The sequence below is a fragment of the Tachyglossus aculeatus genome, chromosome 18, assembly GCF_015852505.1.
Source record: "Tachyglossus aculeatus isolate mTacAcu1 chromosome 18, mTacAcu1.pri, whole genome shotgun sequence".
Taxonomy (NCBI): Eukaryota; Metazoa; Chordata; class Mammalia; order Monotremata; family Tachyglossidae; genus Tachyglossus; species Tachyglossus aculeatus.
In genome coordinates, this window is record NC_052083.1 from 29975906 (window position 1) to 30105216 (window position 129311).

Here is a 129311-nt window from a genome sequence, read left to right on the forward strand (position 1 = left end):
ATCAACAGAAGGAGGTCAAAAACCCAGTGCACTACTGCCTGCTTGGCAGAGCGAAGCAAAGAGAGAGATGGCAGGCAACTGCCGTCCTTGAGCAAAGTGTTTTTTCAGACCCAAGGCGGTTCGGAAGGACAACTTCAAATTAGACTATTCGTTCAGGAATAAACATTCTTGATCAAGTAATACAGTTGATCTGATAATTCAGGAATTCACAGAAACAATGTGGTCCAGTGGAAACAGCGCAAGTCTGGGTCTCGGAGAACTTGTGTACTAGTCCCGGTTCCCCCATTTGTCTGCTGTGTGACCTTGGGTAAGTCACTAGACTTCTGTCTCAGTTACCTCATCTGTAAAATGGGGATTAAGGCTGTGAACCCATGTCCCTGACATACATAGTAAGTGCTTAACAAACCACTAAAAAAAAAAAAAAATTCAAACAGATGCTGTGCTGGCTTTGTTTCTTGGAAGCTTGATTTCAGTGTGCTTTCCTTGTTATACATGGTCCCTGATTTGGGGAAGGGGGTGGCGGGGGAGAGAGAGTGTGTGTGTGTGTGTGTGTGTCCGTTCACTAGTAGAATACCCCTTTAACCTAAATAGGGTATGATGAACGGAGGATCTGTTTTTATAAATCAGATGGAGAGGTTTGTAGACCCAGGGGATTCATACTTAGTGAGAGGGCTGAGGTCAGATTGGACTCTCAAATTCAATAAATCTTGACAACATTGGAAGAAAAAAAAATCATTATAGGCAGATAATAGTTTGAAAACCCTTGCCAGTGGCTATCTGGGAAGCAGATGCATTACAGATTGTTTTTCATACTTTAAGCCAGGATCTCAAAGGAAGAGATAAAATGAATGTAAAGTCTGATTTGCAACCACAAGCAGACTGCCAAATGACAGAGTGGTGAAAACAGTCAAACTCAATTACTCATGAAAGGGGAGAAGGGATGGGATATAAATTTTTAAAATAAAGCCTACTTTTAGAAACTGAGGCGGAACATGGCCTACTGGAAAGAGTACATGCCTAGGAGTCAGAGCACTAAGCTACTAATCCCGGCACTGCCACTCACTTGCTGGGTGACCTTGGGCAAGTCACTTCACTTCTCTGGGCCTCAGTTGACTCATCTGTAAATTGGAAATTCAATAAATTCAATACCTAATCTCCCTCCTACTTAGACTGTGAACCCCATATGAGACAGAGACTGTGTTCAATTTGATTAACTTGTGTCTACGCATGTGCTTAGAACAGTGCCTGGCACATAATAATAATAGTATTAAGCACTTACTATGTGCCACACACTCTTCTAAGCACTGGGGTAGATACAAGGTTATCAGGTTGTCCCATGTGGGGCTCACAGTTATCCCCATTTTACAGATGAGGTAACTGAGGCACAGAGAAGTTAAGTGACTTGCCCAGGGTCACACAGCAAACAAGTGACAGAATCAGGATTAGAACCCAGGGTCTCTGACTCCCACGCCGGTGCTTCTTCCGCTAAGCCACGCTGCTTCTCATATGTATTTGTTACATAGCAAGCATGTAACAAATACCATAATCAGCAACAGATACCATAATCATCGTACATGCAGAAAGGATATTCTAATTGATAGGTTGGTCTGTAGGTGGGTTCTAAGATGAAGTCGTTGGCTGAGTTGCCCTGGCTCTCTCTTTGTCGTAAGTGAATGTAAATTTCGTTGAAATAAGACTGACACATTTCTCTGCTGAAAAGATGGATGTATCACAGCCACCCACAGGACAAAGATCTTTGAGTGCCAGCACTTCTCACTCCAAAGATGGCAGGGAGTTCAATTTCTCCGTCTTGGTCTCCAGCCTCACCCTATGTCATCATTGATGATATTTATTGAGCACTTATTGTATGCAGAGCACTGTACTAAGCACTTGGAAGAGTTGGTAGTCATGTTCCCTGCCCAAAACAAGCCTTACAGTCTATGGGAGAGACAGACATTTAAAATCAATAATTTATAGTATAAAATTCATAGACATGTAATATATAATTTCTAGATATGTCCCCTATAGGTTGAACATGCGTCCCATTTGTAGATGGTCTGCCCCCTTTCCAGTGCAGATATGGCATCAGATGCCTCTATACCCACTGTTTTTATTTTAAGGGCACAGCCCACAACCTTAAGTACACAGCTTTATTTTAACAACCAACTTCCCCAGCTAGAATGTAAACTCCTTGAGGCCAGGGATCATATCTGCCAATTCTATTGTATTGTACTCTCCCGAATGCTTAATACAGTGCTCGACACAGTGTGCTCAATACATCCCATTGATGGATTGATCAGATGATTGCTGCTGAATTCTGCAGCTTGGAAGTGGGTGGCCAAATTTTCAGCGACACAGGAGGAGAATGCAAAAGACTCTGGGGCATAGGGGTTTCCAAGTATTACCCTGGAGAAATGCTATAGATTTGGGTGAGCTTGGGCATATTTTGCCAAACCATACATCTGACCATACACCTACGGCATGCAGAGTACTGCCCAAAGCATTTGGAAGAATTAGAAGATATAATCCTTGCCTTACAAATTTTTACAGTATAGCAGAGGAGACGGACACAAAATAGATTGTAAGCCCTTTGAAGGCGGGATTATGTCTACCAATTCTTTTTTTCTAATGGTATTTGTTAAGTGCTTGCTATGTGCCAGGCACTGTACTAAGCGCTGGGGAAATACAGGACCTGGAGAAGGAAGTTGGCGGCACCGTAGTCGAGAATGAGGCACAGTGAGTTGGTAGGCTTGAGGGGAATTAAGAGTGCAAGCAGGGGTACAGGGGGAAAGGAGAGTGGATAAGTAAGTAAGCAGGAGAGAGCTGATTGAGTGCCTTTAAAGCCACTGATTAAAGGTTGTTTCTTGGTACGGAGTGGAATAGGCAACCATTGGAGAGGGTTTTAAGGAATGGGGGGAAGTGTGGAGAAAATGACTCTGGTGGTGAGATGGAGTCTGAGGCTGTGGCCGGGCGTAGAGTGTTGGCTAGACCCTGACTAAAGCAGCGTGACCTAGTGGCTAGAACACAGACCTGGGAATCAGAAGGACCTGAGTTCTAATCCCCACTCCACCACTTGTCATCTGTGAGGCCTTGGGCAAGTCACTTAACTTCTCTCGTCCTCAGTGACCACATCTGTAAAATGGGGTTTGTGACTGTGAACCATACTGTGGGACTGGGACCAATCCGATTTGCTTGTATCCATCCATGCACTTAGCACAGGGGCTGGTACACAGTGCTTAACAAATACCACAATTATTAAAGGGAGATATGATTTTTCTACAAACTTAAACTCAAGTGGTCAAAACGGTTCTTAGGGTAATTCCCAATAAGACTGAGCCCACCTGGTTTGCGTGCGACTAACTGCCAACTCTAAATTGAACTGGGGCTTTGACCTTCTTGCGTGGAATGCGGAAGAATTTTCTCAGCCAATTAAAAGATCTCATCTGTTCAGATTTGATTAGAAGTATCCCGAAATGGGTCACTGTATTTCAGTCCAAAATTTCAAAATGGAGGGGGAGATTCTCCCGGAATAAAGGTTACGCCTAGCGAATCCCAATAGCAATAGCTGTCCTGTTTACAGAGCCAAATGTCCTTAAAGAAGTAACTCTTCCACTTCTCGAAGTCTTTACAGTATTAATCACAGCCTAAGGTCATGACCTTAAAAACACATTGGAAAGTAAGGGACTTTTATGGTCATTTGAATAATAAGGTTAACCTCATAAAATAATTCAAGTTGTATACATTTATACATATAAGGGCTTGAGTCTCAATTTACGTAACTCTGTGGGAATTCACAGATTTATAAAGGATGAGAATTTGGCTGATGATTCCCATATTGTGGAAATTCTCAGAGACTAATAAGAGATGAGAACCCTCCCACCATTGCCATAAATGTACGTAGGAAGACAGAATAAAAGTCGATCCAAACTGCGAATAGCATGCGCCTTTATCATATTAGTCTGAGTGATGGAGTGAGTAATTGCACTGGCCTTTGACCTCTGGAGACTTATGAATCACTGAGGCTTAGTAGTGTAAGTCCAGCCGTGGCAGGAGAAAAATCTAATCTCGGTTCTGCCACTGTCATACAACGCTCTTGAGGACATCCTTTTCCTTTCTGGCCTCAGTTTGCCATTTGGGTGTTACTGATTCTATGTTGGGCATGGCTCTTTATTAGTTGACTATTCATTCAATCGTGGGACACAGGAGTGTGAGCTTGTGGAGGACCCAAAGAGGCCATAGGTGAACTTTGTAAAGCTACATGCATGAAAAGACTATGCAGAGCCTTTAAGACTCAATCAATTGTATTTATTGAGCGCTTACTGTGCACAGTGCACTATGCTAAGCGCTTGGGAAAGTACAGTATGACAGAGTGGGTAGACACATTCCCTGCTCACAGTAAACTTACAGTCTAGAACTGTATATACACTATCTAGAGAATAGGAGGGGGAATAAGTAGGGATTGAATGCAAGTTAAGATAGTAATAACTGTGGTACGTATCTGCTAATTCTTTTATATTGTACTCTCCCAAGCACTTAGTACAGTGCTCTGCATGTAGTAAGTACTCAATAAATACAATTAATGGATTGGTATTAATAAGTGCTAACAATGTGCTACTTATTGTACTGAATTCTGAGGTAGATACAAGGTAATCAAGTCAGACAATCTGTCTCACAGGGGATGCTAAGGAGGAGGGAGGAGAGAGGTACTGCATCCCCATTTTACAGAGGAGGTCACTGAGGCCCAGAGAAATGATTTGCCCGTGGTCACACAGCAGGCAAGTGGCAGATCCTGGATTAGAACTCAGGCCATCTGACTCAAATGTGGGCTTTGTGGGGATTGTATGAGGGTCCCTGTGGGGTCTGAGGCTTTGTGCTCCTGGTGATTCTACTGGGAACACAAGGTCTGCTGCTATACCTTTTTTTTTCACGGTACTTGTTAAGCACTTTCTATGTAATAAACACTAGGGTACATACAAGTTAATCAGGTTGGACACAGTCCATGTCCCACATGGGGCTCACAGTCTTAATCCCCATTTTACAGATGAATTAACTGAATTCATTCATTCAATCGTATTTATTGAGCATTTACTGTGTGCAGAGCACTGCACTAAGTGCTTGGGAAGTACAAGTTGGCAACATATAGAGATGGTCCCTACCCAACAATGGGCTCACAGTCTAGAAGGGGGAGACAGACAACAAAACAAAACATGTTAACAAAATAAAATAAATAGAATAAATATGTACAAGTAAAATAGAGTAATAAATATGTCCACCATATATACATATATACAGGTGCTGTGGGGAGGGAAAGGAGGTAAGGCGGGGGGATGGGGAGGGAGAGGAGGGGGAGAGGAAGGAGGGGCTCAGTTTGGGAAGGCCTCCTGGAGGAGGTGAGCTCTCAGTAGGGCTTTGAAGGGAGGAAGAGAACTAGCTTGGCGGATGGGCAGAGGGAGGGCATTGCAGGCCCGGGGGAGGACGTGGGCCGGGGGTCGATGGCGGGACAGGCGAGAACGAGGCACAGTGAGGAGGTTAGTGGCAGAGGAGCGGAGGGTGCGGGCTGGGCTGGAGAAGGAGAGAAGGGAAGTGAGGTAGGAGGGGGCGAGGTGATGGAGAGCCTTGAAGCCGAGAGTGAGGAGTTTTTGCCTGATGCGTAGGTTGATTGGTAGCCACTGGAGATTTTTGAGGAGGGGAGTAACATGCCCAGAGCGTTTCTGCACAAAGACAATCCGGGCAGCAGCGTGAAGTATAGATTGAAGTGGGGAGAGACAGGAGGATGGGAGATCAGAGAGGAGGCTGATGCAGTAATCCAATCGGGATAGGATGAGAGATTGAACCATCAGGGTAGCGGTTTGGATGGAGACGAAAGGGCGGATCTTGGCGACGTTGCAGAGGTGAGACCGGCAGGTTTTGGTGACGGATTGGATGTGAGGGGTGAACGAGAGAGCGGAGTCGAGGATGACACCAAGGTTGCCGGCTTGTGAGACGGGAAGGATGGTAGTGCCATCAACGGTGATGGGAAAGTCAGGGACAGGGCAGGGTTTGGGAGGGAAGATAAGGAGTTCAGTCTTGGACAGGTTGAGTTTTAGATGGCGGGCAGACATCCAGATGGAGATGTCCTGAAGGCAAGAGGAGATACGAACCTAGAGGGAGGGAGAGAGAGAAGGGGCAGAGATGTAGATTTGGGTGTCATCAGCGTAGAGATGATAGTTGAAGCCGTGGGAGTGAATGAGTTTACCAAGGGAGTGAGTGTAGATGGAGAACAGAAGGAGACCAAGAACTGACCCTTGAGGAACCCCTACAGTAAGGGGATGGGAGGGGGAGGAGGAGCCCACATTTCTCTGAATCACAGAGAAAGGAAGCGACTTGCCCAAGGCCACACAGCAGACAAGTGGAAGAGCTGGGATTAGAACCCAGGTTCTTCTGAGTCCCAGACCCGTGCTCTAACCACTAGTCATGTTGCTTTCTTACTAGTTACGGCTACTACTTATATTCCGTGCTTCTCAAATCCCAACTCCACCAATCGTCAGCTGTGTGACTTTGGGCAAGGCACTTAACTTCTCTGTGCCTCAGTAACCTTATCTGTAAAATGGGGATTAAGACTCTGAGCCCCCCATGGGACAACCTGATCACCTTGTAACCTCCCCAGCACTTAGAACAGTGCTTTGCACATAGTAAGCGCTTAATCAATGCCATTATTATTATTATTATTATTATATGGATCTCAGAGACAGGCTGAGAGGGATGTGGTAAATGTTGTAGCCACTGCAGATCTGATGCTCAGGCGTGGAAAAGAATCTTTCTTTCCTCTGTAGCCTGGGGAGCTACAAAGAGAGAACTCATTTTAAGGGAAAGCATGGAGTTAATACCTGAATAGCCACAGAACCTGGCCTCGTGGAAAGAGCAGAAGACTAGAAGTCTTCATCTGGGCTCAGACACTTGTCTACTGTATAGCCGTTTATAAATCAGGTAGCTTCTCTGAACCTCATTTTCCTCATCGGTCAAACTAGGGTTAAATGCTGGTCCTCCCTCCCTATTAGACTGTGAGCCCCACTTCATTCATTCAGTTGTATTTATTGAGCGCTTACTGTATGCAAAGCACTGTACTAAGCACTTGGGAGAGTACAATACAACAACAAGCATTTTGTGAAGGGACTGTGCGTGATGTAGTTCTAGTATATTTACCTCAGGGCTGCAATATTAGTAGGCATTCTACAAATATCGTGGTTATTAATACCAATATTATCCCCAGTTTGAGATTTGCACAATCTACAGCACAGTGTAGATAAACCGTAATCTAGTGCTGGAGGAAACCCCCTACTTCTTTCCTTTGATTTCAAAATAATCACACATATTGCTGAATTATTACACAAAGATGCTAGATGTGCCTTCCTCCTGGAAAGTAAATTACATCTGATGTGATTTCTAATGAGCGAATGTATGTGGTAGGAATCCATTTACTGGAAGCCGTGTTACAGTTGCTCTGATAACCAAGATATCCCTTCAGGGAGCCATTGACCTTTTTGAGTGAAAAATTAATTTAGGGTAAATCAATTTTATGCTTTGTTGCTGTCCTGCAGCCGGTCTGCTTCTGCGTTAAACTGATCTTGGGTATGTTGAGTGGTTGTGACGATTTATCATAAGCTGATTACTCATCCAATTTCCCATTACTAAAATAAGGCGTTAAAAATCAAACTAATCTTCTGCTCAAAGGAAGGCATTCCCAACAGCTGTTTCCTTCAAAGTCTTTAGTTCTTCTTTTCCTCCCAGCAGCCCCTCTGGGAAGGCTACAGGGATGCACTATTATGTGAAATGCCAACTGCCGCCTATTCATCATAGAGCAACTCTCTGAGGGCCCATCCATTCAAATCATTTATCACTCTGTACGTGGATGTGTGTTGCTGCTGAAATAAATCAGAATAGTGAACGCCAGATGTTCTCAAATCCTAGAGTCCTGGGTGAATTTATTGGGTTTTTTTGTGTGTTTTTTTTTTTAAAAAAAAAAACCCTCACGCCTATAGGAGCATGTGTGTTTTTCTCTGGGTGAGGAACAGCAGGCTTGGTGACTTAAATCTTCTGAACAAAAGTAGAATAATATTAGGAGAGAGAGAGAAAGAGAGAGACGGACTTGAAAGGAAATACTTACAGGCATTGAAATGATAAGTCAATAGGTTGCTCTCTACTTCAACCATACGAAATGATGAAACTGTTAGGAAAACACCAAACTTTCATTCATTCAATTCATCGTATTTAGTGAGCGCTTACTGTGTGCAGAGCCCTGCTTAGGAGAGTACAATATAAGAATAAACAGGCACATTCCCTACCCACAGTGAGCTTACAGTCTAGAGGGGGAGACAGACTTTGGTATAAATAAATTACAGGTATGTACATCATAAGTGCTGTGGGGCAGGGAGGGACAGGGAGTGCTTGTATCAACGCCAGTGCTTAGAACAGTGCCTGGCACATAGTAAACCATGTAACAAAAAACCATTATTATTATTGTTGTTATTATAATTATTGGAGTAAGCCAGGGCAATGCAGAAGGGAGTGGGCGAAGAGGAAAGGGGGACTTGATCAGGGAAGGCCTTTTGGTGGAGGTGTGCCTTCTCTAAAGCTTAAGAGCTCAAACCAATTAAGAGCTAAATTTGCTTTTTGGTCATCTGGGCTTCAGAAACTCTGGTCACTCTAACATTTTCAGGAAAAGATAACAAATTCCAGACTAAAATTATAAGATGCATTTGAACTACTATCAATTAAGCAATGGTATTTACTGAGTGCTTGGGAGAGTACAATAGAGCAGGTCAAGTATTCATCAAGTCATTTTTTGAGCACTTTGTGCAGAGCACTGTACTAAGCACTTGGGAAAGTGCAATACTGCAATGAGGAGAGACAATCCCTGCCCACAATGAGCTAGAAAAGGTAGGAAAATGGAGTAAGTAGGCATTATCCTTGCTCTCAAGGAGCTTATAGTCCTAGTGGAGGAGACCGGCACTCAAATCCATGACAGAGAAGAGTTACAAATGAGAATAAAGCTATGTACACAAGTGCTGGTCTTCCTCATTTATGTGGGTTTTTTCTTCCTGTGACCACTCTTTCTAAAGAGTTTTGTTCGCCTCTCCACCCTATTATTTTTAAGCTTTTGGAGGGCAGTGATTGGGTCTTGCATTCTTCCAAATGCTCAGTACACTGCACCCTCAGTAGACCCACCTAAGATTACCCAACAACTCACTGCAGTCATTTTGTCTCATAGTTCCTGTTTTCTCTATCATCCCCTGTATTGTAGATTCAGCAACCCAGGTATTCCAATCAACCAGGACACAAAAGTTATTGAAAAATTCCAGTGCATCTAAAAGCATTCTCTTTGGGAACGTTCAGAACTGATAAATAGCCAAGAATGATGTTAGTGTTTCTTCTCAGTAGCACACAGGCAAGTTTGTAAGGCTGAATTTTGGTGGGGGTGGGGGGCGGAGGGAATGGCCGAACTTGTATTCAGTGAGCTAATTCAATCAGTGGAATTTATTGAGCGCTTACTGTGTGCAGAGCAGTGTACTAAGAACTTGGAAGATTACAATACAGCAGAGGTGGTAGACACGTTCTCTGCCCACAAAGAGCTTACTTCCTAGAAGAGGAGACAAACTATAAATAAATATATTACAGATACATGCATGAGTGCCGTGGGGCTGGGTCAGATTGTCTTACTGGATTGACAAGTCTTCTGGGAATACTATTCCAAAATGTGTGCTTAGAAAGAAAAAAAGGAAGTAAATGCAGATAACTGCACAAATAGGAGAGAAGCAGCTGGGTTCATCTATTATAAATTAGTACATATATTTCAGAGGATTGGTCTTCTGACAAGCTGCCTCATTTATAATACTGATTCAAGACTTCTTCATCATGGCTTGCCAGTTCTCTTAGGTACAGTATATCACTCACCTGATGACACTGTTCTGCCATCTGTACGATCCCTGTTGGCCCATATTAATTTATAACTGAGAGGAATTGCAAAATGCACCATGTTTCATTGGAGCAAAACAAGCTTTCAAAACCCTTTTAAGGCCATGATGAATGAAAATGCAAAGGCTACCAAAATTTATCGTGCTCCATTGTTGTAGTTATTGCCGCTATTTTTTTTTTGCACTGGTTATATAACTGAGATATGTCCAGGCAGAATTAACTCCCGTGAAGGTAAAAAAAAAAAAAAAAAAAGTTGGGGGGAGGTTAGTTTTCCAGGAAGAAGTTAATTTGTTGCATTTTTATGACATAAAACAGGAAATGTAAAGCACAGAGTGGTTCATCAAAGCTACATTAATACTTAGCTGATGTTTATAATGTTGATTTGCCAGCTATAAACCAGTGACTGACCCACCCACGTTCCCACATCTCTCCTTTTAGGGTGACACCCCAAGGGGTTTACAGAATCATTTTGTTCAATGTTTTTAAAATGCAATGACAGTTGACTTGGAAAATTGCATGGGGGTCACCAAGGTTAGTCAAACTAATTGTTCCTTTTGCTTTCTGAGTAAGCATCCACATAACCATGACTTGTACCTGCTGTTACATCTTTCTCTTCTTATTCATTCTGTGCCACAGTCATTTAATGAATGATTTCATCTCTCTTCATATACAGTGCCACTAGAAGCTTTGCAACCATAAAAGATGTACCCACCTAAATTTACCTTTAATGGATGGATTTTTATGGTCAGGGACAAATAACATATCAGTCACTTCTGTCTGAAAGGTTCCCGTCTACCAGGCTCGGGAGCAAAATCAGCCTCTTTACTGCTCCCTATAAAGGTCACTGGAATAAGAATCAGGCACCAGTCCTGCAAGGCAGAAAGTCTTCTTGATGGCAGAATCTCTGTTGGATTCACTGTTGGTTTACGTGTCTATCAGCTACTAAGTTATTTTTTGCCTTGGCCAGATTTCTCACAGCTAAGCTGCAGCTTAGTTCCAACCCTGTGGCTCTGTGGTTGCAAAAATGCCATTCCAACATTTCCCTTTGGCTCAGAAACTTCCTATAGCTTACTGTAACTTCTTGTAGATCACTACCCAGCTAGCTGAGGAGGCATCCGCTGGCTTGCTGTAATGTTTTCAGGACACTTGCTCCTCTGGTGACTGTCTTAAATTGAGCCCGGGTCCTCTAAGTGCTAAAAATCCCTCAGGTCACTTAATGACTGTCCCAGGCATGACATGCAGAGTGTCCCAAATGTAGAAGCAGCATGGCTCAGTAGATACAATAGGGCTCTGGGAATCAGAAGGTCCTGGGTTCCAATCCTGGCTCTGTCACGTGTCTGCTGTGTGACCTTGGGCCTATCACTTAGCTTCTCTGGGCCTCAATTACCTCATCTGTAAAATGAGGATTAAGAGTATGAGCCCCATGGGTGATAGGGATTGTGTCCACCCTGATTAATTTGTATCTACCCCAGCAGTTAGAACAGTGCTTGGCAACTAGTAAGTGCTTACTAAGTACCATTATTATTATTAATTATTAAGCATAGTGATGGTATAATGGTAATAGTAGTTGTGTTTATCGAGCATCCACTTGGTGTACCGTACTAGTCTCCCCCAATGGGTGCAAGGTTGCATGCAACAAAAAATGTGCCACTCAGAGCTTTGGGTGCGAACCCTTTATGAGACAGGGACTGTGTCCAACCTGATTAGGTTGAGAAGCAGCGTGGCTCAGTGGAAAGCGCATGGGCTTTGGAGTCAGAGGTCAGGGGTTCAAATTCCGGCTCCACCAGTTGTCAGCTGTGTGACTTTGGGCAAGTCGCTTAACTTCTCTGTGCCTCAGTTACCTCATCTGTAAAATAGGGATTAAGACTGTGAGCCCTCCGTGGGACAACCTGATCACCTTGTAACCTCCCCAGCGCTTAGAACAGTGCTTTGCACATATAAGTACTTAATAAATGCCATTATTATTATTATTATTAGCTTGTATCTGCCCCAGCACTTTGTACAGTGCCGGGCACATAGCACTTAACAAATGCCATTAAAAAAACAACACACAAGTCAAGTTAGGAGCAAAGCAACTAAAAAATGAAAAGAAAATACTTGTTTAGAACGTCCTTTTTGACCTTAGCTGTTATTCAAGAAAAGATAATCTAGGTTTGGTTTCAAGCACGTGCAAGCTATTTGGGAATCTGGGAAAATCAGAAGACGCCCATCTCCCCCTCCCTCGTCTCCCTCCCTTCTTCTCGCAGTGTTGCTTTTCTCAGGAAACCCATTCCAGTCAAAAGCTTTTATTGCAGGATTTATGGAAGTTTTATTTGAAGATTTACTGTGCTTCTTGGGTTTCTTAAGTCCAAGCTGGGGGAATCTTGTAGAAAAGGCGAAGGTTGGATAGGGGGGGAAACAACAGGTTTCTCCGTGGAGGGGCAGGGGCAGTTAGTTAGCGGTGGGGCCTAGCTGAAGGAGCACGAGCCCAGGAGTCAGAGGACTTGGAGTCTAATCCCGGCTCAGCCACTTGTCTGCTCTGTGACCTTGGGCAAATCACTTAACTTCTCTGTGCCTGTTACATCATCTGTAAAATGGGGATTAAGACTGTGAGCTTCATGTGGGATGTGGATTGTTTTCAACCCGATTAGCTTTTATCCACTCCAACATTTTTTTTAATCAATCAATCAATCAATCATATTTATTGAGCGCTTACTGTGTGCAGAGCACTGTACTAAGCGCTTGGGAAGTACAAGTTGGTAACATATAATGTTAATGTCCTGCCACATAGGCAGTGTTTAATGAATACTGAGGCCTTCCCAGACTGAGCCCCTTCCTTCCTCTCCCCCTCGTCCCCCTGTCCATCCCCCCCATCTTACCTCCTTCCCTTCCCCACAGCATCTGTATATATGTATATATGTTTGTACATATTTATTACTCTATTTATTTATTTATTTATTTTACTTGTACATATCTATTCTATTTATTTTATTTTGTTAGTATGTTTGGTTTTGTTCTCTGTCTCCCCCTTTTAGACTGTGAGCCCACTGTTGGGTAGGGACTGTCTCTATATGTTGCCAATTTGTACTTCCCAAGCGCTTAGTACAGTGCTCTGCACATAGTAAGCACTCAATAAATACGATTGATTGATTGATTGAATACCTTAAGAAAAAAAGTCACATCCAGGGGGCAGGGGGCATGCCTGTGGGTAGCAGGAACTGAGTTTTTTAGGGTCTTTTTCTGGTATTATTGTGGATTTATGATGGAGTGCCTTAGATAGCTTTTTCAGTTCTGCCACCCTTTAAAAAACTTTTCCCTCAAGTCTCCAAATCTGTGCCCACCCAGGGCAGTTTTTCAATTTTGTTTTACCATTTCGCTATTGCTGCCTCTTCTCTAAGAAGCAGCCCCTGTTTCTGGGATCACTGCAGTCCTGAGGACTGGGCAGCGATGGGATGGAGGCAGGTAGAGGAATGTCTCTCTCTACCCTCCCCCATCCTGATCTGATCCAATCTGGTCCCCAAGGCTGTGGCAAAGGGGGCAACTGTGACTGTGAAACAAATAAGAATGAAAAGAAAGGCACCAATCCATAGTGTTTACTGAGCACTTAGTGCAGAACACTGTTCTAAGTGCTTGGGAGAGTGAGTTAGTAGCCAAGATCCCTGCCCTCGAGGAGTATATCTGTGGGAAGCAGTGTGGCAATCAATCAATCAATCAATTGTATTTATTGAGCGCTTACTGTGTGCAGAGCACTGTACTAAGCGCTTGGGAAGTACAAGTTGGCAACATATAGAGACAGTCCCTACCCAACAGTGGGTTCACAGTCTGAAAGGGGGAGACAGAGAACAAAACCAAACATACTACCAAAATAAAATAAATAGAATAGATATGTACAAGTACAATAAATAAATAAATAAATAGAATAATAAATATGTACAAACATATATACATATATACAGATGCTGTGGGGAAGGGAAGGAGGTAAGATGGGGGGATGGAGAGGTGGACGAGGGGGAGAGGAAGGAAGGGGCTCAGTCTGGAAAGAGCCCAGGCATGGGAGTCTGAAGACCTGGGTTCAAATTGCAACTCCGCCATTTCCCTGCTGTATGAACTTCGGCAAGTCACTAAACTTCTCTGCGCCTCAGTTACCTAACCTGCAAAATGGGGATTCAATACCTGTCCTCCCTCCTTCCTAGACTTGGAGCCCTTTGTGGGCTCTGATTATCTTGTATGTACCCTGGTACATAGTTAGTGCTTAGCACATATTAAGCGCTTAACAAACACCACAACTATTCTATCCATTGCCAGGCCACACTCTGGTTTACATTTAGGGCCCTCCTGTGTACTCTTCACCAGAGTTTAGGACATGCGCACAATAAGCAGTTTTGAAGTACAATTAGAACTACTGATTTTAAAATACAGTGCTTAATTCAGCACCTGGCACATATTAAGCACATTGCAAATACCATTAAAAAAAAGGAGGAGCAGACAAGGGAAGAGAGAGGGAGGTTTGTGAGGTTAGGGCAGGTTCTGCAGTCATGCATGAGAAGGACAAGGAAACTGGAAACAGAAAAAGCTGAATACTTTGGTTGGGGGGAGAACAGTGCTCTGCACATAGTAAGCGCTCAATAAATACGATTGATGATGATGAGAAGTTCTAAGGAGTGGTAGGGAGGGTGTGGCGATAGTGAGGTGAGGGCAGACTTATCCAGAGACACCAGAGGCTCCAGCATGAGATAACTTGACAAGTTTACTTCAGGGAGAAATAAAAATCACCACACTATTGCCTACACCCTCTATGGTGTTCTCCCTGAGCCGCTCCCAATCAGTCCCTCCATCAGTGGCATTTATTGAGCACTTCACTGTTTGCAGAGCAGCTTACTAAATGCTTGGGAGAGTACAATCAAGTTGGAAAACACAATCCCTATCCGCAAATAAGCAGGCTAGAGGGCCTTAGCAAAGAATCGACACTAAGAAAGACAAGAATGAGGCAGAGCGAATAGGTTGGTGTTAAGGGAGCAAAACGTGCAGGCTAGGTTGTATTGGTAGAGGAATTCGTTCATTCATTCAATAGTATTTATTGAGCACTTACTGTGTGCAGAGCACTGAACTAAGCACTTGGGAGAGTATAACAATGAACAGACGCATTCCTGCCCAGAATGAGCTCACAGTCTAGGGGGATGTAGTCAGGATGAGGAGAACTGATTGACTGCCTTACAGCTCATGGCAAGTTCACCCCTCAAATCCCCATTTTAGCCAGCTCTGACCCCTCTCTCCCAGCAAATTACCTCAATCAATCAATCATATTTATTAAAAGCTTACTGTATGCAGCACACTCATATTAAGCACTGGGAAAGTACAGTATATCAGCGTTGGTAGACAAGTCCCCTGCCCACAAGGATCTTACAGTCTAGAGGGGGAGACAAACATTAATACAAAGAAATAAATTAACAGATGTATTATCTCTTCCTTTATTCCTCACACTTCCTCTATCCTACGAGCCTAGAAGCTTGAAAAGGTCCAGCCTGTAGACTTCCTATTGTAATCATTGCAGAATGCCTGTGTCTACGAATTTGCTGGGGTTTATAGTCTGTCACTTTAACATTGGAAGGGGCCTTAGGCTTTAAATATGCTCAGTCTGTGCTATTATCTAGTAAATTTTTTTCTGGATGCTGCAATCTAGGTCAGCACCACCTCTGGGCTAGGGTGAGTGGACTCTCTCTTTTTATGGGATTGCTCCGTTTTGAGTGTTTTCCTAGTGTCAAGAGGCATCCTGCTTGGGTAACTGTATCTGCTTTAGTTTGGGTTGCAAAAAGCCATGGCTCAGCCTCTCTTTTTCCATCCTAAGAAGAATATCCGGTGTTTTCAATCGATCAATGGTAATTAATTGTTCAGCCTCTTTGTCCCCAGCGGGCTGCAACAGGTCGCTGAAAAACAAATACCAAAAGATCACACACTGACAAATCCTTTGTCCAATGTCCAGTCCTTGATAGCCCGATAGCCCCACATGCTAATCAGGTCAGTCACCGGCCTTATCCCACAGGGTGCTCGATCTAAGTAGGAGGGAGGACAGGTAGTGAATCCACACTTTACAGTTGAGGAAACTGAAGCACAGAGCAGTGAAGTGACTTGCCCAAGGTCACACTGCTGGCAGAGTGGCAGCCAGGATTAGAACCCAGGTCCCCGACTTCTAGGCCCACACTCTTTCAACTAGGCCAAACTGCTTCAGAAAAGAAGAGTAGGACTTGTTGAGCACTCACTTCGGACAGTGTGCTGTACTAAATGCTTGAGATGTACAAAACCTGAAAGATGACATGTACCCTGCCCACAAGGAGCTTGCAGTCTAATGGAGGAGCTTGAACTTTACCATCCCACCCTAGTTGGCCTGACCTCTCACTTTAAAAAGAAAATGGTATTTGTTAAGTGCTTGCTATGTGCCAGGCACTGTACTAAGCTCTGGTGTAAATACCAGTTAATCAGATTGTTCACAGTCCATGTCCCTCTTGGGACTTGGTCTTAATCCCCGTTTTACAGATGAGGTAACTGAGGCACAGAAAAGTGAAGTGACTTACCTAAGGTCACACAGCGGACAAGGGGCAGAGCCAGGATTAGAACCCAGGTCTGACTCCCAAATCCGTGCTCTTTCCACTAGGCCGTGCTGCTTCACCTGTTTCTCCACAGCTGGACCAAATGACTTCCCCATATCCATTTTCCCTCTAGAGTTCTGTGATTCTGCTAGCTGGTCAGAGTCCCAAAGAGGGCACTTGTTAAAGGGAGGTCTGGTGGACAATCAGTAGAATTTATTGAGTGCTTATTGTGTGCAGAAAGTACAGCATGTTTTGCCCTTTCCGGAGCACTTAATGTTATCCTCATGAAACAGTCTTTGTCAGCCCAAGGATCTGTCCAGATGACTTGTTGGCTCAGTTCATTGAGGGTCCACAATGTACTAGGCAAATGGACGACTTAATTGATACAATATGTTGTTTGTTGCCTTCTTGGATTTTCAGGTTTGTTATTCCGCTATCAAAAATACGAGAAGGCAGATTTGATCCTTAGGCTGACTATGAGTGGTCAGTGCGCATGAAGTTAGACTAGGAATGGGTGGATGGGAGGGAGCCATGAGTGAGAAACAAAAGGCACTTTGGTGTTGCAAAGTAGTGTCATTTTCCCTGGAACCCAAAAAAAAAAAAAAGTCAACTTGGACTTGTCCCCTAAGTACACACAAGAAAAGGAAAGTTTTTGACCTTGACTGGGCCAAATGTACTTTTCCTGGCAGCAGTGGCAGAGTGGCCCCACACAAACGCACATTTCTGGTTAGGCTCCACTGAAATGATGTAGGAACTTGCCAGGGGACGTGAAAATGTAATTTACCTTGCATGTTTTAATTTTTTTCTTCCTCGGGAAAAACAAAATATTCTAAACATTGTCAACCACATTATTTAGAGACCAAAGACTCCCAGACACAAATTACCCTTGATTGCTATTTATACAGGCTAGACCTGGAGTGGCTATTGGCTGCCCTTGAAGGAAAGTGAACGAAGTTTAAATTTGATCCAGAAGGCAGCGAATGGGGAAGAGACAGGAGGTGGAGGCAATGTGGTGGGCAAGGATGTTAATTTTAGCTAGAGCATTTCAGCTGTCGAAAGGTTAGAGAGGTTTGAAGATATCATTTAGTCAAGGCAAGTGATTCCGGAAATCACAGACAAAGGTTCTGCAGAGGGAACGGGAAGAATGTTGGACGTGTTTTGAAGTGGGAAAGTGGCAGAATTTGGCAGTGGGGAGGAGAAAGGGAAGCAATCAAGGATGGCCACTGAGGGGAGAGCCTTCCAGTTATGGGTTTCTCGAGCCTTCATTCATTCAGTTGTATTTATTGAGTGCTTACTGTGTGCACAGCACTGTGTTAAGAGGTTATAAGTTTTCCCCATTTTACAGATGAGGAAACTGAGGAACAGAGAAGTTAAGTGGCTAACCCAAGGTCCCACAATAGACAAATGGCAGAGCCGGCATTAGAAGCTAGGTCCTCTAACTCCAAGGCCTGTGCTCTATTCACTAGGCCACGCTGCTTCTCAGCTTTAGTGTGGAAATCAACCACATGGAGGTGAAAGTTGAGACTTGGTGAGTGGCTGAGTCCTGATGAAAGTAAAGCAAGAAGAGAAAAAGACCCAGGAACTGAGGGAGGAACCTTTATAGGTTTACAGTGAAGGTCCCTTGTAATTTATAAGGTGAGGCATATTTGCAAATAAGTATTAACAAGGTCAATTGCTACTGTGGAACTAGCTCCAAGATCAGGATATTTTACATCCCTGAGGACAATCTCAAAAGTTTACAGCAATAAGGCCTGACAAATTCTGGGTTCGGTATCACCTGAACATTTTACCGTTCCACAAATGATTTGCTTTTGTTTCAGCATTATCAAGCTTTCATGAGGCAAAGGTATCTGGAATTGGTACTCGTTATAAGTTTGCTAAAAATAATTTGTCTTTTAGAGAAATGTACTAGTAATTTCCTGAGTAATAATTTTTTTTATGATATTTAAGTGCTTACTATGTGCCAGGCACTGTACTAAGCAGTAGAGTAGTTACAAGCTAATCAAGTTGGACACAGCCCATAATAATAATGGTAATATAGTATTATTATTATTGTACTTAAGTACTTACTATGTTCCAGGCACCGTACTAAGCGCTGAAGTAGATACAAGCAAATTGCATTGGACACAGGTCCTGTCCCACGTGGGGCTTACAGTTTCAATAATAATAACTGTGATATTTGTTAAGTACTTTGTTGCCAGGCACTATACTGAGCGCTAGGGTAGATACAAGCTAATCGGGTTGGACAGATTGTGAGCCCCATGTGGGACATGAACTAAGTGGGAGGAAGAAAGGTGTTTCATGCCCATTTTAGAGATAAGGTAAGTGAGACACTCTAGACGTACAAAGGAGAGAACTAGCAACAATCCTGGATAATAATCCTTATAGAACAGGACCAAACCCTCTGTTTTTGCCCTCTGCTTTCTACTCTTTCTTACTGTTCATCTCACTCCCGACCACTTGGAAAATTTGCACCGTAATGAGCTCATTTATTTTCTCAGAGTTTATCAGCTCCCGCCGCTTCTTCAATGGGTGGTCTTGTGGAAATAAGGAGGGATTGTGATGGCAGGTGGAGAAGGAACAGCAGGAACAGATGAATCCTTTTCAAGAAAAAAATTCCGTTTTCAGTCAAATGTCCTTACAAAAAAGGAAAGGGTGAATAGCGGAAGCATCTGACTTGGGTGAAACTTTCTGAACAGGATGCGCGCCCGAGTGGTTCACTCGAGGTTCTGCCGTGTTCCAGGAATATACCTTTTATCTATTGTTTGTTTTCTACAGCTGCCAAGCTTCCCTCCTGGGCAAGCTTGGACGCTGCCCCACAACAGGTTTAATGTATCTGAGCCATTCGCCACTTTGTCTTCCCCATGTGCACATTATGTAAGATGTGGAAAGTGGGTCGAGAAGGTCCTTCCCCTGCTGCACCTCACATAACATCACGCCTGGCTGCTTAAGCTAATGAGAATCTAGAAAGTAAAAGCCTCCAACTGAGCCTAGCCTGTCATTAATTCTCTCTTGACCGAAATGCAATGGAAGCTTTCACCTGTCACGTATCTGAGTCCGTACCAGTGCTTCAGAGCAGTTAGTGTCAACTCTGGGGTTCCTGTATTATAGACTAGATGGTATAACGGGCCTGACAGACTCCTTTGGGGATTCTACAGATCTCCAAGAGTAAATGTGAATGGGTGGCCATTATCCCTTCTTTGTGCCGGCTGCAGTATTGACAGTGGTGTTTCAGCACCCCTCGGTTTTGAGAAATGTAATTGTCCTAAAGTGACAATTCTTAGCCGATAAAATATCCGGTAGTGGGGCGTGTGGGAAGGTTGTTGCAGGGGAGAGAAGGGAATGATTTCTCCTGCAATAAACTGGCACCATCGGTGCTCTCCTTTACGTTAAAGATGTTTGCTCCATTATGGCTCTGGGTTTTGCGTTTTCTAAATAGACTCATTGATCTTGCCTCCGAGGGTTTCCTTTACAGAACGCATTCTCAAGGTCAGTTGAAAGGTGCCCTTGCCTCCCACAGCTCACTCCCTTCAAAAGACAAGTTTTCAAAGGGAACCCAGCCTGGCTTCATCCTTCCTGTCCAAACTTCGGGGCATTGGGCCCCAAATTAGTACATACCCTAAAGTTAGGGAGTAGTGTGGCCAAGAGGCAGCGTGCATAAACCTCATTTCCAGCATGCACAAATCCAGTTTATGGAAGTGTGTATTAGGGTGATCGAAACTGGGATTTACTGCATGAGAGTTAGGGGGGCCTGTCCTTAAAGACATTTGTGGGCAGAGAAAGTGTCTACCACCTCTATTACACTATACTCTCCCCAGGCGCTTAGTACAGTGCTCTGCATACAGTTAAGCACTCAAATACAATTGATCGATTGGTCCTTTGTGATACATAATATTTGCGCAGGGCTGTAAGGCCTGCAGACTTCCTTCGTTTAAAGGGTCATCCCACAGTGTCGGGGACTTGTTTAAAGAAATGGAGTGGAGGGTTAGTGGGTGGGGAGAATACTAGTCCAAAGCAATTCAGGAACAAGCTCAAAGACAAAAGACTCTCCCTTTCCAGTATCCTTTTCCTTCCAGGCTTTTTCATTTCAATGTTCTGGACTCCTTTATTGGAATGCACAATGATTTGCTACTGTGGACGTGGAAAAGGTCAAAATATCTTTGTATTGGTCATCTTCAAGCCACAAATTAATACCCCAGGGTCAGAGGCATGAACCAAATTATTGATAACCATCGGAAATAACAGCACAGTCAGGGCTCTACAGTGGGAAGCAAAGGCACCCTGTGACCTTTGCTCTTTATTGAACATCAACAATATACTTGATACTAAACAAAGACAAAAAAAAAGGTAGGAAGTTTATCCTTAACAGTAGTCTTTTCATTCATGATGATTTTGCTTTCCACCACATCCACCAAAATATGCAACTATTTTCGTAAGCGCTGAAGCCAATGAACACATTTAAAACTCATCGCCTTTCAAATAGGAATGCACTTGGGTGAAAAAAAGGCAGAGGCACCCAAATTAGTTAACTTCAGGCTCTTCGGCATTGAGTCAACAACACTTTAATGTGAACTTCAAGGGCTTTTAATCAGTTTCGTGTGAAAAGAACAGATTTGATTTTTGTTTTCGAACAGCTTCATCAATCAGTCCCCCAGTTTCAAGCACATCCAGAAAGTTGTTCCCAGTACAAAAGGTTTGCCTATATTAACCTTCAGCTGCCATGAACACCCACAGACAATACTCACTTCTCCCTCAAAATGAGAAAATATTAGCAGCAAAAAAGGTTAAGCATATGTAAGATCCTGAAACTTGTTTTCTTAAGTGAAATACCCCTGACTAACAGCAATGGATGGGATTTTTCTCACCTCTTTCCCGGAGGGGGGAGAAGAAATAGAAATTCCGCCCCAGTGTTTGAGCTGCATTGTTTATTTTTACTGAAAACCAAAGAATTATCTACTAGTTGGAAAACTAAGCAGAATGCATAAGCATTTCTGGACCACCTGGGACACAGGAAGGTTGGGAGATTTCCAGATGGGTTTTTAAGACAATTCATTGATATTTACATAACCAGAATAAATGTTTTTCCTGAGATAGCATTTCCCCTCAGTGCCTGGGGACCGCCAGCAGAAGAGGGAGGTCCAGAAGTTCTCCTGCCTTAATAGTCCTAGTGTTTATAGCTTTGGCATTTATTAACTAGTGGGAGCTGTTTATTGAGTCATAAACTCTACTAATGGGGATATTAGCTCTAAATTATAAATCTCCTCCAGTATATGAGTTTAATTATAAAAGAAATAATTATGTATAGGGGTTGTTTAGCCATTATGTATCATGTTTATCAGCATGATTCCTATAATGGGAATGTAATTGCTAATTATTGGTTCACAGGGTAAGAAAAAACAATCCTAGTTTATATCTAATAGTAGGTGAGTATCACAGCATGGACATCCACACCAGCCAAAGAGTCCTACACCTTTCCTTCTCCCAGTTCCTCCTGAACCATCTCTCTACTGCTGTACTATCCTAAATTCTTTACATGTTTAAAATGTTCTGTCTGGAAGGTTGCAGTATTGGGTACCCATCAGTCACTCGTGAAATGCTAGAAGTGTCAATCCTGACACCTTGCAGTTTGAGGAATGACCAGTCTCCAAGTGTCAGAGTTGCTGGACCTCATCACAGGCCCCCCAGAAAAACTGGAGGAAAAAAAACCCCAAAACAAAGCAATATTGGATTTTTGTACAAATCCAATATTTAGGATTAGGTTGGTCAAATCAGGTCTTATTGTTAGGATGATAATATAAATGGTTAGGAAGAGGGCCAGTAGCAAAAAAATCTATTGAGAGCTTGGTGTGGGCAAAGAACTGCACTAAGTGATTAAGGGAAGTAGGAAAAGATACCCCCCCTGTTTTTGAATAGTCAAACAGGCCAAACTGAGTTAGGCCAATGGACTGCAAGTATTAACAGTGACTTCTTGGTTGCCTGCCTCATGGTTAAAGATCTATCATCTAATATCTTTAAGTAAACTATTTGGAACTTTTCATACATTAATTTACCCACACTTCTTGAACTTATTGATATTTTCTGATATTGACGTGGTAACAGATTCCATATACTTTCTACCGGCTGTGTGAAAAAGTTTTTCCCTTTTGTTTCGCACCTACTTCAATTGCATTTACTGCATGCGTACTCTGTGCAAAGCATGGCCTTTAAAGGTTTGGGACGGTACAGTAGAATTAGTAGGCTTGACCCTTGCTCTCCAGGAGTTTATAAAGGAGGGAGACAGAAACAAAAATAAATTAACAGTAATTCATAATAATTATGTTATTTGTTAAGCACTTACTATGTGCCAGGCACTGCACTAAGTGCTGGATACAAGTAAATCGGGTTGGATACAGTCCCAGTCCCACATGGGGCTCACAGTTTCAATTCCCATTTTACAGCAGACGTACCTGAGGCCCAGAGAAGTGAAGTGACTTGTCCAAGGTCACCCAGAAGACAAGTGGCGGAGCCAGGATCAGGACCTTCTGACACTCCGGCTGATGCTCTATGCACTACACCATTCTGCTGCTTATTACAGGTATGGAGAGGCAAACAATTATAAACATACACACATAACTACAATCAGGTTTGTACCCAAATGCTTAAGTCACATGGAAGTGCTGAAGTGCCAGTTGTGGGGAAAACAGGGTTGGGCACAAGTGATTAGTCAGACAAGGTCTTCTGGAGAGGATATAACTTCCAGAGGGCTTTGAACATGGGAGAGCAGTAATCTGCCAGAAGGGAAGGGATGGCACGAGGGAGAAGTGAGAGAGGTAAGACCAAGTAGGTTAGCTTGAAAGGAATGGTGATGTACAAGCTGGAGTATATTGGAAGAGGAGTGAGGATGGAGAGAGCTGATTGAATGCCCTAAAAGCCAATGGTCAGGAGTTTCTGCTTGATATGTAGAGGAATGGGCAACCTGGAAATTTTTGAAGAATGGGGAAACATGCCAGGAGAATGAGGTTTTAGAAAAATGTTTCAGGCAATAGAGTGAAGTGTGGACTGGATGTAGGCGAGACTGGAGGCAGGGAGGTCTACAAGCTGATGATGATGATGCAATCATCAATTTGGGATATGATGAGGTGGCAGTTTGGGATGGAGAGGAAGAGGCAAGGTCTGGAAGTGTTGTGAGGGAAGAAATGGCAGGATTGAGTGACAGACTGGATATGGAGGTGGAAAGAGAAAAGGCAAGGATAGCACTAATGTTTGTGGGCTTGCATATTATTATCAGAGGTTGATTTTTTTTTTTCAGTTAATGACAGCAATAATCATATTTAACGATCATTTTGTGCAGAGCACTGTTCCAAGCCCTTGGGAGAGTACAATATAACACAGTTGGTAGACACGTTCCCTGCCCTCAGTCTAGAAAACAGCCTTTGCCTCCAGTGGGCAGTGTTGTGAAGACGATATTATTTGTCTTGGTTCTGCCAATCTACACACTAAAAGTATTTTCAGATTTTCAGAGGATTTTGTAGGCAGAGAACATGTCTACCAACTCTGTTGTGCTGTACTCTCCAAAGCACTTAGTACAGTGCTCTGCAAACAGTAAGTGCTCAATGAATTTGATCTATTTTTATTTTTTAAATGGCATTTATTAAGCGCTTACTATGTGCAAAGCACTGTTCTAAGCGCTGGGGAGGTTACAAAGTGATCAGGTTGTCCCATAGGGGGCTCACAGTCTTAATCCCCATTTTACAGATGAGGTAACTGAGGCACAGAGAAGTTAAGTGACTTGCCCAAAGTCACACAACTGACAATTGGCAGAGCCGGGATTAGAACCCATGACCTCTGGCTCCCAAGCCTGGGCTCTTTCAACTTAGCCACGCTGCGTCTCTTTTTTGAAGATGAAGAGTCCTGTTCAGTACATGGCTCAGTGGGATATGCAGAAGTGTGCTAGAAGCAGGAGGAGATTAGAGATTGCAAGGGAGCGAGATTGATTTGGGAGCCCTCCACACAGAGATGTAGCTGAAGCATCATCAATCATCATCATCAATTGTATTTATTGAGCGCTTACTATGTGCAGAGCACTGTACTAAGCGCTTGGGAAGTACAAATCGGCAACACACAGAGACAGTCCCTACCCAACAGTGGGCTCACAGTCTAAAAGGGGGAGACAGAGAACAAAACCAAACATACTAACAAAATAAAATAAATAGAATAGATATGTTCAAGTAAAATAAATAAATAAATAGAGTAATAAATATGTACAAACATATATACATATATACAGGTGCTGTGGGGAAGGGAAGGAGGTAAGATGGGGGGATGGAGAGGGGGACGAGGGAGAGAGGAAGGAAGGGGCTAAGTCTGGGAAGGCTTCCTGGAGGAGGTGAGCTCTCAGTAGGGCATGAAAATTGGTGAGCTCTCTAAGAGAGAATGAGACTAGAAGGGAACCCCAAACTGAGCCTTGTGGGACCCCCAAAGTTAGGGATCGGGAAGCAGAGGAAGTCCTGCGGAAAGAGATTGAGAAGGAATGGCCAGAGAGGTAGGAGGAGAGCCGGGAGAGGGCTCTGTCAGTGTTTCCAGGAGAATAATAATTGTGGTAGTTTGTAAGCTTATTGTGGGCAGGGACTGTGTCTGTTATATTGCACTCTCCTAAGTGCTTAGTACAGTGCTGTGTGCACAGGAAGCACTCAGTAAATAAAATTGACAGTGTCAAGCACTGTTCAAAGAGCTGGGGTAGATTCAAGATAATCAGGTCCCTTCTGGGGCTCACAGTCTAAGTAGGAGGGAGAACAAATGTTGAATCCTCATTTTGTTACTAGTTACGCGACCCCCCGAGCTCCCTTCAAGGCCCTACTGAGAGCTCACCTCCTCCAGGAGGCCTTCCCAGACTGAGCCCCTTCCTTCCTCTCCCCCTCGTCCCCCTCTCCATCCCTTCCCCACAGCACCTGTATATATGTATATATATGTACATATTTATTACTCTATTTTACTTGTACATATCTATTCTATTTATTTTATTTTGTTAGTATGGTTTTGTTCTCTGTCTCCCCCTTCTAGACTGTGAGCCCACTGTTGAGTAGGGACTGTCTCTATATGTTGCCAACTTGTACTTCCCAAGCACTTAGTACAGTGCTCTGCACACAGTAAGCGCTCAATAAATACGATTGATTGATTGATTGATTTTGCAGATGAGGGAATTGAGGATCAGAGTAGTCAAGTGACATTCCAAGGTCCCACAGCAGACAAGTGGAGAAGCTGGGATTAAGTCCATGCTTTTTCCACTAGGTTTCCACTGCATCAGAACCATTTGAGAGGCAGAGGAGGATTCAAGTTTCATTATCCTGATTTAGGTGGGGGTTTTGGAAAACAATTCTCTGGTCACCCTGTCCACACTCTTTTTGATGTTGTAAAACTAAATCAGGAGTAAGTGCTCAATAAATATTGATGGATTGATTGACCCTGCAGTCAGCTTTCAGCTTGAAGAGTCCTACTCTTTTCAGTCTGTCTTAATATGGACACTGTTCTGTCTCACTGATTATTTTAGCTGTCTTTCCTCCAGCTCCATTTTGTTCTTCTTAAAATGGAACAATTCAGGTGTAGACAAACCAATGGTTCCTTACAACGCCAGGGTGCAGCTCTTCACTTTGTTTCTAGTCAAGACTGCTCTGATTTTTGTCACGGTGGAGCTTTTGGAGGGTTAGAGCCCCTCACCATTGGGAACTATTGTATGAGAAGCAGCGTGGCTCAGTGGAAAGAGCATGGGCTTTGAAGTCAGAGGTCAGGGGTTCAAATCCCGGCTCCGCCAATTGTCAATTGTCAGCTGTGTGACTTTGGGCAAGTCACTTAACTTCTCTGTGCCTCAGTTACCTCATCTGTAAAATGGGGATTAAGACAGTGAGCCCCCCGTGGGACAACCTGATCACCTTGTAACCCAGTGCTTAAAACAGTGTTTTGCATGTAGTAAGCGCTTAATAAATGCCATCATTATTATTATTATTATTATGTCACAGCATTAGGTAACAGTAAGACTGGAAAGGATATGGAGACTATAGGTCCCTAAATTTGTCATCACTAGTATCTCTTTTGGTTAGGGTCAATTCTGGCTCACAAAAAGGAAAGACTGCCCCTTCACTTTTTTAAAACGTTATTTGTTAAAGTGCTTACTATGTGCCAGGCACTGTACTGAGCGATTCAGGCTACTTAGGTTGAACCCAGTCCCTGTCCCACCTGGGGCGCACAGTCTTATTCCACATTTTCCAGATGAGGTAACAGACACAGAGAAGTTGTGACTTGCCCAAGGTCACACAGCAGCCAAAAGGCAGAGCTGGGATTAGAACCTAGGTCTTCTGACTCTGAGGTCCATGCTGTAGCCACTAGGTTATGTTGCTTCTCCAATTACTTGATACTGTCTTGGTATGAAGACAGGAATTGTGTCTATTAATTCTACTGCACTGACTGTGAGCCCGTTGTTGGGTATGGACCGTCTCTATACGTTGCCTACCTGTACTTCCCAAGCGCTTAGTACAGTGCTCTGCACACAGTAAGTGACCAATAAATATGATTGATTGAATGAGTGAATGGTACAGCTCTCCACCCCGAGTAAGCACTCAATAAATATTATTAAGTGACAGATTCTGATATACTGGACCCAACATGGTAGTACAAAGAACAGTTAGTTCCCCCTAATGCTAAAATACAGCTGAAAAGTATGCCAAGAAAGTAGTAAACACTTACCTATTGATTTGATATCGCGTGCTCTGTGCTGTCCCACAAACAGTACGTTTTTCTTTCAGGTCAGAATGGTTTAGGACAGTCAAAAACAATGAATTCAAGACCCTGTCATTAAGAATTGGAACCCATGATAAAAATATAAGATCTCTAAAAGATATTTAAATGGTCCCTTTGTACCAACATTGCAATTTAGCTTTCTGATAAAATGAAAGTGACCAAAAGAGATTAACTACACTTCTTTATGGAGTAAGGCATTTAAAATTCAAAACAATACATCTTTGATTCTTTTTAAGGGGACTGTTTTCTTCAAGATATATTTGGTACAGTGAAAACATTCACTCAGGTTGTTCTTCAATGCCAAACACATCCTTTAGCAGAGGCAGGTATTTGACACATTTCACTGGAGGAGGGGAAAGTTGACCTCCCCAGACATCTTCAGCCTAAAAGTAGAAAAGATGATGGCGAGTTTAGAATTCAGTGGAGTGAAAAGGAGCACTAAAGGTGCTCCATGATTATCTAAGCTAACTCCCACACTTGGGAAATGAGGTGACTTTCAAAAGGAGGTCCCTGTTATAATATGCTACTTTTGATGTTTCCCCCCAACCCTCTAAGGAAGAGACACAGGTGAGCAGGCAAAAACATCCCTTCCTAGATAGATACCCTCAGTCCAGGCAGCTGTTTCCAAGAAGTATGACCTAAATGAAATGTTGAAATGCAGATTCAGGCTTGGGGGGTGGGGGGGACTCACCCCCAGGGCCTTCTGAATCCTAATGCCACTAAGGGACAGTGAGAAAAGAGGCTAGATTACCCACTGTCATGCTCTATAAGCTTTTTTCCAACATCCTCCCTCTTCACTTCCAAAATGTATGCTTCACTTTACAATTGTGAAACAAGCAAAAAAAAAATACTTTGATCAATAATGATGGCAAAAAGTTATTAGACTCTGTTTCATCACTGAGGCTAAAACTGCCTCACTCTAATCTGAAAGCAGTTCTTTCAGGTATGGGGGACCTAAATGTTTACAGTCGTAATACTGGCAAAATGTGACAAATGTATAGTCGGGATTCAGAGTAACATTTACAGGTCAACTCACTCTTCTATTCATTTCTCTCTTTCCTTTATATGAGCTTCACAGTGTGCAATGCAACTCTGAATCTGTTAAATCAATATTAAGCTAAAATACAATCTGGTTTCCTTGCCTTTTGCCCACAGTGGCAGGGAAGGGTGAGGGGTGGGGAGGATCAGCACTGCCCTCTGACTGTGCCCCTCATCAAAAGCCCCTGGTTTGCAGTCTCATCGAAGTGGCCTAGCCAACGGTGCCCACAAATGGAAATCGTCACCATAGGGCAAGCTGCTCCTGTGGCCAGGTAGAAATTTACGTTGCTCATAGGCACCAAGGTCACTGGCTTCAGGGGAGAAATCCCCCTTGGTTGAAGCAGAGAATCTTGGACAGGGACTTGATTTCCCCCCCCCACTGACTCTGTGCTGGACTCCTCCCAGAGACTGGAGGGGGTGGGGAGATGGGGCGCAGGAGGGGCTACAGGCAAGGTGTATTGGCCTCCGTGGAACAGGTTCCCAGTAAAGGGTTAACCTACTAACTTTCATCAAAGATTCTTTCCCTAATTTGCGAGGTAACCAAAGTCACTTAGGGTTAGCCTACTAACTTTCATCAAAGATTCTTTCCCTAATTCGCGAGGTAACCAAAGTCACTTGGATGGAAAGACACAGATCTGAAGTCCTACCATTAAAAGAATAGTCCAGTTTAGTGCATTATCGGAATATTGCCGCAGGGAGGAAAATCAAAAAATTATTTACCACAGCCGTATTGAGTAAAGTATTCAAATACCTTGATTTACAGAGAATTGCCAGGATTTGAAAATGTAAAAATGGTCCATTTTTCATTGGAAGAACTCTTACCAAGTGTCAGAAAAGAGAAACCTCAATTTAATAGTAGATTGGCAATAGGTTTGGTTTCAAACTGCCTATTTTAATGTCCCTAGGCTGTTCTGCCACCAAAAAGAACATGAATGTAAAAAGAATCTGTTATAAAGACTGTCCTGTACAGAGGAGAAAGCCAATGGAAAAGCAAAATAAGGTTTCTGGTTAAGACACTTGGCATTTAATACCCTTCTCTCTGAAATGGAAAAGAATAGTCTATGGTTGTTTCCAAATGGTGCTCAGATTTTCAGTGGAAAACGTAGTGGTCAGTTTGCAGCAGGGGGCATGAGGAATTAGGTTGATAATTCTGGGACAGACTGATGAAAGGGGAACCCCAAACTTCCCACTCCCGGTCCTGTACACTGACCTCTCGATTATTTCAGACATGAGTCATTCAAAGCTGAAGAGCAGCCGGGTTGACCCAGAGCTTTCTGAGACTCCCCGGGGAGACGCTTGCCGGGCATAGAGACCATAAAGCAGGTGAGTCTGAAAGAAGAGGTCCCAAAGAGGGCCTCAAGATTCAGAAAAATCTAATTTCCCCCTCCCATAAAGAGTTGCTAAGGTATCTGTGGTGGGCGGGAGAAGCCCCCAAATGGATGATCACCCGACCCAATTGGGGGGAAGTGCAGCTGCTCCTCTGAAAGGGCGGGAACACCATCCTCTTAATAAACCAGAGGAAGCGAAGGAGGAAGTGGAATGGAAGCACGTTCAAGCAGCCGAGAACCAGGCTGGAACAGCAAAGCTGTGTGTGAGTGAACAGGCTGGGGTGGATTTATTTGCTCTGACATTTTTAAAAGGCAATATAATTGGATTACGGCTAATTCTATTTTAAAATTTTCCACTGTAACACCAACAGCCAGATGCAGCAGGGATTCAAGCAGGCAAGCCTTTTTTTTAACTCACCCCCACGTACTGGTCGGATGGAGACACACTGCTTGGTTTCCCACCTTTTACAAAGGAAGTGGTTCATTTTGAGGCCCCCCACGTAGACGTTGGGTGGGTGATTGCCAAGGACGTGGTGGTCGTTCTCCTCTATCTAGTGTCCTTCTGATTACAAACAGAGCCTCCACGCCACCCATCCTGCCCCTCTGATGAAAGGAGAACCTCAGGACAACTGCGTAGCTTGGTTCTCCGCTCTAGCCCCAGACAGACACTGACCCTGACCTCTGCCAGAGTGTGAGCTTCCACAGTTCAAATCTAGCTTCAGACAGGGTTTCTGGGGCCTCCTCTCTTCGTGAATAGCTCAGGGCTCAGCTCTAGGCCCTGCAGCCCACTCCTGGGACCTGCGGACTCCTGGGAGCTTAGTTGTGCTGCGCCCAAAGCTGAAGCTAACTTCGTTCAGGCTGGGTTCAGATTGGCTGCCTGTGTACTCCTCATTGTCTCCCCCAATTTTAAGGTCGCCTTGGGCAGAGAGGAGCCATGGCACAGTCGCCGGGTAACCGGTTACCACAAGACCGCCCACCCCCTGAGGCAGCAATGTAAGTACGAATGTTCCATATGCATGCGTGAGGCCATTCCCTACATCTGAAGCTCTAGTCCCTTTCCCGGTCCCTGTTTTCGAGGGTCTCAGCTGGTCTGTTTCGCACTGGGAATGGAGAAGCACCCAGATCATCCAGGGATATCATCTGCTGCAGTTTAGAGTTGAGGCTTGCAGTGTCAAATCTAGAAACAAGTCAAATAGAGGATGTCCAGGAGGCAGGATGCCAGAGAGATAGATGTAACCCACTACCATTAGCTCACTACTTTCACCCAGAAGTCCTCAGGACACACAAGTCCTCTCGTTGCTGCTCTCACATGTACAAGGCACCTAAGACTCTATTTTGGACCACAGAGAAGAAACTTTCTGGAACCTCTCAACCCCCAGCAACCTCTATCACACAGTTACGGACTGAAACCCTTTTTTAAAAGTACAGTAGGAGGGAGAGAGAGTGATAGCAGCCAAAAATGACTGTTTCTCCCCAAAATGATGGATGAAAGACAAGGTTATTTTGCTAGGAATTGTTAGGGGAATGGTAGAGGCATATAGGAGACCCAGCTCCAGTGTTGACAGAGTACACACTCTAGAAGCATCCGAGTTATTACCGTTAACAACATTCATAGGACACTTGGGTGACTCTTCTAAATTTATGAGCTCAGTAACCCTATGCGTGTTCAGCATTGACTAAAGAATATTCCCCCCCCAACACTATTCATTATACCATAGTCACAATCCCATCCCAATTTAAAACTTCTTCCTAATCCCATGATCCATCATCAACGGGGGTATCAAGTTCTGTCCTGCATCATTCCGCTCTAGCTGGGTTCTCTCCACTGGCCAAAATGAAAAGCAGCAGCACAGGCCTACGAGTCCGAAGGACTTGGGTTCTAACCCTGGCTCTGTCACTTGTCTGCTTGTCTGTCAGTTGTATGACCTTGGGCAAGTCACTTAACTTCTCTGGGCCTCAGTTACCTCATCTGGAAAATGGGGATTAATATTGCGAGCCCCATGTGGGACAGGGACTGTGTGCAACCCAATTAACTTTTAACTACCCCTGCGCATAGAACGGTGCCTGGCTCATCATAGGTGCTTAACAAATACCATTATTATTATTTTATAATTGTTATTATTAATAACAAATACCACTTAAAAATGTTTCTTATGAGTTTTACATTTACAATTTTGGCATATTCTTTGCCAGCTGTAAAATAATTCCTCCAGGTGTCTTCCCTGAGATTAAAATGCCTCAAAGCCAAGTCTGGAGGCCTGCTGAAGTCTCTGCAAATGCTAAATGCATAACATTTTGCTTTCACAAATTCTTCACAGACCAAGATAGTATTTGTGATGCTACATTCCCAGCCTACACCTTGGAGAATAATCTATTGAAACTGACCATTTGCCCACTGGGACCCTGGTCTTTCAGAAAAAGAGTGATGAATTACGCCTAATGAGCTTCCCAGTTATGAAGTCCTAGTAGGCTTTGGAGAAGGGAACTATATACAGGAACCAAGTATATTTTATTAAACCAGAGTGAGGGAACACTATAAAGTGCCTCAAGGAGCACCAATGAAAAATCAATCATAAAATGTCTTATGATTTGAAACTCTAGGTACGGTCACGGACGGAGACTAGGTGACAGCAGCCTATCCAATTAGCTGTTATGTGCTGAACACAGAGTACCGAAGAACCTCTATAAAGACCCAATAAAACACTGAACAGAAGATGCGGAATTCCTGTGGACAGCTCGGACCCAGCAGCAACCGACGGACCAATCCAGAACATGGACATTAACCTCTGCTGTGGAAGAGGGGAACACTAAGAAGCAGGAACCCCCTCGATGTCATCATTAGTAAGTACAAATAGCATCTCTGAAACCAAGTAGACTGCTAAATATACTGCATAAGCCCTAATGCCAATTATAACAAGACACTGTACTGCTGACTGATCTAGAATAAACTCACCCACCTTGCCCCAAGCAAATCCTTTTTCACATTTTAATCCAGAGCTGGAGCCTGTTTTATGGTATTTAAGTGCTCACTCTGTGTCAAATATTGTCTTGAATGTTGGGGAAGGCACAAATCATTCATTCATTGTCATAATTATTGAGCACTTACTGTGTGCAGAGCACTGTACTAAATGCTTGGGAAGTACCAGTTGGCAACATATAGAGACTGTCCCAATTGCGTAGGGCGCAGCATGAAATGACCCAAACTTTTCAGAGGTAGAAAACAGAAGGCAAGACCAGGCTGACATTGAAACTAATCCTTCCATAGCCAGAGCCCTCTACTAGCTCACATTCCTTCCCTGAACCTGGTATTTCTAAGATTAAGTTTCGGTTCGATATGCTTGAGTTTTAGCCTGTGAGGTCAGACCCTGAGTCACGGTTCTTTCTTCCAAAGAAGTCCCGTCTAGTCCAGATCCATGAAAAGTAGTTGTGGTATTTGTTAAGCGCTTACTATGTATCTGGCACTGCACTAAGCACTGGGGCAGATAACAAGGTAATTGGGTTGGACATAGTCCCTGTCCCATATTGGGCTCACAGTCTTAATCCCCATTTTATAGATGAGGTGAGAAGTGAGAGATGAGAAATGCAGTGACTTGTCTGAGGTCACAAAGAAAACAAGTGGCAAAGCTGGGATTAGAACCAAGGTCCTTCTTAGAGAAGCAGCGTGGCTCAGCGGAAAGAGCCTGGGCTTTGGAGTCAGCTGTGTGACTCTGGGCAAGTCACTTAACTTCTCTGTGCCTCAGTTACCTCACCTGTAAAATGGGGATTAAAACTGGGAGCCCCCCGTGGGACAACCTGATCACCTTGTAACCTCCCCAGTGCTTAGAACAGTGATTTGCACATAGTAAGCGCTTAATAAATACCATTATTATTACGGTATCCCCTATCCCCTAGGTCACTCTGCTTCAGTTTCCAGTCTTTTCCCAACTCCTAGTTTTACACTTAGAAGGGCTCTAACCCCAATTGAATAGAAGACCTGAGAGGCCCCAATCAATCAATCAATCATCCGTATTTATTGAGCGCTTACTGTGTGCAAAGCACTGTACTAAGCGCTTGGGAAGTACAAGTTGGCCCCAGTGCTCCCTAAGATGGAGATGCTTCCCAAAGACACTGACCTTGGGACCTGGCGTGGCCCTCTAGCTTTGGACCCATCACCCCAACTTTGCTCTTCCCTATTCAGACCCACTGTCGAAGGGGACCCTGCCTTTGAGGGTGAGGGATCAGAGGCAGGTTTTCAGGATAATGGAGTCTAGATGACCTTTTTAGCACAGAGGAATTTATCCACCACCTGCAGGCATCAGAAACCATCTTTTCTAACCATAATGGATCCAATGAGAGACCCTTAGTGAAGTAAAGGGCCCCAAAACTGGAAATAGTTTTTTTTCTTGCAAAGAGCAGTATTTAATCCTATGTACATTTATGGTTTTTCTTTGTGAAGCATTTTTAAATGCATTAAGAAATATTTGGACCGTGAATCCACGTACCACATAAGTATAAAACAAAGAAAAGCTGTGGCTATAGCTATACGTATCGTTGAGGAACCATTTGTCACCATATGCAATTTGCATAGGCTGTATTTTATTATGAGGGGGTTGGAATTTTTCAATAACAGTGTTTATAACATTTCATAACAGTTTCCTAGTATTTCACTCTTCACCTGCCAGTCAGGTAAGGCATATAAGGCTCCAGACAGGCATTTCTCTCCTTACTCCAGGGATGATTGTTTCTTATGAAAAGAGGATTAACTTAACACAAACATCCGGGCTATAAATGCCAGAACTTCATTCAGTAAATGCTCTTTCAAAACATCAGAGGTATCATTTCCCTCTGCATGGTATTTTTAAGATGAATGACACTGAATTCAATATTAAAGGATTTGAAGGCTTGGAAATATGTTTTTTAAAAGTTATTAATTTTACCTCTGTAGACATCATCATAGTTTGGGAAGCAGGAATTGCATTTCCCCTCCAGTTTAGACCAGAAAAAAACTTCTTGTAATCTATTTGTTCACTGCTGTCTTCAAACCTGAAAATGAAATTTAAATACATGGATTGATCTAAACGGCTCCAAATGCAATAGTAATTTTACCATTAAAATATATATTGCACATTCTGCTTTATATGATCCCATATAGTACTAAGCAAAGTTGACCTCCTCCCAAGATGTTTTAGATTATAGGAACCTAACAGAAAAATTCTTATGATGACTTTTTCCTTATTTAGTTTAAAATATTTAGTCTTCTACATTTTTGTCCTCCTTTCCCCTCCCTGTAAAATGTTTTATCCTCCAAGCTTTTGGGCTGTTTATCTAATCAGATCATTCCATTTCTATGATTCTACCAAAAGCTCTTCCTTTTAATTTCTTCCCCTTTCTATCAGCGTGGAAATCACTGATAACTTTACCATTGGGGAGAAAGGGGCTTAGAACAAAAGGAACAGCACTTTCCCAGCAATGCTCTAATAATGCAGTGAAACAACACACAAAAAACCCCCCACTAGTTCATTTCTATGTGGTATTCTCTGTTCATTCACTGAATTGTATTTATTGTGCGCTTACTATATGCAGAGTACTGTACTAAGCACTTGGGAGAGTACAGTACAAAAATAGACATGTTCCCTGCCCACAATGAACTTACAGTCTAGAACCTCCACTGATTCCAGGTCACTAAGCTATGTTAATCATGGTGGGCCTGAAAATTGTAGCTGTTTATTTCGACTGTGCCGAGACTCAAGCTTATTTTTGTCATAAATATAGTACTTAGTGAGATAGCACCATGACCTCAAGTTCCATAAATGGCCCGGGCTTTCCCAAGATGGAGTTTCATGTTGATAAAATGTGACAAAATTCAGAAGAGACTTAGAGTTTTACATTGTAAGCCTACCTCAGGAGACCAGATACAGCCAATGTTAATTCCTCCTCCTTTTTGAGAATTTTAGGCCTGGGATACTCTCCACAGGAATCTGTTGTTTTAACTAGAGGCTGACCCCAACTGCTGTTCCAGGAGCTCCATTTTTAGAAAGGTTACTTTGTCTTCCTCAAGAGGATTGTACAGATAATCAGCCATGAAGGTTTTAGTACTTGAGGATTACTACCTCTCCTACCACAAAGAACACTCTCGAGAACCTTAACTAAATAATGTACTAAAAGCAATCTGGGGGAAAAAATGAGGTATCCACTTAAGAGAAAAGCACAACAAACTTCAGGGTTCTTTTCTTCTGATGTTTTGTAAACAGCACCTAGAGAAGTTCATTCAACTGGTCAGCAGTACATAGAAAGGGAATAAAACAGTCATGTTGAATGAATGACTTTAAATCAAGTCACATTGAGCCTTGGGTGGGAACAACCAAACTGATGAAGATTGCAGGATCCTTCCCTAGCAGGCTAATCAATTCCATTGCTATTGTTTTCTCTTTGGCTCTGGCACATCCCATCCCAAGTCATTTCATAGCAGGGCTCTGTTTATGGAAGCATCTGTAATCTAAAAGGAATTGCAATTTCTTTTTTCCTCTCAATGCAAAACAGACAATATAGGCAGAATATTTTGCAGAAGGAAATGCTTGATTTAACCTTCTCTGGCCCTTATGTTTAATGCCTTTAATTCCATGTTTACTAATTATCTGTAAATTCTGTTTTCAGAACATCCATGACTATGGGATCCTTCCCTTGGCCACAGTATCTTGTAGGGTTCATGGACGTAAATCAAAGTTGTGAACCCCAAAGGGTAAAAGCCAGTTTCCAGTTTCAAAAGGAAAAGACTCCAGTCCTTGGGGCCCTATAGAGAATCCCTCACATATACAATCCAGTTACAGCAGAGCCTTGAATAGAGATTTCAGTGCTTGAGAACAAACCCGATCACTGGAAACTGCGGGGAAATATATCAGCTGGTTGCATTCTCTGCAGTAGAAGGTAATCAGGGACATGGAAAGGGGTAGTGAGTGGAGGTGAAGAGTGAGTCCTTGAAGAAGGAGGTGATTAAGAATAAGCTATTAGGACAGTCTCTTCACCCTTTAGAACCTTGTGAAGTCTACATGGCAACAGCTGGGACCAAAGAGGCCAGAGAAGGGTTGACGACACAGCTGCAAGCGGTCAAAGTATGAGTAAGGAATATAAAAAGAGCCCAAAGCTCAGCCCAGGAGGCCAATGGCAAGGTAGAAAGGGTTTTGCCAAAAGATGAACTGGAGTCTAAAGCTTCCCCAGAGCCCCAGGACAGCTGCTTGTTATAAGGCAGCTGTTAGAGGAGTGAGATGTGAATTTAGCAAATCACAAAGGGAACTCATCTTGGATTCTGACTCAGACTCCAAGGGGGATTGGTTCCCAGCATTGCTTCCTGAAGGAACAACTGGTTTCCTAACAGGGGCAAATGGGACAGGGCCATGGAAGATGGTATAACCTCAAAGACGAAGGTCCATGGTCTCTGCGATGCTAAGTCCTTAAAGGCTAACCTAGAAAGAAGCTCGCAAATGTTCAGCAGCTGGAAGTTCTGTTTCTTTTCTTCCCACACTGGGTACCAGATTCCTTAACTCAGCCAGTGATGGCAGTAGCTCCGAAACTGGTAGGCCCCTCCTAAAGTAGGGTGTTTCTGGGAGCCGTCATTCATAGTCAAGGGATGCTAAGTGTTTCGATATCAGTGCAGTGCAGCTCTTTCTGAAAGATGAATACTCTCACTGGCATGGAGAGTCCTGATGTTTCATAACAAGATGGTTGTTTTCTTAAGAGCTTGGAACAGTGCTCTGCACATAGTAAGCGCTCAATAAATACCATTGTTTGATTGATTAATTGTGGCTGATTAGTAAGCCCTGTTTGGTTTGGGTGGTAAAATTTTAGGGACCTCATTTTTAATTCATTTTTATTTTTTAATTCCTGGTCATCCAGGGTCACCAGTGCTTTGCTAAGTAGGGCTCTTATTGTGAGAGCTACTTGCATAACCTTTTTTACCCAGCATAATTAAGGTGTTCAGTCATCAATGGGACATGGATTAAACTGATGGATAGTACAGAACCCTTTACACTTTTTTATGGTATTTGTTAAATACTTACTATGTGCCAGGCACTGTTCTAAGTGCTGGGATAGATACAAAGTAATTAGGTTGGACACAGTCCCTGTCCCACATGGGGCTGATGGTCTTAATCCACATCTTATCGGTGAGATAACTGAGGCACAGAGAAGTGAAGTGACTTGCCCAAGGTCACACAGCAGACAAATGGCAGAGCTAGGATTAGAACCCAGATCCTTCTGACTTCCAGGCCCCGGGGTCTAACCGCTAGGACATGCAGCTTCTTGACTCTTTTGCCCAGTCTCCCATAAACAACCTTAGGTGTTGTTCGACAGCTGACTGGGCTGAAGGTGAAAACTGGCAGGGGAACAGAATTTCTCTCTTGCCCTCTTTAGCATCAGGCAGAGCTGCTATGCCTGTCTCCATTTTGAGGCTGCTACCTGGTGAAAGCTAGCATAAACACAAACCTGTCAAAAGATAAGCCATAGATATTTAAAGATCTACTGTTTAGTTTTTTACATATTGGGAATTTATCTATTACCATAAATCTATCAAGAACGTGTCTGTGAACACGGTTTAGTCAATTACTTACACAGAGAGCAGTTCCCGTAGAAGACCGTCAGCCAAGGGCAATCTGAAGGCCTTGCAGATAGTTCGGATTTCTTCTGTGGGCAGTGAGCCTTTTCTGCATCAAAACAAAATGGAAGAAATCCATGAGTCCTTTTCTAACCCTTACTAAAAATGAAAAAAATTGAATGATGTGAAAGGTCCCATGAAAGTCCAAGATTTGCTGGGACTCCTTCCGGTTAACTTAGAAATTTTCACAGAGTCATTCTTACTCTTCACTACTTCTTCTTTTCCTGATAACTTTTTCCCCAAGGGAGGAGTAAAGTAACTAGGAAGGAGAAACAGTTCTCACTAATGAGTACGGTGAAACAATATAATGAGGCTTTGCCTTTAGAACAAGATTATAGGAAAAGGGCAGCTTCATTTAATTACATTTAATATTACTGAAGACTAGCACAACTGGTGATGACTCACAGAATGCCCTGATGCTGAATTTCTTAACTGGACCAAAGAAAGATTGCATTAATGCTAAAGTAAAGCCACCAGGAATCAGGAGATACCTTTTCGAAAAAGCTGTGCATGTAATTTTGTGTCCTCTCTAATATGGAGATGTTTAAAAAGTTACAGGTCCTTAGGATTAAAAAATGACCACACAGCTCAATATTGTTGGGCCACAGTTGGTCAGGTTTTTGAGAGGTTCCAGCCACAAATACAAAAAAAGGGAATATATCTAATTGCTTCTTTGCTCAAAATTCACAACCTCATATTCACAACAAATATGCTGTGACATCATCACCTCCCCCATCTTTCAAAAACCAGCACAGATTCCTTTTAGGCAGAGCTTACAGAAAAATATGAAACTATTAACATTTCAGGATTCCCTTTCATTTCCATGTTCACAGAAGCCCTATTTTAAACCTTACCTTTCCTTATCGTTGTAAGCACTGGCAGCAATGATCAGGTCAAAATTCTCATAGGCGTTTTTCTTCAGCTGCTCTTGGGCAAGGGCGAGCAGAAAATTGACATCTACATCCACATCCTCCCGGATGCCATAGCAACGCCCGAGGGTCACGATCTCATGCTCTGAGAGATTTCCATCCGTCACATTTGCTATCACATCTCTGTATTAAGGAAAGCGAACAATAGCCATTTAGAATAGTCCAGCAACACTTGCCCTGGCTCCTTCCTTCCTTGAAGTCTTGCTTTTCATTACAAAGCCCTTTCTGGCAAATCAGATGGAGGCAATTCTCTCCCCTCCTCAACTATGCTTATTCTGCAGAGCACCTCACATTTCCTAGAAGCAGTTGTGACCTTGTGGAAAGAGCACAGGTCTGAGTTCTAATCCCAGCTCTGCCACTTGCCTGTTGCGTGACCTCGGGCAAGTCATTTAACTTCTCTAGACGTCAGTTTCCTCCACTGTAAAATGGGGGTTCAGTACCTGTTCTCCCACCTTCTCAGACTCTGAGCCCCAAGAGGGACAGGGACTGTGTCTGATTTAACTGATTTGTATCTATCCCAGCACTTACAATGGTGCTTGACACACAGTAAGCACCTAACAAATACCATTAAAAAAAAGATCCAAAGTCCACAAGCTTATAGTTTGTAACGTAATGTATTGTAAATCGGTATTTCTCTTTGATCAGGCTGGATCCTCAAATAGCAGGATGCTCTTTGAACCAAGCCACACTGAATTTATACTGCCTACTCAGTGTCAAGGCAACAATAATATATAAGGCAACCTCCAGAGGCATAAAAACTTAAATACAATTGCACCATCAATATTAGAGTTTCCTTCCTGGATAATAATAACAATAATGGTGGTATTTGTTAAGCACTTACTATGTGCCAAGCACTGTTCTAAGTGCTGGGGTAGATACAAGGTAATCAGGTTGTCCCACGTGGGGCTCACAGTCTTAATCCCCATTTTACAGATGAGGGAACTGAGGCACAGACAAGTTAAGTGACTTGCCCAAGGTCACACAACAGACAAGAGGCGGAGTCGGAATTAGAACCCACAACCTCTGACTCCCAAGCCCGTGCTCTTTCCATTGAGCCTGGATGATTATCTTGAACTATGGAATGCCTTCTAAAAAACTGGACTAAAATATCTGTTTAGGGTTCTATAAGTTTAGGATTGTTCAAATAAACATGCAATGGAATTACAGGCTTTTCGTACAGTTTAAAAATATTGTATCAGTAATACAACTTCTCACCCACTAGGTCCATCAAAGGCCCCTGAATACTCCGCCTGTCATTGGTACTATAATTCTCCAGACACATTTTGAAGGAAATTTTCCGTCATGCATTGAGTTCGAGCTTTACTGTTTCTACTGAACTCAAGGTTGAAGCTTTTTCCAAACTGTCTCTCTCCCCAACCAACACATTCAATATCTCAACCTGTTTGGAGCTTTGAAATGAAATATGCACCACTAAGCTTGAACATACTTCCTTAACTCAGAAAAAATGAGTGGCTAAGATGGTTTTTAAGGTAAGGTTCTCTTAAAGCCAATACAAATTAGAGATTGACGAAAGCTCCCTCGCTCTCAGCTTCACCGAAGCCATTTTGCCGGACATTTCTTTCTGATTATATTACTATTTAGCAGCTGACACAAGAGACTCTATCAAAGCTTGCCGCCAATCTCGAGGCAGAAATCATGAAACCTTGGAATTGTTGGGGGTTGCCTAAATTCCCCAATCAGCATTTCAAATGATTTGTAAGACTTGTTTCTATTACTTTCATAAAATTAAATCACAATGAAAATGCTTCTACAATTCTGAATCTCGGGTTTCTTCTCCGAATTTGTTTCCTGCCTATTTTCAACTCCCCCACCAGCATCTATTCTAGCTGAGTGACTTTCATATACTGTCCATGCAAATCATCAGCATGGGCCAATGAATCCAGGGCTAAAGAGAAAGCCACTAGTGGGCAAATAACGGCCAGGCAGCCAACATTTGCAGTTGTTTTTGGTTTGGTTTTTTTATAGAAATCGAGTTGGGGCACGTGATGAATCCAAGGGACATGAATGCCTATGTGATCCTAGACTTCTGACCTTGTGTATAGAAGCAGAATATGCTAGAGGTGGCTTTAGGAGATGAGTTGGTAAGTGTGGTTGGAACCAAGGTACATATGGTGGGCAGAGTACAGTTTCCATAGGTCTAAGGATTTTAAAAAAACTTTGCTGGCAGCATTATTTTACGAGAGGAGCCGTGTTTTAGAGATAAAATAAATAGCTAAGACAGCCACAGATCCAAAATCAGTGTTGGAAAGGAGTCTTACCACTTCGCTAATCAGCAACTTCATTTTAGCTAAGTGTGACAACCTATGATCAACTTAAAATTTAGAATTCAGACAAGAGGGGTTTTTAGAAGGGGGAGGTGGAATCTGAGTTTATCCATCTAAACATCAGATCTTATTTTACAAATCCTCACATTTGATTTTTTTTCACTTTTGGAAAAAAACTAAGTAGGTTTTGAGGGGAAAGATTTTTCAATAATTGAAATTAACGTTAACCAAGAATTCAGATTTGCCAGCTCCATTTCTGATTCCAAAAGTCTATAAGAAGCTTATATGTTTCTATTGTGGCAGCAGCTCTCAGTCTTTATGAGTCCAAAATCTAACAGTAAGCCTGTGGTGATTTTAATGGGTTTTTTTTTATTCCATTGTGTTTCAATAATGCACTGAACCTTTGGAAAGGAGTTCTACTATTACATTATTCAGTATATCCAAGTGCAATTGGATACTCTTATGAAGTTATAAGGCTATACGGTACATTATTAAACACGTATATTTCTGAGGTGTATAATTTTGGAAACAGACTGCCAGGAAACTGTTTAAAGTGATGCCTTACAAATTTGTGATATGATGCAGTAACATTTAAACAAGGTAAGGTAGAAATACTATATCCAATAAAGGAGCTTGGCACATAATAATAATGGTATTTGTTATGTGCTTACTATCAGTAGTCATACTACCCCAGCACTTAGTATATTTTTGGCATGCAGTAAGTGCTTAATGAGTTCTGCAATGATTAGTATTATGAACCATGGAACAATCTGTTTTATAATCTAAAATCTGAATCTACGGACTAAATAATAATTTAAAATAAGGATAATAGGGTTTCACATAAACAAACCATTTAACTAACCCAGGCCACAGGACATCAACTGTTGGTCCAATGGAAAGAACCCCTCCCTGGGAAGCAGGAAACCTGGGATCTAGTCCCAGTTCTACCCAATGAGCGTTACTGCATTGGTGGTGAAGATTTCTAACTGAAGATGTACAGAATCAGCAAGATTCCTAAAAAACTGCCAGCTTACATGGGCAAAGTTCCAGTAGTTAAAAAGGCAATGGTGCTACAGCTAAGCTGGTTGTGGGCACGGTTCGTGTCTACCAGCTCTGTTGTAGTATCCTCTCTCCAAATGCTTAAAACAGTGCTCTGCACACAGTAAGCGCCAAATATCATTGATTGACTATTGTCATCACTTCAGCCATACATGGACTCTGCTACTGCAGAACTTTTTGCTATTTGCTTCTTGTTGTTTTGTAGGTATTTATTAAGCACCTACTATGTGCCAGGCCCTGTATTAAGCACTGGGGTAGATACAAACTAATCAGGTTGGACACACTCCTTGTCCCACGTGGGGCTCAGAGTTTTAAATCCCATTTTACAAATGAGCAGTCAAGTGGCAGAGCTGGGAAAAGAACCCAGATCCTCTGATTCCCAAGCCCATGCTCCTTCCACTAAGCCACGTTGCTTCTCTATACTCTAGGCTGTAAACTCATTGCGGGCAGGGTATGTTTCTGTTTATTCTTATATTGTACTCTCCCACGAGCTTACAACTGTCCTCTGCACTTAATAAGTGCTCCAAAAAATACAATTTTTTAATGGCATTTATTAAGCGCTTACTATGTGCAAAGCACTGACTCAGTGTCTATGCTACATGCTGCACACCATCTCCCAGAAGAGGCGAGAGTACAGGTGGGCAGAGGGTCTCAGGACTGAGGCTTCACCCTCCTTCCCAACAGGAGACTCCATCACTCCATACAAAAATGCCACATATCAACAGGCAATTTGCATCCCTGAAGAAGTGAAAAATCTAGGAGGGAAGGGCCCGCCCGTTAGATTGCAAACACCATGAGAGGATGGGGGCCGCATCCGTTACTTCTACTGTATGTTTCCGAGCTCGGAGTGCAATGCTGTGTTCACAGTAAGTACTTTACAAATGCTGCTGTTACTGCTAGTCCATACCTGAATTTGCTGTATTCCATCTCCTTCGTATGGCAAGGATCCATAGCAGCGAAGATCTGTTTGATCTCTGTGGCACTGGGTCCTCCTATAGCTTTCAGTTTGTTAAGGATGACGTTGATATTGGCCACAGGGAACTGGGAGTGGGCAAAAAAGTATAAATAAATGAACGAACACACACGGAGTTTTTTTTGGGTCTAATGCTCCTCAAAGTTGGAGTATAGACGACTTCTTAGTGTGGACAGGGAATGTGCCTACCACCTCTGTTGTCTCGTACTCTCTCAAGTGTTTAGTACGGTGCTCTGCACCCAGTAAGCACTCAATAAATACCATTAATTGTCTGATCTCTAAGGCTTTAGGGAAACCTAGACCTGTCCTTGTCTCCCTTCTGGAAACACATCCAGAGCCTTTTCTTTAAGCTAGAGAAATTGGGCCTAGCTAAGCATATTTAACAAAGCAAACATGAGAATAAAGTAACTTTCAAGTGTTCAGTTTTCAAAACAAAAAAAAAAAGCAAAGAAAGTAATTTGGTATAAAATAATCTATCCTTGCTGCAAAATGGCCCAGCATTGCTTTTTCCCCCATCCATTTTCATCGCCTAGATATTTTGCAGTTGTTCTCATCTCTTTCAGTTGATAAGATCTGTTAGATAAGCATCTTCAGAGAGCGTTAGGGGGCATTAAGAGTAATACCTTCAGCCACCTGCCTAAACCCTGCTTCAGTCCAAAAGCCACTGACTTCTAAGAGACAGTCTTAAAATGATGTGCATCTCTCCCCAGGGATATCCGTATGAGATAACATCCTGCTTTTATAGTCCTGCAAGGAGGAAGGTTTGCAAAACTGCTTTGAAAGTTATTTTCCTTCTTCCTTTTCTCAAATGTTCATACCTCCTTTGGCCGGCAAAGATGACATTTACTTGCAAAACAATAAGGATTATCAAATCCAAATGGCAGTGCCTAAAATCACATTTAGTCTAAACTGTATGTTTTGGAACATGCACAGTTTATGGTTTTGCTATGACTCGAAGCCTAAACATCTCAGAGAAATGATTTAATAGGTAAAGATTTATTTTAGTGACTTACCTCACTGGAGTGTCATGAGGATAAATGCAATTATACTTTCACTCCATTTGGAGAAGAAGATACGCAATGTTCTCAAAATGTAAATTAATTACATTTGAGCCCTCATTAAAATTTTGGGAAAATTATTTACCTATGTTCATATTCTAAAAATGCTTTTGAAGACAGGTGCTGCAGCATATAAAACCAATTTAGAATACATTACAATGAAAAAGTTATATATAAAATTACAATAATTTTATTTCTTCTGAAGCCCTTGATTAAAACATCATTAACATTCCTCCATTCCCCTTCCCTTGTTTACGGCATTCGGCAGTTATCTTTAAGAGATGCTTGTTTTGACTTCTTCCTCACTAAAATAGTAAAGTTTTTGCCAGTGCCTCAGGTGATTACTGTTTTGGAAAGTGGCAACCATAAAAATTACTGGGCTTCCTTGAGGCTTCTTTTGGGTTGGTGTCTATTCTTTTAGTAGCAGAGTGTGCAAATTAACTGGGATAGCACCAAATGGATTGCTAGTTATTCTTTATCTTTTCTTCTTTCCTACAATGGTTGCATTTCCTGCTGAAAAGTGTGTGGGTCAGCAGAAAAATCAGGAAACTTGATTCAGCTGTGAGTTTGCATCCCAGCTGTGTCTTGAATTCCTGATACTAGGAAGCAAATGAACCAATGCATAAACAGACTCAAGGCAATCAACGGGTCTCTGAGAAGATCCCGTGGTTACAAGATACTTGTTCATTATACTTGCTAGGCTCCTGACTGAGTTCATTTGAGCCTGGTGCCTGGAAGGAGAGACACAGCACATATTTCTGCACCGACATAAGTTGCAAAAAGTCACCTCTTCTGCATGCTTCTCCATATAGTTGAAAGTATATTCATCCGTCTTCACCAAGAGAAAGTTGTGACCATGGAAACAAACTCTGGCTCCGACAAAGAGATCCTGAGCCTTGTAGAACTCTGAGGGTTCACTCTTATAGAGTTCCTGTCCAGGCTTCTTAATACGACCTCTTTCCAAGAACTTCCCTCCAATCACCCCTGGAGGAAGATGATTGTAAATAATTAGTTTTATGGTTGATGGAAGAATAGGGATGCTTTGCCTTTTTATACTGGCTGTCACCTTATGATTTTTTTTTTTCATCTCAAACCAAACAGCTTCTCAGCCCGAAATGACTGCTTTGAGACCCTCACACTCACCTGTAGAGCCTGCAGCATATGCTTCCTGACCATTTCCCCCCCCGGGTCCCCCACCACGGGGGTGTTTAGGAAAATGTGAAATCCACTCCCTTCTCTTTTATTAGCCTTTCCACCTCAAATCAATCAGTGGCATTTACTGAGTGCTTACTGTGTGCAGAATAAGCACTTGGGAGAATACAAAACAACAGACACATTCCCTGACGTCAAAGCCAATATTAGGGACACATACAAAGAACCTTCCTCAAAAATAGTCTGTCCCATGAAATAACCCCTGAATTTCAATACCAATTTAAATGTGGCAGCATGGCCTAGTAGATAGAGCACAGTCCTGGGAGTCAGAAGGACCTGGGTTCTAATTCCCAGCTCCACCATTTGTCTGCTCTTTGATCTTGGACAAGTAACTGAACTTATGTGTGCCACAGTTACCTCATCTGTAAAATGGGGATTAAGACTGAGCCCCAGGTGGGCCATGAACTGCATCAACCTGATTAGCTGACATCTACCCCAGTGCCTGGCACATAGTAAGCGTTTAACCAATACCATAAAAACAGAAAAATGTAGGGGTAGAGAGGTCAGTAGAATGACTTCCTGCTATTTTCCATAGGCATACCTACAATTCTTCCACACGTATGGTCCAGTGGAGTCAATGGAACAGCCACAGGAAGAGGCTCCGGATTTTCTGAATGTCCGTCTCCTTCGGTGGTGTCACCAAGGATTGGCTTTCAGAGCTCCGAGTAGTGAGACAATGGGGGAAACAATGATGAAAGTTTCCCCATAAAGACAAGGTAACTCAATCCTGATTTATGTCTTCTCTCAAGTTCAGGCCTCGGTCTTTCTCGAGTAGAGGCTATGGCTACATGCCTCTCGGGTCGCTTGACTCTGCCGTAGGCTGAGAGTGACAAATTCCTATGGCATTCACTACCGCCAGAAGTTAAAGGCTATTGTATCAGCACCCTGCAATGCCTGCATTCCTATTGGCATGTGTGTTAGCAGCCTTAGCAACAATCTGAGCAGCAGAGAAGCCCTGGGGATGAAATTGAATTCATTCTTGCCTCTGGTGGTCGGGCAAACAACAGTGTATTGTCCTTAATATACAGTTTTTTTAATGTGAAGGTGTAATAGACATTTGTAAAATATGCTATTTTTTGTGGTATTAAGCACTTACTCCGTGTAAAACACATTGTTTTACTTTCTGGGGTAGGTACAGGTTAATTAGGTCAGACACAGTCCTTGTCCCACGTGGGGCTCACAGCCTAAGTAGGAGGGAGAACAGGTATTGAATCCTATATTTTACACTTGAGGAAAGTGAGGCACAGACAAGTCAAGTGACTTGCCCAAGGTCATAAAGCAAGCAGCTGGCAGAACCAGGATTAGAACCCGGGTCCTCTGACCCCCAGGCCCATGATCTTTCCACTAGGCCATGCTGTTATTAGGATTAGAATATACTTATTACATTCTAAAATATATTTGTTAAACATTACCATAGTCAATATGAACTCGACCTGCTCCTGAAAGCTAGTCAGTTTCTTGTGTATTACACAATCAGCAGCAAATGGGCCTACCTCTATGCCACTCTATGGGGCCATACATAAGTTGCACTTAGTGAGAAAAGTTCAGAAGGTTGGGTCCATGAATGCAAGCCCCAAACTACTTGAGTCAGAAAGTTTACTGGAGGAATTAAGTACTGAAATTAAAGTGAAAAATCAAATAACGTATTGCAGCAATGGGGTGAAGTCTACCTTAAGATTGAACCTTCATGCTTTTTTCTCGGTTTAATAGTTTAATTCTCAACACATCCTTGTGAACCTAGAAAGCAGCACTCTCAAGAATGTGCCACGCTGAAGTAGAGGAATGTGTTCACTCCAACACTGGAATTTATCTTAGGTACCAAAGGAAATACCTGGCTTCCACTGAAAGAAAATCACAAGGGAAAATACAAAGCAGTCTACCCTGTTATCCTCACAGCCCAATCCTTCTGCTGAACTCAGATTCATTATACAAAAGGCATTTAATTTCTTAATCTACAGAGAATCCTTCTCTTAGGGAGGGAGAGGAGGAATGCAGAAGGGGAGAGGTGATTATGAATTAGGAGCATTAAGCCCCTGTTGAAAGATTGTCAGGCACGTTTTCCTGGAGACAGGCTTAGAAGATTAGCATTCAAATTTTAAGTCTTCTTACCTGAGTTTCTCTGTGGTGGCTCAAAGACCGAAATAGAGTCATCACTGAGGAAAAATGAAACAATAAACTTTCGTTCCTTGTCAACAGGGTCATCAGTGATGAATTTTGCAATAAATCGGAGGATATTACTCTCACAGCCAAAGCTAAGTGGAAAAGAGAAAAGGAAAATGATGGTTTTATTTGATAAAGGACCACAAATTTTTTTCAGATAGAGGTGCTTTGTATCCTTGGCCTGTAAACAATATGAAGAACCCAAAACTGTCACACATAAACCTACTAAATACCATTAAAACTGTGGTACAGCTTTGGGAAAGTCCAACAATACTGAGCAATGGGATAGTGATATGAAGCATCTCTAGACTCTAAGCTTGTGGGCAGGGAATGTATCTACCAACTCTGTTATACTGTACTTTCCCAAGCACGTAGTACAGTGTTCTGTTCAAAGGAAGTGGTCAATGAATACTATTGATTGATATTATTTTTGATACCTAAAAATATATGGCCCTTACCATGTCTCTGGACTCACTAACTCCAGGACTTTAGCTGTGTAGGAAAGAAAAAATTATTTTGGAAAATTCCTTAATAGAGTTCTTATTGGCACAAAGCCTCCAGTTTCATTTTCAATCAGACTGGAACTGGCAATCAGTTTATTACCTATATTTTGGTATTGCTCAAACTGCTGCGCTAGCTGTTTGGATGAGCCCTTGAAAAAGGGGTTCAGGGCAAATAGGCATGTTATCCAAGGGCTCCACTTCCCCCCCCAGCCCCCAACCCCCGCCTTTCTCTCTCTCTCTCACCCTCATCACGGAAGCCACATTAAAATTTTTGAACTGCTTCATTAACTGAATTATTGTCTTCTCCAATTTGGTTTCCTTCTGTCCATTTTAGATTCAAAAAAGTCACCTGATTCCCAACACTAAATCTCTGGGCTGTTAACAGATAAAAGCCAACTGACCTTAATTGATGAATGAACATAGGGGAAACATCAAACAGTACCCATACCTGGCCTCTGGACATTAGATTAAATGCCCTGTATTAATAATGAAATGAGTGTAAAATAACTTCTACCTCCAGTCCACACCCCTCTCCAGAAGACATAAGGGAAAATCTGATTCTTCCCAGATGAGTAGACAGGTGACTATTTACAAGGCTGTTCTATTTAGATCTGGGGGTAGATGCAATATTAAAGCTAATTCACTGAATTCAAGAATTGAAACCACAGTGTTGTACAATCTAACATCCTATACAGTCTGCTCTGACACTTAATGAAATTTCAAGTTTTGCACTAGCCATCCTTCAGAAGAATTGGTCTCCTGATATGAAAGAGGTACCACTTCTACTAGACAGAAGTAAACTTTGGATAGTGTAATAAGTTGCAAGGGAACAGATTTCTAGTGGAATTTCCAGGTCTGACATTAAATACATTTTAATTCTGAAAACCAACATGAGCTTAATTTAAGGCTCTCTTCTCCACCACAAAATCAACTAACAGGGAAATCACCTCAGAAAGCGCTGCAAGCAAAACAGATATAGATGACTTTTTAAAAATGTTGGAAAGGAAAATGACCAGAGAAAGAAATGATTTCATAAGCAGTTGCCTGGCATCTGGAACAAATCAGAATAAAAATGAACATTTGAAGTTTGAGGATGTTATTATTCAATTATTAACACCACCAGTCTGGGAACAATCACCTTACTGCTGATAAATGAAGCCATCTATGACTTCTGTGAAGCACCCTAAACACATGATAATTAAAAATTTTATAACTGCCCCTCTAAATTATTTGGAGCCTCACACAGAATATTTCATCTGTCTCAAAATAGAGATGTTTGATAAGATTTCTGACTCTTCATTCAGTCATCTTATTTAGAGCCATTCTGCTTTCACTGGCTCTTGCAGTTTCAAGACCTCAGATTGTTTAAGCTTACACACAAGCCTCCCCACTGCAGTGCATCAGTTGCCATGGAAACAACAGTATGTCATCCTACTGGGTGGGGATTTTTGGAAGCATACTCCTGGCTCAGTGCAAGGAGTGGGCAGAAGGAAACCAAATTGGAGGAGACCCCGGTTGCAGCAACAATTCAGTTAATGAAGCAGTTTGAAAATTTTAATGTGGCTTCCGTGACCACTTGTCTTACACAGCAGAATTGCACACCTCCTTTTCAACACCAACAATATTGAAAAGGCTAGCATGTATGTATACAGCCTCCTTTGAAGGAAAATTGCAAAAAAAAATCATTCCCCTGAATTCCAGAGGACCCTGATTTTATTGAATTTTATTCATTTGGAAGAATTTTTTCCATTAATTTTGAACAGAGAAATGTGTCCCTCAAATGGCTAGCATTGAGGAACTGTTCAGTTACTAGCCCCAAGAGTATAAGCAATGACCACACATTGTTGGGCTCCAAGAATTACCTATTTCTCATGCTCTGTTTTTAGAGCCCTGGACTACGGAGTCTAGAAGATCAGGTTCTGAGCCCCAGTTCTGCCACTGCTTTACTGTGCAACTTCAGCCAAGTCATGCAACAACTCTGGGCATCAGCATTCTCATGCATAAAATGGAAATCATCATCTCCCCCCTGTCCCTCAAAGGAAAGTTGTGAAAAGAGATGTGAAAGCCAAATTCAACTTACTAGTACTTACTATTAATATAAGATTTTTAGAATTTTTCAGTATATTTCTTTATGGTGCTTATTAAGGGGTTGTTATATGCCAAGCACTATACTAAGCTCTGCGGTAGATACAAGCTAATCAGCTTGAACACAGTCCAGGTCCCACACTGGGCTCCCAGTCAATCCCCATTTTGCAGATGAGGTAACTGACACCGAGAAGTGGCTTGTCCACAGCAGACAAGTGGCAGAGCCGGGATAAGAACTCAGGTCCTTCTGATTCCCAGGCTCGTGCTCTATCCCCGACGCAAGTGTGTGGTCATCACTCAACAGTACATACATACAAATACGAAAGATGTGGGGAGACAGAACAGCAGCAATTTCTCCCAACCAGACTGCATTCAAATAAAGGGTGGCTGTAATCTATCCCTTCTCTCCCTAGACTACCCTCTCTTTCCTCTTTTAAACTTCCTCCTTCTCATCATTTCCCTGATGTCCGACTTCCACTTTCAGCTTGAGGAGACAGTGCAACATTCATCCATGCATTGCGACTTAACCAGCGTAGGACGACTTTTTTCTACAGTGCCTCTTCTCCCTAGCGAAACCAAAGCTGAAAGCACTCAAAAATGATGACCCAGGGAAGTACTTCTCAAGCACTTTAGAAATACAGTCTTAATTGATAGCCTTCATTTTCACAGCACAAAAGAATTTGAAGGTCAACAAACCCAACCAAATGACTCACTTAATAAAATGCAGTGTGATGTTCTAGGCCTAGAAACAGTGAAATTTTTCAATAGCATAGTTTTTCAAAGGGCAAGAAGCATGCAAGTTGCCACGTGGGTGAAATGTGAAATACTCAGAGCGAAGACTTGAGAAATCGTGAATTTGGGAATGTGTTAAGCGAAGGAATAACACAACAAATTTACACTGCATTTTGTACATGGGAAAGCTAAATAATATGGGGAGTTCTACTACAGTGGGGTGGTGGTTAGGTTCTTGAGGAAGCTTCCTCTTATGGGGAAATACTAAAATCTCTTTTTTTATAGTATTTGTTAAGCACTTATTATGTGTCACACACTGTTCTAAGCGCTAGATCAGATACAAAGTAATAAAGTTGGACAGAGTCCCTATCGCCGATTCATTCAATCGTATTTATTGAGTGCTTACTGTGTGCACAGCACTGTACTAAGGATCACAGTCTTAATCCCCATTTTACAGATGAGGTACCTGAAGCACAGAGAAGTGAAGTGACTTGTCCGAGGTCACACAGCAGACAAGTGGCAAAGCCGGAATTAGAACCCAGGTCCTTCTGACACCCAGGCCTGAGGTCTATCCACTAGATCATGCTGCTTCTCTTGCCTCTTCCAACAAGGCTTCCCCACCTAACTCCCACCATCCCAAACCATATCAACCCAAAAGCTGCCACTTACACTTATTTATTTATAACCACCTTCAGCGCTTGTGTACATGTTTAAATCAGCAGCAGTGGCATTACGCCCCGGCTCAGTGGAAAGATCATGGGCTTGGGAGTCAGAGGTCATGGGTTCTAATCCCAGCTTGGCCATTTGTCAGCTGTGTGACTTTGGGCAAGTCACTTAACTTCTCTGTGCCTCAGTTCCCTCAGGGGATTAAGGCTGTGAACCCCACGCGGGACAGTCTGATTACCTTATATCCCCCCAGCGCTTAGAACAGTGCTTGGCACATAGTAAATGCTTAAATACCATCATTACTATCATCACATATAGCCAAGTTGTATAATAAAAGCCTGTGCTAAAGCAGAACTTAGACTATCCACCATCATTACATGTCACACAGCAGAAATCCCACGTAGAAATGGAGCAATTATCTGACAAATAATCCCATCTGATACCTGTCTTTTTCCATGAACTTCTTGAAGTCTTTTTGGGGAGGTTTGAGCAGAATTCCTACACAGGAACAAAGGGAGTCCTCTTCAGAACCAAAGCCATTGTAAGGTGGAAAGGTCCTTTCCGGCTTTGAAGAAGGGGTGGTCTTATATGGGACTGGAGTAAATGTCTCTGTAACACAACAAAAGAAAAAAAATCCTGGTTTTTGGTTTGCTCTGATAATGACTATTTTGAAAGACTCAATGTGTTTCTGGATGAAGAAGAGCTGTATTTCAGACAGTCTCAAATGTAAGAGAAAGAACTCCCCTCAGAGTCTGCTTCGCTCATGTTTACAGTAACAGGAAAATCGACTAAATGGTCACCATGGATTCAATGCAAAAAAAATCAAGTCTAAATGGCAAGAATAAACATTTATCCTTTGCCTTTACATCTCTAGCTGCATACTTGGAGCGTGATCATTTTCCCTGGTTTTCCCTCAGGTTTCATGAGAAGAGGACATAAAAGGTTGGATTAATTCCTCAAATGTACAGAATGCTTTGGTTTTTAACTTTTATCTCTGCCTTTGACCTACCCACAAAAAAGCAAACAAAAAAACTCATTTCTAAGTTCATTCACTGGCTAAGAAAACTAATGCAAATGTCTTCCTCAGACAGACTCATGGCTAAATTTCTCCCTTCCTTCCTAAAGGTATGATGGGATGAATAGGTAAAATGTAACACATCGCTTTCCAGGAAAGGGTGAATGGATGGTAAATTAGGGTATCTGACCCACTGAACTCTGTATAGGGTGGAGATCTTGACAGACTGAAAAGTTTTCATTCCTTTTGACCATTTATAGCTTCTCTCTGAAACGTTTTTTTTTCCCCAACAGTCAGTAGTATTTATTGCACACTCACTGTACACAGAATACCTGTACGCACATGGAAGAACACAAAGACTTGGCAACCTAGCGGAGATACAGACACTGAAACAAATCACAGATACTGTTTAGAACCTGCCAAAATGAAGTACCTACCGTTCTGTAAAGGAAATTTCAGTCTGCATTCCACTCCCTGACTGTATCCTTAAATACAATTGTTTCTAATCCTCCTGGAACTGATATTACTCAAGACCTCTTAGAGAAAGACCTCATATTTATGAAAGCCCTCAGCCTATCTGGAAGACAATTGATCAGTCATATTTACTGAGTGCTTACTCCATGCAGAGCACTGTAGTAAGCGCTTGGGAGAGTACAATATAACACGGTAGGCACGTTCCCTGGAGTCAAGCAGACAAGGGATTTCGAAAATATATACAGCAAAAAAGCAACGTGTGCTCTTTCTTGGGGCCAGTGAGGCATTTGTAAAGAGTGGAAAGCTGAGATAAGGGTACAATTCCAAAGCAATACAAAAACTCACTCATGGAAGGCTTGTTCTACTTGGAAGCTTCCAGAAAAAATGCTTTGGGCAAAAATATGTTCACAACAGTATATTATCAAAATTAATACACCAGAATGCAATGCTTTTGAATTTGTGAGAAAATTCAGTATGGGTACAGGAAGTTATATGAAAAATGCCTGATAAAATCATAACATGCCCCACATACACTAAGCGCTTAGTACAGTGCTCTGCACACAGCGCTCAATAAATACGATTGAATGAACATATAAACCCACCCTGAACTGGAAAACCAAGGTTTGTCAGACTAATCAATCATATTTACTGAGTGCTTACTGTGTGCAGAGCACAATACTAAGCACTTGGAAGAGTACACTGTAACAGAGTTGGTAGATGCATTCCCTGCTCACAACAAGCTTACCGTTTACGCGGGGGGGACGGGTATTAATATAATAATAATAATAATAATGGCATTTGTTAAGTGCGTACTATGTGTAAAGCACTGTTCTAAGCACTGGGAGGGACACAATAATAATAATAATAATAATGGCATTTGTTAAGCACTTACTATGTGCAAAGCACTGTTCTAAGCGCTGGGGGGGATACAAGTTGATCAGGTTGTCCCGCGTGGGGCTCAGTCATCCTCCCCATTTTACAGATGAGGTAACTGAGGCCCAGAGAAGTGAAGTGACTTGCCCAATGTCACAGCAGACGTGGCGGAACCGGGATTCGAACCCACGACCTCTGACTCCAAAGCCCGGGTTCTTTCCACTGAGCCACGCTGCTTCTCAAGGTGATCAGGTTGCCCCACAGGGGGCTCACAGTCAATCCCCATTTTACAGATGAGGTAACTGAGGCCCAGAGAAGTTAAGTGACTTGCCCAAAGTCACACAGCTGACAATTGGCGGAGGCAGGATTTGAACCCATGACCAATGACTCCAAAGCCCGGGCTCCTTGCCAACTTGTACTTCCCAAGCGCTTAGTACAGTGCTCTGCACACAGTAAGCGCTCAGTAAATACGATTGATTGATTGATTTCCATTGAGCCACACTGAATTATGGATATGTGAATAAGTGCCGTGGGGCTGAGGGAGGGAAATGATATGTTGAATCGCCAAGTGATCATCATCATCATCATCAATCGTATTTACTGAGCGCTTACTGTGTGCAGAGCACTGTACTAAGCGCTTGGGAAGTCCAAGTTGGCAACATCTAGAGACAGTCCCTACCCAACAGTGGGCTCACAGTCTAAAAGGGGGAGACGGAGAACAAAACCAAACATACTAACAAAATAAAATAAATAGAATAGATATGTACAAGTAAAATAAATAAAGTAATAAATATGTACAAACATATATACAGGTGCTGTGGGGAAGGGAAGGAGGTAAGATGGGGGGGGATGGAGAGGGAGGCGAGGGGGAGAGGAAGGAAGGGGCTCAGTCTGGGAAGGCCTCCTGTGATCAAATGATCAAATGTGCATTCTGTAACTCAAAAGAATAGCCGGTTTTCTAACAGGTTCTTTTCCAAATACCGCAATTTTTTGTTTTTCAGGATTAACTATTGAAAATGGCTTAGTACTTTCTTCCACTCCAATAGTGCCACCTAGTGCATGACCGTGGCAAAGGCTGTACTATTGCTATCATTTGCAGCTTGTAACATGGCAGTTTAAACTGTGACTGTTAATGGTAGTTTCTCTTAGCAGTGCTCATCATCATCAATCGTATTTATTGAGCGCTTACTATGTGCAGAGCACTGTACGAAGCGCTTGGGAAGTACAAATTGGCAACATATAGAGACAGTCCCTACCCAACAGTGGGCTCATAAATTCACAGGGCTCTCTCTGCCCATCTGAATACACTACGTAGCTCTGGCAGTTGGTAAAATACAAGTTTCCAGTCTTTTCAATTGTCTAGGTTAAGCAATTTCAGGACAAAAATTCCGCATGGCTGCATAACTTGGCCCTTTTTTAAAAATTAGGCTCCACCATTCCCTAAAGCCTCCTCACCCAAAGACCTAAAGCTCTGCAGACTGAAGTTGGGGATGCACAGACTACAATCTATCAATGGTATTTACTGAGCATCTATTGCGTGCAGACAATTTTACTAAGCGCCTGGGAGAGTACAATAATCCAGAGTTGGTAGACATGTTCCCTGCCCACAATGAGCTTACGGTCTATAAGCACCTTGAAGGCGGGCATCTTGTCCACCATCTCAATTGCACTGCAGTCTCCCTATGCGCTTAGTACAGTGGTCTACACACCATAAGCAGCGTGGCTCAGTGGAAAGAGCCCGGGTTTTGGAGTCAGAGGTCATGGGTTCAAATCTCAGCTCTGCCACTTGTCAGCTGTGTGACCTTGGGCAAGTCACTTAACTTCTCTGGGCCTCAGTTCCCTCATCTGTAAAATGGGGATTAAGACTGTGAGCCCCACATGGGACAACCTGATCACCTTGTACCCCCCCCAGCGCTTAGAACAGTGCTTTGCACATAGTAAGCGCTTAACAAATACCATTATTATTATTATTATTATAAGCACTCAGTAAATAACATTGATTGACTGATTAAAGAGGAAATGGGGTCAAGAGGGTTTTATGAATCAGGTCTTGGAAATCTACATTTCAATTAGATTCTCACTCCCCCTTTGTGAGGACTGATGGTCCAAAAATAAATTAAATTCAAAGTCACTTATGAGAGGCTAACTATAGTCAAGAAGTCTAATGTGTTTGGTGATTTGCAAGTCAGCAGTCTAATACCTAGGGTGTCAAGAGGCAGGAAGAGAAGGTTGGTATGCTAGACCCTGGGAAGAGTCTGTGATGGATCTCTGGGAGTCTTTAAAAAAAGGTCAACTCTCCGATGCCTGAGTTGTCTTGGGTCCAAGTCTGCTAGAGAGTTCAGGGACGGTTGTAATAGCTTCTTAAGATCCCTTTCAGTTCAGAGATACTAGGAATCTTGGCCTTGGGCCTGGGCAGTTCACCATTCTCTGTGTCATTAAACCCCGTCCATCTGGCCTTCCATCCTTGTTTTCTCTGGCATTTTTAAAAGGGGAGGGTGATTCAATGGTAGCTATCACTGTATCATCTTTAGTGCCTGCCTTGCTTTCTGGGAGCTGAGCACTGAAGTAGACCAGTGCTGAAGTAGATACTAATCCTCAGCAACAAGGCTCTGAAACCGACTCCCGGCCAACAGTAAGGAAGCGTCTGTGTGGTGGTGGTACTTGGCTATTCACTAGCTGCCAGGAAGTAGTGGGACATGGGCTGTTTCCAACCTGACAACCTTGTATCTACCCCAGCACTTAGCACAGTGCTTGGCACAAAATAAATGCTGAAGAGTCTTCCTGTGGGGCCAGATAAGGGTGGTGGAAGTGAACTGCGGCCTTGGTGGAACTGGGGGGCTGGAGGTGGCAGAGAAGTTGACAACTGCATTTTTTTTTGTTTTAAGCATTTACAATGTGCCAGGCACTGTACTAATCGCTGGGATAGATACAAGGTTGACAGGTTGGACACAGACCATGTCCCACATGAGGCTCACAATCTTAATCCTGCTTTTACGGATGTGGGAGCTGGGGCCCAGAAAAGTGAAGTGATTTGCCCAAGGTCACAGAGTAGACAAGTGGCGGAGCCAGGATTAGAAGCCAGGTCCTTCTAACTCCCATGCCCTTGCTCTATTTACTGGGCCATACTGCTCCAACCCAAATCACTTGTATCTACCCCAGCGCTTAGTACAGTGCCTGGCCCATAGTAAGCACTTAAATACCACAATTATTATGATTCTCGAGCACTACTGAGCGTTTGTTCTAACTGAAATCTGGAGCCTGTGGGACAAATTGGACTGGCTGTCAGCATAACAGGACAGCTAACAACTCACAGGAAAAATCACAGGGTCAATACAAAGGCTCTAAAAATATCAGTATTGACAGGTAGTAATTTAGCCACAGCATAAAACAAAGGTAGGCATTTTCAAAGTAATTCTGACTCGTCTCTTTCTGTCAAATATATTTCCAACTGCACGTAAGCTGATGCACAAAGTACATGACTGGTGCTCAAGTAACATGAAATAATACAAGCAACTGCAAAACGTAAAAATGTGTGTTTAAATATATGCCATGTGACTGGTAAATGAGTCAGAGTGACTGAAGTTGAGTTTTATATTTGCATATTTTTTAGTTTAAAAAAACTCAGTGCTGAATTTTCTTTAAAACCAAGATCTTAGTTTGGGGTTGTTTTTTAAGGGTTGGTTTTTTGTTTGTCTTACTGTGGGGGGTTTTTTGTAGAATAAGAGAAAATGCCAATTTTGAATAATCTTCAAATGAAATGGACCACAAATGCTCTGAAACAGAAATCTCATCTCATCTAATGGAGTGGAAGGATAGATAATTCACCCCTTCCCTGGACCTGGGCTTTCGGAAGGCCTGCTGAAAAAGGTTAGAAGAGCACCAAATCTCCTTCTTCCCCAACTCTCATCTTCCGTCCCCCCATATTGTCCCCTCTTCTGCTCCTCTCCCCTGTCCACTTCCTCTCTGTCTCTCACCTCTCTTTTCTTTAATGCAACTTCAGAATCATCAAAAGGCTTGAAAAATGAACACAATTTCATATCTGAACATTAAGTCCTTTGGTGTCTGTCTCTCTGCCCCCTGGTAACTACTTTTCGTTTTGCTTTTGGAGCTGCATGTTTACAATTTTCATTTAAAGCCCACCCAGAAGTGGATTTCCACCCTGTGCCCTCTTGATGGGTGAATGGTTGGCCAGGCACTGGGGGGTGCTTGGTAAATAACAAAGAGCTGGGGGAGGAAAAGGAGGTTGAGGAAGAGCCGGTTTTACTCTATATTGGGACAATTGTCAAGGGAAGTGTATCTATCCCACTATTTGACATATAGTAAGTGCTTAACAAACACAATTAAAAAAAAAAATTGTAGGAGGAAGGACCTAGAGGCCAATTTTAGGTTCCCAGAGGAAATTTGAGGACCTGATTCCTTGCACAAGGCCCCGGGGGCAGACAGAACTGCACTGCTTCTATGGTCCAGTGAGACAATGAGGAAGAGAGAGGGAACAAATTCAACAACAGTAAGAACTGGGGAAAGTTAAGGAATAAATGGAGGGCCAGGTTCTGTCAACCAAAATGGGAAAGTAATAAATATTTAATAATAGTCATAATAATTGTGGTATTTGTGAAGTGCTTACTATGTGCCAAGCACTGGAGTGAATACAAGATAATCAGGTTGGACATGGTCCCTGTCCTATCCCTACACAGAACTCCTACATAGAGCTCACGGGCTTAGTGAGAGAAAAAACAGGTATCTTTCCCCAATTTTAGACATGAGGAAACTTAGGCACAGAGAAATTAAATGACTTGCCTAAAGCCTTATAGCAGGTAAGTGGCAGACCCAAGATTAGAGCCCAAGTCTCCTGATTCCTGCTTCTCTAAGCCTTGACTTTAAAATTTTTAAAAACTGAAAGCACACCAGTGAGTACCAAAAGGTACAAGATCTAAACTATCACAATCCTGGAAAAGCCATTTCAGACCAATGATTCTAGGAGTTGTTTCTGAGTCTCGAATGAGTACAGCTGAAGAATAAATTATTTTTTCTGATTAGTAAATCACAAACCTCTCAAAACAGTAGCTCAGATTTTCCAGAATAACTCAACTTTGAACTGAGCTTAAGATACAGAAAACTGAAGTCTGGAAGGCTTTCTTGGTGTTATGTGCAAGGAAAAGGAATGGGGTTAAAATAGATTGTCATTTTAATGCCTATGATCAGGCCCACAAGCAAAACAAATGAAAAGTGTTTACCTTCTACCTGTCTACGTGATAACATGCTTTTAAGAGTTTTTAGTAAAATATACTCTAGAGAAAGGAATATGTGCAGTATTTGAAACTGGGCAACAGAAAGAATCTGTTGTATTTGCCACCTACCAATTCCATATTTCGTCCTATAATATTCTTTAGTAAAGTCATCGCAGTCACAGAGGAGGATCTTTCTTCCCCAGACATTGATGGTGGCCCCCAGGGTCAGGTCATTGTCTTTGTAAAACTCCTGGAGCACTTGTCCTGTCTAGCACAAAAACCACAGATTTCACACCACGCTATGAGAATTGCAAAATGAGAGAATGTTTTTACAAAGTTGAATTTCTGTGATGTAATATAATATTCAAATATAATAGATTCATTTGACCTAGGCAAACCTACAATGGTTGCCCAGCCTTCTCTGCATCAAGCAGAAACTCCTCTTCACTGGCTTTACTACACGTGATTGGCCCTCTCCATGCTCCTCTCCCACTACAACCTGGCCTGCAAACTTCACTCCTCTAACGCCACTCTATCCTCTTTCGCCAATGACCCCTGGTTCACATCCTCCCCCAGTCTGGAACTCCCTCCCTCCTCACATCTGGCAGACCCATGCTCTTCCCAAATCCAAAGCCTTTCTAAAACCACATCTCCGTTCATCCAATCATATTTATTGAGCTCTTACTGAGACTACACTATTGAGCGCTTGGAAGACTACACTACAACACTCACAACGAGCTTACAGCCTCGTGGTGAGCTTAGGAAGCCTTCCCTTAACTAATCATCCATATAATAATAATAATAATAACAACAGTAATGGCATTTGGTAAGTGCTAGTTATGGGCCAAGTATTGTGCTCAGCACTGAAGTAGATACAAAATAGTCAGATCCCATATGGAGCTCACACTGTAAGAAGAAGAGAGGTACTGAATCCCCATTTTGCAGATAAGGGAACTGAGGCACAGAGATGTTAAGTGACTTGTCCAAGGTCACACCGTAGCCAAGTGGTGGAGCTGGGATTGGAATCTAGGTCCCCTGCCTTCCACTAGGCCACATTGTCTTTGTAAATCTTTGTAAAACTTTGTAAAGGGGCCCCTGTCCCCTTGCTCTATCCACTAGGCCACACTGCTTCTCTTCACCTTAGTACCGCCCCCCAACTGCATCCCCTATGCACTTGAGTCCATACCCCCCTAAGCATTTACCTCACCTCCCCGCACAGCACTTATGTACATATCTTTAAAGTCAGCTGCTTCCTGCTATGTCATTTATTTTAATGCCTGTCTCCCCAGCTAGACTGTAAGCAGCTTGAGGGCAGAGGTTGGGTCTACTAACTATTGTACTATACTCTCTCAAGTTCTTAATAACTCTAGACAGAGTAAGCACTCAAAGACAACGAACTGACTGTTCTAATTTTCAAGCATCCTTTTAGCACTGTATGGCCTCAAAACTAATGAAAATTTAATGTCAACTACATGCAGTCAATCGTATTTATGGAGCGCTTACTGTGTGCAAAGCACTGTACTAATCACTTGGGAGAGTACAATATAACAATAAACAGACATTCCCTTCTCAGAATAGGCTTGTTTCTCCTGGTCTTATATAATTTCCCTCTGACTGCATCCTATGGGGGAAATGTATTTCACTGTGTGCATATCAATAGCAGATTTCAGGTATCTAAACACTAAAAAGTATCAAATACACCCACTTGATTTTTAGCGATCTCTCACCTTACGATTATCCAGAATGTAACGTCCTTTATTCCCCACTAATCCTCCAAATACATTGAGAAGTGTGCGATCTGTAATTTGGCCAGGTTGATACATTCCAGTTGGGGCAAACTGCCAAGACAGATAAAGCAAGGAGAGACATTGTTTATTGACCTACCATATTCTGATAGGAAAAACTTCTAAAATCAATTACATAATATCTTGAATGTGTCAGGTGCTTTTATTTTTCCAAAGTTCTTTCACATCAGTTCTTTCAATTTGTCCTCATACACATCTCTATGAGGTAGACACCTACTGGACTCAAGGTAGTTGATAACATTATTATTATTAATAATAATAAATGTGGTATTTGTTCAGTGCTTACTATGTGTCGAGCACTGTACCAAGCAAGCACTGGGGTAGTTACAGGATAATCAGGTTGGACACAGCCCCTGTCCCCAATGGACTTCACAGTCTGTATAGGAGGGAGAACAGGTACTGAATGCCCATTTTACAGATGAGGACACTGAGATCCAGAAAAATTAAGGAACTACCCCAAGGTCCTACAGCAAGGAAGTGGGACAGCCAGGTTTGGAACCCAGATTCTCTGATTCCTCGGCCCATGCTCTTTCCACTAGGCCATGCTGTTTCTCAAAAGGCTGCGTCATGAGAAGCAGCAATAAGCAGTATAGTGGATGGCCAATTACCCAAATGAATTGGAACCCAGGTTAGTTCACATATTCAAAAGATGATAAATATCAGATTTGGTTCTCTCAAGCCGATATATAGCCCATGCTGCCCGATTATCCTGTTTTGCAATTATCTAAGCTCCTGAAAGAGTCAAAAAAATACAGCCTCCATCCTTGAAATATTTTCATTACACCCGTTCTGTCTACATCAGGGAAGCCTTTATAATTGGTCTCCAAACTGTTTTACCTCCTTGAGCCTCAGTCGTCTACCCAAGACCAGGGGAAAAAACTGCCCTCTCAAAGGTCACCACTGACCTCCTGCTTGCCAAATCCAACGGCTCCTATTCTATCCTAATCCTCCTCGACCTCTCAGCTGCCTTTGACACTGTGGCCCACCCCCTTCTCCTCAACACACTATCCAACCTTGGCTTCACAGAATCTGTCCTCTCCTGGTTCTCCTCTTATCTCTCCGGCCGTTCATTCTCAGTCTCTTTTGCGGGCTCCTCCTCCCCCTCCCATCCCCTTACTGTAGGGGTTCCTCAAAGGTCAGTTCTTGGTCCCCTTCTGTTCTCTCTCTACACTCACTCCCTTGGTGTACTCATTCGCTCCCACGGCTTCAACTGCCATCACTACACTGATGACACCCAAATCTACATCTCTGCCCCTGCTCTCTCTCCCTCCCTCCAGGCTCGTATCTCCTCCTGCCTTCAGGACATCTCCATCTGGATGTCTGCCCGCCATCTAAAACTCAACATGTCCAAGACTGAACTCCTTATCTTCCCTCCCAAACCCTGCCCTCTCCCTGACTTTCCCATCACTGTTGACGGCACTACCATCCTTCCTGTCTCACAGGCCCACAACCTTGGAGTCATCCTCGACTCCGCTCTCTCATTCACCCCTCACATCCAAGCCATCACCAAAACCTGCCGGTCTCACCTCCACAACATAGCCAAGATCTGCCCTTTCCTCTCCATCCAAACTGCTACCCTGCTTGTTCAATCTCTCATCCTATCCCGACTGGATTACTGCATCAGCTTCCTCTCCTCCTGTCTCTCCCCACTTCAATCCATACTTCACGCCACTGCCCAGATCATCTTTGTGCAGAAATGCTCTGGGCATGTTTCTCCCCTCCTCAAAAATCTCCAGGGCTACCAATCAACCTACGCATCAGGCAAAAACTCCTCACCCTCGGCTTCAAGGCTGTCCATCACCTCGCCCCCTCCTACCTCACCTCCCTTCTCTCCTTCTCCAGCCCAGCCTGCACCCTCCACTCCTCTGCCGCTAACCTCCTCACTGTGCCTCGTTCTCACCTGTCCTGCCATCGACCCCCGGTCCACGTGACCCCCCCTGGCCTAGAATGCCCTCCCTCCACACATCCGCCAAGCTAGCTCTCTTCCTTCAAAGCCCTACTGAGAGCTCACCTCCTCCAGGAGGCCTTCCCAGACTGAGCTCCCTTCTTCCTCTCCCCCCAACCTTACCTCCTTCCCCTCCCCACAGCACCTGTATATATGTATATATGTTTCTACGTATTTATTACTCTATTTTACTTGTACATATTTATTCTATTTATTTTATTTTGTTACAATGTTTTGTTTTGTTGTCTGTCTCCCCCTTCTAGACTGTGAGCCCGCTGTTGGGTAGGGACCGTCTCTATATGTTGCCAACTTGTACTTCCCAAGCACTTAGTCCAGTGCTCTGCACACAGTAAGCACTCAATATATACGACTGAATGAATGAATGAAAAATCTAAGCAGTGTTAACCTAAGTAACCTGAATTCACAGTTGAATTTTTCCTGGACTTCAAGCTGTTTTTAAACCCATTTGGTCCAATTTTTCAACTACTTTGCAAATGCACTGTATGCAAAAAGTAGTTGTTTACTTGGTTAAAATAATCTTAATGCTCTAGATAAATACACTGCAACTTTGATTCTGTTCCTACTCTATAACATTCAGAATTACAGTTCAAGACTTTTACTTATGAAAGGAAAAGCGACATTTGATATCATTTCCCCGCCTTTTTTTTACCTTAGGCAGCTTTCTTCTGTTAAGGAATAAAGGAACAGCATCTCTGCCTGAGTTGGCTTGGACCACTTCTTTTATCTCAATGGTATCATCAGCCAAAAAGTAGTGGAGGATGAGTTCTCTTGGATCTCCAAATTCTGATTCGGTGTCATCCCACAAGCAGAAGAAACGCAAAACATGGCCATCATGCTCCAAGAACTGGCCCAAGGTATCAAGGTGTTCATAAGGGCGAAGGGGATTCATCCCATCCGTCATCTGCAAATCAAGGAATGGGGAGTAAGTATTTTTTTCCACTTACATGCTAAACTGCAGGCAAATAAGTACTTTTTTTCCACTTACCTGCTAAACTGCAGGCAAACGGAATGTTCTAAGGTGTTTCCAAACACTTCACTCAGTCAAAAACAAGAACTTTAATCAAGTCATTCATTTGAAACGGACTTTTGTTGCTGCAGGTCCTTTCAATATACTTGGAAAAACTAAAATCCCTCTTTCAGACCACCAAAAGACATTTATATTTTAAAGTGCTCGATTTAAAGAAAACAGGGAAAGGGGGATGGGTGCTTGGCAAGAAGTTCAAATATTCGGTATGCTCTACTTGAAATTGAGGATTTGGGAAATTCATTTGCGATTAAATGGGATAGGTCGATAATTTGATAAAATGTCTTCTCCCTAAACCCTGGATTTGACTCTTCCACTCGCCGTTGACCCCTGGCCACGTCCTACCTCTGGCCTGAAACACCCTCCCTCCAAGTGCCATGGGAAATTATCCTTTTGAGCCAAGAGAGGCCCTGACTGTAAAGAAGAACTTGTATGGGAATCCAATCTAGTTCGGCCCGCAGACAGAAAAGAGAGTGGAACAGGCGATGCTGTGGTACCACCTCCATTCTAATTTCTTCTCAGGGAAAACCTCACTTCAACTCCTCCTTCTGAGTTTAGAGGGTGCTAGCCGCACTCCTCCTGAGTACAAAGAATAGAGCTTCTCTCCACTTCCCACCCTGTGTGTGACGAAGACAGGTCAACTATCATTTGCTGTTGTTATTTACTGAGCGCTTACTGTGTGCAGAGCGGAGTACTAAGCGTTTAGGAGTCGGAAAAACAGTCTGGCACTTCACATTTTGGGCAACCCCTTAGGGACCACATGCAAGAACGTTTAGGGGGTTAGGGGGCATATCCTCCCCTGGTCTTCCTTTTCTACTCAAAGGGGAGACGGAAAGGTGGGCAGAAAGAAAGGGGGAAGCAGGTTAAAGATATTCATTAGTAATAAAAATTGCAGCATTTTTGACATGTGCCTGACACTGGGCTGAGCACTGGTGTAGGTAAAGTTCAATCAGATCAGACTCAGTCCCCGTCTCATGTGGGACTCCCTGACCATCCAAAACATTTCAGTTGTTAAAAATGACTCCCCAATTGGTACCATCCTCCCTTACCTTTTTCCGCTCTTTCGTGTAAGGATCTTCTGGACGAAAGACCGGGGGGTTTACCCGGACTCCCAGTTTCCTCAAAAAATGTTTGGTGAACTGGTCACAGTCTACAATTTTGTATTTCTGGGCATAAAATATGACTTCAGTGTCGACGTTGAAGAAGTCTACCGTATAAAACCGATCCTCATCAGGAGGTGGAAGTGGAATCCGATGTCGCCGGACAATAGTTCCTATGATGGGAAATAAGGCAAATTTTGTGCTGAGAGATTCTGTTCTTTCCTCCATAATCTTCTAACAGAGGCCTTCCCTGACTAAGCCCTCATTTCTTCTTCTCCCACTCCCTTCTGGATCACCTTTGCAGTTGGCTTTGTACCTTTATTCACCCCTCCCTTAGCCCCACAGCACTTATATACATATCCGTAATTTATTTAAATATTGGTCTCCCCCTCTAAACCGTAAGCTTGTTGTGGGAAGGGAACATTTCTACCAACTCTGTTCTACTGTACTCTCCCAAGACTTAGTAGAGTGCTCTGCACACATCAAGTGCTTAATAAATGAATAAATAAATAAACCACCAGTGCTTGATTATAGGCTTATATGCTTAAATCATAGGATCTTTTACAGGCTCTCACACCGAGTACTTTTTACTCGGCCTAAATAGAAACTTAGTTGATAGCAAAGGCACCTAATATTGTCTTTCTGTCATTAGCAACCAGAGCCCTTATACAGAACTCTGCAGAAGATAGGATGGCAAAAGGAGTGGGAAGCTAAAAACTCAGGTCAAGTAGAGAGATAAAGGGAAAATAATAATAAATGTGGTATTTGTTAAGCACTTACTGTGTGCGAAGCACTACATTAAGCACTGGGGAAGAAACAAGCTAATCAGGTAGACACAGTCCTTGTCTACCTGGGGCTCACAATCTAAGTAAAGAAAGCGAACGAGGTAATTAATCTCCATTTTAAAGATGAGGAAACTAGGGACCAGAGAAGTTAAGTGATTTGCCCAAGGTTCACACAGCAGATAACAGACGGAGGCGGGATTAGATCCCACATCCTCTGATTCCCCGTACTTTGCTCTTCTCCAGCAGGCTGCTTGGTGGAAAAGCCTGAAATGTCAAAAATCACTCCAGTTCCCACAGCTCAATGTCTTCTCCAGTAGCCACAGTCAGGGAAGAACATTCCCCCCAATCCTCCTCAAACCTAACAAATTCTCAGTCGTACTATTGTTTGCCTGAATAAGAAGGGTATTGAGTAGTTTTGTGCTATGTGGTCTATAATGGTAGCTACAGACCTATTCCTTCCACTGAGAGGGCAACCTAGATTTATTCCATCCACATGGAAGGTAGCTCCATTTTAGGCTTAAATTGGCTTTCAGGCCCCTGAGTTTATTTGTTATGCTCTCGCATCTGTGAAAAACCCAAGAGTTTTTGTTTGTTTTGTTTTTATGGTATTTGTTGGGCACTTAGTATGTGCGAGGCACTGTACTAAACATTAGGCTAAATACGAGTTAATCAAGTTGGACACAGTCCCTGTCCCATATAGGGCTCACAGTCTTAATTCCCTTTTTACAAATGACGTAACTTAGGCATAAAGAAGTTAAGTGCCTTGCCCAAGGTCACAGAGCAGGCAAATGGCAGAGGCAGAATTAGAACCCAGATCCTCTGACTCCCATGTCAGTGCTTTTTCCCCTAGGCCCTGCTACTTCACAGGCAGTTCCAGGCAGGGGAGAGGGTGTGAACAAGATGATAGTGGCAGAATGATGAGAATGAGGCACGGTGAGGATAACTGGACAAGGAACAATGATTGCCGGCTCCGCTCGGGGCTAGTGGGAGAAGACAGTGGCTAGGTCAGAGGGAGCTAGGTGACAGCTCTCATCCTATCCCGTCTGAACTACTGCATCAGCCTTCTCTCTGATCTCTCATCCTCGTGTCTCTCCCCACTTCAATCCATACTTCATGCTGCTGCCTGGATCGTCTCTGTGCAGAAACACTCTGGGCATGTTACTCCCCTCCTCAAAAATCTCCAGTGGCTACCAATCAATCTGCGCATCAGGCAGAAACTCCTCACCCTGGGCTTCAAGGCTGTCCATCACCTCACCCCCTCCTACCTCACCTCCCTTCTCTCCTTCTCCAGCCCAGCCCGCACCCTCCGCTCCTCTGCCGCTAATCTCCTCACCGTGCCTCGTTCTCGCCTGTCCCGCCATCGACCCCCGGCCCACCTCATCCCCCTGGCCTGGAATACCCTCCCTCTGCCCATCCGCCAAGCTAGCTCTCTTCCTCCCTTCAAGGCCCTACTGAGAACTCACCTCCTCCAGGAGGCCTTCCCAGACTGAGCCCCCTCCTTCATCTCTCCCTCGTCCCCCCTCCATCCCCCCATCTTACCTCCTTCCCCTCCCCACAGCACCTGTATATATGTATATATGTTTGTACATATTTATTACTTTATTTATTTTACTTGTACATATCTATTCTATTTATTTTATTTTGTTAATATGTTTGGTTTTGTTCTCTGTCGCCCCCTTCTAGACTGTGAGCCCACTGTTGGGTAGGGACTGTCTCTATATGTTGCCAACTTGTACTTCCCAAGCACTTAGTACAGTGCTCTGCACACAGTAAGCGCTCAATAAATACGATTGATTGATTGATTGATTAAGGCCAAAGGCTAGGACTACCTGCTTGATGAAGAGATTACCTGATGGAATGGCACTCTTCTACCTGTTCTGCCCCACCTTCAAACTTGCCATTTACTTCCCTCTCTGGATTTCGGGTCAGGTTAAAGGGATAACTCTGGGAAAAGTGGCAGTGACAACCAAGTCTTGGTTCCACCCCTTCACTGACCCACAAATCCCTTTCTCTAACTGCCCCAACAAATGTGGACTTTTCCCCCTGACTTTTGACCAGCTCCCAGCTAAGAACTAGAGTTACATGCCGCCAGTGGAAGTGTCAGGCTCTTGCTCCATCTCAGCTCAGGCCCCATTCCGGGCCAGATGCTCTTTGGAGAAAGCCTATAAAGGAATCATTCCAGGGAACCCATTCCAGTAAAAGCAAAATATAAACTGTGGGGATGAATACTCGGAACTATTTGATTTCTGCAACCTCTTCTTAAAGATATTTCGTGGCCTGTATTTTTCCCTCTGTTTCACACACCGCAAGAGGAAAAGTCTTTCCCAAGGTCACATAGAAAAGCACTGGCTAAGCCTGGGATGAATTCTGGGAATGCTGTGCTAGCTAGTTAATATTTTCTCACTAACGAATTTTTTTTCTCCTCGCCTTTTCCTTAATATTTTTTAACATTACTTATCGAAAGAATAAACTCAACATATTAGAACTGGCCTGGGACTTTCAAAAACACACTACATTAAAAGATGACAACTTGATTTCAGACAAAAAAAAATACTCCTAGTAGGTCGTAATTTGTGCTACTAAAAACAGTGTGCAGATTATTTAATCATTTAAGTTAGACATTTGAAATAAATTGTAGATTTAACAATCTATAAACGTGTAGGCATTTGAGGCATTTTCAGGCACCGTTAGCTACTAAAAATAATGTTTACATTGATAATTTTTTCCAGTCCACGATTTTCAGATTGACCAAAAGCGTCTCTGAGACTTGCTTTACATAATATCACTTACAAGTGATGGATTCTCCTTTACGTATGGATGAGCATTAAAGTTTTGTGGCTATGAATAAAATGCATAAAATGCTATGTTGGAACATCCAAGCAGATGTTCCTTACAGAATTTTTTTCATCGGTAAAGGCTTTGTTTTCCTGCATTGCCACTTTGGCTGAGCAAGTATACTGTTTCTGGTTCTTTCATAACTTGTCATCAATGATAATGTTATCATTGATCAATGTTATAAGAAGCAGCAATGTGACCTAGTGGAAAGAGCAATGGGATTGGGAGTCAGAGGACCTGGGTTCTAATCCCAACTCCACCACTTGTCTGCTGAGTGACCTTGAGCAATTCACTTTACTTCTCTGTGCCTCGGTTCCCTCAACTGCAAAATGGGGATTCAGTACCTCGTCTCCATCCTACTTAGACTGTGAGCCCCATGAGGGAGTGGGACCTGATTATCTTGTATCTACTCCAGTGACTGGAGCATAGTAAGCACTTAAAAACCACTATTATTATTATTATTATTATCATCATCAATTCTTCACTATCTTGGCCAGCATGCAGTTCGTTAGTGATTGCTTCCTAACTACTTAGATCAACCGAACACATTTGAAGAGCAGACTGCAAAGAGTCTTTCTACTTCTCGAACGGTCATTTTCTTGAATGCTTACCAGCTGTTCATTATCCATCCAACACTAATTTTGGCCATCTAGAATGGGAACTAAATGTCTGATCCAGCAAAAACTGAGACTGGGGGATAAAGGGTTCATGGCTGTAAATATTTTGAGAATCAAGCACTTTGGGGTTCAAGACCTTCTATGGCTGCTTAATCTTGGCACGAAAAGCAGTGTGGCCAAATGGAAAGAGCAGGAGCTGGAAGTCAGGGGATCTGGGTTCTAATCCTAGCTCTACCACTTGCCTGCAGTGTGACCTCAAATCCGACAATGACTCTATTTATTTATTTATTTATTTTACTTGTACATTTCTATCCTATTTATTTTATTTTGTTGGTATGTTTGGTTCTGTTCTCTGTCTCCCCCTTTTAGACTGTGAGCCCACTGTTGGGTAGGGACTGTCTCTATGTGTTGCCAATTTGTACTTCCCAAGCGCTTAGTACAGTGTTCTGCACATAGTAAGCGCTCAATAAATACGATTGATTGATTGATTGATTGATCTCCCCCGCTTCAAAGCCTTTTTGAAGGCACATCTCCTCCAAGACACCTTCCCTGACTAAGCCTCCCTTTCTTCTCCCACTCCCTTCTGCATCACCCTGGCTTGCTTCCTTTCTTCTTCCAGCCCCACTGCCCTTATGTACGTATCTGTAGTTTATTTACTTATATCTGTCTCCCCTTTCTCTAGACTGTAAGCTTGTTGTGGGCAGGGAATGTGTCTGTTCATTGTTTATTAGAGAAGCAGCATGGCTTAGTGGAAAGAGCCCGGGCTTGGAAGTCAGAGGTCGTGGGTTCTAATCCCAGCTCCACCACCTGTCAGCTGTGTGACTTTGGGCAAGTCACTTAGCTTCTCTGTGCCTCAGTTCCCTCATCTGTAAAATGGGGATTAAGACTGTGAGCCCCACGTGATGATGATGATGTTATTTATTAAGCACTTGCTATGTGCCAAGCACTGTGCTAAGCGCTGGGGAGGATACAAGGTGATGGGGTTGTCCCATGTGGGGCTCACAGTCTTAATCCCCATTTTACAGATGAGGGAACTGAGGCCCACGTGGGACAATCTGATTACCTTGTATCTCCCCCAGCGCTTAGAACAGGACTTGGCACATAGCGCTTAACAAATACTATCATCATTATTATTATTATTGTTATTGTACTCTCCCAAATGCTTAGTATAGTGCTCTGCACACAGGAAGCTCTCAACAAATATGACAGAATGAATGAATGACCTTGGGCAAGATGAGTAACTAACTTATCTGTGCCTCAGCTTCCTCATCTGTAAAATGGGGATAAAATACCTGTTTTCCCTGCTCTTAGACTGTGAGCCCACATGTGGGACAGGAACTGTGCCCAACCTGATTATTTTGTATCTACCCCAGTGCTTACTACAGTTCTTGACATACAGTAAGTGCTTAACAAGCACTGCAATTATCATTATGAAGTCGGTCGAGTTCTTTGTTTTGATGATAACCCAGTTTGCAAATCTTAGGGCCAGAGAGCAGGACTGAGCACCACTGAGCTGCACATATTAACTTCAAGTTTGATGATAAGCACTCAGTGCAGTGCTCTGCACACAGTAAGAGTTCAATAAATACCATTGATTGATTCAGGTCTCTCTCAAATATGGCCAACATTTAAATCACCAGAAGGCCCCGCCGCTAATTTTAGCAACCCTCCGTATCAAGGAAAACATCTTTGAATCACCCAGTGCTGAGGGAGCAGGATATGATTGGTATTCTGAACATTGGTTTTCTTAATGTTGATGATAGGTTGAAGCAGGTTGCTACTAATGCAAAACCATCCCTTAGAGGAGTGGGCAGTCAGCATGAAGTTAGAGTAAACCACGTGTCAGAAGGTTAACACTTTTGGTATTTGAAAACTGCCCCTGCAAATTAAAAATCCTTAACTTGAACACCCTTGCCCTGCATCTGAAGGTATTTAGCAGCTCTGCAGCACAACACAGGAGAGCAAAGCACACGGCCTGGTTTGATGCTAAGTCAAAATGAAATGGTTTGGGCCCCTTCTTCCAACCAACAACTCTCAGTGAACCTACCAACGGGAAATGGCTGATGAGCTCGACAGATTTATCTGGACAGACCAATTTCCCTAAGCCCGTATTACAGCTTCCATTTAACATCCCCGTGAGTCAAAGTGAAGAAAATAACAAAGCATTTGCCCCCACTCTGTCTAAAAGAGTACTTTATTCATGGTCTCCTAGGCTAACTAGAAACCCCTGTGTCTTTGGGCCAGGGACCTTTTTGGTAATTTTGCTGATGAATCTTTTGCCAAAACTCTACCAGCAGACCTGGGAGTTATGGGGCAGAGCTGAAAAGTGCCATGAATTTCCAAGTGAGACCCTCAAATTTGGTTTTTGGGACCTGTTAAATCTATGAAACCTGCCCTCTTCAAGTTCCACCCGCCATGCCCTCCCTCCCAGAGGTCCCTCAACTTTCCCTCAGAATGCTTTCAGCTGTGTGTACATGTAATTATTTTACTGCCATATGTGCTCTGAGATATCAGTTTTGCTCCCTAAATACAATCCTTGGGGATTAAGGATGATTTTGATACCTTCAAGCTTTCTGATGCTGTCCCATCCTCAGAATTTTCATTTAGGAGTTGGTTACAATTCTTAGATATGTCATACCATTCAACAGCTTACCAACATCAGCAACGGTATCAGTAGCCACAGTATTTGATAATGATGATGATGTTACTTGTTAAGCGCTTACTATGTGCGAAGCACTGTTCTAAACACTGCGGGGGATACAAGGTGATCAAGTTGTCAAGCATGGGGTTCACAGTTTTAATCCCCATTTTACAGATGAGGTAACTGAGGCCCAGAGAAGTGAAGTGATTTGCCCAAAGTCACACAGCTGACAAGGGGCGGAGCCGGGATTAGAACCCATGACCTCTGACTCCCAAGCCCGGGCTCTTTCCACTGAGTCACGCTGCTTCTCCGATGAGTGTTTGCTACGTGCAGAGCACTGAACTAGGCACTTGGGGACACTCAAAATAAATAAAACATGCTCTCCCTGCCCCCCAAAGGAGTTTACAATCTAATGGTGGAAACAGTGTGGTCTAGTGGATAGAGCCTGGGCCCAGAGTCAGAAAGACCTGGGTTCTAGTCCCAGATCCTCCCCTTGTCTGTTGTGAGACTTTGGTCAAGTCATTTCACCTCTCTGTGCCTCAGTTACCTCATCTGTAAAGTGGGGATTAAGTCTGTGAGCTCCATGTGGGACATGGACTGTGTCTAACCTGATTACCTTATATCTAGCCCAGCACTAAGAACAGTGGATGGCACATAGCGCTTAACGAACACCCGGCTCCGCCAACTGTCAGCTGTGTGACTTTGGGCAAGTCACTTAACTTCTCTGTGCCTCAGTTACCTCATCTATAAAATGGGGGTTAAGACTGTGAGCCCCACATGGTACAACCTGGTCACCTTGTAACCTCCCCAGCACTTAGAACAGTGCTTTGCACATAGTAAGCGCTTCATAAATTCCATCATTATTATTATTAATTTTTTTAAAGGCAGTAACATACACTTAAGTTCTGCTATTACATCTACTTGAATCTACTGAACTGCTTTTAGTGGCAAGAGAATCTGCTAAGGTTTTTAAAAAAGCAGTACACCTCATAAAATGATGCTAGGTTCAAAATATAGGACCTTCTTTAAGTGTGTCAGTATTATCTTTAGCTGAGTAAAATCACCGCTACATTTCAAGGAATAAAACTATCCTCCTTTGGGGATTGGGACACTGACAAGCGGGCTTGAGTTAATGAAGAAGCTGTATTCACATTTTGCAGAAAAACCAATACAATTAAATGAAACAAACTAAATCGCAAAAGTGAGCAGGTCTGTCTAGACAGAGAAGGAGATTTGCCTCCGGGAGAGCAGAAGGCAAGGATATGACATTATGTAATGCCGCTTCGATACTGGAGCGCACAAAAATCCCATTTCTGGGTGAGGTTTCTAAAACCACAAATCTCTCTTCTTCTGAAAGCAATTTCATGTAGCAGCAGGCCTACTTTTGCACTGTTCAGTCAGTGACTGCCTTGGCACAGAATTGCCACTTTTAGCTGTGGTACCCTAAAATGGAGACAGCAATTTGGAGAGGGAAACCAGGAGGATGGAGGGAAGACAAGAGGGATTTTAGGACTATTAAATCAGGACAGGGAAATCCTCATAATGCCAATGGGCAGGTTTCCATGGGGGTGGCGCTGCTGGAGACAGGGCTTCCCAAATACTGGGGGGCAACACAGTTCAGTGACTGGTCTCTATCACTCCATCGCCATCTCTTCCAGAGATGCGGAGGATTCTAGGGGCCTCGATGAATGGCTGAGATACCCTCTGAGGGAATCTTCTGCTGGACTAGGAATTGATTTTAAATGTCCGCCTCCCCCATTAGAAGTCTACATGTTCGGTGCCGCCCTTGACTCCTCACTGTCTTTCTACTCTGACTTTCAATCTACTGCTAAATCCTACCTTTTCTTAATATTCAATATCTCCTGGATCCACCTCTTCCCTGACACCCAATCTGCTAATCACTCTGGTACAAACTCGGGTTGTAGCCTGTCTGGATTATCTCTTCACTAGTCTCCCTGCCTCCAGCCTCTCCCCACTCCAATCTGTTTTCATGCTGCTGTGCCAATCGTCTTCCCAAAGTGTCACCTGGTCCTCATCTTTCCTGTCCTCCTGACCCTCCACTGCCTTCTCCAGAGCAAAGAAAAACACCTTCCAATCGGTTTTAAGGCTGTCCACCCCGTCATCAGCTCTCTTCCCCTGCTATTCCCCGGTTTGCTCTCCTAGTTTCTCCCAAGCTAATCCCCTCACGGTACCTTGTTCTCAACACCCCTGCTCCTTCCTCTCCTGCACCTGTATCCCCCAGCTTGAAAATCCCTCCCTCCCCAAATTAAATGGGCCATAGCCACATTCAAAACCTTCCTAAAATCCCAACTCCTCCAACATGCCTTCTCTGATTAAGTCCCAGCACCTTCGGTCATATAACCAATCAGTGAACCCTGGCACATTTGAGCTCATTTATCATCACTTCAGTACTTTCATAAGCATTTTATTCAATTGAACAGTCAATTATTTAAACTACTCTATCTGTAGTTATGTCTGTCTCCCCCATTAGAGTGCAAGCTTCTTGCGGGCACGGAATGTGCCCCTTCTTTATTTTAAACTTTTCCAGTGCTTACTGAAGGGGATAATGCCAAGTGGGCACTCAACAAATACTATTACTACTAGCAATCAATAAATCAATGGTATTTGAGTGTTTACTGAGTCCAGATCACTGTACTAAGCACTTGGGAGAGTTCAATGTAACAGCTTAGAGGGCTCAGGTACGTTAAGCACAGCTTTATATAGTAACAACAATAACCAATCAATCGTACTGTGTGCAGAGCACTGTACTAAGCGCTTGGGAAGTACAAGTTGGCAACATACAGAGATGGTCCCTACCCAACAGTGGGCTCACAGTCTAGAAAAATAATAATGTTGGCATTTGTTAAGCGCTTACTATGTGCAAAGCACTGTTCTAAGCACTGGGGGGGCTACAGGGTGATCAGGTTGTCCCCCGTGGGACTCACAGTCTTGATCCCCATTTTACAGATGAGGGAACTGAGGCTCAGAGAAGTTAAGTGACTTGCCCAAGGTCACACAGCAGACAATTGGCGGAGCCGGAATTCGAACCCATGACCTCTGACTCCAAAGTCCGGGCTCTTTCCACTGAGCCACGCTGCTTCTCTAATGATAATAATAATAATAATAATAGTGGTAGTTGGTAAGTACTTACTATGTGAAACGATCTTGGGGTAAATAAAAAGTGTGAGCTGGAGATAGCAGGTGATTAGAATTACTACAGAAAATAATAATTGTGGTGTTTCTCAAACATTTACTATGTGCCAAGCACTGTGCTAAGTGCTGGGGTAGAAACAACACAATCAGATCACAGTCCCCATCCTGCCTGGGGTTCACAATCTAAGATAAAGAGAGAACAGGTGTCTTGACCCCATTTTTTTACCAATACGGAAACTGAGGCACGGACAGACTGAGTGATTTGCCCAAGGTCTCCCTACAGGCAGGGGCAGACTTGGAATTAGAACCCCAGTTTCCTGACTGCCAGCCCTGTACTCTTTCCACTTGGCCACATTGCTTCTAAGCCATAATGGAAGGAGCTATTTTGGGCAGAGAAATGGGTCAGAAGAAGAAAGTTGGCAACCTGGACACTATAAGACCCAGCTAACCAAGCAGTAATAACCAAGAAAGTGGAATAATACGTTTTCTCTCAGCTCACTAAAGTGCCTAGATGCGCCAAATAAACGTGTGTAGCTGCTAAAACCAACTAATTCATTCCCCTAGCTGATTTTCTGCAAGTTTGGGGATCAACAATTACTATGGCCCAGTGCCTGGACTCAGCTGGGTTGCTTAGGTCATATGACAAGATGAATTTAACAAAATAATAATACAAAACAAAAGGGAAATTTTTTTCAACATTTATATACCAAGTTCTAGCAGGATTTGACACCTAAGGAGTCTCTATGTTAAGGAGCCATTTATGGAGACTTTTTCAAAGAAATAAAGGGGTGTAAATGGGAAAAAAAAAATTACAAGTGAAGAAAACAAAACTCTCTATTTGAAATAGATACCTTGTGGAATTCCACTATTTTTCACCTGGGGTTCAACCACTTGAATTGTGTCATCTTCAAGGTAGAAAAAGATTTTACAGTGCCTTATTCTATACGGCTCTTGATTTTTATCAGCGACTTCATCTTCAAAATAGGCATCAAAAGATAATACCTGTTCAAACCATAGCATGAAGACAAGAATAAAGAATGATTCAGTGTAACCATACAATGGAAAACTTGTGTGTATATGATTAAAATAAAACAAACAAAAAACTGACCAATGAACTCAGCCATGAACCAATGAACCAAGAATATTGTACAATTTATAGTCTGGATTCAATCTCAGCATTTGCCAAACCTGACTTATCGATTGCTATGGCAGGGGGGCAGGGGTGGAAGAAAGACAGATTTACTTAATGTCAACAGATATAAATCAGGGATATGGTCATCACTGACAAGGAAATAGATTGCATTTCCCTAGATTTAAGACTTGTAGTAGGCACCACCCAGTCCAGCTAGTAAAGGTAAGTCATCGTCCTTTATCTTGAAGTAAAAAATGAAATATTTCTTAATGCCTGTGCTTAATATCTAAAATGGAATACTCCAAGAGAAAAAAAAATTAAAAAATAGTGTCTTGGAGGTGGAGCTTAAAAAATGTACTTGCCAACTGGAAAAAATTAGTTGGGAGAGGGGATTCTTATTATACTTTAAAGTAACTGTGGGGATCATGAGGTTAGAGATTTTCCTTGGGTAAAGTCTATTTGACTGATTACACACTTTGAGAAAATGGAACTGCATAAGCCTAATTGTCGTCGTGTATTCCAGGTTCCCCCATCTGAATAAAGAAAACAATATAACAATGGGACAAAAACGCTATAGTTATAGAGCATCTTTCCACTTTGGAGCCTGTTGAAAGAGTTTCAAGACATTATAGGATCAACTGTAATAATGGGAAAGATGTGTTTTTAACTACTTTAGTATCAGAGTTTAGCATTTGGAAGAGTCATTTATTGATCTTTTAAATGATGGCTTTTTAGGGTGATTTGGGAGGAGGTGACAAAGCATATTCTTCTGCCAAATACAGGAAATGATGCCAGAGAGGCGTGCAAGGATTCCGTGGGACAAAAGTGTTTACTCAGTGACCCCAAGCATCTGAACTCTCTTCCCCGGGGATGGCCCATTTGGATTCAGGCTTGGGATGAACACCAAAGAACGTCATCAACATCCCCGGAAGGTAAACCGCAACCCTGTTATCTTCAGCTTGGTCGATGCTTCAGCAGGATAGGGAGTGGAAGGGGAATCCAGGGAGCTTTTTGTGAACAAAAATGTCACAAAATAAACTGAAGAACGTCTGCCTTTCAAAATCAGCCCGGCTGTCATTGTTACCCATTAGTATGGGGCCAACTTTTCATGTTGAGCAGAGGGATGACAAGGGAAGGGATTTTAGGTGCACTGAGGACAGGAATGGAGCAGACTTCATGACAGTCGCCATTATAGGTGGTTTTGGCCCTGCTTGGAAACGCTTAGGTCTTGCCAGGGGCTGAGGATGATTCAGCCTAGAAGTCCAACACAAAAAGCTTGCGGGGGTTATTGCCTCTGTTGCCAATGGGGAGTGGGCCACTATGACCTCTAGCAATCATAATAATTGTGGTATTTGTTAAGCAGTTATGTGCTGTACTAGGTGTACTTAAATTCAGCTGTCTTTTAGGGGCAAATCTGGAAAGATATAGCTATGCCTTAAATATATGAAAGTGCAAGTTGTCAGTAGTGTAATAAACGTTGGCTTTAAATTAAGTGACAACATTCTTCAAATAAATTCTTAAAATTCTTATAAATTATCCTGCCACAGTGGGACATGGGCATTTGGATTTGCAGAAGCAGGTAACTGCACACTTTTCAAATGAAAAGAAACTGTAATTAATTAATAAGTGGTACTCACTGAGTACTTAACTGCATGTACAGCATGCTACTAAGCACTCGGAAGAGTACAATACTAGTGCTAAACACTAATGTAGTAACCAAGTGCTGAATCATTTATTCACTTATTTGTTCATTTATCCATCTTTCCCTAATCTTGCTTTTACCAATTACATCTTTGTTTTTCCTCCTAACTGAAATAATTCACCCTTCCTGTTTAGACTGAAGTGTTTCTTATGGCATTTGTGCCAAGCACTATACTAGAAACTGGAATAGATTCAAGATAATCAGGTTGGACACAGTCCCAGTTTCTTATAGAACTGACAAACTCAATAGATGGGAATAGTATTTTACATTTTACAGATGAGGAAACTGAGGCTCATAGATTTGCCCAAAGTCACACAGCAGGCACATGGCAGAGCTTGGAGTTGAACCCAGATCCTCTGACTCCCACATGTTGCTTCCTTTTAAGGGTGGGGATTGTTTTGGGGTTTTTTTTTCCATTGTCCTCTCCCAAGTGCTTAGTACAGTATCTGCACCCAACAGGTGCTCAATAAATACTATTAACTGATTAATGATAACAGGAAAAAGCCACAAAAGCTATAGAACAGAGCCTAGGATAGGACTGTCAAAATAACAACTAGTTTCTGAAGTCCTTAATCTGATGGTCACCTTATTACTTCCAAGAGAACTTCCCCACAAGTTTTGAAACCCTTTTTATGCCTCTTCCAAGCTAAAAAAAAAAATCAAATCGTGACTGACATTACCTAGAGTTTTACATAAAGCACTTTTCTTTCCAGAGTGCTTTCACGTCAAATATTGCATTTTATCCTCACACTATCCTGGTAAGGATGGGGAAGATATAACTGACCTCATTCTATGGATGAGGAAACCGAGGCACAGGAAGGTTAAGTAAATTGCCCAAAGTCACCCAGTAGGACGGTGACAAAGTTGGGACTAGATCACAGGTGTCAACTCAAGCTCTTTCCTGTAGGCCATGGTGATCAAATACGGTGAACATACTTTAAGGATATCTGTTGTTTAACGCATTACTAACCGCTGAATTTGTCTATAAAAAATCAAGTAAAATGGGTGGTAGATATAACTCAGTTTTAAAAAGGAAAAGGTCTCTTTGTTGTGCTGAATAATCTATTTAGAAAATCTTTTTTTAACTAGAATGCTAGATCACAACCTCATCAGCGAGTAAATATTTTATAGGTTGAGACTCTTATCTCGAGCCCAATGAATATTTAATTAAAGATGACCAGCAGGACAACCGAGGGAATTACACTCCTTTTTCGTGAAAGCTGATGTACCTAAGCCACACATTTCCCCAAATAGTCCAGAGTTAAAATGATCCCGCACTCACAAAAGACCATACGTGATTTGGCAAATTATAAAAGAGACTGCAAAATGAAACACTGAAAAGATGGAATTTAATTCAACTTGAAACCTGGTTATGTTTTATGCATTTTATTCAAGAACTTGCTAGCTTGACTTGTTCTTTGGAAGAAATCATTAAAACCCAGATCTGGTATTTCCGGGGGTGCCCAAGATTTTATACAGGTAGCAGCCCTTTTTTTTTTTTCTTTTTTAATGGTAATTATTAAGTGCTCACTATTTGCCAGTTACTAAATGCTGGGGTAAACACGAGCTAATCAGGTTGGACAAATGGGTCCGTGTCCCACATGCAGCTCATAGTCTTCATCTTTTAGACTGTGAGCCCACTGTTGGGTAGGGACTGTCTCTATATGTTGCCAATTTGTACTTCCCAAGTGTTTAGTACAGTGCTCTGCACATAGTAAGCGCTCAATAAATACGATTGATGATGATGATCTCCATTTTACAGATGAGGTAACTGAGGCCCAGAGAAGTTACGTGACTTGCCCAAGGTCACACAGCAGACAAGTGGTGGAGCTGGTATTATGCTCGAGCTCTTTCCACTGCGCCACGCTGCTTTCAGGGCCAAGAGTCATTGCGTATAGTGCCACTGCCTACCCTAGCCCAAATTGTGCCAGAAGAAAAATGGTGGCCATGGTTAATGGTGCACAGCATTTCCACTAGTGGACCAGGACCACTGGGATTTTTCAAAGGCTCTGCGTGTGCCATTATACAAAGCAAGGCTACCTGTTCCCCAATTTATCTTCCTTTGGAAGCCCTCTCTATAAGGATTGTAGTCTGCTTTCCAGGACTAGCCGGGACCAACTAAACCATGTTTAGGCTGCTAAGTCCCCCATGCTCGTTGGGCCTGAGGAGACCAAAGTTCCATTACAAACTGGGCAGAACTTGCTGGGGAAAGCAAATTAGACAACCAGGTCTTTATGGATGCAAGCTTCTTGTGGGCATGGAACATGTCTACCAACTCAGAGTTAGAACAGCGCTTTACAAATAGTAAGCGCTTAACAAATGCCATTATTATTAGTAGTAGTATTATTAGTATTATCTCTTGTTAATATCCCCCATCTTACCTCCTTCCCTTCCCCACAGCACCTGTATATATGTATATATGTTTGTACATATTTATTACTCTATTTATTTATTTATTTAGTTATTTTACTTGTACATATCTATTCTATTTATTTTATTTTGTTAGTATGTTTGGTTTTGTTCTCTGTCTCCCCCTTTTAGACTGTGAGCCCACTGTTGGGTAGGGACTGTCTCTATATGTTGCCAATTTGTACTTCCCAAGCACTTAGTACAGTGCTCTGCACATAGTAAGCGCTCAATAAATACGATTGATGACGATGATGATGATTGGAATCTGCCAAGCCCTTACTACAGTACTCTGGCCCAGAGTAAGAGCTCAATAAATATGATTGATTGATAAGACTTAGCCAAGGGATATTGAAGGAGCACAAAGAAGCTGATTCCTATCACCTTTTTCTTCTTGGGCACTTCATGTCCCAAGATCCTAGAAGGACTACACTTCTCTGAGAGACTGAAAGGTGCTGGGGGGAAGATGGGCCCGAGTTTTTGAAGATCATGTCATTGTTCTGGAACTGAAATTATTAGGAAAATGAGGAATTTGCATTTTTTTTCTTTCTGCTCTCTCCTTGCATCGAAAAAGAACTTCTGTGGTGACATTGAGTTGGCAGTTACTCCTTATTCTCTCTCTTGCCTTTAAGCTCCTTGTTGGCAGGAATTGTGTCTACCAACTCTGTTGTACTGGACTCTCCCAAGTGTACTACAGTACTCTGCACTCAATAAGTGCTCAATCAGTACCATTCATTAATTGATTGATTCCTCTAGATGGTAAGCTCTTTGTGGGTAGCAATCACATCTACCTACTCTATTTTATTGTACCCTCCCAAGGCCTTAAAGTCTAATACTCTGCACATAACAAGCACTAAGTAAAATACCCTTGATTAACCAGTTGATTCTTTTCATCTTTATGTCTCTTGTGGGCAGGGATCATGTCTACAAACTCTACTATTTTACTGTCCGAAAAATAATAATAATGATGGTATTTGTTAAGCGCTTACTATGTGCCAAGCACTGTTCTAAGCACTGGGTACATAGTACAGTGTGCACATGGTAAATGACTCCATAAGTACCACTGATTGATTGATTCCTCCATCATTAAGTCTGGTTGACTACCAATATTCACATATCATCACATGAGTTATTTCCAATCCTGGGATGTGCATATTGATGTGAAATTTTGGAAGGCCCAAAAGCTGACCAACTAAGGCTTCTAAAATGGAATTTTTAAACGCCTGGTCTTAAATTGATAACACGTGCTCTCTTTGGACACAAGTACTGGTTGTAGAAGTCATGGCACAATCACTTTCTAAGCTCCATAAACTTCATCTCTCTTTCCAACCTTGAGACTATTTCACTAGGAACAACCTAGCTGTGTCTCTCTAAAATGAGTCATAACTTCACTGGTTCCCTTCTCTCCCCCTATAAATGTTATCCTGAGAACACTCCATCACTATATTGAGGGAGGTTTCTATAATACAAACTTCACTCCATAGCCCTCTTTTTCCTTTTTTCTCCTATTCTTCAGATTTCACCCTTGGAAACGGTTATTACTAAATTAGAGGGTTATGACATAAATGTCCTCTCGAATCATTTCACAGTCTAGTTCCTTGGAATGAAATGACTTGGCTAATGGTACCACAACGAGCATACAGCGACTAACAAATAGACTTCACCCGCCAAAGTATTCTATAAAAATAAAAGATTGGCAGTCCGCATTGACCTGCGGACTTCATCATATATACTCTGTCGATGCTACCCTGGAGTCACAAATTTTCAGCAGCCTTCACTCATATTTACTTGGTTTGAGGACTAGCTAGCCGCCCCATATATGCAGATGATTTATTTTTTTTTAATAGAGAGCTCAGGTCTTTCCAGAACAGTCTTCTGTACCAGTTGCACTCACCTTCCTTGTCATGACCCTTGCAGGTCTTAAAATGAGGTGTGAAATTTGAAAATCATTTTTCCAACACAGCATAGTGACATACCTGCTTATCAAATGCAACCCACGATGGGGCATCGCTTCCCACTCCTCGAGGAAACACGCTGTACTTGGGCGTGGGTTTTTGCCCTGGCAGCGGTTCCCCTCCAATACCAGGTTTGTCTCCACTCAGCAGCATACCAACCCTGTTGCAAAATCCCCAGTGTTGAGATTTGTGGAACTTTTCTTTCCCAAGCTGTGAAAACAAAGAGCAGCGGCCCCAGGGTTAATCTGTGTGAATTTTCTTTATCCTTTGGAAATGTGAACAGGTTTTTCATGCCATGTGCTTTCCCCTTCAACTCAACTGTATTTACTGAGCGCTTACTATGTACACAGCACTGCACTAAGTACTTGGGAGAGTACAATATAACAATAAACAGATATTCCCTGCCCACAAGGAGCTTACATTAAATAACAGTTGTGGTATTTTTAAGTGCTTACTATGGGCCCAAGCCTGGGCTAAGCACTAGGGTTAATACAATGCACTCATATCAGATACAGTCCCTGACCCACATGGGACTCAGTTTCCCTTCACTACACATAAACTGCCCTCTCTAAGGTCAGCAATGACCTCTTTCTGGCCAAATCTAACAGTCTCTACTCCATTCTAAATCTCTTTGACCTCTCAACTGCTTTTAACACTGTGGATCATTCCCTTCTCCTGGAACACTTTCTAGCCTTCACTTCACTGATACCGTCCTCTCCTCAAGCTCCTTGTACCTCTCTGGCCGTTCATTCTCAGTCTGTTTCGCTGGGTCAATCAATCAATCAATCTATCGTATTTACTGAGCGCACAGCACTGTACTAAGCACTTGGGAAGTACAAGTTGGCAACATATAGAGACAGTCCCTACCCAACAGTGGGCTTTCTGCCTCCCACCCTCTAACTGTGGGGGTCCTTCAAGCTTCATTTCTGGGTTCCCTTCAATTCTCCACCTACATCCATTCCTTTGGAGAACTCATTCACTTCCACGGCTTCAACTGCCATCTCTATGAGGATGATTCCTAAATCTACCACTCCGGCCCCAACCTCTCTCCTCCCCTGCACCCTCTCATTTCCTCCTGCCTTCAGAGCATCTCCACTTGGATGTCCCGCCAAAGCCTCAAACTTGTCTGAAACAGGACTCCTCATCTTTCCACCCAAAACCCATTCTCCCCGTGATTTTCCCATCACTGTGGACACCACCACTACCACCTTCCATCTCATGAGCCCATAACCTCGGCATTATCCTCGACTCTCTCATTCAACCCACATATTCACTCTGTCACCAGACCCTGTCATCTCTGAAATCCACCTTTTCCCCTCCATCTAAACTGATCCAAACACTTATCAAACATCAGCCTCCTCACTGACCTCCCTGCTTCCCATCTCTCCACACTCCAGGCCACACTTTCACGCTCATCTGCATCACCTAGGCACTTCAATTCGTACCCTTTAAGCACTGATTATTCACCCCACCCTCAGCCCCACAGCACTTCCATCCACATCCGTAATATATTTTAATGTATACCTCCCCCTCTAGACTGTAGGCTCCTTTCGGACAGGAAAAGTGTCTATCAACTCTGTTGTACTGTACTCTTCCATTGCTCTGCACTCAGGAAGAAACCAATAAATACAATTGATTGGTTGACTGATGGTCGAATTGCGATTACCTGTCAAATGCTGCTCTCAGAGAGGAAAGGCAAAGCTGTGTTGTAAGAGGTTAACAGAAATTGGAATGGAATCTAGGTTCTCAACTGATCATTTGGGTCCTCTCTGGTTACCTTAGCTAAATCAGGAACTTGGGGCTTTGGGGGACATTAAATTTAATTTATTAATCTTTGCCTTCCCATCTATAAATAATTTGGAGACTAGATGTCAATTAAGCTCCTGAATCTGGTCTTAACCGCTGTTGGAGGTCTGAGTATTAAAGGGGAAAGTCAACAGGTATTCAGTGTTCCTATTCTGCCAGAAAAGGACTAATTTGGAATAGTTTTTTTTAAGTAAGACAGTATGGGAACTCATTATTCTACTATTAATTGCTTTCACCCTTTAAGTGTAGAAATAAGGTACAGTAGGTTTGACTAGCCCTAAGGCTGATTATGCTAGGGAAAGCTAAATAAAAGGCTTTTGTAGCAATAAGCTCACTAAAGCCAGACATGCCTCAGAGACATGGTCATCCACAATATACCACTAGTCCCAGAGATTTTCACATTTTGAACTCATCAATCAGTGGTATTTATTGACTTTTAGACTGTGAGCCCACTGTTGGGTAGGGACTGTCTCTATGTAATGCCAATTTGTACTTCCCAAGCGCTTAGTACAGTGCTCTGCACATAGTAAGCGCTCAATAAATACGATTGATTGATTGATTATTGAGTGCTTACCGTGTGCAGAGCACTGCACTAAGCATTTGGGTGAATACAACTAGAGAAGCATTCACTCATTCAGTTATATTTATTGAGCACTTACTGCGTGCAGAGCACTGTATTAAGCACTCAGGAAGTACAGATTGGCAACACAGAACCAACATCGCCTAATGAATAGAGCACAGGCCTGGTAGTCGGAAGGATCTGGGTTCTAATCTGCCACTTGTCTGCTGTGTGACCTTGGGCAAGTCACTTAACTTCTCTGTGCCTCAGTTACCTTACCTGTAAAATGGGGATTAATACTGGGAGTCCCATGTGGGACAGACTGTGTCCAACCTGATTAGCTTTTTGTCTAGTCCAGCCCTTAGTTTAGTGCCTGGAACATATTAAGCACTTAAATACCATTAAAAAAAAAAAAAGACAGCTTGAAAATCACATTGCAGTGTGTACTCTCATTTTCACCTTTCCTTTTTAAACTTGTAAAAAATTTGCTAATTTTGGAACCACATTAGAATACAGGCTTTCTTTTTTCTTCCCATATATCAGCTTTTAATATAAAACCAAAAATCTAGCCCAAGCAGTGCATCTTGAAATGCCAACTTGCTAAGAAGATTTAGCGATATAATCCGACACATGCCTGTCTGTCTATTTATTACATGCACCGCATCTCTACATCCTAACCCAAATGGCTTTGAGGGTGCACATAGGATGCAATTGCATAATTCATTCATTCATTCAATCGTATTTATTTAGCGCTTACTGTGTGCACAGCACTGTACTAAGCACTTGGGAAGTACAAGTTGGCAACATATAGAGACGGTCCCTACCCAACAGTGGGCTCACAGTCTAGAAGGGGGAGACAGACAACAAAACAAAACATATTAACAAAATAAAATATATAATAATAATAGTAATAATAATGGTATTTGTTAAGCGCTTACTATGTGCCAAGCACTTTTCTAAGCACTGGGATAGATACAAGGTTATCAGATTGTCGGAGCTCACAGTCTTGACACCCTTTTACAGATGAAGTAACTGAGGCACAGAGAAGTTAAGTTACTTGCCCAAAGTCACAGAGCTGACAAGTGGCGGAGCCAGAATTAGAACCCACAACCACGATATATAGCGAACATAACATTTTCCATTTTCTAAATACATTTTTTAAATGCCAAAATTACCTTTTTTAAACTAAGTTCATCTTGAAAATAAAGGGGTCCCAAATGCCTTTGTGTTTTACTGCACAATGTACCTAGGTGGTGGCCCATTAAAAAAAAAATCTCATTCAAAAAAAATCTCATTAAAATGATGAGGATTTAAGCAGAACCTGTTTTACTGGAAACTTATTCAAACAGTCTGTCATGAAATGTATACGTCCCAGGTTCTTTACACTAGAAAGTGGTACAAAGGACTTCTGCCAAGACCAACACTAGTTCAGTTTTCTCATCACATGTTTTCTGTTTTAATTTAACTCCGATCCACATTTAAGTATTTTTGTATAAAAGTTGTATAGTTCAAACCTACTCAGTAGGGCAGCACCAAAGACTTCTCTAAGTCTGAAGATGATCTGAGTGTTTGTAGAGGTGCAACTTCAAACAAACCTGATGATCTTAACGACACTGCCCACAGGAGGCTAAGGCTTTTCAATTAATAACGGTAATCACCAGCCTTTACCATGCTTCCCCAGGGGCCTCTCACCAATAATCACAGCTTCATCCATCCTTGAGCCCTCTCTCTATCTTTCAACCTGATAGTTTGTCACCAAATTCTCTCACCAGAATCCACCCCTTCCTCTCCATCCAAACTGCCACCTTGTGTGTCCAAGCGCTTGTTCATTCATTCAATCGTATTTATTAAGCGCTTACTGTGTGCAGAGCACTGTACCGAGTGCTTGGGAAGCACAAATCGGCAACAAAGACAACCCCTACCAAACAACAGGCTCACGGTCTAGAAGGGGGGAGACAGACAACAAAACAAGTAGACAGGGATCAATAGCTTGTCATAGGCTGACTCAGTTGCTGTTTCAGCCACCTCATACGCCTCCCTGCCACCCGGACTCTTCCCTCTCCAGTCCCCGCTTGGGCAAGTCGCAAGTTCTCTGAGGATCCATTTCCTCATCTGTAAAATGTGGATTCAATCCCTGTTCTCCCTCCTTCAGACTGGGAGCCCCAGGTGGGACAGAGACTGTCTCCACCCCGGCATCTACCCCAGTGCTCAAACACATAGTAAGCGCTGAGCAAATACCACTTAGGAAGGACCTTAAACGCCCAGACCATTTTTCTAAAACATCTCATTCTTCGCACCACTCCCCACTCTTCAAAAACTTCCAGTGTTTGCCCAGTCCTCTCTGCATCCAGCAGAAACTCCTGACCACTGACTTTAAGACACTCAGTTGCAAGTTTCCTCACTCCTTTCCCACTACAACCCAGACCATACACTTGACTCCTCTCAAACTAAACTATTCATTGTACCTTGTTCTCATCTATCTTGCCAACAACTAATTGCTCATGCCCACTCTTTTTTTTTAAATGATATTTGTTAAGCGCTTAATGTGCCAGGCACTGCTCACCTCCTCCAGGAGGCCTTCCCAGACTGAGCCCCTTCCTTCCTCTCCCCCTCGTCCCCCTCTCCATCCCCCCATCTTACCTCCTTCCCTTCCCCACTGCACCTGTATATATGTGTTTGTACATATTTGTTACTCTATTTATTTATTTTACTTGTACATATCTATTCTATTTATTTTATTTTGTTAGTATGTTTGGTTTTGTTCTCTGTCTCCCCCTTTTAGACTGTGAGCCCACTGTTGGGTAGGGACTGTCTCTATATGTTGCCAACTTGTACTTCCCAAGCGCTTAGTACAGTGCTCTGCACACAGTAAGAACTCAATAAGCGCTGGTAAGCACTGGAGCAAATACAAGCTAATCAAGTTGTACCCAATAATAATAATAATAATGGCATTTGTTAAGCACTTACTATGTGCAAAGCACTGTTCTAAGAGCTGGGGGGATACAAGGTGATCAAGTTGTCTCATGTGGGGCTCACAGTCTTAATCCCCATTTTACAGATGAGGGAACTGAGGCTCAGAGAAGTTAAGTGACTTGCCTGATGTCACGAGGCTGACAATTGTCAGAGCCAGGATTCAAACCCATGACCTCTGACTCCAAAGCTCGTGCTCTTTCCACTGAGCCACGCTGCTTCTCCAATCCATGTCCCACATGGGGATCACAGTCTTAATCCCCATTTTACAGATGAAGGAACTGAGGAACAGAAAAGTGAAGTGACTTGCCTAAGGTCACACACAGACAAGTGGAGGACGCAAGATTAGAACCCAGGTCCTTCTGACTTCCAAGTCCATGCTCTTTGTGAAGCAGCTTGGCTCAGTGGAAAGAGCCTGGGCTTGGGAGTCAGAAGTCATGGGTTCTAATCCTGGCTCTGCCTCTTGTCAACTGTGTGACTTGGGGCAAGTCACAACTTCTCTGAGCCTCAGTTACCTTATCTGTAAAATGAGGATTAAGACTGTGAGCCCCCCGTGGGACAACCTCATCACCTTGTAGCCCCCCGAGCGCTTAGAACAGTGCTTCGCATATATCATCATCATCATCAATCGTATTTATTGAGCACTTACTATGTGCAGAGCACTGTACTAAGCGCTTGGGAAGTACAAATTGGCAACACATAGAGACAGTCCCTACCCAACAGTGGGCTCACAGTCTAAAAGGGGGAGACAGAGAACAAAACCAAACATACTAACAAAATAAAATAAATAGAATAGATATGTACAAATAAAATAAATAAATAGAGTAATAAATATGTACAAACATATATACATCTATACAGGTGCTGTGGGGAAGGGAAGGAGGTAAGATGGGGGGATGGAGAGGGGGACGAGGGGGAGAGGAAGGAAGGGGCTCAGTCTGGGAAGGCCTCCTGGAGGAGGTGAGCTCTCAGCAGGGCCTTGAAGGGAGGAAGAGAGCTAGCTTGGCAGATGGGCAGAGGGAGGGCATTCCAGGCCCGGGGGAGGACGTGGGCTGGGGGTCAATGGCGGGGCAGGCGAGAGCGAGGTACGGTGAGGAGATTAGCGGCGGAGGAGCTATAGTAAGCACTTAAACACCACCATTATTATTATTTTTATTATTATCCACTAGGCCACCCTGCTTCTCAACTCTTTCTCCCTGCAGCTCCCTTCCCCTTCACATGTGGCTGACAACCGCTCTTTCCCCATCTTTCAGGCTCTTCTGAAATCCTCCCCCACTCCTACATATTTCAACAGACCCACATTCTCCTCCTCTTCAAATCAATTCTCCTTCAGGAAGCCCTCCCTGACTGTGCTCATTCTCTGCCCCCATTTCTAATTCCTCTCCCGACTGCTTCACCTGGGCACTTAGTCCCCACCCCGAAGTTTGGGAGTCAGATTGACCTCCTGGGAGTCAGAAGGACCTGGGTTCTAGTCTTAACTCTGCCACTTGCAAGTCACTTAATTTATCTGTTCCTCAGTTACCTCATCTGCAAAATGGGGATTAAGACTGTGAGCCCTATGTGGGACATGGACTGTGTCCAACCTGATTAGCTTATATGTACCCCAGTACTTAGTATAATGGCTGGCACAGAGTAAATGCTTAAATGCCATTAAAAAAAAAAAAAAGGCCCTTAGGTAGTCACCTCACCTCCACTCAATCGTACTTATTGAGCGCTTACTGTGTGCAGAGCACTCCACAGCACTTATGTACATATCCTTAGTTGCTTCCCTTACCTGTAATTTATTTTACTGTCCATCTCCCCTCCTAGATTGGAATATTCATTCATTCATTTTATTGTATTTATTGAGCACTTACTGTGTGCAGAGCACTGTACTAAGCGCTTGGAAACTACAATTCAGCAATTAAGAGAGACAGTCCCCACCCACACAGGGCTTACAGCTTAGAAAGGAGAAGACAGGCATAAAGCCAGGAAACAGGCATCAATATAAATAAATAAAATTATAGATACGTACACATCAAAACAAGTATACAGGCATCAATATAAACAGAATTATACATATATACATAAATGGATAAGTGCTGTGTGGTGGGGAGGAGAGCAAAGGGAGTGAGTTGAGGTGATGTGGATGGGAGGGGGAGTTGAGGAAAAGGGGGGCTTTCTCTGGGAGATCCTTAAGGACAGGGATCATGTCTACCAACTGCATTATATTCTCCCAAGCCCTTAGTACAGTACACGGCACTGAACAATAAATTCAACTGATGGATTGACTGAGAAAGTTATCAAGGACCAAGCGGGAGCGAAGGACTGGTTTATGAGGTTCAGAATTTAGGGGGCTTAATTTCTAGCTTTAAAAATGCCTTCTGGATCAGTCCCTTAAATACATGATAGAACACACTGAACAAGTTAATAAAGCAGCATGACGGTGGAAAGAGGATCTGGCTTCTATTTCCGACTTTCCCAATTGTTATCTTTATGACCTTGGGCAAATCACTTAACTTCTCTGTGCCTCATTCATTCATTCATTCAATCGTATTTATTGAGTGCTTACTATGTGCAGAGCACTGTACTAAGCGCTTGGGAAGGACAAGTTAACATCTAGAGACGGTCCCTACCCAACAGCGGGCTCACAGTCTAGAAGGGGGAGACAGACAACAAAACAACAACAAAATAAAACATATTAAGAAAATAAAATAAATACGTACAAATAAAGTAAATAAATAAATAATAAATGCCATTATCATTATTATTATTCATTCATTCGTATTTATTGAGCGCTTACTATGTGCAGCACACTGTACTAAGCGCTTGGGAGGTACAAGTTGGCAACATATACTGACGGTCCCTACCCAACAGTGGGCTCACAGTCTGGAAGGGGAAGACAGAGAACAAAACAAAACATATTAACAAAATAAAATAAGTAGAATAAATATGTGCAAGTAAAATAAATAGAGTAATAAATACGCACAAACACATATACAGGTGCTGTGGGGAAGGGAAGGAGGTAAGGCAGGGGGGATGGAGAAGGGGAGCCTCAGTTATCTCATCTGAAAAAAACAAGGATAAGATTCTCCTCCCTCCAGTTTAAACTGTGAACTTCATGTGGGACAGGGCCTGTGTCCAACCTGATAAAATTTCATCTACCCCAGTGCTTAGAACAGGGTTTGACACATAGTAACCACTTAAACACCATAAAATAAAAAATTAAGTTGTTCACCAAACTCCAAGTCCTAATAACATAAAGCAACTAATCTGTGTTTGAAATGCAACCTTGACTCTGTATTAGAGCTTTTACAAATACTTTGGTCATACCTCTAAGGTGTTCCCAAGAGCTTAGTAATAATAATAATAATAATGGCATTTGTTAAGCACTTACTATGTGCAAAGCACTGTTCTAAGCACTGGGGGGATACAAGGTGATCAGGTTGTACCACGTGGGGCTCACAGTCTTCATCCCCATTTTACAGATGAGGTAACTGAGGCCCAGAGAAGTTAAGTGACTTGCCCAAGGTCACACAGCTGACAATTGGCAGAGCCAGGATTTGAACCCATGACCTCTGACTCCAAAGCCCGTGCTCTTTCCATTGAGCCACGCTGCTGAGTGCTATGCACACAGTAAGCGCTCAATAAATACGATTGATTGATTGACTGATTCCCAAATACTTAGCTCTTCCTACGCAGTTGGCAAAAGGCTTCACCGCAAGAATTTACGAAAAACCGAGTTCAGACATCTACTACAGCACTTAGAAGAGTGCATGACACACAGTAAACAATATAAAAGTTGTCAATTCACACAGCATTACACACCTAACTGGGCCAGACAAAGTGTAGAGGATTTTTTATGATATCTTTGCCTGCCTGAAGAAAGTCTTTTTTCATTCTGGTTGGGTTTTTTTTGGAAATTAACTCTGTGTGGTATGTGCAGATTACACTCCTAAAAGAGGGATATATTGAAAGAACAACTTTTGGTATCCTGTGTGCCCACTTGTGAGATTTGGGGTTTCCGCGCCTACAAACAGAAACGTTCCTCATCCACCCAAAGCCAAGAGTTCAGACATCTACAGAAGCTTTAATTCCTCCAGTTCTTTTTCTAAAGCCATGGCCTAGTAGAAAGAGCACTGGCCTGGGCATTAGGGGCTCTGGGTTCTAATTCTAGCTCTGCTACTCGCTAGCCATGTAACCTTAGGCCACTTTCCTCCTCTATTAAATGGGGATGAAATAACTCTTCTCCCTCCCTCTTAGACAGTGATCCCCATGTGGGGGATTTTGCTTGATCTGCTTTTATTGCATCTAACCCAGCGCTCGAGACAGTGTTTGGCATATAAGCCCTTAACAAATACTACTATTATTACTATATAATCCAAAGTCCCTAAGCAGGGGCAGAGTCAACCCCACAGTAACTTCTGTAAGTTTACGACTAACTGTCCTTGCCCTGGTTCTTACAAAGAAGTAGGAGAAAGATGAGGATGAAGAGGAGGAGGAGGAAAAAAAGAGACAAGGAAGAAGATGAGGATGATGAGGTGCAGAAAGAAGAAGAAGGGGTCGGGGGGACTCTGCGCTTGGATCTGTGACCTTTGGGCATTTGATACTTGCTCCACCCTCAGCACTTATATACATAACTATAAATCATGCCTTATAAATAATTTATTTGTATTAATGTCTGTTTTATTATTACAAATAATGTATTATTTGCAATATTATTTGTATTAATAGCTAGACTATAAGCTTGTTGTGGACTGGGACTGTCTCCCCCTCTAGACTGTGAGCTCACTGCAGGAGGGGAATGTGTCTGTTGTTGTATTGTATTCTCCCAAGCACTTAGTACAGAGCTTTGCACACAGTAAGCGCTCAATACAATTGATGATTCAATTCAATTGCATCTCAAGCGTTTACTGGGGGCAGAGCACTGTACTAAGTGCTTGGAAAAGTACAATACAGCAATAAAGAGTAACAATCCCTGCCCACAACCAGCTCACAGTCTGGGGACAGGAGGGGAGAAACAGACATCAATATAAATAAATAAAATTACAGATATATATCTATACATATATATATGTGTGTGTGTGTGTGTGTGCTGTGGGGTGGGGAGAGGGAGGAAGAGCAAAGGGAGCAAGTCAGGGTGAAGCAGAAGGGGGGGGGAGACGATGATGGGGAAGCAGAACAAAAATGGAATACTGGAAGAGTCAAAGGCAGCATAATCCCCAGCAACCAGCTACTAACCAGGAAATCAAATTATCTGAGATCCTACAGAGAATGTATTCTAAATGTTGGGAGCATGGTTCCAAGTGCAACCACATATGAAGTGCAGGCCTGCCTGCAAGCCAAAAAACAATTTCAGACCTAGAATCAGTGAATCAAATGTATTTATTGCATGCTAACTGTGTGCACAGTACTGTACTAAGCACTTGGTTGAATACAGTTGGTAGAATAGGTGGGTGTGGGTGGTTCCTCCCCCCTCCCCACACCAGACTGTAAGCTCCTTGTGGGCAGGGAATGTCATTGTTTATTGTTGTATTGTACTTTCCCAGGCACTTAGTACAGTGCTCTGCACACAGTAAGTGCTTAATAAATAAGATTGAAGACAGGGAGAAGGAAGAAGGTGGAGAAAGGAGGAGCAGGGGGAAAAAAAGGAGGGATGGATGGGGAGAAGGAGGAAAAGGAGGAAAAAGAGGAGGAAGAGGAGAGAAAGGAAAGGAGGAAAAGAGAAGCAGCATGGCGTAGTGGCTAGAGCATGGGCTTGGGAGTCAGAAGGTCATAGGTTCTAATCCCAGCTCCATCACTTGTCTGCTGTGTGACCTTGAGCAAGTCACTTCACTTCCCTGGGCCTCACTGACCTCATCTGTAAAATGGGGATTGAGACTGTGAGCTCCAACCCAATTTGCTTGTATTCACCCCAGCACTTAGTACAGCGCTTGACACATAGTAAATGCTTAACAAATACCATAATAAGAAAAAGAGGTGGAGGGAAAAGTGGAGGAGGAGGGAAAGGAGGAGGAGAAGGAGGAGGAGAAAGAGGGAAAGGAGGAGGAGGAGGAGAAGGAAAAGGAGGAGGAGGAGGAGGAGAAGGTGGGAAAGGAAGAGGAGGAGGAGAAGAAGGTGGGAAAGGAAGAGGAGGAGAAGAAGGAGAATAGGGAAAGGAGGAGGAGGAAAAGGAGGAGGAGGAGGAGAAGGTAGGAAAGGAAGAGGAGGAGGAGAAGAAGGTGGGAAAGGAAGAGGAGGAGGAGAAGAAGGTGGGAAAGGAAGAGGAGGAGGAGAAGAAGGTGGGAAAGGAAGAGGAGGAGGAGAAGAAGGTGGGAAAGGAAGAGGAGGAGGAGGAGAAGAAGGTGGGAAAGAAGGAGGAGGAGAAGAAGGTGGGAAAGAAGGAGGAGGAGAAGGTGGGAAAGGAGGAGGAGGAGGAGAAGGTGGGAGAGGAGGAGGAGAAGAAGGTGGGAAAGGAGGAGAAGGGGGAAGGAGGAGGAGGAGAAGGGGGAAGGAGGAGGAGGAGAAGGGGGAAGGAGGAGGAGGAGAAGGGGGAAGGAGGAGGAGGAGAAGGGGAAGAAGGAGGAGGAGAAGGGGGGAAGAAGGAGGAGGAGAAGGGGGAAGAAGGAGGAGGAGAGGTGGGAGAGGAGGAGGAGAAGAGGAAGAAGTAGGAGGAGAAGGGGGGAAGAAGGAGGAGGAGAAGGGGGAAGAAGGAGGAGGAGAAGGGGGGAAGAAGGAGGAGGAGAAGGGGGGAAGAAGGAGGAGGAGGAGGGGGGGAAGAAGGAGGAGGAGAAGGGGGGAAGAAGGAGGAGGAGGAGAAGGAGGGGAAGGAAGAGGAGGAGGAGGGAAAGGAGGGAGAGAAGAAGGAGGGAAAGGAGGGAAAGGAGGATAAAGAGGAGGAAGAAAAAGGAGGAGGGAAAGGAAGCCAGGGTGTCCCTCTCCCCCTGGGTCCCGGCAGTAACTCACGTTCCTATTGAAGGAGTTACCGGGCAGCAGGGGCAGAGCCATGATGCCGGGCCGGGCCGGGCCGGGCCGGGCCAAGGCGCTGGCGGTGGGGCCGCAGCGTTGCTCGGGCTCCGGTTGCCTGGAGACCGCGCTGACGTCATCGGGGGCGGGGGCTGGACCACCAATCAGAATCCTGGTGTCTGGTAAGCGCTTACTACGTGCCAGGCGCTGTACTAAGCGCTGGGATGGAGACGGAGCAAACGGGGCTGGACACAGTCCCTTGGCCTACGGGGTGGGGGGGCTCACAGTCTCACTCCCCATTTTGCAGGTGAAGTTACTGAGGCACAGAGAAGTGCACTGACTTGCCCAAGGTCACACAGTAGACAGGACAACCTGATTACCTTCTTTCCCCACCAGGGCTTGGAACAGTGCTTGGCACATAGTAAGCGCTTAACAAATGCCATCATTATTATTATTATTAAGTGGTGGGGTCAGGATTAGAACCCATGACCTTCTGACTGCCAGGCCTGTTCTTTATTCCACAGCGTGGCTCAGTGGAAAGCAGCGGTGGAAGCAGCGTGGCTCAGTGGAAAGAGCCCAGGCTTTGGAGTCAGAGGTCAGGAGTTCAAACCCCGGCTCCGCCAATTGTCAGCTGTGTGACTTTGGGCAAGTCACTTCACTTCTCTGGACCTCAGTTACCTCATCTGGAAAATGGGGATGAAGACTGTGAGCCTCCCGTGGGACAACCTGATCACCTTGTAACCTCCCCAGCGCTTAGACAGTGTTTTGCATATAGTAAGCGCTTAACAAATGCCATCATTATTATTATTATTATTACACCACACTGCTTCTCTAGGTAAAATGCTTTTTGTAGGCAATGAGGTCTTTTCTGTCATTTTCTGCTGTGAAGACCATCCCTGCTGTGCTGGGTTTTGATCTGGAGCTAGCGTGTGAATCAGACAGTGTATAGGTGACTGGATTCTGCAGTAGCCTTATTCATTTATATAAACCTTCCTTATCACTCATGTGTTTATACATACTCTGATTTTAGCTTCTCTAGTTAAAAATATTTTTATGATGATAATGGCATTAAGAGTTTACTGTCTCCTAAGAGTGTAGGCTCCCTGTGGACAGGGGATATGTCACTTCATTCTTCTGAATTTCCAAGCACCTACTACAGTGCCCCACACTTAGTGGGCACTCATTCATTCAATCATATTTATTGAGCGCTTACTGTGTGCAGAGCACCGTACTACGAACTTGGGAAGTACAAGTCGGCAACATATAGAAATGGTCCCTACCCAACAACAGGCTTACAGTCTAGAAGATGCTAGTAGTAAATGCTACTACTACTGGTAGCCTGTCCAAAGGATTCTGACTCAAATCTTGCCAGCAATGGAAAATAATAATAATAAGTTAAGTCCTTACATGACAAGCTCACTGTGGGCAGGGAATGTGTCTGTTATATTGTCCTCTCCCAAGCACTTGGTATAGTGCTCTGCACACAGTAAGCGCTTAGGGGAAGCAGCGTGGCTCAGTGGAAAGAGCACGGGCTTCGTAGTCAGAGTTCATGGGTTCAAATCCCAGCTCTGCCAATTGTCAGCTGTGTGACTTTGGGCAAGTCACTTAACTACTCTGTGCCTCAGTTACCTCATCTGCAAAATGGGGATTAAGACTGTGATCCCCCTGTGGGAGAACCTGATCACCTTGTAACCTCCCCAGCACTCAGAACAGTGCTTTGCACTGCGCTTATAAATGCCATCATTATTAGTATTATTACATACCACTGACTGATAAACCCTGGGGTAGATAGAGAAGCAGCGTGGCTCAGTGGAAAGAGCCCGGGCTTTGGAGTCAGTGGTCATGGGTTCAAATCCCGGCTCCAGCAATTGTCAGCTGTGTGACTTTGGGCAAGTCACTTAACTACTCTGTGCCTCAGTTACCTCATCTGCAAAATGGGGATTAAGACTGTGAGCCCCCTGTGGTACAACCTGATCACCTTGTAACCTCCCCAGCACTCAGAACAGTGCTTTGCACTGCGCTTATAAATGCCATCATTATTATTATTATTACATACCACTGACTGATAAACCCTGGGGTAGATAGAGAAGCAGCGTGGCTCAGTGGAAAGAGCCCGTGATTTGGAGTCAGTGGTCATGGGTTCAAATCCCGGCTCCGCCGATTGTCAGCTGTGTGACCTTGGGCAAGTCACTTAACTACTCTGTGCCTCAGTTACCTCATCTGTAAAATGGGGATTAAGACTGTGAGCCCCTCGTGGGACAACCTGATCACCTTGTATCCCCCCCAGTGCTTAGAACAGTGCTTTGCACATAGTAAGCGCTTAATAAATGCCATCATTATTATTATTATTATTATACAATTAGATCACAATGGCGATTGCAGACTAAGGGGAAGGGAGGACAGGCATTTAATCCCCATTTTACAGATAAGAAAATAGAGAAGTGCCTTGCCCAAGGCTACAGGGCAGAGCTGGGATTAGAACCTATGTCTCTTGAATCCCAGGCCTGAGCTCCTTCCCCTAGACCCCACCGCTCCTCCAGGGTAATCATCTACCCCACACTCGGCTCTCATCTTTCTTTTTCTTTAGTATATAAAACTGCAACGACCAGGCTCTCCTTATATCACAGGCACTGTTTACCTTGTCCTGCCACAGAACATCAAAGCTGGAGGAATTACCAGGGGAGGGAGTTCGGCAATGTGTTTCAAATTAGGTAGGGATCATTTTTAGGCTAGTTCATAAAAGCATCCAAGTATGAAACCCTTTTCATCAGCCTTCCTTTCTTCTGTCCGAGTTCTAACATTACGGTAACTTCATCAGACCTAAAAACAACGTAATGTTTGCTAAACAAAACAAATCTAGGTTTGGAAGGGAGGTGTCTGTTAAACAACCATCTTAGACACAATAAACATCTTGAGTTTTGAAAGCAAGGTATTTCCACATACATTGGCCCATGAGCCCCTTGGATTTACCCCAGTGCTTAGTACTGCGCTTGGCATACAGTAAGCAGTTAATACAAAAATATTAATAATGAAAAAATACAGACACTTACACACTTAGCACAAACCCTCTCTGCATTTCCATGATGCCAGCTGATCTCCACTCCACTCCTGCACCCAAAGTTCCCAGTGCCAATGACTCCCTACCCGATTCGGCTTCTACATCAATTAGGGAAACATGGGAGACAAAGCATCTCTGATTTTTGAATTAAAACATTTCCCGGCTTCTCCTATGGGTTGCCTTCAGTAGGCGGTATTGATCAAAGTGGCTTTGAAGATTCTTCTGTTCTGCCAGGAAAAAGAGATGTTGTCCATAGAAAAATGTCAATTTAAAAATATTAGAATGGCACGATAATGTTTGTTTTTGAAGTAAGTCCTGAAGAGCCTAAGTTTCTTACGCTTATTTATTTTACTTGTACATATCTATTCTTTTTATTTTATTTTGTTAATATGTTTGGTTTTGTTCTCTGTCTCCCCCTTCTAGACTGTGAGCCCACTGTTGGGTAGGGACTGTCTCTATATGTTGCCAACTTGTATTTCCCAAGTGCTTAGTACAGTGCTCTGCACACAGTAAGAGCTCAATAAATACGATTGATTGATTACGCTGGACACTCCTCAAAACTCTGGGAAAAAAAATCTTACGTTTTCTCATTCCTTGTTTCACTCTTTACTGCCGCAACTTCTTCTTCTCCCTCCTTTTCTTCCTATTTTTTCTTCCCCTGCCTTGTTTCTTGAACATTCTTTCCGCTCTCTTTTTGTGATTCTTAAAGTCTGCTTTCATGCTGTTTTCTCCTTTCTTCTCACCATTCATTCTTTCCATTCCCTCTATACTCTATTTCATGCTGTCCTCTCCTTTCTTCTCACCATTCATTCTTTCCATTCCCTCTATATTTCCTTTTCTCATCCTTGTACCATATTCCTGCCTGTTGGCCTATTATTTCTGGCCCCTTTTCCCTTTTCCAACGGGAGCCGACATCTTCCAGGCAACAGGGCACCTCAGTGCCAGCCGCGAGATTTTGCAGAGAATTCACTGATACAAGGTGCAGATCAAATGAATCAACAAAGCGGTGCGTATTAAGCACCACGTGCCAAACATGGTACTAAGCACTCGGTAGAGACAAAATAATAATAATGGTCTTTAAGCGCTTACTGTGTGCCAAGCACTGTTCTAAGTACAGGGGTAGATACAAAGAAATCAGGTTGTCCCACGTGGGGCTTAGTCTTAATCCCCATTTTACAGATGAGGTAACTGAGGCACGGAGAAGTGAAGTTGCTTGTCCAAGGTCACACAGACAAGTGGCAGAGTCAGGATTTGTACCCACATCCTCAGACTCATCATCATCATCAATCGTATTTATTGAGCGCTTACTGTGTGCGGAGCACTGTACTAAGTGCTTGGGAAGTACAAATTGGCAACATATAGAGACAGTCCCTACCCAACAGTGGGCTCACAGTCTAAAAGGGGGAGACAAAACCAAACATACTAACAAAATAAAATTAATAGAATAGATATGTACAAGTAAAATAAATAAATAAATAGTAATAAATATGTACAAAGCCTGGGCTCTTTCCGCTAAGCCACGCTTGAAGAACTCACTCCTTGAGCCCAGGGCCAGAACAACAAGGACCACCAGGGCCCGAGAAGGGGATCTGAAGGCACCAACTCCTCAGAGAGGTCAGGGTTGGGGGAAGAAGTGGGGGAGAGAAACACTAGCTGCCTCTGGGGCCCAGACCTGCAGACAAGCACAATGTCACTGGAGTTAATAATAATAATAATAATAACGTTGGCATTTGTTAAGCGCTTACTATGTGCAAAGCACTGTTCTAAGCGCTGGAGGGGGGATACAAAGTGATCAGGTTTTCCCATGTGGGGTTCACAGTCTTAATCCCCATTTTACAGATAAGGGAACTGAGGCTCAGAGAAGTTAAGTGACTTGCCCAAGGTCACACAGCAGACATGTGGCGGAGCTGGGATTCAAACCCACGACCTCTGACTCCAAAGCCCGGGCTCTTTCCACTGAGCCCCACTGCTTCTCTGTTGTGTCAGACACACAGGTTAAAGAAGTGACATCCAGTCTACCGTTTTGTAGAGTTTTGTTTTTTAAATGGTATTTGTGAAGCGCTTACTATGTGCCAGGCACCAAGTGCTGGGATAGATACAACTTAATCGGGTTGGACAGACTCCCTGTCCCACACAGGCCTCACAGTCTTAATCCCTATTTTACAGTTGAGGTAACTGAGGCCCAGAGAAGTGACTTGCCCCAGAACCCAGGTGTTCCTGACCCCCAAGCCCGGCTCTATCCCCCAGGCCACGCTGCTTCTTTCATTCATTCATTCAATTTGTATTTATTAAGTGCTTATTGTGTGCAGAGCACTGTACTAAGTGTTTGGGAAAAAGTACAATACAGCAATAAAGAGTGGCAACTTGTACTTCCCAAGCGCTTAGTACAGTGCTCTGCACACAGTAAGCGCTCAATAAATGTGATTGATGATGATGATGATGACAATCCCTGCCCATAACAAGCTCACAGTCTGGGGGCAAAGGGGACAGGGAGAGACAGACATCACTACAAATTAACAGACATCAGAATAAATAAATTAAATGACGGATATATACATAAGCGCTGTGGGGCTGGGAGGGAGAGGAAGAGCAAAGGGAGCAAGTCGGGGCAATGCAGAGGGGAGTGGGAGATGAGGAAAAGACCACCCAACGCTAGACTTTTTCTCCAGGTCGGGGGCGGGGGAGAACCCCTTAGGTTATCATCATCATCAATCGTATTTATTGAGCGCTTACTATGTGCAGAGCACTGTACTAAGCGCTTGGGAAGTACAAATTGGCAACATACAGAGACAGCCCCTACCCAACAGTGGGCTCGCAGTCTAAAAGGGGGAGACAGAGAACAAAACCAAACATACTAACAAAATAAAATAAATAGAATAGATATGTACAAGTAAAATAAATAGAGTAATAAATATGTACAAACATATATACGTATATACAGGTGCCGTGGGGAAGGGAAGGAGGTAAGATGGGGGGTATGGAGAAGGGGACGAGGGGGAGAGGAAGGAAGGGGCTCAGTGTGGGAAGGCCTCCTGGAGGAGGTGAGCTCTCAGTAGGGCCTTGAAGGGAGGAAGAGAGGTTATCACTTAGCCTGAGAGCTAGCCCGAATCCCTCTAAAATACAGCCCCACCTCCAGGCCCGTGGCATTAGGGGGGCTGTACAGATATTCAGTGGCTCATCTGTCCCAGATGGGAAACGGATCGCATTGTCCATGCCCCCTTCAAATCACCCGTTCGAATAAAACATGTTGGGCAATCTGTTGTCACGCACAGACTCATACTAAATTACTGCACAAATATCTGGCTCAAAACTGAGTGAAGTGGTACGACATTTCCATGGCCAAAATGGATTTCTTGAACGTGTCATATAAAAACATGTCAAACCATTCAAAACATTTATCTGGGGGTTGCAGGTTGCATATTGGTTATCACCAAAGGAAATACGTGACAAATCAACACGAAATGTGTGGTAAATGTCACGTTCTGCCCAAGGGCTTTCTGCAATGGAAAGTGTTTTAGTAGGAGGAGAAGAGCAAGATCATGCGGATCATTGATTCCGGGGAGGCAAGTCCAGTCATAACGAGTTAATTTTTCCATTTAAATGGCATTTTTTGTGAATTGATAATGCCTCTTCTTCAAGATTGTACTGGGCTCAGATGTGCGCAAATGAGGCAGGAGTTAAATCAATTCATCAGGACAGCCGTGAGAGAATGGTAAAGTTCAAACACTTTGGGGGTGCTGTTCCCCTATGTGACAGCGTAGAGAAATATGACATTTCGGCAGAAACATGTAAAGGGGGAAAAAATCCCTAGTCGTTAAGTACCATCGTTATTGTTACTAATTAAGAACCCATTTTGCGTGGTGCACCGTACTAGATGCTTGGGAAGTAGAGAATAATGGAAGTGACACATTCCCTGCCCACAAAGAGCTTATACCATCCCTAGTAATTGCTCCTCTTTCATGATATTCCTGGATTTTTTTTGCCCCTCAATAAATTTGATTGATTGGGTGTTTACTGTCTGCAGAGAACTGTACAAAGTGCTAGGGAGAGTACAGTATAATAGAGTTGGCACATTCCCTACCCACCAATAGCCTATACCGACTCTAGTAATTGCTCCTTCATGCTATTCCTGTTTTCTTTGCCGCTTGCCGCTATCTTTCCCGGTGTTTAATAGCGGGTGCCATTGCTTCCAAAGAGTTTGCTCCCCTCCACCAGGCCCCAGAGGAAAGCCTCACTAGACCAGGATTCTCATTAGGTGCCAAACATTCCAATTCACCCATTTGGTTTTTTTAAGCTTCCAGCATAAGCAGACTTTTGGATCTTCTTTGCTGATTTCCACGTATACCCTTCGAGAAGCAGCATGTCCTAGTGGAAACAGGACCAAGCTGGGGGTCAGGAGGCCTGGGTCCCAATCCTGGCCCTGCCATTGCCTGGTGTGTAGCCGGTCCCGAGAGCACCGAGGGCATGGTATCGTCCCCCTAGAAGAGGCCTCCAGAGAATACAAGGCCGCCTTGCTGGCTCTGCAGGAGAATGGTCTGGAAGCCACCCCCGTGAAACAGGAGCACTTCGTGAAATCCCTAGTGAACGTGTGACCATCGATATGCCAGAAAGACTTGGATTTTCATAAAGGCTTATTTAGAAAACAAGAATTACTCTCTGATTTAGAGAAGCTATAAAGACCACCCATCCATTATTTGGTCCTGTGGACTGCAACCTCACATTTGGATGGTTGACTTTTGTGTCTGGGCGATGACCCCAGTGTTCTGGGGCACCGTCCACGCGTTCTTGTATCTGGGAAACGGCAATGTTTGCCTGCTTCTTTATAAAGGACCTTTAATTATCGTTTGACCGAAGGCTGTCCATCACCTCGCCCCCTCCTGCCTCACCTCCCTTCTCTCCTTCTCCAGCCCAGCCCGCACCCTCCGCTCCTCTGCCGCTAATCTCCTCACCGTGCCTCGTTCTCGCCTGTTCCGCCGTCGACCCCCGGCCCACGTCCTCCCCCTGGCCTGGAATGCCCTCCCTCTGCCCATCCGCCAAGCTAGCTCTCTTCCTCCCTTCAAGGCCCTACTGAGAGCTCACCTCCTCCAGGAGGCCTTCCCAGACTGAGCCCCTTCCTTCCTCTTCCCCTCGTCCCCCTCTCCATCCCCCCATCTTACCTCCTTCCCTTCCCCACAGCACCTGTATATATGTATATATGTTTGTACATATTTATTACTCTATTTATTTATTTATTTATTTTACTTGTACATATCTATTCTATTTATTTTATTTTGTTAATATGTTTGGTTTTGTTCTCTGTCTCCCCCTTCTAGACTGTGAGCCCACTGGTGGGTAGGGACTGTCTCTATATGTTGCCAGCTTGTACTTCCCAAGCGCTTAGTACAGTGCTCTGCATACAGTAAGCACTCAATAAATACAATTGATTGATTGATTGCCTGCTGTGTGATCAGGGGAAATTGCTTCACCTCTCTGGGCTTCAATATCTGTGCCTCCTACTTACATTGTGTACTCCGTATGGGTCTGGGACTGTGTCCAGCCTTAATCACATTTATTGAGCGCAGAGCAGTATACTAAGCACTTGGGAGAGTATGACATAAGAGTTGGTGGGCATGGTCCCTGCCCACAACGAGTTTACAGTCTAGAGGGGGAGACAGACACTGATATAAATAAATTACAAATATGTAACTGCTGGGGGAGGAGTGATTATTTTGTTAATATGTTTTGTTTTGTTGTCTGTCTCCCCCTTCTAGATTGTGAGCCCGCTGTGGGGTAGGGACCGTCTCTATATTTTGCCAACTTGTACTTCCCAAGCGCTTAGTACAGTGCTCAGCACACAGTAAGTGCTCAATAAATACGATTGAATGAATGAACAAAGGGAGTAAATACAAATTCAAGGGCGATGCATTCATTCATTTAGTCGTATTTATTGAGTGCTTACTGTATGCAGAACACTGTATTAAGCCCTTGGTAAGTACAATTCAGCAACAGAGAGAGACAATCCCTACCCAACAATGGGCTCACAGTCCAGAAAGGGGAGGACAGACAACATAACAAAACAAGGTAACAGGCAATAAACAGGCAGTAATCCCAGCCACTTGTCCCCTGTGTGACCCTGGGCAAACCACTCAACTTCTCTGTTTCTCAGTTCCCTGTCTGTAAAATGGGGATTAAGACTGTGAGCCCCACATGGGAAATCTTATTTCTAATCTAAATTCTAAATCTAATCAGTGCTTAGAACAGTGCTTTGCACATAGTAAGTGCTTAATAAATGCCATTATTATTATTATTTCCTTGTATCTGCCCCAACGCTTAGAACAGTGCTTGGCACATAGTAAGCGTTTACCAAATACCATAATTATTATTACTTGGATTTTTGTAACCCCATTGAATTCTTGCAATCAGCCTTATTATCTCTCTCAGAAATTGTCCTTCCATGTTCTTATCTGGCTAAAGGTATGCCAAATATAGCAAGAGGAGGAAACAACTTGTACTTTAGGAGGTGGATCCATGCTGATCACAGATAAGCTCATCTCCTCCAGGAGGCCTTCCCAGACTGAGCCCCTTCCTTCCTCTCCCCCTCGTCCCCCTCTCCATCTTACCTCCTTCCCTTCCCCACAGCACCTGTATATATGTATATATGTTTGTACAGATTTATTACTCTATTATTTATTTATTTTACTTGTACCTATCTATTCTATTTATTTTATTTTGTTAGTATGTTTGGTTTTGTTCTCTGTCTCCCCCTTCTAGACTGTGAGCCCACTGTTGGGTAGCAGCTGTCTCTATACGTTGCCAGCTTGTACTTCCCAAGCGCTTAGTACAGTGCTCTGCACACAGTAAGTGCTCAAGAAATACGATTGATTGATTGATTGATGAGCAGGGGAAGTGCAGAAGGGAGAGGGAAAAGAGGAAATGAGGGCTTAGCCAGGGAAGGCCTCTTGGAAGGGACAAGCCTTCAATAAGGGCTCTGAAGGCAAAGAGCGATTGTCTGTCGGATAGGAAGATGGAGGGTGGTCCAGGTCAGAGGCAGGATGTGGGTGAGAGTTCAGCGGCCAGTTGGATGAGATCGAGATACAATGAGGAGGCTGGTACCAGTGGAGTGAAGTGTGTCAGCTGCTGGGTTGTACTGGGAGAGCAGGGAGATAAGGTAAGAGGGGACACAGTGATTGAGTGCTTTAAAGCCAGCAGTAAGGAGTTCCTGTTTGATGTGGAGGAAGATGGGCAACTACTGGGGGTTCTTAAGGAGAGGAGAAACATCCTGTATAATAATAATAATAATGATGGTATTTGTTAAGCGCTTACTACGTGCAAAGCACTGTTCTAAGCGCTGGGGGATACAAGGCTATCAGGTTGTCCCACGTAGGGCTCACAATCTTAATCCCCAATTTAGATGAGGTAACTGAGGCACAGAAAAGTGAAGTGACTTGCCCAAAGTCACACAGCTGACAGTTGGCGGAGCCGGGATTTGAACCCCTGACCTTTGACTCCAATACCCATGCTCTTTCCACTGAGACACGCTGCTGTATGTACTCCAGGGCCTGGCACATATTAAGCACTGCATTCAGTTGTCATCATTATTCCTCTTTAGGCAAACTTGTTTTTCCCTCAGATGCCTTCTTCCTCCTTCCCCACTCCCCTCCGTGTTTTGCCCTCCCCCATGAACTACCTCATCCCCAAACACCCTTCCTCCAGGGACTGTGACGATACAGGTCTTATGCTCCTCTGGATTCATCTGCTTTCCCCGAAGTTGCAAATGTTTTTTGAGACTCTCCACTGAAGTGTTTTTCCTTGACTCTGATGAAGTTTGCACTTTATGCACGAGTGTAAATGGTCATGCACTAGTACTCATAATAATAATAATTAATAATAATGATGGCATTTATAAAGCATGCATTTATTAAGCTATTTATCAAGCAACATTTATTAAGCACTGTTCTAAGCACTGGGGAGGTTACAAGGTGATCAGGTTGTCCCATGGGGGACTCACAGTCTTCATCCCCATTTTACAGATGAGGGAACTGAGGCCCAGAGAAGTGAAGCGACTCACCCAAAGTCACACAGCTGACAATTGGCAGAGCCGGGATTTGAACTCCACTGTTGGGTAGGGACCATCTCCATATGTTGCCAACTTGTACTTCCCAAGCACTTAGTACAGTGCTCTGCACACAGTTAGCGCTCAATAAATACAATTGATTGATTGATTTACCAAATCATAATTAGATAAGAATTAGATCAAAGAAGCAGCGTGGCTCAGTGGAAAGAGCCCGGGCTCTGGAGTTAGAAATCATGGGTTCAAATCCCAGCTCCGCCACTTGCCAGCTGTGTGACTTTGGGCAAGTCACTTAACTTCTCTGTGCCTCAGTTACCTCATCTGTAAAATGGGGATTAAGACTGTGAGCCCCATGTGGGACAACCTGATCACCTTGTAACCTCCCCAGCGCTTAGAACAGTGCTTTGCACATAGGAAGCGCTTAATAAAAATGCCATTATTATTATTATTATTATCAGAAGCAGTAGTTTTTAATCGAGTGCTTCCTCTGGGCAGGAGACTGAACCAAGCACTTGGGCACTCAATGAATATGACTGGGAGAGTAGCAGCGTGGCTTCGCGGGTAGAGGACGGGCTTGGGTTCTAATCCCTGCTCTGCCACTCGTCTGCTCTGTGACCTTGGGCAAGCCACTTCACTTCTCTGGGCTTCAGTTAACCTCATCTGGAAAATGGGGATTAAGAGGGTGAGCCTCATGTAGGACAGGGACTGTGTCCAACCTGATTAACTTGGTTCTTCCCCAGCATTTAGTACGGTGTTTGGCACATAGTAAGCGCTTAACAAGTACCATTATTATTATTTAAAACACATTTGGTAGACATAATCCCGGCCCCTTAGTAAGGAATGCAGACACTGCAATAAGGTAGGGGGAAGACTCAACATTGCTGCGGCCGGGGCGGACTTCCAATATTTGGCAGCCCGAGGCAGGGAAAAGTTAAGCTTTTAGACTGTGAGCCCACTGTTGGGTAGGGACTGTCTCTATTTGTTGCCAACTTGTACTTCCCAATCGCTTAGTACAGTGCTCTGCACACAGTAAGCGCTCAATAAATACGATTGATTGATTGATTAAGTGTCCATACGTCCCACTGAGCTGTTGCATGGGCACATGACATTCCATGTGATGAAGCTGCATGAGCACACAAAGGTCCCTGGCAGCTGTGTAACATACCACCATGCAGAAGTCATTTTTTTTAAAAAATATGGTGTTTGTTAAATACTATGTGTCAGGCACTGTACTACACACTGCGGTAAATACAAGCTAGTTTGGACACAGTCCCTGACCCACATGGAGCTCGCAGTCTTAACCATTCATTCAATCGTATTTATTGAGCGCTTACTGCATGCAGAGCACTATACTAAGCGCTTGGGAACATACAACAGTAAACAGTGACATTCTCTACCCACAATGAGCTTACAGTCTAGAGGGCATTGGGGCGGGGCAGACATCAATACAAATAAATAAAATTATAGATATGTACATAAGTGCTGTTGACAGAGGAGGTAGCAGACACAGAGAAGTTAAGCGACTTGCCCAAGGTCACACAGTAGACAAGTGACGGAGCCAGAATTAGAACCCAGGTCCTTCTAACTCCCGGGCCTGTGCTTTATAGGCCACGCTGCTAGTGGAAGCAGCGTGGCTAGTGGAAGCAGCGTGGCTCAGTGGAAAGAACCCGGGTTTGGAGTCAGAGGTCATGGGTTCAAATCCCGGCTCTTCCAATTGTCAACTGTGTGACTTTGGGCAAGTCACTTAACTTCTCTGGGCCTCAGTTCCCTCATCTGTAAAATGGGGATGAAGACTGTGAGCCCCCCGTGGGACAACCTCATCACCTTGTAAGCTCCCCAGTGCTTAGAACAGTGCTTTGCACATAGTAAGCGCTTAATAAATGCTATCATTATTATTATTATTATTATTATTATTCCCACTTGATCCCATTGCTCCAGGGCCATTGCATTCCCCTACAGGTTTCCATTAACCTAAGTGCCACTTCCAACTTGGGTTTGGTTGCTTTTAAGCTACAAACTGCCCCACTAAAAATCATCGACACTGTGGGGATTGGTTAAGCACTGACTATAAGCCAAGCACTGTGCTACGTGCTGGGGTAATTCCAAGATAATCAGATTCAACCCTGCCCCACGTGAGACTCACAATCTAGTGAGGAGGGGGAATGGGAATTTACTTTCCATTTTACAGAAGAGAGAACTGAGGCACAATGAAGGCCTGCCCACAGTTGCACAGCAAGGGAAAGGGGTAAAATGAGGTCTTCTGCCTCCAGACCATGCACTGACTGCTTAGGTTTTTCCTCACCGCACCGAGAGGTGTGCGGAGGGAAGCCTCTTGGGATGATATAACCCTCTTCTCCCATGCGCTCTTCTCCAAATAACACCAGGTGCAAGCATAAACAAGCCTACCTCCAGGGCCAGAAAACAGAAAAAATTGCCAATGGACCAACACGCCTGAATCGGAGGAGTCGTCGTCATCATCAGTTTTTCAGGGCACCTATTATACACAGAACATTGTACACAACATTTGGAAGCATACGGCTTAATGTGGGGTCATATACTTTCCTTGGTCTGGAAACTGAGCTCGATGTGCAGGACTTTAAGCGAAACCCTAAACCTACCCAGAACACTTCCTGTAACTCAACAGACAGGGCTGTTGGGTGGGGACTGTCTCTATGTGTCGCCGACTTGTACTTCCCAAGCGCTTAGTACAGTGCTCTGCACACAGTAAGCGCTCAATAAATACGATTGATTGATTGATTGATTGAAACGATCTTGTTGACACCACTTCACAGAATGCTAACGTCATGAGCCACAGAGGTCTCACCACATGAACAGAACACTCCCAGCCTCTACACATCAGCTGGAAACCACACACGGAGCTGACTCGAGATGTGAATACTTTTAGATTTGATTCACTCATTCAATCGTATTTATTGAGTGCTTACTGTGTGCAGAGCACTGTACTAAGCGCTTGGGAAGTACAAGTTGGCAAAATATAGAGACGGTCCCTACCCAACAGTGGGCCTGGGGGCAGAGAATAGGTCACCTCTTTATTCTGTAATATCCAAGCGCCCAGTACAGCGCACTACCCCAAGCAGGTGCTCCATAAACGCTATCACTACTGGGATCCGGGCAGAATCAATCAATCAATCGTATTTATTGAGCGCTTACTGTGTGCAGAGCACTGTACTAAGCGCTTGGAAAGTACAAGTTGGCAACATATAGGGACAGTCCCTACCCAACAGTGGGCTCACAGTCTAGAAGGGGGAGATAGAGAGCAAAACCAAACATATTAACAAAATAAAATAAATAGAATGGATATGTACAAGTAAAATAGAGTAATAAATATGTACAAACATATATACATATGGCAGAAGGCAGAAGGCAGCACAGCAAACTATCCAGAAGGTATATATATCGAACTCTGGAAAAAGTGTCAAAATGAAGCAGGTAAAGCAAGGAGCCATGGCTCCAAATATATAATGTTCCTAAATCTACTTCTACCACTTAGAGGAAAAATCATAAGCCTGGGAGGTGGGAGATCTGGGCTCTAATCCTAGCTCTTTTTTTAAAAAATGGTATTTGCTAGGCTCTTACTATTCATTCATTCAATCGTATTTATTGAGCGCTTACTGTGTGCAGAGCACTGTACTAAGCGCTTGGGAAGTACAAGTTGGCAACATATAGAGATGGTCCCCACCCAACAGCGGGCTCTGTACTAAGCGCTGGGGTAGATGCAAAATGATCAAATTGGACACAGTCCCCGTCCCACAAGGAGCTCACAATCTTAATCCCCATGTGACAGATGAGGTCACTGACACCCAGAGAAGTGAAGTGACTTTCCCAAGGTCATATAGCAGACAAGTGGCACACAGTAAGCGCTCAATAAATACAACTGAAGTGGCAGAGCCAGGTCCACGTTCTATCCACTAGGCCATGCCACTTCTCCCTTGTCACTTGCCTGCTGTGTGACTTTGGGAAAGTCACTTCACTTCTCTGAACCTCAGTTTCCTCATCTGTAAAATCGGAATTACCTACCAGTTCTCCTCTTCAATGAGTCCCATTTGGGACAGGGACTGTGTCCCATCTGACCATACTGTATCCACTCCATCAGCTGCCATTTAAGAAATGCTTAAAAATACCACTATTATTCCACATTTGAAATAGAGATACATATGACGAAGCTTAATTGTTACATGAAATACTTCCAAGTGCCAAGCACTGGGGTAGATATGAGAGAATCAGATGGGACTCAGTTGCTGTCTCGCATGCGGTTAATCTAAGAGGGAGAAAGGGGTCTTTTAGCCCCAGTTCACACATGAAGAAACTGAGACAGAGGGAAGGAAAGTGGCCTCCCTAAGGTCACATTGCAGGCTAATAATAATAATAATAATAATAATGGCATTTATTAAGCGCTTGCTATGTGCAAAGCACTGTTCTAAGCGCTGGGGAGGTTACAAGGTGATCAGGTTGTCCCAGGGGGGCTCACAGTCTTCATCCCCATTTTCCAGATGTGGTAACTGAGGCCCAGAGAAGTGAAGTGACTTGCCCAAAGTCACACAGCTGACAATTGGCGGAGCCGGGGTTTGAACTCATGACCTCTGACTCCAAAGCCCGGGCTCTTTCCACTGAGCCACGCTGACATTAAAACCTGGGTCTCCCAACTGCCAGTCTACAAATGGTACATCTTAACTGCTCAATCTCCCCGATCTGTTAAATTACTGTGCACCAACACTGTGCTCTGATGTAGACGCAAGATAATCAGATTAGATAACGCCCCTGTCCCTAAGAGGGAAGGACAACAGGTATCCATCCCCATTTTACAAATGAGGAGACTGAGGCAGAGAGAAGTGACTTGCCCAAGGTCACACAGCAGGCATGTGGCAGAATGGAGATTAGAACCCAGGTCTCCTCATTTTTAGTTCTGTATTCTTTCCACTAGGCCACACTGCTTCTCTTTGAGGCTCAGAGGGACTGAAGTAAAAGGAAAAAAAATATATATATATCTAACCAAAATGCTGGCAGTAAATCAGCGGGATTTCAGGGTTGGGGGGAGGGGGATAAAAGACAGGGAGTTTAGGTTAGAATATGTACACTGACATATTCAAAAGTGCTATGTGTAGCTGTGCATGCCTAAGGTGGAGTGGGAGAAGACACCCAAAAGGGGGTTAGAGGGGAGGGAGAGAGAGAGACAAAGACAGAGAAACAGAGACAGGGAGAGAAAGAAAGACAGAGCACTGAAAAACTGCCTTTCAGCCAAAGGTCAGGAGAATGTTTGATGTAGACAAGAAAGGGTATCCACTAGAGGATTTTGGGAAGTGTGGAGAAAAAACAACAGAGGCTACAAATGACAAACACCTAACCTCACCAAGGACTCTTCACCCACAGCATGGCGTGGTTTGTCAGCTGCTCCTCAGAGATAGGATTTCAATATCGGTAACATCATTTTCAAATCCTCAAGGCATCTCTCCTCTCTGTCTCTACAGATGCATATGGAGAGTTGTCCTGTGGTTCAATGATCTCACACAAACACATACACACATGATACTGCTGCTTCCTTGTTTATACTGCCTTGTAAGAATTAAAAATCGCCTGTGTGTAGAGGAGAATCTATTACAGAATGCATTCACAGAAGGCCGCCTGCTCAAAAGGAAAACAGTGACGTGGGTAATCGTAATTAAATCCAGTAGGTAAAGAGCAAGAGATCATTCAGTGGGAGATGAAATAAATAGCACCTGCTGCGTCCCTGGAGAGGCACTGGAATTACAAGGGGAAAAAAATAGTCCGTAAAGACAACATAATGCCTGTGTACGGGTGCTGTTTAGTCTGCAGCTCCTTCCTCCTCCTCCTCTCTCTGCTCACCCGCACGGCCAAACAAATCCACAGGCTGCCCATTTGGCTGTGGTCCATTCTGCATCTACACCATTAAGGACCTCGGACCCCTTTATGGATAGAAGATGCCATCCTGGCCATCTGGTCATTTAAAGAGAGGCTCTACAGTAAACAGGCAGCCATTCAGAAGCGCAAAGTAAAGGGGCAGAGTTATTCAGTCAGGTATGGACTGGCAATCGACAATTCTTCAACCTTCTCTTGTCCTCCAGAGCATGAGGAAGCCAGCGGGACCTTCTCTCCTGCCCTACCAATGAACCACAGTTCTGATCCCGAAGCCCAGAAGTAGAGGCAGCCGGCCTCGTGGAAAGATTTGACCCTAGGAATCAGGAGTCCGGGGTCTAATCCCAGCTCTGCTGTTTGCCTGATGGATGACTGGGCAAGTCATTTAACTTGTCAATCGTATTTATTGAGCACTTACTGTGTGCAGAGCACTGTACTAAGTGCTTGGGAGAGTACAATAGAACAATAAACAGACATATTCCCTACCTATAAGTTTACAGTCTAGAGGACTTGTGCCTCTATCTGTTATTTATAAAACAGGATTAAGATACCTGTTCTCCCTCCCCCTTAATTTGAGAGCCCTGTGTGGGTCAGGGATTCTTATATTGTGCTTGTTCCAGTGTTTAGTCTGTCCATCTGTTTTATGCTGTCAACTCCTCTCCAACTCATAGTGACTCCATGGACACATCTCTCCCAGTTATTATTATTATATTATAATAATTATTAATTAATATCAATATTAATTAATAGTAATTAACACTATAATATTAATTGTAATATCAATGTAATTATAATATTGATATTATTAATTGATATTATAATATTAATAGTGTTATTATTATTATAATAATGATGGCATTTATTAAGCGCTTACTATGTGCAAAGCACCGTTCTAAACTCTGGGGAGGTTACAAGGTGATCAGGTTGCCCCAGGGGGAGCTCACAGTCTTAATCCCCATTTTACAGATGAGGTAACTGAGGCCCAGAGAAGTGAAGTGACTTGCCCAAAGTCACACAGCTGACAGTGGGCGGAGGCGGCATTTGAACCCATGACCTCTGACTCCAAAGCCCGTGCTCTTTCCACTGCGCCACGCTGCTTCTTCTGCAATCGCTCTGGTAGTGCATCCATAGTTTTTTCTTGGTAAAAATGTGGAAGTGGTTTCCCATTGCCTTCTTCCATGCACTAAACTTGAGTCTCCGCCCTCGACTCTCTCCCAGGTTCAGCACCGGTGAGTTTTGACTTGTAGCCGCTTGCCTTCCACTCACTAGCCACTGGCCAAGCTAGGAATCATCATCATCAATCGTATTTATTGAGCGCTTACTGTATGCAGAGCGCTGTACTAAGCGCTTGGGAAGTACAAGTTGGCAACATATAGAGATGGTCCCTACCCAACAGTGGGCTCACAGTCTAAAAGGGGGAGACAGAGAACAAAACCAAACATACTAACAAAATAAAATAGAATAGATACGTACAAGTAAAATAAATAGAGTAACAAATATGTACAAACATATATACTTATATACAGGTGCAGTGGGGAAGGAATGGAATGGATAGGCCTCTGCTCAACCCTCCCTCCCGTAGCCGAGACTGATGGAGTACTGGAAGCTTTCCTGGTGCCATCCAGAGAGGGGCAGGTGTTTAGTACAGTGCACTTAACATTACTATAATTACTTTTAGGACAGAGCCCAGTCTCCTCTGTCACCAATGGTATTATTTAGTGACTCCAGAGATAGCCTTTGATAAAAGGAAGCAGGGAAGCAGCATGGCTTAGTGCAAAGAGCAAGGGCTTGGAAGTCGGAGGACACGGGTTCTAATCCCGACTCCACCACTTGTCTGCTGTGTGATCTTGCAAATCACCTCACTTCTCTGTGCTTCGGTTACCTCATCTGTAAAATGGGGATGAAGACCATGAGCCCCACGTGGGACAACCTGATGACTTTGTATCTACCCCAGTGCTTGGCACATAGTAAGCACTTAACAAATACCATCATCATTATTATAAAGTGGACAGTACTGCAGGGGGAAACTGGACAGGCCCGTGGACACAGAAATGGCAGAATGATGGCATTTCAATCACCATCAACGGCTCCTAAAACTAAAAAACCATTTTTATTGTCCAGATGACTCTAAAATGTTCCTTAAAGATTGATCAGGTGATTGAAAGATGTTTTCCTAATAACTGTGCCATTTGGTAGGCTCCACTGCACTAAGCTCTGGAATATCTCCAGTGGCTACCAATCAACCACGCATCAGGCAGAAACTCCTCACCCTTGGCTTCAAGGCTGTCCATCACCTCGCCCCCTCCTACCTCACCTCCCTCCGCTCCTCTGCCGCTAAACTCCTCCCCGTGCCTCGTTCTCGCCTATTCCGCTATCGACCCCCAGCCCATGTCATCCCCCTGGCCTGGAATGCCCTCCCTCTGCCCATCCGCCAAGCTAGCTCTCTTCCTCCCTTCAAAGCCCTACTGAGAGCTCACCTCCTCCAGGAGGCCTTCCCACACTGAGCCCCTCCTTCCTCTCCCCCTCCCCATCCCCCCGCCTTACCTCCTTCCCCTCCCCACAGCACCTGTATATATGTATATATGTTTGTATGTATTTATTACTCTATTTTATTTGTACATATTTATTCTATTTATTTTATTTTGTTAATATGTTTTGTTTTGTTCTCTGTCTCCCCCTTCTAGACTGTGAGCCCACTGTTCGGTAGGGACCGTCTCTATATGTTGCCAACTTGTACTTCCCAAGCGCTTAGTACAGTGCTCTGCACATAGTAAACACTCAATAAATACGATTGAATGAATGAATGAATGAACAGTTACAAGACAAATCAATCAATCAGATCAGTTTGATCAGTCTGATCAGATCAAATCAGATCAGACAGTGTCACTGACCCTCACAGGACTCACAATCTGAAGGGAAGTGAGAACAGGTATTGAACCCCTTATTTTTATTTTATCTTATCTTCATCTTATTTTTAAGATTCTTTGAATCTTATTTTATAGATAAGGAACTGAGACCCAGAGAAGTTGTGACTTGTTAGAGCAGGCAAATGGCAGCACCGGGATTAGAACCCAGGTCCGTGCTCTAGCCACTGGGCCATGCTGCTAACCCTACCTAACCCTTTCCTCATACTCTGTCAGCCTTGGTCGCTACTTTATGTGCCAAAAAGCACTCTGCTGGATGAGAAATCTATGGAGTACTTTCTCTGGGAAATGAAATACACTGCCAAAGCTAAAAGGCTCAAAATTTCCCCAGACATCCTCCTTAGTTTGGAAAAAAAAAAGGTTTGGGAGGAAATGAAAGAAAAAAAAAGATTCTTCTTCAAGAATCGCTCCAATTTTCTATTTTTTCCAAAAAGGGGAAGGAAAGAGCTCCATTAATATTAATCGACAGGGTTGAAATGGGAATGTGATACGAGCATGTCATTTGACTATTCCAGGGAGTAATAAGGAAATAAGGAGAGACTCACAGAATTGTTCAAAAAACCACACATGATAGTTCTGCAGTGGGACAAGAAAACCCCGGGATACATGGCAGAGAAATATCGTTTTCTTAACAGACCAAAGCATGTTGCGATACACACACACGCCCCACACACCCACCCACCCCGGATCCCCAGTGTCCCAAGCTTCTCCAAGAGGATGGGCAACCAACTCGTTGTCAACAGCACAGAGTCATTCACACGGGAGGAGGTGGGTGACCTCAGTTTCCGCAGCAGTCACGGCAAATTGCAGATGCCTCCATAGGGGCAAGGCTCCCGAGAGCATCTCTCGGCAGTGCTGCATAATACATGGGAACAGCAGCGGAGCAAGCGGCGGCCCTGTCTGCTCGTCCCCCAGCCGGGAGCGAGTGCTTCTGACAGGCTCTCCAATTCGGCCGTGAAATGACTGGACAAGCTTGACAAATGTGTCTGGACAGTCGAGTTTACCTAAGAGCTGCCACAAGGAGTTGGGCTGAAAGCCTTTGTCAGGTCAATAAACACAGAGTGAAGGGGATGATTTTGCTCCTGGCATTTGTTCTGGCTAGAGCTCTCAGGCCCACTGCCGCACAGTTAGCCTAGGAGAAGCAGCATGGCCTAAGAGTCGGAGGAGCTGGGTTCTAATCCTGCCTCTGAGTGCTGTGTGGCCTTGGGAAAAAATCGCTTCGCTTCTCTGGACCTCCATTTCCTCATCTGTCAAATGGGGATTCAGTACCGGTTCTCCTACTTAGACTGTGAACCCCATGTGGGACAGGGACTGCTCCAATCTGATTGGCTATAGTTTAATAATAGTTTATAACTATTATTACTGGGAGCTGCCCTGGTTATATCTATTTAATAATAATAATAATGATGGCATTTGTTAAGCGCTTACTATGTGCAAAGCATTGTTCTAAGCGCTGCGGGGGGATACAAGGTGATCAAGTTGTCCCACGTGGGGCTCACAGTCTTCATCCCCATTTTACAGATGAGGGAACTGAAGCCTAGAGAAGCTAAGTGACTTGCCCAAGGTCACACAGCAGACAAGTGGCGGAGCCGGGATTTGAACCCATGACCTCTGACTCCAAAGCCCTGGCTCTTTCCACTGAGCCACGCTGCTTCTCTAAATCTCTGCCCATCCTTTGGCAGCAGGGGCAATAACTAATTCTGGTGGTTGTTGTCAAGTACTTCTATGTGTCAATCAATCAAATCATTTTTCTTGGAGAGTTTACTGTGCGCACAGCACCGTATGTACCGAGTGCTTGGAAGAGTACAATATAACAGAGTTGATAGACATGTTCCCTGATCATGATGAGCTTAAGGGGAGATGGACATTAATATAAATAATTACAGATATGTACAGAAGTGCGGTGGGGGTGAGTAAAAAGAGCAAGTCAGAGTGACGCAGAAGGGAGTGGAAGAAAAGGAAAAGAGGGTTTAGTCAGGGAAGACCTCTTGGAGGAGATCGTGGCTCAGTGGAAAGAGCACAGGCTTTGGAGTCAGAGGTCATGGGTTCAAATCCTGGCTCCACCAATTGTCAGCTGTGTGACTTTGGGCAAATCACTTAACTTCTCTGTGCGTCAGTTACCTCATCTGTAAAATGGGGATTAAAGACTGTGAGCCCCCCCCCCCGTGGGACAACCTGATCACCTTGTAACCCCCCCAGCACGTAGAACAGTGCTTTGCACATAATAAACGCTTAATAAATGCCATTATTAAATAAGGCTTTAAAGGGTTGAGGTTGGAGAGTAATTGTCTGTCAGATATGAGGAGGGAAGGTGTTCCAGGCCAGAGACAGGATATGGGCGAGAGGTTGGCATCCAGATGGAAAAGATGGAGGTACAGTGAGAAGGTTGGAATTAGAAGAGCGAAATGCGTGGGCTGGGTTGTAGTTGGAGAGTAGCGAGGTGAGGTAGGAGGGGGCAAGGTGGTTGAATGCTTTGAAGCCGGTAGTAAGGAGTTTCTTTTTGATGTGGAGGTGGATGGGCAATCACTAGATGTTCTGAGGAGTGGGGAAACACGAACTAAACGTTTCTGTAGAAAAATGATCTGGGCAGCAGAGTGAAGTACAGAATGGACTGGGAAGAGACAGGAGGCAGGGAGACCAGGAAAGAGGCCAATAATCAAGGCAGAACATGATAAGTGCTTGGATTATTGTGATAGCAATTTGGATGGAGAGGAAAGGATGGATTTTAGCGATGTGAATGTTGAACAGGATTTAGTGATAAATTGACTATATAGGTTTGAATAAGAAAGAGGAATCAAGGATAATGCTAAGGTAACAGGCCTGTGAGACTGTACTAAGTGCTGGGGATCAATCAATCAATCAATCGTATTTATTGAGCGCTTACTGTGTGCAGAGCACTGTACTAAGCGCTTGGGAAGTACAAGTTGGCAACATATAGAGACAGTCCCTACCCAACAGTGGGCTCACAGTCTAAAAGGGGGAGACAGAGAACAAAACCAAACATACTAACAAAATAAAATAAATAGAATAGATATGTACAAGCAAAATAAATAAATAAGTAAATAGAATAATAAATATGTACAAACATATATACATATATACAGGTGCTGTGGGGAAGGGAAGGAGGTAAGATGGGGGAAGGAGAGGGGGATGAGAGGGAGAGGAAGGAAGGGGCTCAGTCTGGGAAGGCCTCCTGGAGGAGGTGAGCTCTCAGTAGGGCCTTGGAGGGAAGAAGAGAGCTAGCTTGGCGGATGGGCAGAGGGAGGGCATTCCAGGCCCGGGGGATGACGTGGGATGATACACGATAATCAGGTCCCACAGTTTAAGTAAGAGGCAGAACAGGTATTTAAGTCCAAGTTCCCAGAAGAGGAAAAGTGAAGTGAAGTGACTTGCCCAAGTTCACACAGCAGATGTGACAGAGCCGGGATTAGAACCCTGGTCCTCTGACTCCCAGGCCAAAGCTCTTTCCACTAAGCCATATGGCTTACTGTGCGTGAATAATAATAATAATGATAATATAATTTGTTAATCACTTACTATGCACCAGGCACTTTACTAAGCACTGGGGTGGATACAAGAAAATCGGGTTGGACACAGTCCCTGTCCCACATAGGGTTTACAGTCTTATTCCCCATTTTACAGATAAGGTAAACACAGAGAAGTGAAGTGATTTGCTTAAGGTCACACAGCAGACAGGTGGCAGAGTCAGGATTGGAACCCAAAACCTTCTTATTTCCAGGCCTGTGTGATTCAATCATATTTATTGAGCACTTATTGTGTGCAGAGCATTGTACTAAGCACTTGGGAAGTACAAGTTGGCAACATATAGAGACGGTCCTTACCCAACAGCGGGCTCACAGTCTAGAAGGAGGGGACAGACAACAAAACAAAACATATTAACAAAATAAAATAAATAGAATAAATATATACAAGTAAAATAGAGTAATAAATATGTACAAAGATATATACATATATACGGGTGCTGTGGGGAGGGGAAGGAGGTAAGGCGGGGGGATGGGGAGGGGGAGGAGGGGGAAAGAAAGGAGGGGGCTCAGTCTGGGAAGGCCTCCTTATATCCACTACTTTATGTTGCTTCCCTAGCTTACTCTGTGCAGAGCACTGTTTGATTTTCTTGATGGTAATGTCTAGATTTTAATTTTTGTAAAAACATCCCTACCTGTGGAAATCATACCCTGATGCCAGCTGGTTCTTTGTTTTTTTTTTTAAATCCTGAGACACTCTTGCAAACCTGTCTTGTTATTACCACTCAGCAGAGCCTAGAACACACCAGTGGAAGTTGTGTTGTACAAGAGGCATCATCTGTATATATCTGTAATTATCACCTGTATATACCTGTAATTATTATCTGTATATATGTAATTTATATCTAAATATCTGTAATATATAATCTGTTATTTGTGTATGTTAATGTCTGTCTCCTCTAGACCGTGAGCTCGTTGAGAAGAGGAAATGTCTCTGTTTTTACATTATACTCTTCCTACTACTTAGTACAGGGCTTTGCACACAGTAAGTGCTCAATAAATACAACTGAATGAGTGAATGAATGAAGGTACCCGGCCCTCTTAGCTTTGTCTGTTTCATTCACTAAATAGCAGCAATGTACAGTAAGTTTCTATTTTGCGTCATGGCGTGGTCAGACAGGTGGACTGGGCCGTCAAGCAGCCAGTGACCTGTACAGCCGCATTCAGAAGACAAGTGATTCTGACATCAGAGTCTAAATACCTCATCAAAAAGCATTTCCAATATAAGGGCAGTCCCCGTTTCCTGGAGAGAATCAGCATTTGGTTAAGGAGGCTGCTTTTAGGATCTCAAAGTGGGAGACAATTGAGAGACAATTGACAAGAGAGAGACAATTGGCCACTCAGAATTTAGAATAAATCGGGATGAATCCTGGATGTGGTCTAGTGAAGAATTTATGGAACTGGAAATCAAGAGACCTGGGTTCAAGTCCCAGCTCCACCATTCACCTGAGCAATCTTGGGCAAATCACTTAATCCCTCTGGGCCGAAGTTTCCCCATCTGTCAAATGTGGAAAAGATAGATTGTTAGCGTTAGCTAACATTATTAATCCCTTAAGGATATTCTGGGGGGGGTTGGGGAGGATGGACTGGCAAAATACAATTGTAAGGGTGGTCCTTTAAGAGAAGCACTGTAGTCCAGTGGACAGAGCAAAGGCCTTGGAGTCAGGACCTGGATTCTAATCCTGGCTCTTGCCACATGTCTGCTGGGTGACCTTGAGCAAGTAACTTCATTTCTCTGTGCCTGTGGGACAGAGATTGTGTCCAACCCGATTTGATTGTATCCACCCCAGCACTTAGTACAGTGCTTGGCACATAGTAAGCTCACAACAAATACCACAGTTATTGCTATTTTACAGAAGCTACTTCCAAGATGGAATGGGCAGTGACCCAAATCTAGTCAGGGAAAACACAAACAATTATTTGAAAGCGGGAAAAAAAATCCCACAACCCTAGAAATCTTATGTTTCTAATTAGCAGAACCATTTACGAGCTCACTAGCAAAAGGATTTGGAACGGCAGCTCAGGTCACTGCTTATGAAAAAATCGGTCTACATCCATCTCATTTCTCCAACCCAACAAGGATCTTGGTCCCCCCTCCAGCCTGGCTCCGGATTAATTCAGAGCCTGATTGACAGCAGTTTGTCTGCCCAATGCCTGTCTACTTGCACGCGGGGAACTGCCAGGTCAGTTGTTGGGTAGGGACCGTCTCTATATGTTGCCAACTTGTACTTCCCAAGCGCTTAGTACAGTGCTCTGCACACAGTAAGCGCTCAATACGATTGATGTTGATGATGATGATGGTGTCAGAGGAACAGCCTGGAGGCTAGAAGGGTCCAGAACAGTCCCTAGCCTTCACGCCCATGTAGTCACAAGGGTTCCTGAAGCAGCCGCTGGACTGAGGCTACTGAAAAATATAACTTTCATTTGCCCAAGGGGCAGTTCTTCATCCCTGGGGTCTGACTGCCTCTTGCAGGTTTGGGGTAAGACATTTTCATTTTTAAAAGGTTCTCCCCAAACCTCTTAACTCTGTTGTAGAAGATATCTTCACTCAAAGGTACTTGGGGGCTTACTGTGTGCAAGAGCACTGTACTAAGCGCTTAGGAGAGCATAATATAGAATTGGTAGACGCTCCCCTCATGTTCATTTTTCCCTTTGTGCGTGACTTTTTCCCTAGAGGTGTCCGATCCAGTATAAACAAATTTCTGTTTAAGCCTGGTGATTTCTCTGTAAGACTGCCATGAGCTAGGAGTTCCACCCAGCATGGAGTCACGCATTAGCTGAGGACTGTTTAACCCTGGATTGTTTTTCCCCAGTTGACAATTCACATTGGCTTTAAGATTCACTACCTTATAAATGGGGGAAAGGAGACACCAAAAATTCCCTGTCTGACAATCAGGTCATCCTTTCTGAATCATATTAACTTTGCCCTGTATCTAGCCAAGTCTCTACAGGAAAAGCAAATGACCCTTTGAGGGGGGGAAAAAAAAAAGATTAGCATTTCTTAATACCCTTTTAGACTGTGAGCCCACTGTTGGGTAGGGACCGTCTCTATATGTTGCCAACTTGGACTTCCCAAGTGCTTAGTACAGTGCTCTGCACACAGTAAGCGCTCAATAAATACAATTGATTGATTGATTGATTAATAGCAAAACGTTTGAGGCCTCTTCCTCCAGGAAGTAGGGATGAAGAACTGTCTGTCAACCAAGGGAGCAGGATGCAGAGTCAGGGTTCTTTCATTCATTCATTCATTTACTGAGAGCTTACAATTTGTGAAACACTGTACTAAGTGCTTGGGAGAGTACAATACAACAATAAACTGACACATTCCTTGCTCACAACAAGCTTACAGTTTAGAGGGGGGGACAGACATTAATATAATTACAGATACAGACATAAGTGCTGTGGGACTGCGGTTAGTACAGTGCTTTGCACACAGTAAGCACTCAATAAATACGATTGAATGAATGAATGACTGAGAGGGGATGAATAAAGGGAGCAAATAGGGCAACATAAAAGGGAGCAGGAGAAGAAAGGGGGGCGGTCTGGGAAGGCCTCTTGGAGGAGATGTGCTTTCAATAAAGGTTTGAAGAGAGGGAGAGTAATTGCCTGTTGGATTTGGAGAAAGAGAGAGTTCTACGGGAAGGTAGGGGATATGGAGAAACAAGCCATTTCTCCTTTTGGGCCACTGGGGTTTAATGTTACTCTGGGCAGATTGAAGAGTACAAATGGAAATTTCTAAAGAAAAAAGGTCTTCTCTAGAGCGCTCACTACAGATAGACTCAAGTCACTTGAACACTGAACAGTAGATTTGTATTTCCAGAGCAACATAAACTTCTTTGGTTCACCCTAAAGGGCCTTCTAGTGGACTATTCGTATTCCTTCATGATCACACACCCAGTTTTTCATTGATGCAGAGGAGGTGGAGTGGTGTCCGTTGGGCAAACCCTCTCTCCCCTTGGTCTCCGTCTCTAGACTGTAAACTTGTTACGGGCAGAGATCGTGACTCCTAATTCTGTTATATTTTACTCTCCCAAGTGCTAAGTTCAGTGCTTCGCAAATAGTAAGTGCTCAATAAATACCACTGATTGTCCAGTGACTTCAGTCAACTCGGCTCTCTCCTTTTCAACAGGACAGTGAGTTTCCAAATCAAAAGAATTCAAATGTCAGTGAAATTCCTTGTCAGCAACTCTCTGAGTTATATAACCACTATCAACACCTACTCCCCAGCTCAGTTAAATGACATTAGCAGCAAAGCTCAGTATGTGTGAGCAATACATAATTAACACACTTTGAAAAATCAGGCAGCCAAGGCAAATAAGCCTTTCACAAGCTCTTAATGTACAAGAAACTTTTAAAATATGCAGTGAGGAGGAGGGAAGCAGAAGAGGGTGGGGGGGTTGCAGAGGAGGCGGAGGGTTGAAGGGTTGCATCTTTAAACCACTCTGGCCTCTCCCTGCAACTTCTCTGGTGAGAAGCCGCGATCTCAACACAGCACTCGAGTTAGTAGGAGAAGAGCTGGAGCAGGTTAGAGTCATTCATTCAATCATATTTGAGCGCTTACTGTGTGCAGAGCACTGTACGAAGCGCTTGGAAAGTACAAATTGGCAACATATAGAGACAATCCCTACCCAACAATGGGCTCACAGTCTAGAAGGGGGGAGACAGACAACAAAACAGACAGGCCTCAATAGCATCAAAGTCATGAAGGAATTGAAAGCTGCCCAGTTCCTTTTGAGTCTGGAGAGCCAGAAAGCTCAGAAGAGCTAATGTAAGGGGAATAAAAAGTGGACCAACATAATAGCAATGGCCTTTATTGCACTCTCACTGGCTGTGATGCTCTCTGCTAAACGCTGGGGAAGGTACAAAGCACAAGATCTATTCCCTGTCCAGGAGGAGTCTACGCCCTCATCACAGGCCTGTAAAACTTGTCTTTTGTTTTTCCAATGTGATTTTAACAAGGACACTCTAATAGGGTTTACAATACTGAATAATAAAAGACTCAGTTTAGTTAGAAGGGAGAAGGTGGGGGCGGAGACAAGGGACAAAGACAGACAAATGCTGTTTTAATGGCATTTGTAAAGCGCTTACTATTATGCCAGGCACTCTTATAAGCACTGGGGTAGATACAAGATAACCAGGTTGGACACAGCCCATGGCCCACAAGGGACTCACAGTGCTCACCCCTATTTTACAGATGATGTAATGGAGGCCCAGAGAAGTGAAGTGACTTGCCCAAGGTCACCCAGCAGACAAATGGCACAGCCGGGATAAGAACCCAGGCCCTTCTGAGTCACAGGCTCATGCTTATCCTCCAGGCCATATAATGCTATGTGCCAGGCACTGTGCTGAACGCTGGGGCAGATAAAAAATTAGGTCAGACACAGTCCCTTGTCCCACATGGGACTCAGTATAAGAGATAGAGAGCAAGTATCTTATCCCCGATTTACAGACAAGGAAACTGAGGCTCAGAGGGGTTAAGGGATTGGCCCAAATTCACGGAGAAGACAGTGGTGAAACTGGAATGAACGCAGGTGTCCTTAACTCCACTCCTGCGCTTTTTTTAAAAAAATGGTATTTGTTAAGTGCTTACTATATGCTAGGCACTGTATTAAACGCTGGGTAGATACACATTAATCAGATTGGACACAGTCTGTGTCCCACATGGGGCTTATAAGCCTTATCCTATTTTACAGGTGAGATCACTGAGGCACAGAGAAGCAAAGTGACTTACCCAAGGTCTCCCAGCAGAGAAGCAGCATGGCTCAGTGGAAAGAGCCCAGGCTTGGGAGTCAGAGGTCATGGGTTCGTATCCCAGCTCTGCCACATGTTTTAGACTGTGAGCCCACTATTGGGTAGGGACTGTCTCTATATGTTGCCAACCTGTACTTCCAAGCGCTTAGTACAGTGCTCTGCACACAGTAAGTGCTCAATAAATACGATTGATGATGATGATGCCTGCTGCGTGACCTTGGGCAAGTCACTTCACTTCTCTGAGCCTCAGTTACCTCATCTGTAAAATGGGGATTGAAAATGTGAGCCCCACGTGGGACAACCTGATCACCTTGTATCCCCCCCCCAGCGCTTAGAACAGGGCTTTGCACATAGTAAGCGCTTAACAAATGCCATTATTATTATTATTATTAAGTGACGGAGCAGGAATAAGAACTCAGGGCCGTCTGAGTCCAGGCCCATGCTCTACCCACAAGGGCACGCTGCTTCCAGATCCCCACCCATAAATGCCTCTTGACTTGCCACTGTTATTCGGGGCCCCTGGCTGCCATCTAAGGATCCCCAATGCTACTCCCTGCCAGGTCCTGCCTTGGGATACCCTGTTACCACTGCCATCACAAGGCCCTACCAGTGGAGACGGTGAAAATCCAAGGAGCAACAACAGCAGGGAACTCCCCTGGCATGATCCGGGCAGCAGTGGGTCCCGTTGTGCCCACCTGGGGCGAGGTCTGGGGACCACCACTCCCCGCCCGTGCACAGCTGGGTAGTGCCGCGTCTGGCGGTGCCAGCAGCAAGTGACACAACCCCTGGCAACACCTGGCCCGGCCCTTCCAGGCCAAGGCGTTCATCTCTACTGAGAGCTCACCTCCTCCAGGAGGCCTTCCCAGACTGAGCCTCTTCCTTCCTCTCCCCCTCATCCTACCTCCTTCCCTTCCCCACAGCACCTGTATATATGTATATCTGTTTGTACATATTTATTACTCTATCTTACTTGTACATATCTATTCTATTTATTTTATTTTGTTAGTATCAATCGTATTTATTGAGCGCTTACTGTGTGCAGAGCACTGTACTAAGCGCTTGAATGTTAGTATGTTTGGTTTTGTTCTCTGTCCCCCCCTTCTAGACTGTGAGCCCGCTGTTGGGTAGGGACTGTCTCTATGTGTTGCCAACTTGTACTTCCCAAGCGCTTAGTACAGTGCTCTGCACACAGTAAGCACCAATAAATACAACTGATTGATTGATTGATCTCTACTGCAGCCAGATGAAGATGTAGCCCCAGCCATGGATCGAACAGGGGCCTGGGTGTCGGATGGTCATGAGCTCTAATCCCAGCTCTGTCACTTGTCTGCTGTGTGACCTTGGGCAAGTCACTTCACTTCTCTGGGCATCAGTGACCTCATCTGGAAAATGGGGATTGAGACTGGGAGCCCCACGTGGGACAAGCAGGGACTGTGTCCAACCAATCAATCAATCGGATTTATTGAGCACTTACTGTGTGCAGAGCACTGTACTAAGCGCTTGGAAAGTACAAGTTGGCAACACATAGAGACAGTCCCTACCCAACAGCGGGCTCACAGTCTAGAAGGGGGAGACAGAGAACAAAACCAAACATACTAACAAAATAAAATAAATAGAATAGATATGTACAAGTAAGATAAATAAATAGAAATAAATAAAACCAGATTTGCTTGTATCCATTCCAGCACTTAGTACGGTGCCTGGCACATAGTAAGTGCTTAAATCATCATCATCATCAATCGTATTTATTGAGTGCTTACTGTGTGCAGAGCACTGTACTAAGCGCTTGGGAAGTCCAAGTTGGCAACATATAGAGACAGTCCCTACCCAAGAGTGGGCTCACAGTCTAAATGGGGGAGACAGAGAACAAAACCAAACATACGAACAAAATAAAATAAATAGAATAGATATGTACAAGTAAAATAAATAGAGTAACAAATATGTACAAACATATATACATATATACAGGTGCAGTGGGGAAGGGAAGGAGGTAAGATGGGGGCGATGGAGAGGGGGACGAGGGGGAGAGGAAGGAAGGGGCTCAGTCTGGGAAGGCCTCCTGGAGTAGGTGAGCGCTCAGTAGGGCCTTGAAGGGAGGAAGAGAGCTAATAATAATGGCATTTGTTAAGCGCTTCCTATGTGTAAAGCACTGTTCTAGGCACTGGGGGGGGGGGAATACAAGGTGATCAGGTTGTCCCACGTGGGGCTCACAGTCTTCATCCCCATTTTACAGATGAGGAAACAGGCTCAGAGAAGTTAAGTGACTTGCCCTAGGTCACACGGCAGACATTTGGCAGAGTTAGGATTCGAACCCATGACCTCTGACTCCCAAGCCCACTGAGCCACACTGCTTATCATGGTCATCGCCGGCCTGAGGGCCACCCCAACAGCAGCCGCAGCCCTCATAGTTGAGGGGCTTCCCACCACCTGATCCCCAAAAAAGGGAGAACTTTTGAGTCCTTTCAGTGCCCTGTCAGGTGGTGGGACTGAACCCCAGGAAGTGACTGTCTCCCACCCACATTAAATCACCTGGTCATCTTATGTTACACTGCAAACACGCTAATAATAGTAATTTATCGTATTCACTGAGTGCTTACCGGGTGCTGAGCTCCGTACTAAGCGCTTGGGACAATAACTGTGTCCAACCGAATTATCTTATCGGCTCCAGTGCTTAATATAATGGAGGGCACATAGAAGCACTTAAATACCATGGTTACTATTATTTCTAATGTTAAGGCATTAACTTCACACCAGAAATAGTACTGGAAACCTCAGAAAGACTTGCTGAGCTCTCCCAGCGTGGAAAGAAGTTTATGGACTTAATCGCTCAGCCACGACCCCCAAAAGAAAGCAAAACAAAGCAGACATGCTATTGTTCAGAATTTTTGCCTTAAGATTTCTAGTAAGACAAACCCTGCCTGATTTGCATACTCCGTAGCCCTCTTCTCTCGGCTAGCTTGACCCAAAATTCACAAATTCCAGGATCTTATGAAGAAAAAAATTGCTAATATTATTTATATATTATATATATATATTTATATTATATATTATATATTATTTATATTATTTATATATTATTTCTTATATAGCACCTTTGTTCCCAAGAACTCAAAACTCTTCCACATCATCATCATCAATCGTATTTATTGAGCGCTTACTGTGTGCAGAGCACTGTACTAAGCGGTTGGGAAATACAAATTGGCAACATATAGAGACAGTCCCTACCCAACAGTCGGCTCACAGTCCACATGATACCACATTTATATTTATCTTAACTCTTGTGATATAGATTAGGGTAGATATCTTTATTTTATAAGAGATTATGGCACACTTTTTCAGAAACGTAGCCCAGGTAAAATGAGGAGGCAGGTTTTCCTTATTCCCAAATCATTAAACTACTGTCTCTATCTTCCTGCCCTTCCTCCTCAGCTTTCCCCTGAAAGTTACACCACCAAATATTATCAAACAAAACCAGGCAGCAGCATTTATTGAGATCAGCCTACTTAACTGCACCAGTGCTGTCCTAAACACTCAGAAAAGTAAAACAGAAGCAACACACACTCTGCCCTGGAGGAACTTGAACTATAATGAAACCAGCTTCTGAAGCTCCTCTTCAAATCATTCCCGTCTCCATTTCAACCCAGACCCCTATCTTCGGATCCCAAAAGGTGCATGCTTTCAATGAAAGCCCAGATGAAAATATATTGACCTATTCAATCGTATTTATTGAGCGCTTACTGTGTGTAGAGCACTGTACTAAGCGCTTGGGAAGTACAAGTCGACAACAGAGAGACGGTCCCTACCCAACAACGGATTCAGTCTAGAAGGGGAAGACAGACAACAAAACATGTAGACAGGTGTCAGAATAAATATAATTATAAACAGATATATAAATCATATATAGATTATATAATAAATTATATTGTAATTATATTATATATAATATAATTATAATATATAGTTACATCATCAATCGTATTTATTGAGCGCTTACTGTGTGCAGAGCACTGTACTAGGCGCTTGGGAAGTACAAGTTGGCAACATATAGAGACAGTCCCTACCCAACAGTGGGCTCACAGTCTAAAAGGGGGAGACAGAGAACAAAACCAAACATACTAACAAAATAAAATAAATAGAATAGATATATACAAGTAAAATAAATAGAGTAACAAATATGTACAAACATATATACATATATACAGGTGCTGTGGGGAAGGGAAGGAGGTAAGATGGGGGATGGAGAGGGGCACGAGGGGAAGTTATATGACATTAATATGCATATATAATATAATTATGATATTATAATATATTATAATACAATATAGTAAATTATATATAAATTATATAATACATATTATATATAATTTATAAGAAGTTATAAATAGACCTATTTTATGGTGGTTATTTAATGTAGGATCTGAAAACAGGGAATAGGCAAAAAGGGGGGGGGGAGGGAAAGTGTGTTGAACACTTAGTTCTGTTCACAATGCTGCCATCATCAATTTTAATGGCTTTTCATACCAATTTTATATTTTTCAACTTTCTTTGAAGGATCTAAGAACATCATGGAGTAGTGTTGACTATCTAAACAAACACATTGAAAACAGGTGCTCATTATGGTTACCCCAGCTTGCCACTGGCATTTCCTTACCGAAATCGAAAAAGTAACTTTTCAATAGGGAAATCATTAGATTAGGAAGCACTATGGCCCAGTGGAAAGAGGCCAGGCTTGGAGTCAGAGAACCTAGGTTCAAATTCTGTCTCCACCCCTTGCCTGCTGTGTGACCTTGGACAAGTCACTTAACTTCTCTGAGCTTCAGTTCCCTGATCTGTAAAATGGAGATTCATTCAATCGTATTTATTGAGTGTTTACGGTGTGCAGAGAACTGTACTAAGCGCTTGGGAGAGTGCAATACAATAAACAGACACATTCCCTGCCCACAGTTTACAGTCCATGTGGGGAGACATACATTAATATAAATAAATTACAGATATGTATGTGACTGGTGTGGGGCTGGAGAGGGGGAACATGAACAAGGGGAGCAAATCTGGGTGATGCAGAAGGGAGTGGGAGAAAAGGAAAGGGGGGCTCTGTCAGGGAAGGCCTCCTGGAATAGATATGCTTTCACTACAGTTCTCCCTCCTATTTAGACTGTGATGATCTTGGCTTTACCGCGGCGCTTAGT

At 43.5% G+C, this 129311-nt stretch overlaps 1 protein-coding gene across 2 annotated transcripts; it reads right to left on the reverse strand.

Moving 5' to 3' along the window:
- Nucleotides 1-27452: 27452 nt before the first annotated feature.
- Nucleotides 27453-94965, reverse strand: EFHC2 (EF-hand domain containing 2). Of its 2 annotated transcripts, none has more exons than XM_038760440.1 (15): nucleotides 94909-94965; nucleotides 82671-82859; nucleotides 76306-76456; nucleotides 65373-65596; nucleotides 63949-64200; nucleotides 61256-61366; nucleotides 59658-59796; nucleotides 52382-52547; nucleotides 47902-48044; nucleotides 45368-45564; nucleotides 43457-43590; nucleotides 39131-39328; nucleotides 38233-38325; nucleotides 34567-34672; nucleotides 27453-27667 (listed from the first exon to the last, which is right to left on the reverse strand). In XM_038760440.1, the coding sequence occupies exons 1-15, from the start codon at nucleotides 94948-94950 to the stop codon at nucleotides 27563-27565; spliced, it is 2250 nt and encodes a 749-aa protein (XP_038616368.1). In that variant the 5' UTR covers nucleotides 94951-94965; the 3' UTR covers nucleotides 27453-27562. The 2 variants fall into 2 exon arrangements, with proteins under 2 accessions (XP_038616368.1, XP_038616369.1); XM_038760441.1 differs by lacking the exon at nucleotides 94909-94965 and adding an exon at nucleotides 93205-93223.
- Between the last annotated feature and the right edge of the window lie 34346 nt (nucleotides 94966-129311).

Bases quoted from the DNA above. Each gene is read 5' to 3' on its own strand.
- EFHC2 (XM_038760440.1), bottom strand. From the start codon at position 94,950: ATGGCTCTGCCCCTGCTGCCCGGTAACTCCTTCAATAGGAAC. The intron at 45,565-47,901 runs GTAAGAAGACTT...ATCTTCCTCCAG, and splicing joins GCCACCACAGAGAAACTCAG to GGGTGATTGGAGGGAAGTTC. The intron at 39,329-43,456 runs GTATGGACTAGC...TCCTTAATACAG, and splicing joins ATGGAATACAGCAAATTCAG to AGATGTGATAGCAAATGTGA.